This window comes from Corapipo altera, unplaced genomic scaffold (assembly GCF_003945725.1).
Source record: "Corapipo altera isolate COAL_440 unplaced genomic scaffold, ASM394572v1 70, whole genome shotgun sequence".
Lineage (NCBI taxonomy): Eukaryota > Metazoa > Chordata > Aves > Passeriformes > Pipridae > Corapipo > Corapipo altera.
The window spans coordinates 7679552-7819588 of NW_020884911.1; the positions used below are offsets into that span (position 1 = coordinate 7679552).

General features: G+C 42.8%; 4 protein-coding genes across 4 annotated transcripts; 2 read left to right on the top strand and 2 right to left on the bottom strand.

The window, feature by feature from the left end:
* Positions 1-20918: 20918 nt before the first annotated feature.
* On the bottom strand, positions 20919-74541 carry LOC113952147 (serine/threonine-protein phosphatase 4 regulatory subunit 3B-like). The gene is made up of 15 exons (XM_027653894.1): positions 74524-74541; positions 65209-65300; positions 64630-64636; positions 48478-48684; positions 28074-29906; positions 26707-26784; positions 26380-26493; positions 25550-25666; positions 25227-25358; positions 24394-24496; positions 23763-23921; positions 22891-23060; positions 22409-22548; positions 21772-21946; positions 20919-21246 (listed from the first exon to the last, which is right to left on the bottom strand). Exons 5-15 carry the CDS (start codon positions 28620-28622, stop codon positions 21160-21162), a joined length of 1824 nt encoding a protein of 607 aa, XP_027509695.1. The 5' UTR covers positions 28623-29906; positions 48478-48684; positions 64630-64636; positions 65209-65300; positions 74524-74541; the 3' UTR covers positions 20919-21159.
* On the top strand, positions 70898-77153 carry LOC113952148 (prokineticin receptor 2-like). The gene is made up of 3 exons (XM_027653896.1): positions 70898-71233; positions 72693-73354; positions 75944-77153. The coding sequence occupies exons 2-3, from the start codon at positions 72858-72860 to the stop codon at positions 76638-76640; spliced, it is 1194 nt and encodes a 397-aa protein (XP_027509697.1). The 5' UTR covers positions 70898-71233; positions 72693-72857; the 3' UTR covers positions 76641-77153.
* Positions 77154-86417: 9264 nt separating this feature from the next.
* On the bottom strand, positions 86418-102112 carry LOC113952195 (aprataxin and PNK-like factor). The gene is given in 7 exon segments (XM_027653969.1): positions 86418-86440; positions 87158-87204; positions 88465-88590; positions 94478-94866; positions 97566-97744; positions 100353-100479; positions 101777-102112. Coding segments are annotated over 7 exon segments (984 nt in total). The 5' UTR covers positions 101876-102112; the 3' UTR covers positions 86418-86423.
* Positions 102113-102790: 678 nt separating this feature from the next.
* FBXO48 (F-box protein 48) lies at positions 102791-106063 on the top strand. Its single transcript, XM_027653800.1, is given in 4 exon segments — positions 102791-102808; positions 103205-103805; positions 103808-103902; positions 105262-106063. Coding segments are annotated over 4 exon segments (876 nt in total). The 3' UTR covers positions 105424-106063.
* The last annotated feature ends 33974 nt before the right edge of the window (positions 106064-140037 follow it).

Below are 140037 nucleotides of genomic sequence, written 5' to 3' on the forward strand. Positions count from 1 at the left end.
AACTCTTACAGGGAAACATTTTTTTGGGTTTATGCACATAACAAATAATTAAACATAGTACCAGGCAAACCCAGGGAATTGGGAAAACTTACAGAGAATTCCTCCAAAATACTTCTGCTTCAAGTCAGGCAGAAAACACCCTTCACTTGTTCTCTCTGATCCACTGACTCAGTCAATACACTGAGCAATTTAAAAAGTAGCTGATGACAACATCTGTGGGCACAGATAAGCAGTGTACTTGATGCTACAAAGAGCAAATATGAAAAATTTGGTGTAGGATCACAAAAAGCATCCTTCATTTCTCTTTAATGATTTCTAACTGATAAGCCTCTTGCAAAATACACTTTAAAAAGTCTTTCCATGAATTCAGGGCTCACAAACAGTACAGGATTATCAACCCTGAGGCACAAGATGCACAAAACACATCCTGGAAAAACAGAAGCTTGAGAAAACCTCACACTGCCTATTTCCCAGCAGCTCCTCCTCTGACAGCACCTTTACAAAACATTAACCTTAAGGCTCACCCAGCCTTTCATTTCTCAAACTGTGAGCAAAGGTGAAGCCTCAGAGTTCAAGCAAGCAAAAAGGAGAATGTGAAGGTGCAGCGCTGGGACCAGATGGGAGGTCCTGTCCCCTCGTTGGCATCTCTCCAAAACAGAGGTATCTGTAGGGATAATGCTTGGTCCATAAAGTGTTCCCTGGGGAGGCAGTTCTGAGTCCTACTCAGACCTACTTTCCAAAAAACGCATTTCCCAATATCATCCAAATTTGGGTAGAATTTTTGCACATCTCTTAAACAAATAGGGATCTGGGTAGAAAAGCTACTTATTTTGCAGATTTTATAATGTTTCATGTTTTGTTTATGGAATTAGTTTATTTAGGGCAAGAACATGCTGCTATGAGCTACTTTAGTACGAGAAAAAAATAACTTTGTCACTGGCCAATGTATACAAAGAATATTTTTCCTAATTTCTTTCCACAGGTTGTTTTCCAGCAACTTGTTTTTGTTTCTGTCAGAGGGATGCAGTACACACAAAGCTCATGACAGTAGTGCCAAGAGCAGAGGCATCCTGTCTTTGAAGGAGTAGAGGAGGATAATATTAGTAGTGTAGAAAAAGTTATGTATTAAGAGGGCTGTGTTTAGGTGTCGCATCTCGATTTCAGGAAGCTGAGCTGATGAGAAGACTGTGAATACACACAGGGTAACCAGTGTAGGTAGAAATATGGTATAACTGCCCTTTTGCATCACCCACAGCTCCCAGAAACATGATTTTACACTACATCCCTCTGCAGATTGGCAGTCAGGAGTGTGTTTTGGTAGTGGAACAAGCTCCTGTCCCTTCAGATTGTTACAGGGCGATTTAAATTAGTAGTAGAATGGCTAAGGCTTAGTAGAAGAGTAGGCCTAGTTAGCAACCTTGTTTGTGAGCATGGAGTGTTGTGCTGAAGAAGTGGAAACGAGAATCAAAGGATTTAATCAAGCATGTATATAATGATTTGTTACCTAGGATGTGGTAAGAGTCTGTTAAACAGTTTCTAGGGGTAAGACAACTTAAGCAGATTTATGATTAGAGTAGATGATCATTAATTGTTATCAGAATGAAGTATGAGCTTGTTTGTAACTGTACCTGGTTTGCTGTGTGTAACTAAGAGTAACTGTTTTCATGGAGAAGTTGCATGTAAACATGTTTGTGTGAGATTATAAAAGCTGTACGAAAAATGAGAGTCTTTGGAATCCTGGCTTGGGACGTGAGTCCCCAGGTTCCCTGGGCCCAGAATAAAGCACCGCATAAACCAGCACTCTGTTGGTTTGTGTTTTTGTTACGGGCAACAAGATGGTAAACCCATTTGAAAGTGCAACTGAAACCGATGGATGTCAATTTTTATGAGAGGTGGCTTCAGGCAGAGAGCTGCACACGAATAATAATTGCTCCACAGCACACAGTAATTGGCTTTTGATATTTTTTTCATTAAGGAAAAAGTTCTGGGATAGGTTAAGCAAGTGACCCTGCAGGAAGGAGAAGCAGCAATGGCTACCTGCAGTAAAGGGTGGCTATACTCCCTCTTCCTGCCCAGTCCTTCATGATGGAGGGCAGGGAGATATCTCTCCTTTACCTCCTCTACTGTTTATTTCATGTACACTTAAAATAAACATTCTTTTTGCCAATAATTGCAAAAGAGGAGGTGATCAGTGAAATCATGCATTTTGTTTAGAAAGAAATATAAATTCTCCCACTTTGAGGCATAACCAAACTCTCACCACCAGAAGTTAGTAGGAGACTTTTCTTAAGGGGCAAATTTTTGCATAAATGTATAATTTTATTCTGCCCACCTCCAGACTCAGGGGCAATAACTTGAAAGTAGGTAAAATGTGTCAAACCAAAGGTCTTCAGAGGTTATTCTCCCTCTAATTGTGAATATGGATGTAGACTGTTCTGTATCCTCTCAATTATTGTTATTTGTTGTCCTCTGGTATCAGTTGTTTTTCTCCTTGGTGTGGTGGTTTTATTTTTTTGTTTTGTTTTGTTTTTTTGTTATTGTTGTTGTTGTTGTTGGTTGTTTGTTTGTTTGGGTTTTTTTCACTTTTCCCTTTTGTGCTTTGCTGCCCTGGAAGACTTCATTGATTCCTTAGGTTCATACTTGGCCGTACAAGGAGGAGGTAGCAGGGAACAGAGGGAAGAACACAGGAACAGAAAGAGAGTCAGATTTTTCCACAGGGAATGGAGTCTCAGCCTCCCCCTGTGTTTACAGCACCTGGGTTTATTCTCTCTTAAGCTGCAAAGCAGAGGTTTTGCTGCTCTGCATCAAACCAAGTATGAATGCAGACTGCAAACCATGACCTGAATCTATAATGAATGACATCTGAAACTGTTCAGAGACGCTCCATGAATATTTTAGTTAGAAATAGGTAATAACTCAGCCTTGCAAATGCAATATATAGAGAGTTGCCAGTGAACAGGTGTAGAATGGTAAATCAACACAGCATTTGTCCTGTTTTTCCAGACAATGCCTAAACCTTTGTAACTTTTGAATACATGGAAAAATAAAGTGTCTTTACTCTTGGTAAAGCAGTTTTGACTCTACTCCCACTCGTGTCATTGGAGTTTGGTGATGGTCAGGAAATCAGGTCTTACATGGGCTTTTACATTTGAAATTTTTTCTCAGTGTCCATAAACAGAAAAGCTTCATCTTAATCTACACAAGCTATACTTTCTCTTGTTTTTTGTCTGGGTGTCATCAAAGGCAAGGTTTGTTTTATCCATATAAAGCAAAACCAGATGAGAAATTGCAACCCATACAAACTGTTTCTCGAGCTTAGAATAGGTGCAATATTTACTTCCTACACAGTGTCACTAGTAGAGGTATCTGATATTCTTCTGTGAATTCAGTTATTGAGAAATACAGGTAACAAAACTTCACTGAATTTTTAGTACTTCACTATAAAATAGTGTCTGAGAAACCAAGCAGGATGCGCAACCTATACTTGCATTCAAGAAATGCTGTATATGCTACTTCGGACAAATCAATGAATAGACTACATGAGAGATAAGAAGCTGATGACCAAAACAATCTCTTCAATTAGGAATATAAGGAATAAGTTGTGTCTCTAATGCAAAAACTCTCTAAAAATTTGACTGGGATGAAGCTCTGACTTTTATACATTCTCTGTCTTCGGATTTGGGAGATTATATTGCCAATGTCTGCAAAAAATATTTTTACATGGCACTTTATCCTTACCCCATTGCTACTGGATACTTTATCCTTCTCACAAAATACCTATAGACTACAGAGCTTAAATTACTTAGCATCGTTTCAGTTCTTAGGTTGAATACAACACTAAAAATTTCCCTTTGGGCTCTCAGTACATTACTATAACACCACTCTGCTTCAGATTGGCAAAGTTTGTATTTTTCACTATTAGGTGTATTTTTTTCAGCATTTTATCCATTCAGTGTAGCAGCTCCAAGTATCTACACAAAAGAGATGTCCCTCTTTTGTACATGAAAGACCATGTGGCAATGGTGGTCCTCAGCAAAAAGCAGCAATCCAGAAGAAAATGAGGACCAGGTACTCTTAAATGATATCCATTTGTCATCTGACTTACGGGAGCCAGGCGCCTGCCTCCATTCCATGACGGCATCTTTGAAAACCTCCCTAAAGCAGTTTCTCAGAAGTCTGCAGTTACCCAGCACCAGTGCCCCCCTTCACAATGTTAAGATGGTGAAGTGCATTAATTATGGATTCAAATGGCACATTCTTCTTCCAAAATAATCACTGTATAATTGGGATAATGCTCTTGATTGTGTGCTACAGTCTAAGTAACACTCGAGTAGTAAATAACTCTTGGCTTTCAGCCATTTGATCAATAGTCAGAGCTGACTGAAGACTTACCATCAAGGCATTCAAGAATAATTAAACTTTTTAAATAAACAAAAATTTCACAGTAATACTCATTTTCCTTAAATATAGTATTTTTAGATCAAAAAGAATAAACCTCGTGTTTTCTTACTTGTTTAAACATTTGCAATAATGCACAAAGCAATTATGACAATATTTTCCACCTTTTCTCCTCATTAACCCCTTTTTATAATCAATCCCCTTGTATAAATAGATGACTGTCAGATTGCAGTAGGGAGTTATTACCTGTGTGTAGGCAATAGCTGTGGTATTCATGCCACTGAAGCCTTGGGAAGGTTACAGAAAGAAATTAAGAAAGGTCTCCAGACTCCAGATAATACACTTTATAATGAGAAACAGGGGAAACAGAATCCATTTAACAACTAAAAGAGAGAGTTAAGACTATGATAATCTTACTGGATGTGTTCCATAATGTCATCCTGGAAATAAACTCAAGTTGTTATAGCACCACAGTAACTGAACAGCCATGGTAACATGTTGCTTGGGATGTTAATCAACTCTGAGTTAATTAACTCAGGAGTTAGCACAGATTTCAGAGGAAATTTTGCAGAACCCACTGAGCCCTTGTTTTGCTAAACTGAAGGAACAGAGAACTCCACCTCGAGAAGTCTGAAGCCATTTGGAAAGGATTTTTTCCTCTTGACTTTCATGTCTAATTTGGAGAGATTCTACTTTCAATAAACGTATAAAAAATGTCCTTCCTCCCTGTACTGAAAAATAAAATTTCAAATCCAGCCCTAAAAACACATGGCAGAACCAGACACAAGGGTAGGAACTGCATGCCTGAAATAGCACATTTGTGAAACAAAGGATCAACAAAGGATCAACAGCACACCCAGGACTGAGCACCTGTGTGAGGGCAAAGACAGTGGCTCAGACACCTGTGACTACTTATGGATACACCTCTCTAGGCTCACTAGCTCTGGAATCATTGGAATATTACAAATCACAGGCTCTCAGTACAGGGTTTGCTACTGCTTAATAGTTCTCGGTAAATCCTGCACACTTTCTCATTGGCAGAATTACAAAGATCTTTTCCCTTAAGTATCCAGCATTTATACTGGTAGGGCTGAGCCTCCAAGCAAAAGCAGATGCATCTCCTACAAAGTTTTCAATACCACAAGGCATTTAACAGCTTCTGTTTTATCTCTCCTGAGCAGAGCTGGGTCTGGAGCTGTTGCTGTTTGTCTGTGTGGGCTTTATTTCCCCATTTGTAAAACATGATTACAGCACTTCTTTACATCACAATGATGTTACCCATTAGATTTCAACACAGTGAGCAGCCTACAATTAAACATTGTAGGAGAGATCCCCGAGACAAAATGGTGATTTAAGTATGGAAATATTCAGTGACCAAAAGAACCCCCCAGAAGATTGCTCCATATGTGGCACTCCAGTAGGGCTAGAAGTTCCCTTTCTTCTCTCTTTAATATCTGAAGATGTTAAATAAGGAAGACTGAGACCGGAGCAGCTAGCAAAAGGGAAACAGAGAACTATACAAGAATGAAAACATGTGCATGGAGAGTAATTTCCTGAATTTATCAATCTACACATACAAAAGGAAATAATTTCTTGAGAATTAAAGCAAGATTGGAGATAAAATCATTCTATGAATTAACAGCAGTAGCAGATATCTGCCTAGGTTAGGAACCTGGCTGTAGTATTGTGGATCAAGTGGCTGATATTTTTCAGCACAATTTTCTGATGAACCCAGGAAGATAAAGAAAAGAAATCACAGTAAATACAACAATCTTCAGCAAAGTGTTTCTGTAGGTTCCTAAACTAGTAGGGAAGCAGAGGGAGGGAGGAAAACTATTAATCAGTGAAGTGTTGCCTTTTCTCTTACTGATCTGCCAAGAAAAAAAATCTACCTCAAATAGAGGTGGAATATCTAAAAATCTAATATAACTATTTATGTATGTTGAGAGTAATGGTAGTGAGAAATACCATAAATCTTCCTGGCTGATTAATGTGATCTTTTAAAAGGCATAATAAACATTAATTACACGCAATTGACCACAATAAAATTGGGATAGCAAGACTGAGAGCTTGGTAATGGGCACTGTTACTCCTAGTTCCCTTCACCTCATGTAGTAGTGCTGAGAACACTCTTAAGTAAATAATATAATGATTGATGCACACTGAATCCTTCTTGAGCTGGGTAAAGATGGTGAAAACAGTGCACTCCTAGCATTACCTGAGACTGAGTAAAGACGATACAAACTCAGCCCATCAAGCAGAGGGCTGTGCTGCAGGACACTACAAGAAACATGAACAGCAGTTCATTTTTCTGCATTTCCTTTATACAGTTTCCCTTATCCTCCAAGCTTCCTCTGCAGCAATACAATAAGCTCATCTACATCCTAATTTTTCAGCTTACATACCCCTGTTTTAACAAAAAATAAAATAATCAGATTGAATCATGGTGCCTGCATTTTCTTGATTGTGCCATTGAGATTTCCAGACAGGAGGAACTGAAAAGGTTCATACAAGCATAACCTTGAAACTCCTTGAACATGAGAGATGTTTGCTCTTTCCTTCCCTCCTGGAGGTAACTACAGAGTGATGGATAGCTCAGACTGACATAGCAGAACTAGAATCTGGCATTGAAACCTTTCTAAAGTGCATTTGTTTAGTATTTCATTGCATGAGAGGTCAGATGTTCTGCAGTGTTTCTTTTGGAGGAATTTTGTATTTGTTCTGATTTCCAGAAGGTCAGAATGCACAAAGGATACCTCTCTCAAAATGCTGCAGAGCAGCGCTAAATAAGCTGTTTCTGAAAAAAATAAATCTAAATCATAGTTTGCAGGCTCATAGGAGTTTAGCTTTTAAATGAATTTTTATATTGCTAAATAAAGGTTCTTAAATGAGTTACCACCCTTTCCCAATGTCTTTTCCAGATAGCAGAGATGCATACAAGCAATTACTGACGTAAGACATTGGAGACTTCTTCCATAGAGGGTCATGTCCCAGCATATGCATAAAAGAGCGTAGTTGTAAATAATAAAAGTGGCTCCATGTGGTTTTGTATGGACTGGGATCTCCCAGGAGCATCTTTCAATCTACTTACATGGGATTATACCAGCTAAGATGCAACCCCGGCTACTTTGTGCTGGAAAGACTGAGATAATTTGAAAAATCCAAGCTTTGTGGCCAATACCTCCAGGGGCTGTCACACAATGGAATTACACTCTCACACATCCCCTGAGCTGTGGAGCCTATCCTATTCGTGCTCTTCAGCCTCAGAGAATTTCATCTGAGTCGTTTCCTCTAGGAAAGAAAAGCTGAACAGTACTTGCAATCACTCCACTACTGCTTCAGGAAACAAAGGATGGCCATCTGGCTCACTTCCCTGCCTCCAATAGCAGACAAAATCAGATGCCTTGGGAGAAGGAGGTGGTCAGAGCAAGTAAATATGAAGTACCATCTCCCAAGAGATGATATGCAGCAGGCTCTGCGAGACACTGGTGACAGCAGCGGGCTTGGGACCCTGAACAGATAAAGAGATGCCCTTGTTCACAGATAAATCTATCAAGTTTCCAGATGTTTACTCAAATATTATTAATTCTGCTCAGGTGAGGAAACATGTACTCCTAAGACGCACAAATAACCTGCACAGGCTTGGGGCTCTGTTGGCTACACCTCCTGCATCCTGTGCTGTCACTAAATTGTGCTGCCATGGCTCTGCAGACCCCCTCACTGAACTCACTCAAAAACTACCAATGTCCTCCTGCTTGCAACTTGATGAGCCCATCCTTAAGAGCTTTATCTCTTACATGAAGCCAGGACAAATATGCCATTCACTGGCAAAACATGCCACAAATGATCTCAGTGGTCTGGGGAGAAAAATAAACAACCGTTGTGTTTTCTGTGACTTTCTCACTTCTGTTTTCCAAGGAAAGACAGACACAAGGCCTTCTGTGACTGAGATTTGCTCTAAGCTACAACAATGTACAGTCAAGGTGACAACGTCAGTCATGTTTCAAGGCAGTTGGACTTCTCAAGCTCCTCACTCTGGAAATCTGAAAACTTCTGGGGATAGCTGTGAAATTTCAACTGATCAACACAGATCCAACCTATGGAGTTGTTCACTAGTACACAGATAAACAGAACTTACTGCAGCAAATACAGCAGATATCTAATTAGTAAATGGACATTCATATTGTTTGCAGCAGAATTTGGATGAAGCCTCTGATTTGTCTCTGAATGGTCAAAGTTGGGATGGTGGACACATCCTCACATGGAAAAATAGCAATGTAAGAAAGTGATATGCACAAAGCAAATGTGAAATCAGGCTGTGTACTATTTCCAAGGTCTTGTGCTGTTTCACTGGCACTAAGTCTGCTGTTTACTCTTCACTTGTTGCTATGTATAAGTGTCAAGTATTTATTAGAACAAATTATTAGAAATAATGCGAAACCAATCAGTAAATCAATAAAGACTCGTTTATGCGAAAAAATACCTTTATCCTCACTTCTGATAAATAGCCAGGCAGGCAAAGCTGAAAGATCTCCACGTCAAATGAATAGTCAAGGCACTGAAAAATAAATTTTGGTGAAGTAGAACAGGTTCACCTAAAAGGATACTAAATGTAGTTTCATTTTTTGTGCCTACTGAGCATGAAAAAAGTTTATACACAATGAAATCAATAGATGAAACTACAACATGTATGTGACTTAAGCTTATTAACATCAGTTTACCCAATTTAGATAAAACAGATCAATCACTGTAGAGTTATTCCTTATTTGGAATAAAAGGGCTCAATTTCTGGTAATTTTTATTTCTTAATGTCTCGTATTTGTCCTCAGTTGTTCTTAGCTATACCACACTGATATCATGGCAAATATCTGTCAGGAAATCTCTTTCGTCAGCTCTGTTTAGCCCACAAGATTAATAAAGGCAGACAACACAGACATCCTCCACCCATTTCATGGCACTCTAAAAAACCTCCTACCACAAGACAGGCTCCAATTATTTCCTTTTCTTTCCTTTTCTTTTTCTCCATTTTTGAGAATCATCTGTCATCATCTTAATGGAGCTCTCAGTTCATACATGTTGGGTTTTTTCCTACGATTTTCCTATAACTTCCTATGTTGGAGTCATTCTCCTCCTTTTATAGGTGGGGACACTGCAGCAGGATTTGGTGCTCAGTGTGATGATAAGGAAAGGTATAGGCAACTGTGGTCCTCTTTCAGAATGTAGGAGAAAGAGGATGACAAATTAAGATAAACAGAAAATTAGGAAATAAATCAATTTTTTAAAAATAATCTAAATTTGGTATGGACATTTAAGGTAATTAATGCTTTGGGTACCTTCAGGACCCCAAAAGCATAAATTGTATTATCAGTGTTAATAGCTTTTATAACATCATTGTATGTTATTCATGTTCCTGCTATGTGTTTCTTCACTAGGTGGTAACCACAGAAACCAGAAATCAAACCAAAAAAGAGCTATCAGTGACAGAAGCATGGTGATATGGCACAGAATGGTACTCTGCATTTGTTATCGGTGACTGCCAGAAAGACAGAGAGAAACACCACAGTTGCTTTAAGATACCTATTAACTCGGGATATCAAAGCGCAAAACCAGAAATACAGTGTTTGCAACAAACTCCTGAGGGGAGAAAAGCAAAGAATTACCTGATGCAACAGCTTCAGAGGATGAAGCTGCGGTTTTTTCCCCATAAATACAGTTCCATGATTTAGTCTTTCCTGAAGGTTGAATATAAGCTCTCAGCAGAGAGATGGCTCTAGAAAATAATTAGCTCTATGTGGTGAGCAGGCTGCAAGTTGCCTGCACTAGTCAGCATTCACTGCTTGTGGCAGAGTGCCAAGTACATACACATAAGATTCATCCAAAACTAACTCCTCTGATCCCACAGCTAGCTGGAAGATATGGAATATTCTTGAATAAACCTCCACTTGCACAAATATAAACTTTATGCCTACCCATACATAGAACTTTAAGAGGTAAAACCATCCAGATGTTCACTGCTTTCCAGAGACAAAAAATGCAACCAGTGCTAGAATTGCACATTAACTCTTGTTTAGAGAAATGTTGATCCTTTCACACTTCTTTAACTTGGGCAGTCACCAAGATGAGCTGTGTCTAAACAACCTCAAAAGTGTTCATAACCTGATTTACTTTCCATGCAGAGAGATTCACTTATATTCTGTAGCAGTGCATTTTACTTAAATAGATAATACAGAGTAGCACTTCAGACTCATGATTTCATAGCTCCTGCACTCCTCCTTATTCTGTGAGGCCTGAATTTCCCTGTATGTGTGGCATGGGAGGTGATTTCTGTTCACACACAATTGAAGAAAAGAAACTCAAATCTTTTACAGCCTAGTCTATCATTAAAAAGCCAGCCTTAGCCAAGAGCCATCATACATAATTGTTACATTTATTCTAGGTTGGTGGGTTTGGGGATTTTTTATTAAATATAGTTTTGTTTTCAGTATACAAGTGTCTCCATCTAACTAAACTTCATCCCTGAAATGAGGTGGAATACTGCAGGGTGAGGATTGACATGCAAACTTAGGAAAATTGAAAATAGGTGATCTTACCTGACTTCTTTATCTTCTCTGAGAAGTCAAGAGGGCAACTCCTCACAGAACCCATAAGAATGAGCTGTGATGGATGAGAAGACAGAATGGGAGAGATATGTTGTCTGGAGAAGCATAAATGGAATCTAAATGGACTTGTCACTTACTGGACAATCCACCCACCGGACTGACAGTTTTTCCCCAGTTTATTGTTGTGTGCTTATGAATTCTTGTGCACCCCAGTTTATTGTTAAATTTCATGAATTCTGCTATACCTCCATATTGTCCCCATTTCTCCCTCATACTTTCCCTCCAAAAGTTGTTTGTCTCCTTGTCCTCCCTGCTTTCCCGCTCCTCTGCCACTGATTGGCTGCAGTTTTCCACAGTACAGGGAGAGCTACCATTGGTCAGTTCCCTCAGAGACCCGGGAGTTCCACTCACCTTTCCCCTATCTCCCTATCACATTTTTCCCTGAGCTGTCAATCTCTTGCACCTCCCCGGTTTGGAATCCGCCCCTCAAACCTAGTTTATTTAACCCCTTGTTCCCCCCGAATAAATGGCATTGCTGCACTACTCTCAACTGTGCCGTGAACCCTTTTTGCAGTGCCCGGTCCCATCCCCCTTTTTCCACGCGGACCGTGGCAAGTGGCGCCCAATGTGGGGCACAGTTGAGGGCTCTCATATTGAGAGAACTCCTGTGCTTGCACTTGGGCTCAGGCGATGCCGGGGGAGGCGCTCGTCCCCGCTGGTCCTCTTCAGCAGAACGGACGACTGCGAGCTCGTGATAGCTGCGTGGGTCAACACACCAGACAGGTGAGCTGCTGGGGGCATTCCCACACCCTACCCCATCACCCACACCCCAATTGGACATCGAAAGAGAGGATTTTCTATCCGAGACTGGAGTGGGGACCCATTTAATATCACCATGGGACTCACCCTCTCAACCTCTCAAAAATTTGTATATAGGCGCCTAAAAGACTTTGTTATAGAACACGACCACCCCCTCGACAAAAAATCAGCGAAGGCGCTCGCCAGATGGCTCGATAGCAAGAGCTATAAGCTTGCCGAGGACACTAATGTCAAAAAGTGGCAAGCTGCAGGCTACTATCTCTGGCGAGATAGCGATAAGGAGGACCGTTTAGCTAAAGAGGTGCTCATCGCATGGAGGCTAGTTCTGATCGTGCTACAGCACCAGGGGATGAACAAGAATATCAGTCTCCCAGAAACTGAAACTAAGAAGGCAGAGATGGACACTGAGCAGACAGATACACAGGATGGCACTGGGGGAAGGAACCATCACTGTGATCACAAAATAGCATCGAGGAGGAGGGACAGAGGGACCGCGAGGAGCAAAGGCGGAAAGGGGTAGCGCGGGAAGCCTCAGTGTGGGAAACACCGGCGCGGGATGGGAGAAGGCGGACCCCCGTAGTTCTACCCTCTAGACCACCTCCGCCTCTGCCCAGTCGCGTCAGGGATCCCTCCCCCGCCACGCCCACGGATACGCCCACTTCCTCCGGTCCCACTTCTTCCCTGGATGCATCACCTACCCGGGGCAGGAGGGTAGCAAGGGGTGGGGTCGGGGCGAAAGTCAAGGCCTCTTTCCGGCAAGAGGGCCGTGCCCATAGGCTGCATAGTATCGAAGCCTACCCTGTCTCCCGCTACCCTGAACCGCATAGCACTGAGGCTTACCCTGTCTGCCGCTACCCAGAACCAGACACGGACTCCCCTGAATGGTAGCCTAAGCTGCCGGACATTTGGAGGGTTTTCAGGGTAGAGGCTGCTACCGCAAAGGATACCGAATTCCTGAAAGCGTTTCCTATTTATGTAGAAGAGGGAAAGGCCTCGGAGTGGCGACCGATATCGTACCCCATGCTCAAAGACATTAAAAAAGCCATCATCAAGTACGGGCTGGGGGCACCCTTTACCATCGGGTTGCTGGAATCCTTTTTTCTTGCTTACACGTTAATTCCCTATGACATTCGTGCAGTGATAGGAGGACTATTTACAACAGTACAGTCCTCAGTATTTGAGGCTGAATGGAAGAAACTAATCACTGCATATGTTAATGACAGGATGGAAAGGAGGGGAATTCCCATCCGGCAAGTAATAGACATGCTTTATGGGGAAGGGAACTATTCTAGTAGGAGGGATCAAGCTCGAATTGACCCCAAATTTTTAGAAGCAATCAAAGAATTGGCATTAGAGGCCGTGAAGAGGGTGGCTGATGCTTATGTTCAGACACCCTCCTTCACTCTTATTAACCAAGGCCCAAAAGAACCCTTTGTGGAATTTATAACTCGGTTAAAAGAAGCAATCAGCCGGCAGGTCCAGCAAAAAGAGAGCCAGGAAATTTTGTTTAATAAATTGGTTATTGAAAAGGCTAATGAGGACTACCAGAAGGCATTAAAAATGTTAAAAGATCCCTCCTTACTAGAAATGATAGAAGCCTGTAAGAATATAGACTCCAATTCCCACAAAGCACACCTATTGGCTGCTGCATTCACAGGTCCCCAATCATGTTTTAACTGTGGAGAGAAGGGTCATTTTAAAAAACACTGTCCTGAATTAAACCCCAAACCAAATTTACCTAAAACCCTATGCCAGAGGTGTGGGAAGGGCCGTCATTGGTCCTCTAGTTGTAGGTCCATGACTAACATCAATGGTGAGCCTCTTCCCCCCAGGAGATCCCCAGGGCCAAGAAAAAAAGTCACATTCCAATTTTTGCCTGGCCTTCGCCCTTGCTCCTGTGAGCATCAGGGAAACTGGGAGCAGAGTGCCCGGGGGGGGCACGATGACAAAAATTACCCCTGCTCTCCGCTCAGTCCTGCGCCCCACACTGCACCCTGCTACCCTGTAAGCCCAGATTCTATTCCCCTGAATCAAGCAGACCATATTCCTGTTCCGTGTGTTTCCCCTAATTTGGTAGACCCTGTTCCAGTTAAAAATCAATGTGTCCCTCTTAACTGGATCATTCTCTCCATCATCCACCCTTCAACACACCTAAACTCCTATGAGCAATTAGCCAGAGTCAGGCCATCTGCCCCAGTAGATCCTGACAAAACATACCTAATGATATCACATTTCTCAACAGTGGCTAAGGGAATCATTGTTGTGCCCACCCTCCTGACAGGACTTACAAATAAAAATATTGCTATATGCCTAACTGTGCATCTCCCTCCCGTGCAGCTGGAGGAACGCTTCCCCGTGGCAAAGATGGTCTCCACAGACGACCTGCTCTGCGTGAGATCCTCAGATGAGGAGTGGAGGGAGGAAGCACTGAGGGAAGTCCACTGGACGACCTCAGTGAAAACCTCCTGCCCACTTCTAACGTGTCTGGTTTATTTTTCACAACCTAGGCACCCGCAGAAAGTCAAAGTGGAGGGCTTACTTGACACGGGCGCGGATATTACCATCTTTACCTCCAAGGACTGGCCATACGGCTGGCCAACCCAGACTGCTAACGTCAGAGTCAGTGGGGTAGGGGGATCACAGTATCCTGTCAGGAGCAAGGAAGTGCTGACAGTCTGCGGACCAGAGGGCAGACCAGCATCGCTCCAACCGTATGTACTTAACATCCCAATCACACTATGGGGAAGGGACGCAATGGAGCAGTGGGAGCTCACTTTGGGAACCCTGTCTCCAAATGAAAATTTTTAGGAGGGGTCACTGAACATTTGCAGCTCCCCAAACTGAGCTGGAAGACAGAAACACCAGTTTGGGTAGATCAGTGGCCCCTGCCCAAACAAAAGCTGCAAATTTTGAATAAATTAGTTAATCAGGAATTGGAAAAGGGGCACTTGGAGTCTTCCACCAGTCCCTGGAACACTCCAGTGTTCGAAATTCAAAAATCCTCAGGTTCCTGGAGATTTCTCCAGGACCTGCGCAAGGTAAATGAGGTCCTGGAACCAATGGGAGTCCTCCAGCAGGGAATGCCATCTCCATCTATGCTCCCTGCTGAATGGCCCCTAGTAGTTATTGATATCAAGGACTGTTTTTTTCACATTTACCTAAATCCGGCTGATTCGGTCAAATTTGCATTTTCTGTCCCTGCCATCAACACTTGTGAACCTCATTGCAGGTTCCAGTGGCGAGTGTTTCCCCAGGGGATGAAAAATTCTCCAACACTTTGCCAGATGTTTGTGGCTAAAGTGTTAGAACCAATCAGGAAAAAATTCCAGCAGTCAATCATCTTCCACTACATGGACGTATTGATCTGCACCAAAACACAATTGGCTGTAGAAAAAACCCGAAATTCAACCATTTCGGCTCTAAATTCTAAAGGATTGGAAATCTGCCCTGAAAAAGTGCAGAGGGAAGCACGCTGGAGGTATCTTGGGCTCCAAATTACAGAGAAGGCTATTAAACCTCAGTCAGTGTCAATTGATAAGCGAGTCCAAACTTTGAATGATCTCCAGAAACTGCTGGGAGCCATTAATTGGATTAGGCCTGTGCTGGGGATCACGACCGGTGATCTGCACCCGTTATTTGAGCTGCTAAAGGGAGATGCTGGCCTGTCCTCACCCAGATCATTAACAACAGAGGCTGAAAAATCCCTTACCACTGTTGAGAAAAAAATATCAGAGAGACAATCATTTAGGAGGATGGAGGGACTGCCATCCTCCCTTGTAATAATTCGTGAGCAGAAACAACCACTGGCCCTGCTGGGTCAGTTTACTACTGATAATAGAGACTTCTGTTTATGGGAGTGGGTATTCCTCCCTCATCAATTTGGCAAAACTATTACAACCCTAGCAGAAATGATTGGCAAGCTGATATTCAAAGGTCGCACCAGGTGTTTAGAGCTCAGTGGAGAAGAGCCAGATTTCATCTACCTTCCACTGACCTCTGAACACCTGGAACAACTGATGCAGAGTTCTATTGATTTTCAAATCGCCATCGGAGGCTACCCGGGAGAAATCAAATTCCATCTCCCGGCATGCCCGTTTTTGCAAAGATTGATTCCAATTCCTCTGAAATTAAAAATTGTTCAATCAGACTTACCAATTAAAAATGCAAAAACCCTTTTCACCAATGGCTCCGGGAGAACCGGAAATGCAGTTATTGTTTGGCAGCAGAATGGCAATTGGCATCAAGATATACACAAAGTTCAAGGTTCCCCCCAAATCATAGAACTATCAGCAGTTGTTCGTGCCTTCCAAATTTTTAGTGAAGAACCAATTAATACCGTGTCAGATTTGGCCTATGTTGTAGGTGTGGTTAAAAGAATTGAAAATTCCTATCTGAAAGAAGTGTCTAACAAGAATCTTTTCAAACAGTTAACAAATTTGTTATTTTTAATAGAAAACAGAAAATTCAGCTTCTACAGTGTCCACAACAGATCACACACTGCTTTGCCCGGTCCTGTGGCGGGGGGAAACCAAATCGCCAATCGTCTGGCAGGTATGGTAGTTACCCCTAACCTTTATCAACAAGCAAAGATTTCACACGAGTTTTTCCATCAGAATGCACGGTCGTTACAAAAACAATTCGACCTAAAATTATCTCAGGTCAAAGAAATTTTGAAAGCATGTCCTGACTGCCAAATGCTTGCACTGATGGTTCCAGAGGGAACCAATCCCAGGGGTTTGACAGCTTTAGAAATTCGGCAGTCAGACGTCACGCATGTGGCAGAATTTGGCAAGCTAAAGTATGTACATGTGTCTATTGACACCTTTTCAAAGATGATTGTGGCCACCGCGCATTCTGGTGAGAAGAGCCGAGATGTTAAAAAGCATTTTCTGTCCGCATTTGCAAGGATGGGTGTCCCTAAACAAGTCAAAACTGATAATGGACCCTCTTATGTATCTGCGGACACAAAAAAGTTTTTTGAGGAATGGGGGATACACCATACCGCCGGAATCCCTCACAACCCCACAGGACAGGGCATAGTAGAGCGTGCTCACCAAAACATTAAAAATTTGCTTAAAAAACAAAAGAGGGGGAGTATTGGCCTATCCCCCCAAGAAAGATTAGAAAAAGTTATGTATGTTTTAAATTTTTTAAATATGATGGAGGAACAAGACACTCACATAAACAGAAGTCCAATAGACAGACATTTCAAATCAGATTTTACCCCATCACAGTGAAAAGTGAGAGTTATGTTTAAAGATCCAATGACAGAGATGTGGACGGGCCCTTTCCCCTAATCACCTGGGGGAAGGGGTACGCATGTATTTCAGGCAACAACGGACCAAAGTGGGTCCCCGCAAGAAGAGTGAAGATACACCAGGACTGAGACAAACGATGCACACTCTCCAGGCCTACGCTATCCTGATCAGTGTTTTCAGACTTGTCACTAACGTCACCACATCCCCTCTGAGGGATTGGATGAGTCAGCCCTCCGAGAACCTCTGGGTAACACTGGCCAAGGCCACAGGCACTGACACCTTGTGCCTGACCTTGTCCAGTGCTAGTAATCCATTCAAGACCTGCCTTGTAGGGATTCCCGTGACTCCGGGCAAGGACTGGGACACACTCGTGGAACAAACCCGGAGTCTAGGATCCTTACAACTAAGTTCAGTCACCCCGGCACAAATCGTATCCAGGTAGGCGTTTACCACCATCCCTCCACAAGAAATAGATTTGCTCGGTTCGCTACCCACTGGCAATTGCGTTATATTCCATCGGTACACAGAGCCCCACCTATTCACCCCCCACAATGTCACCACCAATAAATTAATTTACAGAGGGACCACTTTGCCATGGTGCAACAATTCAACTGCCACCACAGTGCCAACCAAGCACATTCCTAGGAACATGAGGCTCCCCAAAGGGTTTTTCCTCCTGTGCGGTGATCGGGCATGGCAGGGTATTCCTGCCTACCCGGAAGGGGGTCCCTGCACAGTAGGAAAGTTGGCACTGTATAACCCAGTGAAGTTTCAATTAGCAGATCAATCAGTTGTTCCCAAAAATCAAGTCAAAAGGTCCCTCCATATAAAAAGAGGTTGGTTCCCCAACCTTCAAAAAGATTTGGAGGATTGGAGGCTCCCTAAATCTGAACTGGAAACCATTCCAAAAACACCCAAAATTGCCCCAAAGAACCCAGTCATTCCTCCCCATATTAATGCGGCACCACATGTGATTGATGCAATCATTACTCCGCCACTGCCCCTACCCTTCCCGGTGGACTGTGATTCCAACATTTACATTTGGTCCCGCATGAAAAACTTTTGGGCTTCCTTCCCTATCCCCGGGATAGGAACTGCCCATGCCCTTTCCTTGCTTTCCCACCTTGGTTGCTGGTTAACCAAGGAAGCAAATGCAACCACAAAAGCGATTGAGGGTTTGCTGGCAGACACTCAAAAGCCAAAGGAGATTAGTCTCCAAAATCGTGCAGTCATTGACTTCCTACTCCTGGCACACGGTCATGGGTGCCAGGAGTTCAAGGGAATGTGCTGTATGAATTTTTCAGATCATTCACAATCAATTTATGAAAGTATACATCAATTAAAAAATCTTGTAAAGATATCCACCAGTCCTGTGATGAGGGACTGGATGGACTTTTTGATTGGATCAAACTTCCCTCTTTACCCAATTGGTCCCGCAATATCATAATCATGCTAGTGATTTCCTTATTTGCCCTTGTGTTCTTGTGTACCTGTTTGCCGTGTTTCATCATTTGTGTTCGCCAGATGATCATCCGCAGTATCACCGTGAATGTCACCACGATTAAAAACAGAGAAGGGGGAGATGTGATGGATGAGAAGACAGAATGGGAGAGATATGTTGTCTGGAGAAGCATAAATGGAATCTAAATGGACTTGTCACTTACTGGACAATCCACCCACCGGACTGACAGTTTTTCCCCAGTTTATTGTTGTGTGCTTATGAATTCTTGTGCACCCCAGTTTATTGTTAAATTTCATGAATTCTGCTATACCTCCATATTGTCCCCATTTCTCCCTCATACTTTCCCTCCAAAAGTTGTCTCCTTGTCCTCCCTGCTTTCCTGCTCCTCTGCCACTGATTGGCTGCAGTTTTCCACAGTGCAGGGAGAGCTACCATTGGTCAGTTCCCTCAGAGACCCGGGAGTTCCACCCACCTTTCCCCTATCTCCCTATCACATTTTTCCCTGAGCTGTCAATCTCTTGCACCTCCCCGGTTTGGAATCCGCCCCTCAAACCTAGTTTATTTAACCCCTTGTTCCCCCCGAATAAATGGCATTGCTGCACTACTCTCAACTGTGCCGTGAACCCTTTTTGCAGTGCCCGGTCCCATCCCCCTTTTTCCACACGGACTGTGGCAATGAGCAATTAAAAAAATTGTATAACAAACTATTCTAGAAATAATAATTAAATTTCCCCCTGAACCATAAGGTTTGGGAGCCAAAAGTTTCTTCTGTCCTCTTTAAATAAAAAACCTCTGTTACAGGTTGCTAAAGAAAGGGCTCTGACAAATATACTAAAGATTTCTGCTGAAGTGATTTGAGTTGGCAATGCAGCTCATTGCTTATTATTTTCTTTTCCCATTTCATATCCAGATAAGATGACCAAAGTATAAAACCCTCAAGTAAATTTTCAAAGCACATGGCACTAACAAAACTTCAACAGAAGCAGTTTAGATGCTGAGTGTTTTTGGAAAATCCCATTTTCCTGATGCAAGATGAAGTTTCACATTACTGGGGATTGCTGCAGCTTAATAGGAATAAGTGTAATAACCATAACATAACCAAAGAATGGCTAAAATGCCTCTTTGCTCCTACCCTGTGACCTACTGTTCAGGCTCACATCAGTCTCAAGAGTATTTTTCTCCTCACCCCCAACTGAATAGGAAAAACATTTTTCTTTTGCAAACTGTTCTTTTGCTCCCTTTGGGAGTTTTGTGCCTATTTCAAATGATGAAATCCTTCCTTTGTATCCCTCAGCCACTGGAACAGAAGCCACACAATGTTGATAACTTTTAGAAACACAAGGCACTCAGAAGGGTGGATGCTGCCATCACCTGCCCAGTTGCCCAGCATGGAAAGACCAAGTCATGTGGAGAATTGGAAGCACAAGACAGAACAGTGCACTGCTGGAAGAGCTCCAGCTGCCTGTTAGTCCCTGCTTTAGGGTATCTTCCTGCCTGAAGGCAAAGAAGAAGTTATAAGGAAACTGTGGTTTCAAGAAGCTCACTGCAGACCTCAAGAGAAGAAGGATGCTTTGAGAATAAATTTTATCATCAATAAGTAAAGGGATTTTTTTTCCCTCTTACACTTAGTCCATGTTTTATATACCAATATTTCAAATTACATGGACATACACTACTAATGCTGACTTTTCAGAATGCTGGAAACTCACTGATTTTGCTGGAACATGTTCAGTAGTGAGGCCATTAAGCGTCCCTGCAACGCACAGATTTGCTCAACCACTGGCCTCAACCACTCGAGAGCCTCTACAACAGAAGCAAATACTGAGACCTGTTAAAATAATGCAACTTCAAGCAAAAATAATTGCTTCAGTAACCAGTTACCAGGTTGGAGATGTCATCAGCAATTCACTTTCAAAGGAGTAGAAAACCCTTCACTGGTTTGGCCTGGACAGATTGAAAACGAAGCCTGGAGAGGGATTACCTTTTGCACATGGCAAGGCATTGCTGACTGCAAGAGTAACTCACAAGAGAAAAAACAATCCCACCCAGTCAAGTTTCATGAAAAATTTTTATTAAAAGAGCATTTGGAAATAACATATCTCATGAAATTACAGAGTCCTAAATAAATTAATTCCTAAATCTTTAATACAATATAAACTGTTTAATGGAACAAACTATATTACGTATCTACACAGACAACACTTTTTTTTCAAACAAGAGCTACAACTAAAACTAAATACAAAAATATTCAGAGAAATGGTTTCACATTAAACTATTCCAGGAGAAAAGGACCTAACATTTATTAATTTTATATATTACTTATATATATTATATATTTTACTCATACATTACTTATATATATTATTATATATTACTATTGCATTACTTTATATTAAATAAAACCATTATATATATATTTTATATATAAATGTATATTAATATTTTAACTATATATTACTTATATTACTAATATGTATTACTATGATATGACATTATTATTATATAATAATGTATCAAGAGTGATCTACATGGTGGATTGCAGCTGGTTCCATAGTCTAACATTAAGCAATCACAGCATTTCAAACCCATCATAAAAGTCATTATTTCAAAGCTTCCATTTCCTTTAGGAATCCAGACGAGCTCTTTTCCTTGGATGTGCCTCGTCCTCTTCATCCTCATCAGTAAAATTAAATATTTCAAATATACAACTCTGTCAGTTGGAAAAGGAACAAAAAAGAAATTTATCATACTAAAAAAAATACAAATGAGCAATTGCAGTACACAACCCCCAGCCAACCTATGCAGGACATATAAGCCTGCCAGTAGCAAGTTTCTGGGTGATGCCTTTTGCATTCCAAGACCCTTTTGTCTGAAGAGTGGTTTTGAACCTCAACTTGAGCGTCCTTGCTCATCTGATCTGACCACAGAATTGTTTCAAAATCACTTTGTAAACTCCCAGCGTCAAATGCACAGATCCAACGTGCAGTTCTGCAGAAGAAGCAAGATTAACCTGTGCCTACCAGATTATCAAGAGACTCCAGTCCAACCTAAGCATTTCTTAAACCTTCCCCCAAATTAGTCAGAGTTTCACTAGGCAGAGATTTGGCTGCGTTTATCTCTAAGACACCCTGCCCACAGGCCATTGCTGACCGTGCCATGTTATACCCGGCAAAGCACCATGAGGCTGCTGCGCTGTCCTACACGAGGGCAACAGCTTCCATACAAGTTCTCCCACCTTGACAGGTGACATCACTGTGGTCAAGGGCGTGGATGTTGCATTGGAGACATTGGAGCTTTGTGGTGATGTTGGACCTGCCTCCTCTTCAACTTTACTGCCCCGGGGTCCTTCGTCTGCCTCGGAGACTGTTTCATCTCTGACAAATGTCTTGCCAGGCAACATGGACGGGACACTGCAAAAGACATAGGACAAGTGATTTGAGCTTTGCCTGATGCTTCAGACTTAGCCAGGCTCAGAAATGGCTTCCAGAGCTTTCAAGGGAATTCAACATGTTGCAGAGGGCAATCCAGCTCGATCTCCAGTTCCACCCTCACTGTAAACTTCAACATCCCAGCTGACAATGAGGCAGATGGAATCCTAACTTGGAGGGACAGAGCAAGATCCTGCTCTGCATAAAGGGCGACTTTTCTGAATGGAACACTTAATCTAGTGACCCATAGTTGTTCTACTACATGAGGCCACAAGAAAAGGCAGATGAGGGTTTACTGCAAATTAAGAGGGTTTTCAGCAAGAATGAAACCCAACCCCAATCCCAACCACCTTCTTCTGCTGCCCTTCGGGAAAAGAAAAACAACCAGCAGTCTTGCGCAATGGCAGTCACTGGCAGCCTCAGAAGACAGAAATTGGGCCATACCTGTTCAGTGTCTGGCTTTGACAGCTTTTTTCTTGCTCGTATTTTGCCTTCAGTCCCTGGAACGTGTGAACATATTGGATGGAGTCCAGTTTGTCAGAGAAGTTCTCAACTATATGTTCAATAAGGGACTGGATGTCTTCCTGCAGAAGAACAAAACAGGGTTTCAGTCTCCAATATTCACATTCATAAGGTCAGAAAGCTTTTGAGTTTTGTTTGGAAAGCAACTAAGCCCTTCTCCAGAGCCAAAACATTCTTGTCAAGAACAAATGGGAAACAAGCAGATTTATCCTTAAAAAAAGAGCTGAGATCTAGAAAGAATTATTGAGCTTCCCATAGAAACGGACAATAGACTCAGCAGTGTCCCAATTCTACTTGTGACCCTTCCACCAAACCAGGATGCTTCCTATCTGGGAGAGCTGCCTTTTGCCTCTCAACCTGAGAGGCCATGGATGTGTCAGTGCTGAGGCTGCTGCTGAACTTACCACCCGGATGAATTCAAACAGCTCCAGCAAGGCAGAGTTGAGCAAGTTGTACCTAGTCCCATTGTCCAACAGAGCATTTACAACTGGCTCAAAGAGGTTTCCCAGAATGATGTACCGGTTGTAAAGATCGTCTTTCAGGCCAAACATCCTCCTCATAAAACAAAGAGCAGCTGTGTGAAGAAAGACATTCAAGCATTTACTAACCCCATGCCAGGGCTCCAATCTGCTTCTCGTGGAAGAACTGAAAATTCTGGTGTTATCCCAAGAGGGAAATGCACCCCTAAAGCAAGAGCATTAAGAAGCACTTGGGGAAAGTGCAGAAGCAGTATTTGCTGACAGATCCCCTTTTCTTTCCTTCTTGGACTTTGCTGGGTATTTGAAGGTCATCAGGGACCATTGATTTCTTTCTCAAGTCCAGTAGCAATGTGTGAAGTTCAACTGTTCACTCCCTCCTGTGCTTTGCTCTGCTCCCCTCCCAGAACCAGCCCCAAGTCTTTAACTATCCTACTTCACAGAATTTCATTCCCTCTCCACAAGGAGCACCAGATTTAGGACCTTCTTAAAGAAGGACACGATTTCCATGGAAATGAGACAAGACATCTCATCACTAAGGATCCTTACTGTCAGGAAGACCTGAAAGGATCCCTGAGGACTTCAAAAGAGACCACGATCCTCCTCCCACCAGGAACTGCAGTGGTCTATGCTCACGGACAGCTGCTACCTTTCTTGCTAAATTACTTCATGGGAGTCAGTAAAACACAGGAAATCAACAGGACTTCTAAGTTCAAGTGTAGACACTGGTACTCTGATGCACCTTCCACACAGGACACACAAAGCCTTGATGAAGGAAACTACAACAGCTCCATACTCACACAAGGCCAGAAATTGGTGTTTGGATTTCAACAATACCAGGACTCTTCTTAGCAGATCTCTGCTTGTAACATACTTCTTCATGTGATACCTGTGCCGTCGCACACAAAAAGAAAGCACCTCCAAAACTAAAGCAAGTATTTCTGCTGTTTGATAATCATCTACAAGAAAAAGGAATGTATTCAATTATACCAAAGAAAGAAATAATGTACTGTCATGTACACTGAGCTCCGTTGATATTACAGTTTGTGATGTGGTTTTAGTGGATTTTTGTCTTACTGGATTGCATTAGAAAGCAGCACATTGGGTCAGAACAAAACAACAAACACAACGGTGGCTTTTTTCCCCATTACAGCCAATATTCTTTAAAATCAGACTAGGAAAACTACTACATGACTCACAATAGACATCAAGAAAGTACATCTGTGCAAAGCACAGCATCAAGCTACATCAGCATTCACAGCTGCAAGAAAGAGCAATGAAAACTCCTGCCAGTAGAACCACTGTCCTTGAAGGAACAACAGTTTGTAGCAGGAGTATTCCCAGCTGGCATCAGAGGCCTATTGTTGTTCTCAGGACTGTAACTCCCATCAAAACATTTCAGGATTAAAGGAGGGAAAAAATGGTCATTACCTTTGTCATAGGATTTTTCTGATGTATCAGCCAGAAGTGGGGCAGTAAGAACGTGAATGCAACGGTTGTAGAAGAAATCGAGAAACTCAAATATTTCCAAATTCTAAAACAACAGTAACTGCATTAAACTCTGGCAATCACATATAATCTTTTAAATATGAAAGAGTAGTAGCATAAGAAACAGCCTAGGAAGAATTCTACTGACTCCCTCAGTTCTGCCTGTATCTTTTATTTAGGTCTGCAGCACTGTCTTTACTCAAGCAAGATTGACTTATTTATTTTGGGAAAAATCTGTGAGACAGCCAACCAACCTAGCTATCACCAAAAGGCTCCCCAACATGGATGCAAATATAAACACACCAAATGCAGAAACTCCTCAATGACTCAAAGTGTTTTACCAAGTGACCTTAAACCACTCTGACATGCAGTTTCTTCTGCAGTCAGAACAACCTGCAAACCTTTTGACTGGTATTCTGGGACATTGCAATGTATTAAAACATTGATTTGGTTTCACACAGACTCTACTGGCCCCTCTTCTTTCAGGATTTATCATCCAGCTAGAGGGAGCTACAATTAGACAGTGCTATGGCACTGCCACAGGGGACTGCTTGGTTTTGTGCCTGCACAGTACCCCAGATACACTGGGGCACACTTTCATTAGCAAAATTCACTTCTGTTTTGCTTATTTAAACTCACTATCAGACCACACACCACTTAATAAAAAAAAACCCTAAAATTGTTTATTCTCTGCCCACAATAATAGGAATAGAGACTCTAAGGCTTTTAACTTTGCCAAGACAGTGATGTGTCTTCTGCCCTTCATGTTCACTTTCACTGATGTGTTCCCGCATATTCTCTGGATCAATCAGAATAAGCAAAATCTTCTTTAGGTGATTATCTCCTTCAAGTCCAGGGTAAGCATTGTTGATCAGTTGCTCAATGATCACAATAAGGAGTTGGTTCTTCTGCAAAAAGCAAACCAACCAACAAAGAAAACACAAAATAATTACTAGCAGGAATGGAATGAGTTCCCCAGTTTCTGTAATTTTTTTAAATAAAAATTAAAAGGAAACAGAGAAATTCAGCCTTTGCCTCATTATTTCCCTGTTTGCCCTAAAACTAGTATGTTAACAATCTCCAAACCACTTTTACTTACATTGTCACTCTGACGGGCCTCTTGCAGTACAAAGTCGTGGACCGTGAAAGGATTAAAGTATCCTACATAAGACAATATATCTGTAGCAACAGATCTTACTTGCAGATCATTCATTCCCTAAGACAAAAGAGATTAATTTGTTAGAGTATACCAAGTTTGGTATTTATTATCAAGTGAAGATTCAAAGGAGAAGCACTTAAAAATCTGGACGATGTTTCATTACAAAAGTTTCTAGGAGAAACACAGTAAAACAATTACAGAAAAACAACAAGAACCCAGACAAATCTTTTCCCACTCTTTCCCTCCTTTGGAAAGGACACAAGGCTTTCTGTGAACTTGAGAGCCCTAATTTAGACCAGAAACATTCACGCTGACCTATTTGCTAAAATATCTCAGACATTGATCTTTTCTACCTGTTATCCACAATTCATTTGGTACAAAAGGACCAGCTGTACAAATCAAGGTGTACAACAATTTCTGTGCTCATTTTCAGGCAACAAGAATTCAAATAGGATTGCATCTGACGAAAAACCCAATCAAGCTGCCACATCAAGATGAGTCTCTTTCAAGGTTCACACCACCTTGTCCCAAGGACTGCACTGCCCACAGACTTCTCCATTGTGCAAAGTAAAAATAATAAGAGCAATCAAGCCAGCCTACTCCAGAGTAGAACTGTGGGCAGTTTTTGGAGGCTGAACACCACAAGGAACTTTCACTCTCAGCAGAGCAAAGCTCTCCCATCAGATTTAGACGAGGTAGGTCCAAAACACTGGTGAAATCGCTAAGACCTTTTCTAGTTTTATTAAAATCAGCTGTACATTTTCACTTACCATTAACCTTTCAAGAGTTGGAAGAATTTCAAACTTTGCCAAAGTGTTGAGAAATTCACTTCTATTCATAGGTAATGCATAAGAAAAGGTAAAGAATTCCCTGAAAAACTTCACCTAGTGCACAAGAAAAAAATAAGGTCAGGTTTATTTGAGTCAGAAAACTCTCACAAAGGAGGAAACAGTTCTGCGGTCTTGGAGGTGTTTCTGGAGAATCAGTCAGGACACCCTCCCTTTAACACAAACTGTAACTATCAGAACAGTTTCACTCTTTCTATTTCATCTCTTTCATTTAAAGCATTCAAGGAAACACCGAGAACACTGGCTTACCAATTCACGTAGTTGCTCATCAGCTGTAGCTTCATCATTCAATTTTGTAAAAATTTCAGAGAAAAATATCTCATCTTTCTGTGGAACACACAAAAAGAACACAACTTACACAGTGCCTCTGGAGAGTGAAAATAAATCTTTCTAGGATTCTCCACTGCACAAAGTCAAACTCTCCACACTGCCATTATTTTTATCCCAAAGAAGGCAAATGCCAGAGTACACATTCAGCAGGATCATTTCCAGTGCATTGTTTCAACACTTCCCGTGTGCGGCACAAGCAGCTCTGGGAGACCAGAGCCACAGGTGAATCTGAGCAGAGGAGATGATCCCTTAAACTGACCCCTAAATTCGTCTCTACAGAGGGTGGCACTTCCTTTCCTTCTGTGCTGTTCCACCCCAGGACTTTGAAGCTCTTCTCAACCTCATAGATTCCCTGTGGGATCTGCCACACCCCCCACCCCTAGCAAAAGGACAGAAAAGCTGTGCCAGTCCAAAGCTGTGCCAGGCTCCCTCCTTGCATCTTGCATGGAATCTTCCAGGGAAGCAACCCATGCACTTCTGCACTAGAAAGTGCCCACCAAGAGACAATATTGACCTTGCTGCACCCACGCTGTTCATACTACATTATGAACAACCCACAGGGATCAGTTTCCCTCTTTTGGATCTGTAGCATTGCAAGGCATCTTTTCAGTCCACCTCTTCAAGGGGGACGAGATTAACAGGTTACAAGTTGGCTGCAGACACGTCCTCCTTAACTGTACTCACAATAAAACCTGCTCTCCCACTTGCAGGAGCTCTACTTTGCCAAGATGGGAAACTTTTCGGACTATTCTTTGCTTCTCAGGTTCATATCCTCTGCTGCCAAGGCTCACTTAAGGATATATAGGACAACATTTTATTTCTTGTAAAGCATTTTGGTTACCCCGTTGCTTCAGACTCCAAGAAAACCAGGGTGAACATCATCATCTCTCAAGTGTTTGGGTGCTCTCTGCCCTCTCTGCACATGTATTTCTTTGTACCCCTTCACACGGAAAACAGTGTAACAAATGCCCCAACAGAGAATAACAAAGGTTGCTTGTTTCTGAAATACCTATACAAAACCAGTTCCAAAGGTGTATGTTCCTTGGCAATCACAGAGAAGGACTTTAAACTCTTTACAACCCATTAAAAAGTATTAAGATGCTCACTTGAAATCTACCATTTTGAAAGTACAGAATGCAAGGCATCAGGAAGAAGGGGAAGCATTCAAACATTGTGCAAATGAAAGTGACTACCTTAGACAGTGTTCACCAGCTGTAATCCATTTCCAAACCACAGCCACAGGGATCTATACAGATCCTATCTAGGCCACACTGCAACTCGCTTACCTGCAAGACTCTTAAAATCTCCTCTTCGCTGCGTCTGATGAATGCAGTGAGGGTAAAAAGAAAACCCTCTTCCAAGTCAGATGAATTCTGTGAGATGATGGCATGAATGTATTGTGCCCTGAATGTCTGGTGGATTTTGTGCCTGATTTCAGGGTCTCTTGTAGGAATAACTTCCTGAAGCTTTGCTGTTTTCATCAAGAACTCCCTGAGGCTTTCTGGCTGAGCCAAAGATGGATCATATTCAAGGCATCCAGCAACATCCAGAATACACTCATCAGAAAACATCACCTCAAACAGAACCTCTTCATCCAGGTACAAAATTCCTCTCACAATGTCAAACAAAAGACGCAAGCCTTCAGTGTCCTTTAAATTCTCACAGACTTGGAAAAGCTGCAGCAGTTTGGGAATATAGCCTTCCTTTTTCAAGGCCAGGGCTAGCTTTTCCTTACCAAGGTGTGAGTGGCCAACAGAGCTCACGAGGTCTGCGATCTCTCCAAGTCTGTGGACTTCACAGCTGGGAAGGTCCATCAAAGGAATACTTGCACTCATTTCTTCAGGTGTTCCTCTTCCAACTCAAGAAGGTCCTGGGCAACTTCCACTGAACAACGCCAATGCCAAAGAAAGGGAATGGGAGGGAAGCAAGACAGGAGCACATGCTGCACTGACCTGCCGCTGCGCTGGCCTCCCACTGCTCTGCTCCTCCAACTGCCACAGGTATTCCAAGGCCTTATGGTGTCACCTGGACCAGAGCCTTCTGACTGGTCCATCCCTCAACATTCTGGATTACTGGGCTCATGACAGACAACGGTCACAACCAACTGACTCCTTTTCGTTGTTGACCTTTGAGGAGTTCTACAGTAACTTCCAGTACCTTCAGGGGGTCAGTAAGGAAGCTGGAGAGGGACTTTTCTCAAGGCAGGCGGGGATAGGGGGAATGGCCTTAAGCTGTCTCTGGACTGCAAGGGTGGTAAGGCACTGGCACAGGTTGCCCAGAAAGGCTGTGGATTCCCCATCTCTGGAAGTGTTCAAGACCAGGCTGGATGGGGCCCTGAGCAGTCTGGTCTAGTGAGTGCCATCCCTGCCCACGGCAGAGGGATTAAAACTAGGTAATCTTTAAAGCCCCTTCCCACCAAAACCATTCTATCATCCTATGATCTGGAAGAGAGATAGAAACAGTAGTAACTGTATCATGGCTCTTACCCCCTCCTAGCTTTGTAAGAGCAGCAGTTTTTATCTTTTCAGGGAGCGCAAAGGGTAATTCATGTTTGTGCAACATGTTAGAAATTTCAAATGCTATCCAGCAAAGGTAAGTGCTCTTTTCCCATCAGTTAATTTAATGCTGCCACGTGGCTCTTCATACCACACTCCCCAAGGGCCACACTGACCCTTCCAGCACAGGGCACACGCTGCTACCCACAGAAACACCACCACCCAGGAAAAATCCCACCAGCCCATCAGGGCTGGAAAGCCTTTTGAAATCAAATGACAATGAACAGGCCTAGTGTTTCCCCATTGAGGGTGTGTCCCAGCTTCTTCTACCCATGGAAAAATGCATCTAAAACATGCATGGAATAAGTCCTGTGGGAAACAAAGCAGAAGGTTTTGTGGAGGCCTTTGGAAAACAGGAAGCCATGCACAGGCACAAGTTGTGGTACTTTTGCTGGCCAGCATCTTTTTAATAGAGAGTTTTTACTGGAAGATGTTGATCTATTTTTAGCAAACTAATCAGGACAGAAGTAATTTTTGAGGAATATCTCATTTGGACTTGAAGCTGTGAGGTTTCTCTTCATATTTCTGATACCTTGCTTCCTTTCTTCTCTGGAAACACTTTTTCTTTAAAACAAAAAAAAGGAATTAAATGTTAGAAATGAGAGAGAGCAGAATTAAAATGTTTCAAGCCTAGTCATTTATTTTTTTTTGTTTTCATTTTATGAAAATTCTCAGCACTGAATTTTCATCTCAATTAAAACTTCCTAAAACCAAGAAAAATGTTTCTACCTACTCTATTAAAAATGTTCAGTTTTGTTTGTTCTAACCCATCTTAACATGGTTAACAGAAGGAGGGTTGCAGAGTCCAGGCATACCACCCTGAGGAACTGAGGAGGGCACTAGAGAGCCCCTAAGCCTATTTGGGCTAAGCTTCAACACCATCATCAATACTAGCATTTCATTAGATATTTTCACATGTTATCATTAGCTGTAGTACTGTAGCTGTACTATCATCACAATTAATTTTTCTTACCTAGAATAAGAAATTCCAAAAAAACACACATTCCAGCCTCAAAAAATCCATTTTTTCCCCCTCTTTTTAGTCATTGTGATCTATGTACCTTCTAACTACAAACATTTCTACCCTGAAATCCCTATAGAGGAAATCTGCTAGATCTCAAGTTTCTCTCTTTGCATTTTTGCAAAATTATAACACAACAGGGTGGACAGAAAAAGCCCAAGGGAGCACATATTGGGCTGGGTGCCCAGAGAGCTTCACCTCTCCCCAGGACTTTTGGACTACTTTAATGCCCAGTACATTGAAGAAAAAAACCCTCTCACTCCAGTTGAACATAACTGCAAGCACAAAAACCTGTGGCAGGGCTGGCAAGACTAGTGAAGCTCATTATTTTGTACTAAGCCGCAGTGCAGTCAAGTGCATTTTGTTGCATAAGATAGAACACATCATGATCTTGAACTGGCACAGAAAAATGGGTGAAGGTTTCTGATTTAGTAGAAGCTAAGGAAGGTGCACGTTGCCAGAAAATTATAGTTATCCATTTTGCTCCAACCTCAATGACAGTGGTTAAAAGCCTTCCCAGGGTTCAGTCTTAGAGCAGCACTGTGTGCTACAGCCAAATGGCAGAAGAGCCTTTGGGTATTAAACAGGTCAAGAGATTTTAAAGGTAGCACTTTTTGACAGTTTGCATGTCACATTTTCTGCCTTTTGTATTTAAATGGCACCTAGGAACAGACTAAAGATGAATATACTTAAATTTTACAATAACCTATTTCAGCCTTTATGCCTTCCTAGGAGCATCGTCCTCCTTAGAAAGGGACTTATGCCATATATTTATTTCTGAGGGAAAAAATTTACTTTATGCTTGGTGAACATCAATCCTCCAGTGGGTCCCCTTCATACACACCTTGTTGTCAGTTTGCAGCCACTTAAGAGAAGAGCTGGGGAAGAGATTTGGGCATTTAATCAGTGGATGTGTAAGGTTACAGGAAAGCAATCTGTGAGAAAAGGAGAGCAGGCCAGGCTGACCAGCAGCCGCCAAAGGGACTGGCAGAGTGGGTACCCTGATGGCAGAGAATCCAGAGTATAGCTGCGACATGAGCAGGACACCTGAAAGAAATTCATGTGGGATGCAGAGTGGTACTTAACCTACATCAGTCCCAGCAAGCCAGTGTTTGGGGGAAAATTATCAGAACAGAGTAAACTCAGTCTTTTTACCTACATCCCAAAACCCTTCCCAGAAGTACTAAAGCGTTAATTAAATTGCTGTCTTCAGTCATTCGATTTTAAAGACAAACTTCTTTTCTGGGAATATTGTCTTTTAACATCCCTAGTATATCAGAGCAGCCTGCTTTATATAATTAAATCAATCTCACAGCAATTTCCAGACTGGCTGTGCAGCACAGCAGTCCCTGGGCAATCCACACCTTATTCAATGTCTACTCTTCGCTTAGACTGCACTCAGTGATGGTGTAAGGAATGCTTTGACTCAGAGAAGAGACAGAAAATTGCAAAATGCATCCTTTCCTGACCATCTGACCTCCCTCCCTTCCCAGTGATGCAGCCTCAGGTTCAAAGGCCCCATGGCAAATATCATTCCCTCATCTGAGATGTGTGAGCAGGGTTTACTAAAAACCAGACACAAACGGCAGTCACATACACCTGAGGTAGCCCAGCTTTTCTGCGGCTGTTGCACAGCACAGTTGGAATAAATAAAAAATGCCTTGAAATTAGCTGGAAGTGTATCTGTGTACACACTAACAAGGGATCTTGCCTCTCTGACTTAAATAGTTTTCAGTTTATTTCCCTCACTTCTCAAATTCAGAGAGAGACCATTCAAATCAAATACTACACTTCCCTTCTTGAAACTAAAGAAAACAAATCTCTAGCTGTTATTTACTTCCCAATTCCTTTGCAGGTACTGGAGTCCTTTTTATTCAAACATAATCACAAGAGGAAAAACAAATGTTCTTCATGTAATTGTATTTCAAACGCTTCACTTTCAGGTCATTAAATCTCTGTCATCTTCCTCCCACTCTCCCAGCACCCTCTTCTGTTGTTGCTCTCCAATGGCTGCTGTCTATATGGCAAGCCTTCCTGGCTGGGGAGCCATTAATACCGCAAATATCATTATATTGCCAGTAATGAAACACTCAGTAAGGTGCCCAAGCAGCTGAAATTATTTCTTCCAAACTGTAATCTCTTGAATTTATTGACTGTGGACTTGAAATGACACTTGCTGTTGTGCTGCTTGCTCATTGCTCCCAAGAAAAACCATCACAGTCTTTTTTTAAACTTTTTTCCTATAAAATCCTGTCAATTCTATTTTCTTTTTCTTTTCTTTTTTTTTCCCCACCGTTCTACTGCTCCTTTTCTCCTCTTCTCTAGTCATTCATGAGCACACATAATATCAAGATCACCTCAAGGGAAGGTCAGATCAATGGTGAGAGTGAGAGTGCAACAATCTGACACCTGTCACTGCCCTATCACAACGAACTACAGAAAGCCAGCACAAGTCACCTGCATTCTTACATAAAACGAGGGAAAATACCTCCAACCCCAGAGATATTCTGAGAATTCCCCCGAAGGCATTAAACCAGTGCCTTAAAGAAAGTTTCAGTTCTAGAACATGAACTTTTTTTTTAAAAAAGCAATTTTTCAGAAGAAAACTCTGAAAACATGACCATGGATAGAGATCAGGATGATTACGATTATCAGGATCAAAGCATGTGTACTTCCAGAGTTATTTTGCCAGAGAGCATTTATGTTCTTGTCCTGAGCTTTCATGGGTATCTTCCAACATGGTGCTGATGGCGGACAAAACAGCATTCCTTACAAGCACAGAACAGCTTCCCATAACTAAGTGACATTTGGTTCCTGCAGTGCCTTGCAAAAGCAAAAGGTGACTATTAAGATTTTACAGTGCTGATACTGCAACACTTGAGTGGCTTGTAAAACAAGGTGATTTAAAAGTGCCTGAATCCACAGTAATATATCAAACAAGGTGTAGGTTTGAAAGAGAACAGTACTCATGCAGGAGCAAATCCCCTGCCTGCTCGAGTGCACCATGGATTCTGGAGGAATTGCACAGACTTCACTCGGACAATCCAGCTCCCAGTTTGTTTAAGTAAACACGCATTCAGCCCAAACAATAATGTTTTCTTCTCGAAGTGGCTAAGCGTCTTCACAAAGTGGATTAATTAGGTAGTTAGCAGTTTTCTCTGATTGTTGATAAACTCCAAAGCTGAGAGGACAGTCAGCAGTTAGGCACTGCGGCATGTTTGTGTGTGTGAAATGAGGGAGTATACAAACAACGTCTCCGAAATCAGGGGGATTGGTTTGATTTTTATTGAAGAATGGTGAAGCTCAGAAGGATTTGCACAAGTTCCTCAGGAGCAGCTGTGATGTTCTGGTTTTCTGACTGGAGTCAGCTCACTACCTCCATAACAGAGAATGTCCCTGATTTCCTTTCTTCAAAATTAAGGATTGACAAATGTGAAAGAAGTGAGCTGAAACACCCACTGAAAGATGACAAAAATCAAGGCAAAGTCTACAGAAATCACTGTTCTGTACTTACTTTTTTTCTTTTTTAAAACTGTGTATACTCATAAAACATTGTGACCAACTGTTATTCTTAGACATAAAGTGCTTATCACTGTTATGATCAAAATGATAATGAGCTCACTGACATCAACACAAGGCTCAAAACACTGTCTTCTGAAGCATATAAAAAGAATTGAATAAATACTTCTCTCTTTAACAGCATCATTTTATCTGAATAGATTAAAAAAGATGTTTTAAACCAGTCTGTATCTTATCCATGCAAAATGCTGGATCAATTTTGAAAATGTAGAGGTTTAGAAATTTTAATTTATAGAAAATATTAACAGAGGTATGTAGCATGGAGTCTTTATATGATAAAGAAATGGAGTCTGCTCCCCGATCAGATGGTAATCAAAGAGAGTTTAATTCAAACTCGGCACTCTTTTTATCCCTTAAAACCATGTGACCTTGTGACCAATGGGGTTGCCTATTTTGGCACATGTCCCTTGGGCTTCCCTGCCCTTTGTGCGTTCCCTGCACCCCTGGATACGCCTCCTACATCACCCCCTTCTTAATTATTTAAGACAGTCACAAAAACAGTGAAAAACAACAGTGCAAACAACAGAACAGTACATTGTAAACTACCAAAGCTTGCAGTGACCCAGCACATCGCTTGCTTTGGCTTCTTATACATCTATTGCAAACCTTTTAAAACCCTCTTATATTTCTAAAGTGTAGTGCAACTCGGAGAAATAACTTTATTAACCTAGGGGCCTTAGCCCAACCATGCATAGACTTATAACCTTTATTAATCTGAGAGTTTAAATAACTGGGGAGTTCAACTTTATTTAAAAAACAGGCTAAGCTTAGCAGAACTAAATTCTCTTAAAGTGACCATGTGGCGGAGGTAGTGTTATTTTGTGAGGTGTTTGGTGTTTAATGCACTTGTCCAGTTATACAATTCTCTTATTCATTCACACACACATTCACTGACAGCCGTCATTTCATTCATCATACACACACTCATGGATTTTGTATAGACTCTGCTTTTGCCACACTGGTCATCCTTAAATGTAAACCTGAAACTTAAACATTATTACTAAAACATAACCATTTTGTAACTTTTGCGTTACTCTGGTTCTTGCTGCTGTGGTTGTGTACCTAGGTAGGGTCTAACACACCTGGAAGGAATCCATTTCAGCTCTTTTCCTGTAGCCATACAGGTATAGCCTTGCCCCCAATCACAAGCTCTACCGGTCCCGTCCACTGCCCTGAAATCAGATCTCTTACCATGACTGGTGGTTTGGGAGAGGTGAAAGCCTGAGGGCTGTGCTGCCTTTCATGCCTGCTTCTTTCAGCACTGTCACAGTTTAAAAAATTTATAACATATGTTGCTTTCCATAGGCGCTCTTGCGGGCTATAGATCGATTCCCCCCTTTTTTGTTTAGTTAACATGTCTTTCAGTGTGCAATGTGCCCTTTCAACAATTGCCTACCCAGTAGGTGAGTGTGGAATATAATTCCCCAATCTGACAGGAAGTTTCTTACCTTTTCTGAGATGAAAGCTGGCCCATTGTCAGTCTTGATCTGTTTTGGGGTACCAAGGGTAGCAAAACAACTGAGTCAGTGTCTTATTACATCCTTGGCCTTTTCCCCAGTGTGTGCTGTGGCAGTTATGTATTGTGAGTGGGTATCTACTGTTACGTGTACATATTTTAATGTGCCAAACTCGAGGATGTGTGTAATATCTGTTTGCCAAATCTCATTTGCCATTAACCCTCTGGGGTTAACGCCTTCCTGAGATGGCATGGGTGTGATTTTCTGACAGTCTGGGCATGACATGATTATGTCTCGAGCTTGATTGAGTGTTATTTGAAATTGTCTCTTCAGAGAAGGTGCGTTCTGGTGGAAAAATGAATGAGACAATTTCGCTTGCTCTAAGACTCTTAACTACTGTGTTAAACATTGCTGCTTTGTCAGTCTCTTGGTTCCTGTCACCTATTGGTCCTGGCATGTCTGTATGTGACCTTGTGTGCATTATGTAAAAATCAAACTTTCTGTTATTGACAAGAAACCATACAGAACGCATTTCAAACAACAGGTGATGGTTAGCAACATCTCGAAGAAACGAACTTTCAAGATGGGACACGAACCCTGCAGTATAACAGGAATCATGGTTTGAGAGCCTCAAAATCCAATTCCCTAGTCCAAGCCCCCTCCCATCTCAACCCAGTGTGAGATGGGTTTTCCAGACACCACACGAGACTCAAAATGGGGGGAAGGGATTATATATTACAATGACTGTACAAAATAAATACTACAATACAATACATACAATCTTAACTATCTCTACCAAGACATAAAAGTATTTACAATGGATCAAATCTCTTGTCCCCTCCAAATAAAAGTCCAGGAGGAAAGAAGGAAGAGATCCTTTCCACTCTCAGAGCAGCATTCTCTTCAGAGTAGCAGTCTATCTCTCTCTCTTCCATGCAGCAGCTGTAGCTGGATCTCTGCCAGTACACACGAGGGGGTATCCAAGCCCTCTCGGTTACTCGTCTTCAAGTGAGGGTCTTATCTTCTGTGGGCTGCGTTCACCCGGACATGGTCACCTCACCACGGTCATATCAACGAAGCTCAGGGGTCTTTGTGACGGTCTGTATCTTCAGGAAATTCAAGTCCCCTTTGCAGAGCTCCGTGCTCTGTCTCAAGCAGCGGGGGAGGGGGGGAGGCAAAAGCCCTTCTCTGCATTCCTTTGGCCATCCCGGTTCAGCTTTCCAGGACACCTGAGCTTCTCAGTTCCTCTCTGCAGTGCTGCTGCATTTCACCCCTCCCTACTAGGAGGGGTCTCCAAGGAGTTTGGGGGTTTTTGGTTCAGTTCTTACTCCAAAACTCTGTCTCTGTAGAGCTTACTTCTGCTTTCTCTGCTGCTGGTTCTCTTTCTCTCTAACAACTCTGTGTCCTCCTTGGTTGCATGCTGTTTGCTGCTCCTTATCTCTTCTGGTTCTCTGCTACCGTTTCTCCGTCCAGTGTTGTTTTTTCTGCCACTTCTGCTGCTCACGGTGGAGAAAAAAAAACTTCGAGCTTCTCAGTCACACACCTCAGTCTAGTTTAACACAAGTTTCTATGACCCCAGCCAGGGGCTGGGGGGGGTGGGGCAGAGCCCCCCAGGGGGCTCCTGCCCCTTCTCCTTGTGGCTCTACAACATGGCCACCTCTTCAACAACAACTACAACTAGCTTCTCTTCCGTTCTGCTTGTGATATGTTTATATTTTGTAAAAGCGCTCATTGGCTCAAACTTTAAGGGTCACCACCCCCTGGGGATTTACCATTTTATAACTTCAGGGGGAAAACTGTTTTCCTCCACCACAGTAACAATATTAATAGGTTGTCCAGAAAATTTTCCCAAGGTAATACGTATGGCAGCCAGTTCCAGAACCTGCACAGAACCTTGGTTCATGGTCTGTACCTCTCATTCTCATTGTCCTGTGTCAGGGTTTACCCAAGTCACTGCAGCTTTTTGTGTCCTCCCAGATGCATCTGTGAAGACCATAAGGCCTTTCACTGGTTCATGTTTGCATCTGGTTGTGGCTTTTAAAAGTAAACTACCAATTTCTGCCCACAATCTGTGTTTAGGGAGATGAATTGAAATGTCACCATCAAAGTTTGCCAAGGCAGCCTGTTGTAGACGACGGGATAAGAACACACAACTCCAAGGTGAATCATGACTTACCCAACTTTATTGCTGCAGGTTTTGTGCTTATAAAGGTTAATAATTAGCCTCATACATATTACAAGCGCTAGCTCATCATTGGTTTCTGATTACCTAAGTTATATTTGCGCAAATGCTGTTTCTTTCACACTCTTATGGTTACTTATTTGCTATTTGTTCTGCTTTCCCATCTGCTTTATTCTATTCTTCTATCATGTACACAGTTTCACAGACACAGTGACCTTCTAATATCTTTCCTTTATCATGGGACCAGAGCTATAGCATCTTTCTCATGTCCTCTTTCTATCAACCAGATTTCTGTAATACTTTCCACACTTCCCCTGTTTTCTTTTGATAATGTCAAAAATACATCATTCATTGCTTTCGTTAGCATGTTCTGTATACATTTAAAAACACAAGGAACAATGCATAAAGCAGCCAACAGTATCAACAAAAGTGAAATAGCTTGTTTAGTGATTTCAGCGAGCCATGGTCCTAAGTCTAACTTTGTTAACCATTCCCTAATAGGATCTTTTAGGACTTTAAAGTCATTCAGATGACTTTGCATTTCTTTTAGTTTTTGGTAGATGGACTGAGAGTGATCAGAAAGATTCATACAACACATGCCTTCAAATTCTTCACATCCATGCCCCTGAGCCAGCAATAGAAAATCTATAGCTGCTCTGTTCTGTAAAACAGCATGTCTTATTTCATCAAAGTCATGAGCCAATTCTCCTAGAATTTTCGAGGTTCTATTCATTTGATTCCTTGCCCAATAAGCTGTTCTTTGGACAAGAACCAGGTTCCTTTTTGCTCCAATGGGGGCAAATATGGATGCAAAGAAGTTTGCCGTAGGCGTCCAAAATTCGATGGGTTGGTTTTCTACTGATTTACAGTATTTATCAAATTCAGTGTCTCGTTTGTTCCAAATATTTTTCCTTTTCAACTGCGTTATTTGTCTCATAGTGGGTGTAAACATGGTCAATTTTCCCAAGTAACATGGTCCACCAATGGGGTATCTAGGAATGCCAGACCATGCTCTATTACCACAAATCAAGAAATAGCTAGGTGGTAAGTATTTTGGCTTCGTCACATTGACCGACACATTTTTGACATAGCCTTGGTACCAGGTTATATTATCGTATGGAGGATTCTGTACTGTTATGTTCGTGGTGGATACATTCCCAATCGTTCGCTGCCATTGTAGAAAGGTCCTTTCCTTATTCATATTGAGTCTAAAACAAGAGTCATTTCCATACACAGTTCCAAATAATTGTAACTCACTAGGGCTATCTATCATGGTCCTGTTTAGATTAGCTACTAACAAAAGAGACGTCATACCTTTGGTGCCATTTGTGCATTCTTTTGTTACATTGCAGGCTAATTCCACTTCGGTTTTGTTATGATTAGAGCTAACCCATCCTGCAAAATCACTTGTATCAAGGTAAGGAATGCCAATCAAACATGTTTGAAAAGGATCTGATGCTGAGGCTAAACTTAGACAGAAGTCCATTTGGCCTGTTTGGTTGGCAAACGTTATCCAAATGTTTTCTCTGGGCCCAGTAGGGATACTAGGATGTCCTTGTGTTATTAGAATTGTCTTCAAAATCCAAAACCATAAAGAAATCATCATTTTCCTCTAAATCTCCGACCATGTGCCTCTACACAAAAATCTAGATATTGTTGTGGATCGCCTTCAAAGGGTCCTTCAGCAGCAGCCTGGAATCCTGTGTCCTCAGCTAGCATCCAATCGAAGTTGTCCTTTGTAGCTGGGATGTAGATGGCGGCAGGATCTCTCCCATCCAGTTCCTGTAGTCGTCCTCCGCCTTTAATGACAAGCTTGGCAAACATTTCATTAGTAGTCCACACAGTTTTAGGTGGAGTGTGGGGCAGAAACAGCCACTCTAGAATTTGCAGTGGGTCTTTTTCAGTCTGATCCCACTGAAACAAAACTGCAAATGGTTGGTACCTGCTGGGTACGAGGGCAAGGCAGATTTGCAGTTCAGGATTTCTCCTTCTGCCTTGTCTGCCCCCTATTGCCTTGGCACAAATGTCTAACGCCTGCCTTGCCTCTGCTGTCAGAGACCTGCTAGACGTTAGGTCTGAGTCCCCCTTAAGCAGTTCAAATAGAGGGTGTAGCTCCTCTGTGGTTATGCCTAAAATAGGCCTTAACCAGTTGATGGCTCCCAGAAGTTTTTGCAACTCGTGTAAAGTTAAATTATCTTTTACTTCAAGCTGCAGTGGCTGTGGAGAAATTTCCTGCTGCGTGATTTTCCATCCAAGGTATGTCCAGGGTTGTGATCGCTGGATTTTCTCTGGAGTAACCTGTAACCCTGCATCTTGGACAGCATCAGTTAGAGCAGTAATAACAATTTGCTGTTCATTTTCTGTGGCCGTGGTAATTAAAATATCATCCATATAATGATATATGATAGCTGTGGGAAAACGCCTTCTGATGGGATGAATAGCGTTTGCCACTACCGTTTGACATATTGTTGGACTATTTTTCATCCCCTGAGGAAGGACAACCCAGTGATACCTTTGCATGGGCTGTGCATTGTTCAAGGCCGGGATGCAAAAAGCAAACCTTGGTGCATCCTCAGGGTGTAGGAAGATGGTAAAGAAACAGTCCTTTAAGTCAATTACCATGAGTGGCCAATTTGCCGAAAGCATAGCAGGTGAGGGGAGTCCAGGCTGCAATGCTGCTATGGGTTCTATGACTGTGTTTACTGCCCTTAAATCTTGCAGCATCCTCCACTTCCCACTTTTCTTGGAGATGCAAAACACAGGAGTATTCCAGGGACTAGTTGTTGGCACAATGTGACCTGCTTCAAGCTGTTCCCTTGCAAGCTCTCTTAAATGTTCAAGCCATTCCCTTTTCATAGGCCATTGATCCACCCAAACTGGCTGCTCGCTTTTCCTGACCAGCTTAATCAGTCCTTGGGGTGGCTGATCAATGGCCCCTATTGAAAAACCTGGGTGCTTGCAGGAGGAATTTGCATGACTGTGCCAAACTGTCCAAGAATATCCCTTCCCCATAGTGTACACGGAATGGGAGCAACAAAGGGAGCTATCTTGGCTAATTGTCCCTCTGGCCCCAAGACAGTGAGTATCTGAGCACTCTGGGCCTTTGTGTGCCTCCCACCCCTTGAATAGTTGCAGCTGGGCAAACAGTGGGCCAGTTAAGTAGCCATTCAGAGTCCTTTATGATGGTAACATCAGCTCCCGAGTCCACAAGGCCTGTGATTCTGTGCCCATCAATCTGGCACGTCATGAGCGGCTGTGTGGTTGTGATGGCTGTTGCCCAGTAAATTTGTGGCTGTCCCGTGCTCCCAAAGGCCCCTGAACTCTGCTCCGCCTTCCCCCCAGGTGATGCACTGTAGAAAGGGATTAGTTGGGTGATTTTTTCTCCCCTAGGGATAAAACAAGGGGGTGAAGGGGTCCAGGCCATTATTTGAATCTCACTGTGAGAGTCTGAGTCTATTACTCCAGGCAGCACGAATAAACCCATTTTGGTTGTGGAGGATCTCCCAATCAGTAGTGCATGCACCCCTGGGCTAAAGGGACTCCAAAGCCCAGTTGGGATTAGTACTACCTCTGTGAAAGTAATGAAGACTGAGTCCCGGTTGGATGAGTCCAACCCAGCGCTGGTTGAGGTGGAGGGGCACAAATCACAAGCCTGTTCCCGTGTGTCACATTTATTTGTTGTACCGAGGCGCACGACAACAGTGCCCCTCACCTCCTGTTTTTTGGCCCCCTCCTCTCATTTGGGTGCTTGCAGGGTGCTGCTGCTAAGGGTCTCCTTGGGCAATCTTTTTGAAAGTGGTTAGGGGCACCACATATGTAGCAACCACTTTTGGGTCTGGCTCCTTGCTGCACTCTTATCTGGGCACTCAGTGCTGTTGCCAGAGAGGCAGACTGATGGCCTACGAAGCCAATCCCTTGACAGACGCGAACCAGCTCAGCAGTGCTGCAGCTCTCCCTTTTAGGAAGGGCCTGCAAAGCTCTTTTACAGTCTGGATTTGCATTTTCAAAAGCCAGTTGCCTGTAGAGCATCTCCCTGGCTTCGTCATGTTCAATCTGCCTGTGTAAGACAGATTGCAGCCAATCCAAGAATTGTGAATATGGTTCTGTAGGGCCTTGTAATATTTTTGTGAATGACAGGTTGCTATCCCAGTCTTAAGTGAGCAATTTCCTCATGGTTCTCAGGGCATGCTTAGCTATCACTTCGTATATTTCTCTATGGTACCCAGACTGAGCATCTATTGAGCTGTAATTCCCCTCCCCAGTTAGTTGGTGTGCTGTTATGCCTGCTTGTGGGTCGTTAGCATACGCAGAGCAATTCTCCCGAAAATCGGTTAACCACATGTTGTACTGAGTGTTAGTAAGACTTATTTTTAGTAAGGTCTTCCAATCGTGGGGTAAAAAGACACAGGTGGAACTTAGTGTCTCTAAAAATGCAAGGGTATTAGCCGAGGACACGCCAGTTTCCCTTACCAGTTGCCTCAATTCCTTTGTCAGCTCATGTGGCAGAGGCTGGAATTGAGGGGGCTGACGTTGGCGAAAAACAACTGGGCATGCTTGTATAACTTGCAAATCTCCCACTCGTAGTGCCTCCTCCTGACACAGTCTCCACCTGTCAACCAACCTTCCCCCATTTGTCTCCTCACTCCCTCCCGGTGGAACCATCCCTCGTCCCTCCTCCTCATCCCCCCATGCCTCCCCCCCGTGGCTCCAGTAAATCTGGTTCCCTGTGGGAGGGTGGTGGTGGGTGGTGGACGCAGTGCAGGGGAGGGGCCCTCCCCCGCCTCGTGCCTGCGGCTGGAGCGGGGCGACCCTGGGGATGGATGAGATGGATCAGCTTCCATTCTATTTGGTGGGCAAGATGGTTGCGCCCATCCCAGTACACGTGGTTGGTGGTCATCTACAGCACGGGGTGGTAAATAGGCTGGGTTTTCCCCCTCATCACTGCGCTGATCCCACGGGTCGAGATCCCACATTATAGGCTCCGTTCCCTCCCAGTGACTCGTGTTCCCGTGGCTATCGGCTCCTGATTCATAACTTAACTCACAAGCAGATCCTTCCCCTCCTGGTAAACCCTGTACGTTTGTGTTTCTATGCCTAGGAGTTGGGCTGTGGCTAGCAGTGTCAGTGTGGGGTGGGGCGTTGGTGTTGGGTGCTTGTATTGTCCGCCTGTGGGCTCTGTGTAGTGCAGACATTATGATTTGCCAGGCCGAAATGGTGTTGTTAGTTTGGGGGCCTCCCCCTTGAGCTTTCAGTTTCATGAGGTCTCCTATCCTGTCCCATATTTCTATGTGCAGAGCCTCTACCAAGGGCAGCTAGGGGACAGTTGCTTTAATGAAACGTACAAGCTCTGTTAGTTCAGCCCTTGTGGCTTATATGTGGTAAGGTCTTAGCAGAATTGTTAATGCGTCTATGTCTTGCAAAATCGCAGTGGAGAAAAAATTTCCCATGTTTTTTTTTAGCTTAGTCTCGCTGCTCTGGGTGCACGTGTGCAGGGGGGTTCTTTGGCGGCTGCTGAGTTTTACTTTCGGTTTCTGGATCGGCTGTTCTCTGCCGTTTTTTTCCATTCGGTGTCTCCGTCGGCGTCCAGTGCTTTCTGGGTCTCGGCTGCAGCTCCAGTGGCTTGAGGGCGGCGGCAGACAGCAGCAGACGGTGGGGGGGGTCCTCCCGGCGTCGTAGGTCCCGTGGTGGCAACAGCAGCAGCGGTCATGGCAGCACGGCATGAAGTTCCCTGACGGTCTGTGGTGCTCCTGGCAGTTGGTTCATCGGCGTGGAGGCTGCAGGCAGCAGCTACAAGCATGCCCGGACCAGCAGAAGGCGGCTGCACAGTCCTGTGATCCGTTAGGCGGGGGCTTCGGCATGCCGGTGGGGTTTCACGGTGCGGCTTCTACGGGTCTTGTGCAGCTTCTAAGCATGGGTGTGGGGTCGGTAGAGGAGGCGGGCGAATGCGGGCGGGCAGCGGGTTGTACGGAGCTGTGGCGCTTCTCCACTTGGCGGAAAGGTGCACCAATGAGGGGTTTGTGGGGTCTCGCGGTGGGGCTGGGGTGTTCAAGCAGCAGCGGCGCTGCTTTTGCACGCACGGCTTAGCCGCAGCAAGCGGCAGGGTGGCAGGGGCTTCCCGGCAGTTTTGGCGTGCTCCGCCACTCAAGTTTCTCGAGTCGTGTGCTCACTGCCGCTCAGGGAGCAGCCTCGGCCGCGATGTTGGGTGTTGGCACTGCTTCTCAGCTCACTCACCGCTCCGGTGGTTGGTCAACCCCGCTCCACTTTCTCCAGTGCTGCTCCCGGTTTCTCGGCTTCTTCTTTTCTTCTTTCTTCTTTCTTCTCTGTTCCTGTGCACTCTTCCGTAATATTTTTGAGCTCACTATACTAACTGCGTTTCTCAGATTTGGTTGAGATGACTTATAGATGTCTGAGTTTTTTTCGGTGAAAAATTCCCGTATCCTAAAAATTGATATGATAACTGGAATTTACTGATATTCCCCTGATTCAGGGTATTCTAATCTACCTAGATTAGGTTCTAAGCCCCAGTTCGGGTCGCCATATGTAGTGTGGAGTCTTTATATAATAAAGAAATGGAGTCTGCTCCCCAATCAGACGGTAATCAAAGAGAGTTTAATTCAAACTCAGCGCTCTTTTTATCCCTTAAAACCATGTGACCTTGTGACCAATGGGGTTGTCTATTTCGGCGCATGTCCCTTGGGCTTCCCTGCCCTCGGTGCATCCCCTGCACCCCTGGACACACCTCCTATAGAGGTACTTTGGTGCAAGTATCAGAAGTGGAAGTATGTTTAATATCAGCATGAAAGAGTGTTGAGAAAATAAAGAGATCAAATGTATAAAATTACTCAAAGCCATGCTAGTGTTAATTGGTACCAGCACTGCAAACCCTTTCCTATCTTCTCCTCTGCAAGACGAGGCATATTTGAATATGAACACAGATTTTGGATACGTAGAGAATCAATAGATAGAACGCGATTGCCACAGTGAGTTTCCAAAACTCAATCCTACTATTTTCACATCCTCTCTGCTTGAAAATAGAAGAACAGCACAGGTCCCAGAGAATGGCACAGGACTCCAGGATCTGGGCTGCTCTGGTTGACATTGTGAGAATCCATCCTAGAAAGTTAAAAAAAACCAAACCAAACCAAACAAACCAACCAAAATCCTTCTTAATGACTACACAAATTTGAAGTTAAGAACAACGTTATGTTGAATTTACAATTACTTAATTCCCACTAACAGCAGAACAAAATTGATTCTCCTTTACAGTCAAGCCTTTTTATGGCAATCCATCAAAATCATAGAATCATAGAATCATAGAATCATAGAATCATAGAATCATAGAATCACAGAATCATAGAATCAGCCGCGTTGGAAAGGACCTCCAAGATCATCAAGTCCAACCCTTCATCCACTACTACTGTGGTTACTAGACCATGGCACTAAGTGCCACATCTAGTCTCATCTTAAAAACCTCCAGGGACAGAGAATCCACCATTTCCCTAGGTAGCCCATTCCAATGTCTGATTACCTTCTCTATGAAGAATTTCTTCCTAATATCTAACCTAAACCTCCCCTGGGCAGAGCTTAAGACCGTGCCCTCTTGTCTTACTGATAGCTGCCTGGGAGAAGAGACCAACCCCCTTTCAGGTAGTTGCAGAGAGTGATGAGGTCTCCCCTGAGCCTCCTCTTCTCCAGGCTAAGCAAACCCAGCTCCCTCAGCCTCTCCTCATAGGACTTGTGTTCGAGTTCCTTCCCCAGCCTTGCTGCTCTTCTCTGGACCTGCTCCAGCACCTCAATATCCTTCCTGAACTGAGGGGCCCAAAACTGGACACAGTACTCCAGGTGTGGCCTCACCAGTGCTGAGCACAGGGGAAGAATCACTTCCCTGGTCCTGCTGGCCACACTGTTCCTGATCCAGGTCAGGATGCCATTGGCCTTCTGGGTCACCTGGGCACACTGCTGGCTCATGTTCAGCTTCCTGTCAATCAGGTCCCTTTCTGCCTGGCTGCTCTCCAGCCACTCTGTCCCCAGCCTGTAGCGCTGCATGGGGTTGTTGTGGCCAAAGTGCAGGACCCGGCACTTGGCCTTGTTGAACCTCATCCCATGGAAATCACCCCAACTCTCCAGCCTGAACAGGTCCCTCTGCAGAGCCCTCCTGCCTTCCAGCTGATCGACACTCCTCCCCCCCGGCTTGGCGTCATATGCAAATTTGCTAATGGTGGACTCAATCCCATCATCTAAATCATTAATAAAAATGAGGTAGTAATATTTAAAGGCCCCTTTTACTTCTGCAGTAGGAAAGAGTCTCTGGGGCTGAATAAAAATAAAACCATGGTCAGCCTATAGCTGTTCATCTGGTTCATGGTTTCTCATCAAGAAAGCAACTGAGGTGCCTGAGTATTTGAAGAACTGCAGCATAATCTTGATTTATGTGTGAGAATTGAGAGCAGAATTGGAGAAAACTTGAATTTTGGCAAAACTGTTGGAAAGGAGAGGTGTTCAACAACGAAAAATGCAACATCTATAGACTTAAGGGTCATGGGTCTATCTTTAGACTAAAGTATGCTATGACCACACAAGTTGTGCTTTTTGAGAACGAGATACCACAACTGTAGTAGGGTTTCCATAGAAAGACAATGAATATATTTTCTTAAAGTATTAATCATAAAAATAATTTGTCTTTTCATTTGAGTAAAGGATTAAATGGAACGGTTCCACCTGAGTTGCATCCAGCTTTCAGAACTTCCTCCACACCCTGTGAACATTCTGGTAAGGCCACACTGCTGAAGAGAGCAACCTACTGTGATCACTTGGCAAAACGACCTGCTGTTGGTAGGTTCAGAGAGAAATATCTACTGGTCATGCCTTATTTCAAAAGGAAAACACTGGGGCAGATAACCCAGGTGTTAACAACACCCAAACCCCACTGAGCCTGCAAGGATCAGAGCTGGTCCTCTGTCAGGAAGGGTAATTATGAAACAGCATATATTTTACAAATGAATTTACTCCCAAAGTGAGGTAAGCAGAGCAGAGCAGACAATTCTGTAATTATTTTTTCCTTTTCTCTTACGTGAACAGAATTACACCCTCCTTTGATTTATGTTGTAGATGGTGGCTTTTTGGTTTTGTTTGAGTTTTGGATTCTTGGGTCTTGGGAGGTTTTGCGGTTTTCTCTTGTGGTGGTGGTGGTTTTGGGGTTTTGCTTTGCTTTGTTTTTTTTTAAACAGCAATACAGAAGGCTGAGAAGGAAAATGAAGAACATGCTTCTATGAAATCATACTATCTAATCAGAGTAATGAAAGGAAAGCCATAGCAACAGTTTCGTGATTTCTTATTAAGGTTACAGGAAGTTTCTTAATGCAGCATGATACTGCCCGCCAGTAATAATTCCACAACAACTAATAAATTCAATATCGTGACAGAGCTGCCATCCAAGTATCCTAATACTGAGTCTAGCTGGCATTAAGAAGGGAAACTAAAACAGGGGGAAGAAGAAAGCTTTCCCCCCGAAAAGCAAGAGGAAAAGCACTGGAAATCTGCAATTTTTTACTGTCTTTTGAGTGGTATTTTTTTCTCTTTTTTATTCCTTTTAAAGTAAAGCCACAGGTCTTCCTTTGTTCAGCAATGCTTGTCTTACAGGGACATGTAAAATCTCCATCTGAGGCCAGGGTCCCTGTCTGGTATGTCATCAAAAGCAAGGGCAATGAGGATTTGTTCAAACTGTAGACGTCAACACAGTGTTGAGGTATGGGAGCTGGTGAAGATGTTAGAAGTAAACCGACCATTGTAACGTGCAGCTTGTGAGCAGCTGAATAAAAGGTCCATGTGAGCTCATCCTGATAGTAATACAGAATTTATCCTACAGCAACCCATGATGACAGTCTTTGGTATATTTCAGCAAAAGTTCCATGTGCATCCCAACTAAAATAGAAAGAGATGAAAGCTGAAACAAGAGTGAGATGATCTCATACATGGACCCAGGAACTCAGATGACAGAATGCTTTCACCCAGCACAATCCCTCTTGGCTGCAGCTGAAGTGGAATTAGCACTTCCTCCAGGAGCAAGGATGTCTCACACAGGTTTGAAGGCCGTGCTTCTCAGCATAACTTTTCCCCCTCAGAAAAGTTATGTTCACAGAGATATTAACTGAAAAAGTGTAATTAGTATTTCTATGTAAGCACTCTATTCACAATTATTTCTCAAACCTTTTGTTAAAACTATTATTCTTTCACTCAGAAGTAGAAATAGATTCAATCAAGCTATCTGATAATTCACAATATAAAATTTCAAGTCTTGGAAAGAAAAAAGGTACAGCCTGTGTCAGAAGTACAAATTTACAACCCTTGCAAAAAACCTATTCACCCTGCAGCCAGCACACAGAAGCAGGATTTATTTACCCTTTTGATGTTCAAAAAAAAACCTGAGAACATTTCTCATATCCATTTGTATACCTCTATACCTATTACTTGCAGTGGTTCACATTGGTTGAAATGAGGTTGAATCAAAAGTTTCGTTGGTGCTTCTTTGACAAACACCTCGTAGATTTCTCCCTTTCGATATCCTCAGCCTTAAAAAGACAACTGATGTAAAACAGACTGAAGACCACACCTGTTTCAGTACATTTCAGTATCATGTATAAAGAACACTCACACTCTAAGAAACCTCAAGAAAATGAGAAGTAACAAGTGTTTTGGACTAAAAAACCGGAAATTATAATTTTTTTGTTGATACTTGAGAAATTTTTTTTAGAACACCATGAACACACCATTGAACCTCATCTTTACTCATCAGACAAAATGCTTGCATTTTTCACTGGGAATAAAGACACTTCAGGAGACAATAAATTATTCACTTATAATCAAAGGGGAAAAACCCCAGCAACCAGACAGTCTTACCTTCTTTTCAAAGGATATGCCAACATTCCTGCCTGCAAATTCTGTTTTTTCAGTGCTTCCCACAACTGTTTCTTGAGTGACTTCTTCATTGGATGGATCTGCCTTCATCTTGGGTTGCTCTTTGCAGTGTTTCTGCTCTAACTCCACATGCACACAGTAGGAACGCCTCAATGCTGATTTTAAAATAACAGGTTGTCTTTTCCAGTGCTTTTTCTGTATAGACACAATAGAAATATTGAACTGGTTAGTTGTGCTGCTGTCACTCAAGACAGTGGAGGTATCAGTGAGAAACACAATGCCAATAATTAATGCTTGCAGTGGAAAAAGGCACATCAAATTGACTTGTAAAGGTCTGCTGTAGCATTACCAGCAATTGGCATCTTAATAAGTAATTAGATGATCATGCAGCATACTTGAGTGATAATGCAAAAATAGATAATTTATGGGAGAAAAAATACTAGGCTGGGTAATTGACACTGTGCAATACACATGGTCTGCACTGAAGTTTGCCACATTCATTCATTCTGAGGGTGCCCCCCAGAAACCACCAGCCTTCCTGCATCTGCACTTCAACAGCTCCTGCCCTGAGGGACTCTTTTACATTGTGGCAGTTATTCAATGAAAATCCCCAAACAAATAAAAATTCATGTTTTATGAACATGTGGCCTGCCTCTGCCACAAAAAACAAACAAACAAACAAAAAAAACAACCAAGGTTTCTTCAGCACAACCCTCTAAATGTTCAAGACTGATCTCTCGCAAAGTAAATCTAATGGCAGCTGAAGGTTTCAAAAACAGGCCTTGCCCATATCTTTTCTGTACAGAATTTATCCAGGTGGATTTTTACCACATATGGATAGCACAGAACGACTTTAGCAAAACTGTAGGACTCCCTGGTTCCACTTTACAGTAACAGGTTTGTCAAGCTGTAACTCAGACTTCTCCTGTGCAAAGAACTCCAGGCTGTCAAAATGCCTGCAGTGTTGTAAATAAAAATGTCTGCTGAGAAATGAAACTACTATATGAAAGTACCTATATTTTTTTTCCTGAGTTCCAACCTTCTCTCTGCCTTCCCACCCTTCCCCTGCATTTATCCCTCAGCTTGAGTTTTAAAATGTTATGAGCTGAGCAGAGGGCATAAGCTGTCTTCATCTAAATGCAAGAGGTAACTCCTCCTGCAGCTCATGTGTGTTTCACAGACATGAATTGCAGGGAAGACAAAAAATTCAATAAAATAACCTTAAATCTTCTCAGCATCATTATGGAGTAACTCTTTGTCATGATGATAAAAGGACATCAAGATTGAAATTCTTAGAAGTAGCATGACAGCTACAATAGAGTACATGCATCATATTCCAACCTTAATCATTCCAAATTGTAAGAGTTTCAGACCAGGATGCTTCAGCGTGTTGCTTGAAAGTACCCTCCCTATAAATCCAGACAAAAGCTTGGGATACGCTCCTTCCAATCTAAACTCATCAGTGACAATACAAAGAAGGAACTAAAGAGAAAAACAACTGTGGGAATAAAAAAAAACTAATAAAAAATCTCCTGTAGCACCAAAAATACTCAGTTTTAAAATCAAAATTCTGTTAATGATTACAAAGCCACCAACAATTATGTTGTGCCACTGAGCCTTTCTAGCACAGGAGGGGCATTCCTAGGAAGAAGACTTTCCTCAGGACTAAGAATTCGTTCTTTACTGTCATCCTACCTAAAAAAGAAAACTGTTTTTAAGACCTAATGTGCAGCACAGCAGTCTGTGCTGTTTGGTAAATCCTCAGAAAGTTCAGACATGAACTTTTGACGGGTAAGACATGAAAAGTCTTGTCTGTCAGACAAAGTCAGAGTTGATGGAGAGTGTTCTGTGCTTTACAGAAGAGCCTCACCAGTGCACAGGATCTGACTGGCGACAATCTGTGGGGCAGAGTGACATCCCAGTAAACTGAACCATTTCAGCAGGTGTATTTCTAGGATTTATTCAGGGAGGGCTACTCATATGACCTCTGAAATACCCATGGAAGAATTCTAAACACAAGTATGAAAACTCAAGATTTCACTTTTTTAAGGGTATATTTGAAAAGTTGATTTTTCTTTCCTTCCCCTAAATAAAGAGAACCTACAGGAAGTTCAGGAATTCCTTCCAGTCTCCATCATTAAACAGGTCTTCTTCCCAATGTCTGCATGCACAGTATACACAATCTCAAAGCACAGATCCCAATTAGCCCAGCACAGACATAATTTTGATGCTCTCTGCTTCTGAATATCAGATTATGTGAAAATTTAAGCTGCTCTTCTGACCTCAGAGATAAACAGATTATCTTTTCCAAATGCATAGGTTATGGTTATTCATATTCATGCCCTCTGCGACAATCACAAGTAATAACTGCAATCAGATCATTACAGGAGAGCGGGCTGGGGGAAACCATGGACATAATGCCCCTGAGGCAGGTGGTCTGCTGCTCCAAGGGCACTCACACATCCCACATTACCATGCTGATGTGGTTGCTGCCTCCTCTTCCACCTCACACTACTGCTGCCCCCTCAAATTGCAGGATTTTTCCTACTAACACCTTGTACTCCCTTCAGCAGTAACTGCACTGGTCAGTCACAGAAGCCAACCGTGGAAAAGGTGTTATTAAGAATGTTATTTACAGATTGAATTATTGTCTCTTACAGACATATCCTATCAACCCAGTTAAATTCACAGAGCCTAGCAGAAAACAGGGAATATTGGTGAGTCACAGGTGCTCCAGCATTAACTATCTCAGACCACAAGAACTGTGTTTCATAAACTTATTACCCTTGAAGTTTCAAAACCAGGTAATAATTTGCTGGGCTTCCCAAGCATAAGGCACAAGCAATCCAGACCAGTCAGCTTCAAACAACATCTTCATTATAAAGCAGCAGAACAAATGAATGGTGAAAACATATGATTGCAACAAGACAAATACATAGCAGGCAAGAGAACAAAGAAAGTTCTTCCTGTTTTCATTACTTTTGTTACAAAACTGATTCTTTGGAGCACAATATGTTTGCATGCTCTGCTGAGCTAAGTGGAAAAGGCTTAGAAGAGGCTCCCAGAGCCCTGTCTAGGAGGCTGTGCAGAAGCATCACCTCACAAGTACCCATGTCATTATTTGGCCAGGATGCCAGAACTTCCCAGGTTCCTTCTGCAGGGCATGTCAGCCAGGCACAGTCACAGCCCGCAGGAGACACCACAGCTGCAGCTATGCCCTGTCCCAGGGCACAGGAGCTGTTCTGCATTCTGCACAGAGGCAGAAATACTAACAGAGTGTGCTGTGCCTACATCCAGCTGTGAAAAGGTCCCATCTGTGCATCCTTAACAATTTTCCACATCAGAAGAAAAGCAGATTTTAAAGTACTATCAAAGTTGTTCATATAAATAACTCTTCTAACAGGCAGCCTGCCTGCAGTTTTATTTCACCTTCAGCTTGTAGCTGAAGCATTACCATAGTCACAGAACTGCTTTCCTGCTGTTCTGGTGCATGACAGTGACTGACAACACAAGTGCTATTGAAAAGTGATGTTCTGTAAATCACCTGCATTACCAGTGAACCCTGAAACTTCTAAAAGAACTGCAGAATAAAGAAGACATGTGCCCTTCATGTCTAAAGATCCAGCCAAGCTTGTCGCGGTCCGAAAGGAAGAGGGGACAGGACACGAGGAAGGATGCAAGCAGACTTGTTTATTCAGGCGTTGCGCCCCATTCTTAACTGTCCCGCCAGGGGAAGGGGGCAGAACATTGGGTGGGCTATCAGACAGACAAATGGGGGAGCAAATCAGAACAGAGCACAGGCAAAAGGGGGAGGAGGAAGCCTGGGCATGTGCAGTTGTGCACTGTGCAGCATGGATACAGTGAAACCACATAATAACAGTAAAGTCCATATGAAAGTCCTGCCAATTGCTGTATGCTTTTCTCCATGCCTGGAATTGTTCCCATCCTGAATCTTGCTTCTCTACATCAGCTCCAATATTCTCTTTTGTTTGGCAGATAAACCTGTTTTCCAAAGAAAACAAGAAGGCTCAGAAAACTCAGGCCTGCCCTGAGTGCTGGTGCCCAACAACCACAACACCCAGTGTTGTCACTTGATGTCCCTGTGCTGAATCCAACCCCTACCAGGCAGGTCCTTGGTCACCTGGCTGCAGAGGGAGAAGAGATGAAGCTAATTCAGTTCTCTGCACTGCATCTCTGCACGACACATCTCTCTACGAGACTTCTTCTTCTGTACAGATGGTGTCAGTTGCAAGGCAGATAGAAAAGAGCAAAAAAGTTGAAGATCTATAATTAATAGCCAGTAAGATCAGAAAGAAAGAGATACCCCAATATGATGACACCAAAGAAAAAGAAAAGTGTATGTCAGCTGCTTAACAGGGAAAGTGAGCAAACATAAGAGAAAGCTGGAATGTTGAGCACTGAACTACTGAAATACAAACACTAGCCAGCCATCCTTATGAAGCTGTGTTGGAGAGTGGGTAAGAATCTAGCCACAAAGACATTATTTCAGAGCCAGTTAGTTAAATAGTAGCTCAGCTATGTTTCCAGTACTGTGTTTGAGATGACTTCGGTGTACCAGAAACCCTTTGCCTTCCTGCCAGATGCACTCTGGCTTAGAGAATTTAGGAGTTAGAAATGAGCATTACTGGGACTGTTCTGTGGTCATGCAAGAAACTGAGGGATGCACTTGTCCTTAACGACCTTCCCTCAACAGACTTACAAATACCAGCCTCTGACACGCTGATTCTTACAAGCATTTAGGAAATTTGGGGGTAAAATCACAGTCCTCCAGTGACTCTCCAGCAATTCCTTTCCTGCTCCTCCCTACATCTCATAGAAGACAGCAGGCACAGATTTTCAGCCTTACTGTCTGGTGTCTGTCCGGCGGTGGAAAGACAAGGTAAAACCTAAACAGCAACTTTAAACTCCCCTTGCCAAGGAAACTGCTGTTCAGAAGGGATGGAAATTGCAATGAGAGCTTATCTAAAGCACAGCCAGTAACTGAAATGAAATTAAATATAACCGTTACGGGTTTGATCTTTGATTTTATTTTTAGGTAACATGAAACAGTATGCAAAACTAAACATGCTACTTTCAATTTGAATAAGGCTACAAAATCTGTATCATAACTTTAGGGTGGAAGAACAGAACACTAAAATAATCTATCACCAGTTATCTATTTAAATAAAGACTGCATTCCTAATTGTTTCCTACCATTTTATAGCAATTGGCCCTTCACTGAACTTAAACAAATGACAGCATTGAAAATACAGCTATTAAGAAAGATTAATAACAGTTTCTTATCTCTTATCCCAGGAGCCCAAGACATTCTCCCATTATTGCTATTCCTCTCTTCACGCAGAATTAAAGAAAAGGGCATGAGAATGTGGGAACCATAAGCAGTTTCCAATTGTAAAGATATGGTAAGACAGGCAACAACATTTTGTTTCAAAGCATAGCTTGTTTAGTCCAGTGAAATTATTTTGGCCTTTAAAATTGTAATTCCACTTAAAACTAGAGGTCACTGAGCATCCAAGCTGCCATGCAGCAGTAGTACAATCAGGTGCCTTCCAATGCTTGCAAAGCTCAGTGTTAACAGATCCTCTGACTAGTGCTGATGTCTGGTTTCAATGTTCTCTTTTATCAATATTTATTATTAAAGAATATAATCCCTCTATACGGCTTGTGTAGCTACAGTATTGTAGGTAGTTAGAATTTCCAACAAGTGAGATTTCTTCAGAGCAAGGTCAGAAGAGTGCTAACAAAACTTAATTGCTCTGAATATAAATAACTGCCTTCTGAATCTGTACAACTTCCCCTTATTGAAGGAAATAAACAGTGAGCAGTTATCAAACAGATATCAGATGCTCCCATGTGAGATAAATGCTGAGACTTAAATAGAGCCAACTATCTATTTTGGAGGTCACTTGATGTTTACCCGGAGAAATCCTGACAATTTTTCTATGAGGAGTACAGCAGCTAATGCAATACAATACATCTATAAAGGAGAATGTTCAAAGCAAATTAAATCTCTTTGCTGCTTGTTATAAATCAAGACAAGGTTTTCACCCCTCTTGAATCAAGGTTAATCTACTCATAGCCATTAAATTCACACACATGCATTATCAAGGATCTATTTTACAGCTTCCCACTGCAATAATTTGAAGCATTACCAGCTGAAGTGGGAGCAGCATGACATTTCATATCACAGATGTGGAAAAGCCAGAAAGGATTTGTACTGTTATCTCTGGCTTTCAGGCTATGCTTTTAGCTGTACAGGAACAAGATCAGTAGGAATTGATTAGCAACACATAGCAAGACAAAGCTGTAAAAGCATGGACAAACAAGACATTCTGGCACACTACTGGCTTTTTTTCTCAGCAGATGATGGAGAATATTTCTGCACAGCAACAGAAGTGTTAACCTAGCTCTTCAAAAAGCACAGGTAAAAGGTGACCAAGCTAAGCTTCACCATTTCCAAAGACTGGAAATTAGTGAATGCGGAAGCCCAGCCTGCACCATCCTTGCTAACAAGCTGAAATTTTATTCCATTTAGTAGATTTTGCTGCACTAACTGACACATCCCTAACTAAAAGAAGTCAAGTTTTCCTGTGAAAAATTCTGAACCGTAGAGGAAAATCAGAATCCTGTTCCACTCTTCATATTTCCAGGAATCAACAACAAAATCCTAGCAGTAGTAAAAGGTACGTATTTTGGGAAGAGAAGACAAACTACTATGTAGCTTTGCAAACTGAGTAAATCAACAGCAGTTTTACACCACTTGAAGATCTGCCCTTCTTCCTCTGCCTTGCAGGCTGCAAACAGCTGGGCAGTTTGTGAGAGCATCGCAAATATCTGTCAATCTCAAAAATCTAAGGAAAAGCAATGGTAAGCATAAGATAAATGCAGACTTAAAAACTGTTTCCTCCACAATCAAAGAGAATTGCTTTAAGGCATCTAGGCTAAGTGCATTTAGTGACCTGCTAGCATTTGCTGCAAAAACCAGCTGGATTTGAAATACTAAGCCTCAACTTTGATTAACTATGCAGTAATCTATGAGGGCAGTTGCTCTAAGACACTGAACAGATTTATCTTTAAAAAGAAAGCAAACTGTTTCCTCTAACGAAGTTTTTTAAAAAAGACCCTTGACATATACTTTAGAAAACAGGTGGAGAAGTAGCAAATACACAGATCAGACTCATAGAGAGATGACGCACCATCTCTTCTTTCTTGTAGCAGGAGTAAAAAATGTAAATTTTAGACTAATTGTCCTACTTTAATGTTACAAGAGGTATTGTTGGTGCCCAAGATTAAACTCAAAGCAGTGGCATGTTTAGCATACGCAATGCATTACTGAATGGAAAGCCAAATTGGAGGCCAAGTTGTTTATCTTACATTTAACAAAACTCACAAGATCCTCCAAGATCCATCCTGCATGAAATGGCTGTACTGATTACGTGAACACTCCCTAGGAGCACTCACGTGGTTGCAGAGTGAACAGACAGGGACTGGATTCACAGCACCAGGCACTCAGAAATTGAAATGCACCATTCACAAACAAACCACTAAATCAGTTTTAAAAGAGGATGCAAAAGAGATTTCAGTGAATTGGAAGTTCAGTGAGTTCGTCTATTGACACACACTTTCCAAAGCAGCATTTTCACAGATTAAAGCAGCACCACTCTCAGTATATCACAAAGGTGTAATTACTTCGCAGCAAATCACACATTTTTGCTAAGGAAGATGACTGAGGCTTTTTCTGAAGACCTGCATACTTTAAATGGGATGAAGATTAAGCTCCTTAAATTCACATTGAAGAACAACAGCACATTCAAACATCCCACATAATGTCACAGTTCACACAGCCAAAGGACCCAGAGTTTCCTCACAGGGATCTGGTGAACACAAGGACCCCCAGGAGAGCTGAGGGAGGGGGACCCTGGGACAGAGCACACAGGAGCACGCATGGCCTTGGCACAGCCAGGAGCTTCAGAAAGACTCTGCTTCCAAGGAGGCTCTGCCTCTACTTCTTTCCCCTCTGTCAGGGAGGAGAGCAGCAAGCTTTTCAGCCAGGAGGAAAGGACAGCTGCACAGCCAGATGCCAGTTAGAAAACCACAGTGGCATGTGACATGGTCATCAGAGGCCAATCAGATGTCTAAACAGTATGAGAACCACTACACAAAAAGAAACATGCTCTTGAAAGAGCCCAAACCATATTTGTTGTTTATCCCCATTTCTGCATGAAGCCTTCTGAGCTGGGATTTATGCACACCTGTAAGGTGATAGCTAAAGCCACACAAAAGAAGAAAAAGGCTTCTGATGATTTCCTGGAAAAACCCAGCACCTGGGAAGACATTCCCAGAAACTGAAAAAAGGATTAAAATGAAGAAAGGAGTGATATGGAGATAACACAGCCTTTTTCCATTAACATCCTGGTTGCCGAAAACTCAGGAAGTGGATCTTTGGGCCTATTTCATCTGTCTATCATCCCAAAAATTAGTTTATTGACTATAGTCACTCAAACTGCCTAAAGAAAAAGGTATAGGAAGAGATTGGACATAAGCGAAAATCGAGAAGTTCCATCAACATTGCGGAGGTAACTGAGGGACTACCTTTTCTCCTTCCACCTTCTTAGAATGCTGCAGGGTGAGCGATTGCCTTATACATATACACTAATTTTACTTTTGCTCCATAGTACTTTAAAATTTTTACTTATTCTTTGTTAGTTCTTTTGCTTTGGGGTGGGTGCTTAAGTTTTCACTTTACTTACTATTTGTAAGCTGTCTTACTTATTTGTAAGTTGCTTTTGCTTTAGGGTGAGTGCTTAAGGTTTTGTTTTAAGTTTGTAAGTTACTTGTAAGTTATTTTAGAGCATGTGCTTTGTGAGTGGCTTTGCCTGAGAGTTTTTTGCTTAGGTTTTGCAGTATTAATATTCTTTGGAAGTTGCTTTGCCTTAGAGCATGTGCTCCTGCCCAGCCTTGTTGTTGTTGCTACCTGGCTTTAGTATACCTTTGGCAGTTAAACGTTATCACCGATGACACAAACCCTATAAGCTGTCACGAACTTGTATTAATAAAGGTGTTATTTCGTGAACTGTTAGAGTGAGTCCATTTTTAGGTGCTGACAGTTTCGTCAACCGCAAAATAACTCACAGGAGAAACCTGCTAAGGGGTTTTCCTACCACTATTAAGTGCAGCCCTTATATAACAAGATATCAAATGTCCTGTCCGTCTCAGTGAATCTGTTAAGTGAAGAGTCTCATCAGGTAAGGCACTAACAGACTGTTTTGGACATTAAAGGCTTTGATATTCTGGGAAGGACACTGATAGACAAAAAAATAAATTAATACAGGTTGGATAGAAAATTCTTCTTTTCTGCCGCTTTTCATTTGACAACACCTTAACCTCTTTGAGGAACTAAGAGAATTTTAACCTTCCTTTCTGAAACAGGCAAAGGGAGATCAGGTCTTCAGCATCCTAAATATCCCCCTTATTCCCATAGTTCTACACCAACTCTTTCAGTCAGCCAGGCCCAACTACAACATTCCTAATCCCTGCTGCATGTTCAGAGTCACAGCGTGCTAATCCCAGAATCTGCAGTACTGAAGATAATACAGGTTGGAGAGAAGAAAAGTAATTCAAAAGACTAAAATACTGATGAGGTTTTAAATACCATTATCTGTCAACATTATCTTAATTTCACAGGGTGCACACATAGGCACTGTAAGAATCTCTTTGCCCTTGGAAAAGGCTATAACTTGCTTTAACGTTACAGGGATTTTCTTAATCTTTCCTCAGTACATTGGAACGATCCCATAAATTTGCTGACTTATCTTGCAAATTAATTCTGCAAATACGGCTCTAGAGACTGATTCTCCCTATGCCTGCACTCTGTTTAATTATGCTCATGGAAAAGCAGCAGCAGTTGAGGACAGAATGCTGCTGTTCCCTGTCAGAGAAGTGTTCACCATCCCTAGGAGCAGGAGTAAATGCACTGCAGGTGCCAGGACAAATGGGATCCAGCTGTTTTAACACATTCCCACAAACCTGCTGGAGAGGGCACTGCAAGTGGAACAGCAGATCCAGATACTTTAATGCTTTTGTTCTCTAGATATTTCCAAGTCTTGGAATAAATCATGGAGGAGAGGCAAATGCTGTTAGGTGCCCCAAACAGTTCGTCTGACATTTTGGAGCTCGGTAAAAACCCACATGACTAAAAGCTACAATCAACAGCTTGGCATTGGGCCATCCAGCCATTACATTTGGTCCCATTAGACACTATCCCTGTAACAGAGCTATCTGCACCGTAAGAGCAAAACATCTTTTCTGGTGCAATTTTCAAAGTCACCAGAAGTTTTAATTGAAGAAAACTTCTGTTGCAGATCATCTGCTTTGGTGGGGTCCCAGGGTCTTCAGTCTGACCTGTAGCCTGCCCCCTTTCCCTCATACACAGAAGTTTCAATTGTTCACATTGATATTCTGTGCAATTCATCTGCTGACAAATCACCCTTTGTATTACTGATGGTTAAACAACTTTGTCTCTACCTGCTCCCAACAAAAGCAAACAACCGTTTTTCTTCCATGTGCTCAGGTTTTTTGGCTGTTTGGCTCCAATGAAGCCTTTCACAGTCACCTATAATTTTGCTTGTCCTGCAGTCCTGAAGGCACAAACTGAGTAGGTGCCATTCTGCCATTCTGCTTTTTTTACTTGACTGAATGGCTGTCTGAAAAATGTTTTTAGCTTATGTTCTTCTCCTGGGAAAAATGGGACTCTGCGAGCATCAGATGAAACACTAAAGTGCACAGTTTGCTTTTTTTCCTCCCTCATAAACATAAATCTTTTCCTGTGAATACTCTTCCCCCAAAGGAAAAGACAGCCCAACAATGAATTAAGGTCTGAAACGTGAAAGCACAGCAACACATTTTGGAAAGGCAGTTTCTGATGTTGAGCAAATTAATATGAGTGTAAAACTCAGAACAGAATCTGTCCCTGGTCACTAGCTCCTATTTGTTCAGTTTTGTCCTGAGGCCAATTGTAGTTCTCCTGTTCTGTGAGCCAAATTTCTACAGACCTTTTGCAGAAAATTAAGTAATTTAATTCCATAACATTTTAAAACGATAGGTGAATACTATTTTCACAAAGACTAATGGGGGATTGCACAGAGGAAGATGGTCTTATGTATGGACAACACAGTTGAACAATATTCTGCTAGATCAGTACATGCTTCTGCCACATCTTCATTCCTGCCTTTTAATTCACATATTTGTTGTCTTCTTCAATGACTGTTTAAGAAATATGTTGTCAAATCCTTGGCATTCACATCAGAGCATCTCAACAACTGGCCATGCTACCAGGGTTGAACAATGTTGCCTCTCCAAGTATCTTGTCATTGCTTCATAATGCATTTACACTGATTGCAGAGGCCAGTCGTCATGTCCATAAAGAAATCTCTTTCAAGGGCTACTTCAATAGAAAAATATAATTTGAAGGACCATGAAGAAATTAAAGAAAATGGCTTCTGCAAATTTCCTTCCACAGTTTTTTGAAAGAAAAAGCAGTTGCTTCTGCATATTGTGGGAACTGAACTTGATTTCAAGGACAGAATTATGTGTGTTATTATCCCAGGTAACATAATTTTAGAAGGAAAAGTACTGAGACGTTTAGAATCACAGAATATGCTGAGTTGGAAGGGACCCACAAGAATCACCAAGTTCAACGCCTGGCCTGCACAGGACCATACCCAAGAGTCACACCATGTGCCTGAGAACATTGTCCAAACACTTCTTGAGCTCTGTCAGGCTTGGTGCTGTGACCACTTCCCTGGGGAGCCTGTTACAGTGCCCAACCACCCTCTGGGGGAAAAACTTTTTTCCAATATCCAACCTAAACCTCCCCTGACACAACTTCAGGACATTCCTTCGGGTCCTATCATTGGTCACCACAGAGATCAGTGTCTGTCCCTCCTCTTCGTCTCACAAGGAAGTTGTAGACTGCAATGAGGTCTCCCATTTATAGTTTTCACAGTTACATATAATAAATCCATTAAAAATTAGTAACCATTCCACGAAGCCACGTAAGAACAACAGCTCCATACCGGACACTTGAAAATATTTGTTCCATACTCCAATTAGCAACTTCCCATAATGGAATTTTCCACTCCTAAAATCTGTAGTGAGAGGCTACTTCTGCTCATTTCTGAAAATCCCAAAGGGATGTTTGTATTGCCAGGGACATAAGTGGGTATATTCCTTTAACTCCACATCTACTCTGGCAGCTTCCACAGCTGCAAACAGCTGTGCATCCTCAGACACCCTGAGAGCTCCCTTCAACAGAGCTGTGAAACAAGAGTAAGCACAAACCAACCGACTACTGCAGCATAAGTAGGAGGGAAGTGTGCAGTTAGATGAATGCTCAAGATTTTCCATGAGTTTGGACCTGTTAACTGTGAAGCTGTAATCAGTAATTCTTTATGCTCCCAATGCTAATAGGCCTGCCTTCTGTGGTGCTTGCCATCTTCAGGTATCCAAACATTATTCGGAAGACACTGGAGTGATTCTTGCATTTCACAGGGAGAAAGCAAGAAATTGTGCCAAATAACCACAATTACCCACTAAGTCAATAGCCAAGTAAAAAAAAAACAAAAAAGACTTCTTCCTTAAATTCCAGTCCCAAACTTTACATATGAGAACCCAATGATTATTGGAAATAAAATTTCTGTGACTTTTAAATTCTAATACTAACAGCAGAACTAAAAGCATGACCATCTGAGCCTCTGTTCCCTGCCCTTGGCCAGATATTAGATTCATACATCAAGACATATAGTGGCTGATTATTGTAAACTTTCTCTCCTTGTTGTGCAGACTTTGGAACTGATTTGGGAGGAATTCTTGCCTCACAGCAAAATTAAATGCCAGATTACAATAACATCAAGTAAGTGTGCTTTATTGAGTTTCCTTTAGGATTTAGTCTTGTTTTTTTTCTCATATCTATCTATCTAAAAGTAACTACTAACTTCCAAGCATGACAATTCTTCTGTCAGAGAGTTTTTTTACCTGCCTATTCTATTACCATTCCTAAACCCAACACATGTATGTGACTTCACACTTGCTTAGACATTGTAGACATCAGACTAGAGAAGATAAGAAACTACTTTGAAACCAAGAAGTACCTGAAATTTTCTTGAGCCTGCAGAAAATGGAATCTAAATAATCCTTTCCAAAGCACAGTTCTCAAAGCAAATGATCAGCAAGGGTGCTTTCCAGTCAAAAACCCAGGTTCATCTAGAGGAGGAAGAGACCCTGAAGCAAGGCAGGAAATTCATACTTGATGTATGTAGGAGGTGCGGAATTTTTCAGCCATTTGTATACAGTTCTATAGGCTCTATTAACCCAAATTCCATCTGATTCATGGAAATTATCTGTAAGGAACTAAGATGTATCATCACATGAAAAGTAAAATTTGACCTTCAGGAGGTAAATTGAACTTTTTGATACAGTATTGACAACTTGTAGAAACTCACAGAGCATTCAAGGCTTTGGATTTTTTTTCCCCCTTATGCACTTGGTCACATAATCTCACACAGACTATCTGAGTCGCTCGTGAAATCCATTGACTGATATTTGCTGGACAAAAGTAGAAAAAAATTTCCTTTAAATTCTGAAACACATCAGCGTTTTAAAGACAGATCTTGCCACTTTTTTGACAGGCACTGTGTGAAGCTGGCATTGATAGACAGCAAGAGCTTCAGTGTGGTTTCAAATATGTCACTCCATAATATAAAGTTAACTACAGCAGACTTTGTGGTGTTGGACCATCCACAGAGCTCTTTGAACAGAAGAGCCCCTTCCCATCTCCCTTTATCCCACCCAGCTTAGCAGTAACTCATTTGTCTGCCTGCATGACTTCTGGAGAGGTTTATCACCCAATCAATGTAATTAATTTTTCACCTTTCCTGGATTACCTCTTTTCCAATAGTCCACCTTTACAAAGCAACATGCATTGGTTTTAATGACCAGCAAGTTGTGCTGCTGCCATTTTAATTGCAGAATTTGTTTCAGACTCTTGCCTATCATCACTGAGGCTCAAGCCTTAGACCACTCCACCAAAACCAGGAGACTTTCTTTTAAAACCTCAGGCAGGAGGACCTGTGTACCAGAGCTCAGCAGCAGTTTGGTATTTATCTTTACATTAGTAATGTTTCAGGAAAAAAAACACTGCCGGAGCAATGCAGAGCAATGCAAGTAGAGGATTAAACTCTGATGCACTGCTGCAACCACCCTTAAAATGATCAAAATTATCTTAGGGTGGCTTTGCTCTGAGCAGATCCCAAGTATAAGAAGTGACACTGGCTTTAGGACCTGTTCTTGGTAGAGATGAGGGTTCTCAATAATTTCTTGTCCATCTCCTGCTGCCTTGCCAGCCACATCTGCAGACTTTCCTGTGGCTAGTACAAATGCAGCTGAGGAGAAGCTTCCATTCCAGGGAGCAGATTGGCACACTTTCATCTGCCTGATGTTAGACTTCCTGACTTAATCTCTTTAGTCAGGTGTACAGGGACTGGAAGATGACAAGTCTCACTGCAAAAAAATGCACACCCTGAAGACAACAGACAGTTGAAGTCTTCTATGCAGCACTGGTTCCTTAACTTTCAGAGCATGCTTTGGAATTGCCCTTCCTTAGCAGGGGACAGAAGCCGGCTCTTTGCATCCCAAAGGTCCCCTTCACACACACTTTCACACCATCACATCAGTGCCTTTCTCACTAAGTGGGCTGAAATAAATATATAAATGGACTAGTTTACTGTGGGCTTTAGCAAATGACCTCTTAACTCAATCAGTCAAATAGAAAAAAAAACCACAAGCAAAAAATGTTCCTTTGCCCAGGAAACCAATGTAGAAAGCTCAGGAAAATCCATTTGCCCTGGTAGAAAGGACATTGGCTCATGTCCCTGTGTAGTAGGGAGGGGGTTACTTTTCATCGTCTTTATTTTTGTCTAAAGGCTGTGTTAGGTTCAACAGATCTGGAAGATGCAGCTGGCTCCAAAAGCAGCAAAATATAAAAAACCAGTAAGGTAGAAACCTCCAGTGAGAAGGGAATGAATACTACTGGATAGAAATGAACCTGACATGATTTGAGAGAACGTTAGCAAGTCTGAAAGAGAAATGAGCCTTAAAAAAACCCTTCTAATGTTATTCAAATATCCAATCTGTCATCCTTTCCTCTTCCAAATGAACTCCCTGTAGCAAAATTACCTAAATTGGAGTACCGGAAAACTGTAAATTTTTTATCTACTGTCTTTACAAGTGAGTTTCCTGGTGGCTAATGACAACAAATTGGTTAATAAAGAATTTCATTTGAAAAGGTCATCTGGGCTTAGATTAAATATTTCTTCTGGGAGAACTTTGGGCTTAAAATTTCAAGCTCATTTAAATAAAAGTTTGCTCAGAAGAATACTGTGGAAAAGAGCAGGCCATCAGCAGGCCATCCTCCTGCCATTCCCCAGCCCAGGAGCTAACTCCCAGCCTGGAAGGGGTGATCTGCCCTGCCCCCCTCTGCAGTCACATGGGCAGGAATTCTTCCGAAGGGTCTCTCACAGCAGTTCAAGTAGGCTGTGGTTCACAAACAGCATTAGATCCACTATCCTGGCCTTTGTGCATTATATATCATGGGATGACATTTTCCACAGTGAACTCCAACCAATTTACTTTGGGATCAGTCATCAAGAGATACAAATGACCTCTGAACAGCTAAATCCCTTTTTTAAAAATTCTAGAGATTGCATTCTAGCTGATTAATCCATTGTCCTGGTTTGGGCTGGGATAGAGCTCTGCCAGAGAGGAGCTGCACAAGAAGCTGTGAGGGAGCATGGTCAGGACAGCTGACTTGAACTAGCCAAAGGGATATTTCATACCATAGAACATCATGCCCAGTATATAAACTGGGGAGAGTTGGCTGAGAGGACCTGATCTCTGCCTGGGGACTGGTTGAGCTTCAGCCAGTGGGTGGTCAGCAACTGTATTTCTTGGTTTATTTATCTATTCTTCTTCTTCTTGTTATTATTGTTATTATTATATTTTTCTTTGTTTAAATTATTAAACTGTTGTTATCTCAAAAACCCACAAGGGTTTTCTTACTTTTTTTCTGATTCTACTCCCCATCCCATAGGGAGGGGGCAGGCAGTGAGCAAGTGTCTGGATGGTGCTTTATTGCCAGCTGGAGTTAAACCATGACATCCATGACACCGAGATGCTAGTTTGGGCTGAACACTTCATTCTTCCAGAGCCAGTCTTGTGACTAAGTCATAGCTCCTGTACAGTGGGTCTTTTAAGATGCTCACAGTTAACGGGGTTTAATTTCAAAAGGACAATTTCCTGCATATATTGGTTTCTACCAAATAATAGGAATTTATAAATAAGTGCCTTAAAAAAAATGCTGGGACTTAGCTTACATTTTATTCCTCAAGACTTGCAATCCTGGAACTGAGGACTGCCCCTTCCCACACAGCTGTAGCCATGCCACATTCTCCTATTGCATCTAATTTGTCCACATCATTTCTATACATTCTGGGAAAAGCAGACCAGCCCTGTTTTGAACCAGAAGATGATAATTTGTTGTGATCCCAGTAAGCAAGGCACTCAAACATTGTGAATTATAACGTAAAATGCCATTCATTACAGTTAATATGACAAAGAGGAGAGTGTAGATAGTCTTACCTCCCTCGGGCGGAACCCTTGAGCTGTGCTGTCCAAGCACACCAAGCACCAAGGTCACCCCACTTGGGGCTTTCGAGTTTTAACAGCATGTTCTAAAAAGAAAACAATTCCGCTCATCATTCCTACTATCAAACAAAAAGGATCTTTACATGAGAACTTGTTGTTGCACTTTTAGTTAAAGACAAGGACACGCAGGAGTGTAATTGCCTGTACTGAGGGGAAACTGCCCACAGGCTCCTTGGTTGCAATCAGGCAATGGAGATCCTCTTGCAGCAGGGGATATGCACAGCACCACACAGGCAGGAAAGCCAAATTATATCTGGGGCATGGGGCAGCACAGAACAGCCTACACTTACACAGGTTATCTGGCTTGTGAATCCCTACCTGCTCCTTGACAATGTTCTTCCTGTCACAATCCCTGGTGACCACCATCAGAGAGAAGGGAAGGTTTGCCTCCTCAACACTACCAAATGGCAAAGAGATTCCTTTCTCTGGGCCTTTGTCACTCCTGTTCCACAGCGTTTAACTCCATCTATGCACAACACCAGGAAGTGAGATGCTGAGCCCTTGGCTCTGACATTCATGCCCCTGAGCTGTCCCTCTCAGAAAAATCAGCATCTGTCTCCTTTTGACCCTAAATCACCTGTATTCCCATAGAGCCATGGACAGGCAGCCTGTTCCACCACACTACCAGCCACACAGACAGCAGTCAGCCCTGGGGTGCTGGGGGGGGCATAGCCATCAACCCAAATCATGGATGTGCACCTTTTGGCATGGATTTGCTTCCTCTCCACCTAGTTTGGGGAGTATGGATATGCCCGTCATCTCCCGTCCCTTCTACAGTGTTACTCTCAGACTTCAGAAATGAGAAGGAGGCAGCTGATCAGGTCCTGCACTTTTGACACCACATCAGAAAAACCACAAAGCCTTTTGTAAAGTCAGAAATGAGGTGTGACAGCATCTTTTCATGACTCATCCTGACACCAAGATTGTGGTTTCATGCTCTGAGTAGCTTCAAATGAAACTACCATTAGGCATTGTTCTGTTGAGTTAGAATTGAAGTGTGTGCAGAAATAGCCAGCAATATCTGCAATAAGGGTTTCACAGAATATTAATCTCTTTCTCTGATTGATAGTGAACTCCAACAGCCCTTTAAATCTCAAATAACTTGTGAGACATAAAGAACTATTAACTTTTAATGAAGCCCCAAAACCCATGTCAGGCTGTAGAATGAGGCATGAGCTTTAAATACTTCATGTCTTGCTACAGGGAGAAGCCAAGGACCTGGAACAGAGGACTCCTCTCTCCATGTGCGTGAGCCAGCCAGACCTCCACAAATCACTGCTGGATGTAAAAGTGCTCAGAGTGATGTGCTCTGCTCTGTCTGTTTATGCTGAGAGTAGAAATAAGGAAAAGGAGGGTGTCTTTTAGGTGAAAGTGGGATTATGGGAACAGCAGAGGGAAACTCTTGGAACCATTCTGCCTGCCATCGTGAAATACCAAATCACCAGTGACAAACGGCAATGGCAAATGGTAATGGCAAACCCACCACAATATTCCAAAGGGGAGACATGATTCTGTCCAGGGCAAGTGAACAGGAAGCAATGATCACTCAATATGAAGAGCAGAAAAAAGAAGATGCTGAAGTGATGATAACACAAATTGCAGGGCTTTGTCAAAAGAGAATAGCAATAGCAAAGTGCTCACAATTGAGCATAAATTTGAGATTAGCTGAAATGGATGACAATTTAATTTTTTAAAAAATGCAGCATCCAACTTTGCCTATTTAGACCTCCAAAGAAGTCAGCAGGTTTTTGAAAGGATATATCTCCTATCAAGACACTTCAATTAAAGAGCTGCTTTGTTTCCAAAAGCATTCTTCGGCTCATAGCACCCACTGAAAGAGAAGATCCACTAAGTGTATCTCTGAGTAAGATCCAAAATCAACAGGGCAGTCTCTGAAAATCCAAATGACTGACAAGCCTCACTGAGACATAGGACATATTAAGCTCCTTTTTGTTTCTAAATTCAAAGGCTTCTGAATATTGGTATGAATAAACCTGTTCTTGAGGAAAAGGCCAAATGCAGACTTCAGATCTCAATCAGACATAGTAGAACGAGGAATTTAAAGTAGGTCCATTAAAATTCTATCTGGTGCAGCTGAAAAACATTTGATAGTCTCATACAGAAGACATGAGCCCTAGATTACAAAATTTCTTCACCAACAGACCAGGAAAGCACTTGTCATAAATTATTTGGGTATATGTAATGCAGCCCAGGAACAGCACTACAGATTAGATGATAATCCTGAGATCTCTTAACATCTGCCATTCAGAGGCCTTCTGCTCAAGAGAAGGTTTTGTGCTAACAGACATTTGCTCTAAGGAAGGCAGATTTAAGAAAAAAACAACCAAACACACAAAGCCCAACAAATACATCCAAAAGAAAAGAAAAATCAAAGGAATAGTTAATAATTAAAAAAAATGTTCAATGTTTAATGACTGAAATGTTTTTCTTGTGGTCATTCATGTCATCTACTGTGGCATCAAAACTCATGCACAGTCCCTGGGCTGGTCCTTGCTTTCCAACCTGCCCCAAATACTGTCACTTTTGCTTCTCTAGTGAGGGTGACAAGTGCCAGTTAGGAACATCAGCTTCCTAGAGCTATTTCTACATATTCATAGACTCTTGTTGAGGCCAAGGGGGTGCTTCTCACAGGGGACTGCCATGTTAAACTGAACTGAGCAAAATAAATGCCATTTTCTTATGCAATCACAAAAAGATGAACAAAGATGAAGAAAACTGTCAGAGAATTAAAAAGTTGAAAAAAACCCAGACAAGTGAAAACACAGAAGCTTCTACTTGGAAAAGAGTTGTTGATTGCCTCTGGGTTACCTTGCACATGAAGTGAGCTCTGGGCAGCTCGGCTAAACCTTGTGTCATTCGGCTGTGAGAGACACCTGAACACCCCTGTCCAGAGAAACCTGTGCAGCTCTGAAAGGAAAAGACCTTTTCGGATGAAAGCGTCACATCTACTGTTCCAACAATGACGACAACCATCCTAGCACAATGTCACTGTCTGCTGCTCCTTCAGATGTTTTGTCCCTTTTCCCAAGCCACAAAGCGATACTCTCAGTAAGGAATCAGAAGAAAGATGGTAACAGGAAAGTAACATGGTGGCATAATCCAGTAACAAAGTCAAACACTTCTCTGCTCACTCCTTCCCAGGATCTTTCCACATCCCATGTCACCACTGGAACAGCCAAGCAGGGTGAGATTACTCCTGTGTGCACATTTTTGCCAAACTCTATCCAAAAGTCACTTTCCTCTTGTACCACACAGCATATTTCCATGTATTAAAAAATTTGCACCTAACTCTTTCTGCAGGCAACGGCAGAAATGTTCTGTCAAACATTAACATCAGCTACACACTCTCAGGTTGAGTACGAATGTCTGCTGGGAATTCTGAGCAGGAATACACATGGTTGTAATCCATGTGTGCTGGCACCTTTTGTCTGATTTCCCAGAAAATCACGAGGTCTGATGCTTTGTCCCATTTCACCAACAGATTTCTATCAGTAACCTTCGTAAAACCCCAGCCAGACTTTAAGCAAAGCTTAGGTCAGCTCCCTAGGATTAATCACCTCAGAGTCCAATTTATTTAGCAATTAGGAAAAATTAGACAGTAGCTGGTGAGTTGGCTCTTTTGAAACAAAGGGTCACAGTCCTTAGGTCTGTTCTCAGGCTAAATGTTGGGTTTAGAAATTCATGATTTGAAAGTCTCAAAACAAGTACTTCACATTGCAATTCTTTTTGCAACATTTAGCCTCCAAATAACTTCCCTGTTCAAACTGTGAGCATGCTAATGACAAAAACAAATAAAACAGAATGTAGATTGTTTACATGATAGTTTTCAGTATCAACTTTTCCTTCTAAGCCTGACTATGTCACACTCGTTAACACTGATTTCAGGAAACATCTTGTTATACTGCTGTTAAATGTTGTGACACCATCGGGGAATTGCCAATAAATTTTATCAAGGAGAAACCTTGTCCTAGGCAGAAATCCTACAACAGAACCATGTGCATACACCTCCTGCATGTACTCCATGGCTTTAGAGCCCTTCCACTACTGCCCCAGCCCTGGATAAGGATACTGGGACATTTATTGAGGCTCTAGATCCACCTCTGCCCATGTGGCTGTAAGGGCAGCTCCCAGCACTGTTGGTTTCATTCTCTGTTGATTCCCAGTCAACAACTACTGTCTTGCACAGCACATACAAAGCACATTATTTCACAATCCTACTAGTGTTTCCCGAGAAACAGCTTGACACATACAGCACAATTCCTTGGATCACAGGAGATGAACTCCTGCTGTGCAGAAGCTCCATAGTGAGCTCATCTGGAGGGGCTGTAGTTATCAGGGCTCTGATGCCAACTTGCCCTGAGTCAATGGAGTGAGACAGTTCTGCAGCAGATGAGGTTTTGGCCTAAAGGAGTATAAACATTTGGATATCATGTTGCTCAATTAACTCATTAGATAACTTCATGTGAGACAGCTGAACAAAGTCTTAAAGAGATCACGGATGTTCCAAATGTAAAGCTCTCTTTAGAGTATTGGCTTTTCTTCAGGGACATTGAAGGTTTACGTGGCCCATTTTAGGGATCTTTTTGATGTGGTTGTGATGTACACCCTAAGTTCACTTTGTCTCTCCCTATACTTACTCTATTTACGTTTCTTGTGACAGAATTTGGAAAGTGGATCTGATTTCCTCACTATACATCTGGTTGCACCCTTTCAGGTTATTAAAAATCCCTTCATGGCTTTTCACCTATTACACTGACTTCAAAACAAAGCCAAGCAAAGTATTTGCTATGAAATTCTTAATGCTGTCTGCTGGCTCCAGACAGTGGGGACTCTCTGGCCTTGCCTCAAGTTTCTGCAAGAAATGCCACAGCAGCAGCCCTTTTACCCCAGACACATTTTATATTAGCATATTTCTTTCCTCACTTATTTCTTCCAGAGCCAGGTACCCCCTAGCTCACAAGAGTCTAGTCTTGCGAGTGTGCATTGAGGGTCACGTAGTTTAAGTTTTCTGCAAACCTTCTACACTTTTCATGACCCTCTACAGCCTCTGACAGTCTTATCCAGAAGGGGCTATGCAATGTGTCCCAACTGTGCATCTTGGAAAACGTCAGCTAATGCGAATAAGTCTGGAGGTGAAGAAGAGGACTGGGCATCTGCTGTGCATTTCCTTTCCTTCTGGAGAACTGGGAAGCAAAAGAACTGCTCCCTGGGGTGCAAGTGTTTCACAGATGTGAGGAGGCAGCATTAGCAAAGGACAAATTCTTAAGGATTCACTGCCACTTTCCTGCTCTGAGTAATTCCCTGAGAGGGCAAGGAAAGCTGTCAGGGGTCCTCTGATGTACAGCTATTCACTGTTTGACCCTCCGTGTGCAGGAGCTGCTGCAGCTGCAGTCCTAAAGACAATAGCTTGGAGAGAGATCCACAGAGAAAGGTCCCTGGGAAAGAAGATCACCGTCCTTCCTCCCCCTCCTCTCCACTGGGAGGTCTGTGTTTTGCCTCTGTGTCACATCAGGTGCAGGCAGCTGTTGCCCAGCACAGGCAAAACCCAAAGAGCAAGTGCAGACCAGGGTTTACACCTTCCATGCTCAGGAGGGCTAACAAAGCAATTCCATGCCAATTCCATGCATTCGTAGGGTTTAAGGCTGTGCTCTATTGTCTGCAGGTTGCACTGCCTCTTTAAAATCAGAAATGCATGGACAGCTTCAAGGTGCCTCCCCCTGAGCGAAGGCTTTGGATGCAAGCACAGAGACAGCAGAGCCATCCTCCCCTGAGCACAGGGCAAACCTGTCTGGGAGAGAAATGAGCACTCAGCAGAGTCCTCCGGCTGCTTCCAGCTATCCTTTCTCTGCTCCGGTGACAGCAGCACAGGTGCAGGGAAGAAACCTGGAGGCTCTCCCCAGGGTGCCTGAGAACTCCAAGAAGATGAGAGCAACTGCAGGTACACTTTCCTGATATGTCAGTTGTTGTGTTATGACAGATGGTTGTGTTGTCTGTATTTATTTTATAGCTCTCTTGGTATTTTGCAGCAAAACCTGTCTGAAACAGATAATGTTCCTTGCTCTGACAGACAGATTTTGTGTCCCAGTGTTTGTTTAGTACTTCTCTTAAACGAATGTTTGCATTACCTAAAGCAGTCCCTTGTTGGAACTGTTCTTCAGTTTCAGGCTTTGGCTTTCTGTTATTCTCTTCTTCTGCAACCATCAGCTAGAAGAGCAATATGGAGATCAAAGCTGTACAAGAGAGTTTCTCTCGGAAATTTAAGTGTCAGTACATCACGGGCTGAGGGTGGTTCCAGGGAAAGGGAGCAAGAGCTCCACTACAGAGACTGTCCTTTGTAGCCACAACCGCTATTGTTCAATAGCATTTAACACCCTGAAGACCTACTGCCTGAGTGCAGAAAAAGCAGCAATTCCCCCCAGTCCTCTGCTGGGATAGGGTAGGACTGTCCTGACAGCTGAAAGTCTGGTGTGAGGATTCCTAGATGGGGCATGGGAAGATGCAAGAAGACAGCCCTCTCAGCATTTTGATACAGAGAGGCAAAATTGGAGGGTAGATGAGAGGTTTTTTCCCCCTCTGTGTGGAAAAATAAATAATTTTTTAACATTTGGTACAACCAGCAGTACAAGTAGGGGAGCCTGCTCCTCCCCAGCATCAAAAATTCAAGGCACTCTGTCTCGCTTAAGGAAGATTTTCCCTTTCACCTCAAGGTGAAAGGCAGATTTGCCTTCACAGCAAAGCCCTACAAGCTGATTCACTGAACAAAATCTCACCTATGCAAATTGGCAGAGCTTCACCTGTTTGACAGAAGCAATAATGGATGATGCCGGCTGAAAATCTGGTCCTCATACTCAATTAATGGCTGCCAAAAGGAAAGTGCTGGTTTCACTGTTTTCCTGCGTCTTTGCAACTCCTTCTTAATTAAGGAATGTATTTAGAAGTCAGGACATCAGTTCTTTTTTCATTCTCATCTACCACATCTCTTTGAGACATCTAGAATAACACACAGACTTTGTCCAAAAGGCACATCAGATGCTTTTCAGTACATTGAGATGTCATTTTAGTTTCTTTTACGTTGCACAGGGATGACAGCACCATAAGCTTGAAGGCTGGTGGAGGTTTAAACTGGATTTTACACTTCCCCTATGTTGTCATTTCACTTTGTGTTGAAAATTTCATTGTTGGTAAATAAAACTGCCACTGTAACAACCAGTGTATGATGCAACTCAAGGCATTTATTTTACAAGAACAAAAGCATCCCTTCACAGGGTATTTCTTCCCACCATGCACAGGCACCAACAGAGCTGTGGGGCAGTAAGAAGATTATTGCTTTCCTTCAAGCTCAGCATTTTTGCTGTCACTTCCTTTCAGGAAACATTTTCCTCTTTTTGTTCCCACAGGAGGAGATGAATGAGGCTGTTGCTCAATAGTCTTCCAGGGACAAAGACAAGGTGACTCACTGCTCAGAAGGAAACCTTGGATGAGGTCTCATGCCCTGCCACAGTGGGTAACTCTAACACAACACCAAGGGCCCTCCAAGACACACGTGTCACAGGAAAATAGACATGGCCACAGAGCGAGCTGAACATAACCCAAACGTCTCCACCCACCTCAGCTTTGCTGCAATTTACAACCTCCACGATGGAGATTTCAGCTCCTTGTGGAACTTCTCCTTCCCTTTCAATTTCACTTACAGTGACTATGACCTGCCCCTGGACAGCGAAGACGACACGACCAAAACCCGCACCTTCTTTGTGGCCAAGATCGTGATTGGGGTGGCCCTGGTTGGCATGATGTTGGTCTGCGGTATCGGCAACTTCATCTTCATTGCTGCCCTCGTCCGCTACAAGAAGTTGCGGAACCTCACCAACCTGCTGATTGCTAACCTGGCAATCTCGGACTTCATTGTGGCCATCGTGTGCTGCCCGTTCGAGATGGACTATTACGTGGTGCGGCAGCTGTCCTGGGAGCACGGCCACATCCTCTGCGCCTTGGTCAACTACCTACAGACTGTCTCCCTTTATGTTTCCACCAATGCTCTCCTGGCTATAGCTGTTGACAGGTAAGTGGGGTGCTGTGACTGTATGAAGAGGTGGCCAGAGCTTCTGAGCCATGTTCACCACTAAACCACATCCTCGAGTGCCACATCCACATGTTTTTCAACTATTACCTGGGCAGGTTGTTCCAATGCCTTACAACCCTTTCAGCAAAGAAATTTTTCCCTAACTATGCTGCAGTCCTGAGAGACTGCCTGCCTCTTACTCCAGGAATTTTAACAATATAAAATAGTCATAATATAATTATTTCTTATGATTCCTCTTCTCTCAGTCTTGTGTACCATGGACTCTGACAGACCCAGGCTCTGAGGATCAGTCTCATGCTGACAACTGACTCACAGAAAGATAGTGACCCACTCAGTAAACTCTTCATAGAAAGGTCACCACTAAAAGCCCTCTCTTGTGTACAAACGCAATATACATACATACATTGCATGTTTCCCACCCTTCCTTCTCTTTTGTCCCCAATTTCTCTCATGTGCCATTTCATGGTCTAGTCTAATGCTGCATGATTTTTGGCACCTGATCCAAAAGACAGCTTAGGAGCAGTGAGCTCTGATAGCTGCACAGATACAGCTCGTGTGTGGCTGATTCAGTTGTTCCTGATGTCAGCAGAACTCTGTGGAAAGATTCTGGGGAAGTTCAGAGAGATTTTGCCTGGTGTGGGTGAGGGGACAATCAGCTCCTATGAAACAAATCCTTTACAAGCATCTAACAAAATAGCATCTCAGCAGCAGTTGAGGACTCAGGGTAAAGCTTCTAAACACTATCATGTATGTATTACCATTTTCTAACACTTTTTCAACTTCTACAAAATCTTCTTGGAATGCTTTGCTAGTGCATTCCAGGTTGATGAAATAACATGGGTCATGGAGCCCTTATGTCTGCTAAGAAATCAGTTTTCTAGCATATCTCCCTACACATCTTTAAAAACAACTCTGGAAAAGATTAATCACTGAAGCTTGTTGTAAGAACACACTGGTTTTGGTTTCACTGCCCTTTTTTTTTTTTTTTTTTGTGAGGTTTTGACTTGGTAAACAGAGAGAAACCTCATTTGTTTAACAATCACCCATTCCATGTTGGTTATGTCAAGTGGGTTGTTGACTTTGGTCTCTAAAAAAGAATAGGCTCTAATAAAAGTCTTCTCATGTTTAGATCATTTAGAAGGAATCACCTGTGTCAACAGGGTGAGTCTGTCCCACAGGATTTTCCTCAGGTAGGGCTCTCCTTCATCTTCACTGATGTCTGTTCACAGGAAACGTAGGAATTTCACACATTTAAGGCCACACCTACACTAGAAAATAATACAATGTAAAAGGAGAGGATCTGAAGAGCAAGATCACGTGATAAGAGTCCACTGTAAATATGGGGGGGGGGAGGCAGGTAGCTTTAGCTGGATCCCCTGGACTGAACGTCCATGGGCACTTGATGTGTTTTACTTACACTTCTGGAGAACATCTACCAGGGCAGTTTCATCTGAATTCAGTTCACGTGCTGCAGGACCACTCCACAGTAAAAGACGGGTAAGCAATGTGCTAAACAATGACAATCAGGAAATCCACCACAAAAGCTCTGTCCTGACTCTTAGACAGACTGATTCCATTGAGTCAAATGTTCTGCTGAGCAGATATGCATATTTATGAATACATACACATACATCATCCCACGACCTGCTTTCACAGAAACCAAGTTAAAAATGTTCATTTATCAGCTCCACAATGAGGCTGACTAATTCTGCTGGCCCCGACACCTATCCTGCACTATTAAGAGCCATGAACAATTCATCTGCTTCCAAAATCTGGCTGGCAAAAAGCACTGCTGACCTTCCACTTTACTTTAGAATTAATTTATCCTGTGGATGCTACCTTTATATAGAATATATACAGATGGAAAAGACTCCACAGGAATGAGAAATTCTATTTTTTGAAGCAATCCTTTGGGTTAAATATAGTTGTATTGGGAGCTCTGGTGTGCCTCAAACATCTTCTTCTAGCAGGAATACCCCAAACTTGCAGCTGTACAGTCATAAGGAGTGAAAACATCTAACTCAAGTTTTCTGCTCTGCCATATTACTTAACACAGTACATTTAAGATTAATAAGCACCTCCAAAAAACACACACAAAAAAAGATTTGCATGGGCAGAAAACAGGTACACTGTCCTTTGTTGGTGGCTTGAAATCATGCTCACCTGTAACCACTCATTAACATCACCATCAGCTCTTTGCACTCCATGGAATAGCCAAGGAAATAAGAAAAACATTGTAATGTATATTTGACCTCTTTGTAAAAAAAGCATATTTAAGTAGCTCTGTGCCTAAGGAAAGCATCTTCCTGTTTCTACATGTTTGTCATGACTAGGAATGTATTACTCCACATTTCAAACTCTCACTCCTATTAAAAAGGAAAAGTGGTGATGCAAAACTGTAGCTCAGCTCCAGGCTGTTACTTCAGACCTGTAAGCTGTTCTTACAGACAAATATGTTCAGGAATGACAGCAATTTCCTCCTGCCCAGTTCTGCCCCTTTGTATTTTGAAGTGTATTCAGACTAACAGTGTTTTCGGGCTTCATTTTGAATGTATTTGTCTATTCCAGGTATCTGGCCATTGTTCACCCACTAAAACCACGCATGAATTACCAAACAGCAACCTTCCTCATCGCCTCGGTCTGGATTGTTTCCATACTTGTAGCTATTCCATCTGCATACTTTGCTACTGAAACGGTGTTATTTATAGTGAAAAACCAGGAGAAAATTTTCTGTGGCCAAATTTGGCCAGTTGACCAGCAAATATACTACAAATCGTACTTCCTCTTCATCTTTGGCATTGAATTCGTGGCACCCGTGATCACAATGACTTTGTGTTATGCCAGGATCTCTCAGGAGCTTTGGTTTAAAGCTGTCCCAGGATTCCAGACAGAACAGATCCGAAAAAGGCTTCGATGCAGAAGGAAAACTGTTATGGTCCTGATGTGCATCCTGACTGCCTATGTTCTCTGCTGGGCACCTTTCTATGGCTTCGCAATTGTCCGGGACTTCTTCCCCACCATCATTGTGAAAGAGAAGCATTATCTTACTGTCTTTTACATAGTTAAGTGCATTGCCATGAGTAACAGCATGATAAACACCATGTGTTTTGTAACTGTGAAAAACAACACCATGAAGTACTTCAAGAAGATCATGTTGCTCAGATGGAGATCAACGTATAATGGAAGCAAATCCAGCACAGATCTGGACCTGAGAACAAGTGCAATGCCAGTCACAGAGGAGGTAGACTGCATAAAACTGAAATAAATTTTCTGCAGTTCAAATCTCATCTGTTTTGGAGAGGGGGTTAAAGAGGAAATAATGTCTCCTCAAAAGCTTCTCCCTTGTCTGTGGGAATACCCACTATTGGTGAGATCCCTCAAAAAGCAGCCTGCATTCCCACAAGAACTCTTCTCAGTGGACTTCTAGATAATACCCCTAACTCTGTGCCTCACAACATCCCTAAGACTGATGCTGTGCTTCAGGTCACCTATCTGTAAATTTGAGATGTAGACACTCATTTTAGAGTTAAGAAGAACAATAAAGTCTATGAATGCATTAGACCATATTACAACAAAGGAAGAGTTGAGTGCTGAGCCCAGCAGTGATGCCTCTCTTAAGAGAAACCTCTTAAACACTTTGATCTTATCACTTGTCCCTTTAAGCTATTTAGTGTCCTTTTCCTTCTGCTCAGGAGAGGAAGGATGGTAAAAAAAGCCCATTTGTCACTCTTTAACCTCTAAATTTACCCATCATCACGAAGGTCCTTGAAATCTACAGACCACCTGTCGCGGTCAGAAAGGAAGAGGGGACAGGACACGAGGAAGGATGCAAGCAGACTTGTTTATTCAGGCGTGCGCCCCATTCTTAACTGTCCCGCCCCAGGGGAAGGGGGCAGAACATCGGGTGGGCTATCAGACAGACAAATGGGGGAGCAAATCAGAACAGAGCACAGGCAAAAGGGGGAGGAGGAAGCCTGGGCATGTGCAGTTGTGCACTGTGTAGCATGGATACAGTGAAACCACATAATAACAGTAAAGTCCATATGAAAGTCCTGCCAATTGCTGTATGCTTTTCTCCATGCCTGGAACTGTTCCCATCCTGAATCTTGCTTCTCTACAACCACCAGCTTCCTATTGTCTAATGTGCAGCACGTGAAAGGCACATGCTCTACAAAGCTGAAACCTGCTTCACAGTCTAGTGAAAAACCTCAAGCCTCTTCCTGTGACACCTTGTTTAAGAATGTTTTATCACCATTCCACTCTGTAGTTTTATGAAGAGTGCTACTCTGTCATGCATTTGGAAACGGCACAGACAGATATGGAGGGACCTGTTCCCTCACCTCCAGGCATCCTATGACCATCTTTTGCTGCATTGAGATGTTGAGGTCATCACAGAAGTCATCACAAAATTGTACAGGTGGGGAATAACATCTCCACATCGTCTAGCCCTAGCCCACCCCTCTGCTCAAGCAGGTTCAGCTAGAACAGGTTGCCCAGGATTGTGTCCAGTTGGGCTTTGCCTGACTCCAGGGAAGGGGCCTCCACAGCCTCCCTGGACCATCTGTGTCAGTGTTCAACAGCCCCCACAATGAAGAAGTGCTTTCTTATGTTCAGATGGAATTTCATGTATTTCAGCTTGTCTGTCATTGAGACCTATAAAAAACATGTTAGGGAGGAAAATCCAGCTTGCTGAACCAGGCTCAGACATCTTACCAAGTCTGTGTGCACCTTCACCATGAAGTACAAGGGGGGCCAAAACACCAAGGAGATGCCAAGATGATCTGTCCTCCTGGAAGCAAGAGAGGCTTCAGCAAGTCAGTCTCTGGTTGAGTTGAATAGCTTATTGTCAGGTCAAATGTGAGGCACCATGCCACGGCTCATGGGGGTAGAGGGATATGGGACAGGGCACCGCAAAGAGGGTTCAGGACACAGCTGAGGTCGGTGAAGCAATGCCAAATTTATTAAGACAAGCAGGGACTTATATAGGGCTGGAACAGGGGCTGGACTCAGGATAGGGGAGGAGAAAAGGACTGAGAACTCAGGGAGAGCAGGGATTGGATGTCAGGGGAAGGATGGGTGGCAACTCTGGGTATCCAGGGGAAGGGGCCAATGGAAGCTCTCTCTGTGCTGCAGCAAACTTGGGCTAATCAGGTGCAGAGGAGCGGGAAAGCGGGGGAGAACAAGGGAGTAAACAGGTTTCGGCAGGAAAACTGTGAGGGGAGAAGAAGACAATATGGTGGATTTGGTTTAAAAAACAACAACCAGGGGTACAAACAACATTACAACAGTATAATCATGAACCGGGGATAACTGGGGCAAACTGTCCAATCCGAATAGTGTCCATTTAAGTGTATATTGTCCATTTCAGCAGTAAAAGGTCCGTTCAGGGCTCATAAATTCTCCTCCACGCCTGGAATCTTTCCCATTCAGAGCTATCTTCTCCAACAGCACCAGCTCCAGATGAATTCTGCATTGCCTCCCCCAGTGCTCCTTTTACTGTTCTGATTTTGTGTGAATCCAGTTCGGGTGTTTTTAACTGATAATCGTGACAAACCAGGTGACAGTAGCAGTAATACCTACACATTTAAACTGCACATAAGATATCGTGGACTTTTGTGTATTGAAATCAAATCTTTTCTATCGTGATGATAAATACTTCCTGTTTTAAAGTATGTGGCTGCACCTACTTTTGGAGTAAACAGTTTTTGTAAACAACTCTTGTCTATTCGTGGATTTAAGTGAGCAGCAAATCCTGTCAATAAAAATAGTAAATATGGCCTCAATATCATCATTCTGAATTATTTTTTTATCTTTTTCCCTTAGCTGTCACTTTCCTATCCAACCGACTAATGCGAACATTCCCATTTCCGTTAAAAAAAAATTGACCAATTATATTTAAGGGCAGAAGGATATTCAAATCCATTAAAGCACTCAAATCCTCTCATCATTAGCTGCTCTTAAATATACATTGGAGAGGATGTCATCATTTGCTGTTAGGCAAAACAATTACTGAAATCATCCTTCAAAATGACAGTTTTAAATAGGGCTAAGTACTAAATACATTTATTTCCCAGCTTGACAAAGAAACTTAAGGGACCAGAGAGCTGCCATATTTCACCATCAAAAGGCTTTTAACCTCCCCCGAAATGTCACGGTTCCTTCTGAAACTATGCTCCCATATCTATCTCCTAAACCCTGCACTAGTTGTTGAGGATTAGCCAGGAATACTATTAGAGTGTCCTGATACTCCTTCCACCTGTTTTCCCTACACACTTTTGGTGCAAAAGTCAAATAACTGACTATTTTCCACACCTGGAAATCCATCTCAGGCTGAGGTATTAAAAAAACCCTCTACCCCCACCAAGCAGTATAGTACTAAGCAAAAATTGGGGGAAAGAATAGCTTTAAAATTCTGGAAATCACTTTGAGAGCTCCAAGAGAGCTCTTTTGGTCCAGCCTGCCCACTGTTCTCATCCCTGTCCCTGCCAAGGGTAGCAAAGCAGCAGCGGCCACTGCAGGCTTAGGTTTTGGGGTCTGCAACATTGCCATGTTTTTGACATTTTGAGGTCTTCCCAGCAGCAAAGCAGTGTTTCAGCCTGAACCTCTGGATAGGGCAGGAGAATAAGCTTTGCTTTGCCCTCTACTGCATTTGTTGCAAGCAGCAACCTCAGAGAGAGGGGGGGTTCCCAATGAGGAAAGGCGGTGGTCCCCTGTTCCCTCATCAGAGTACTAAGCAGTCATGTTGTCCATAGCCTCTGACTGCACCAATTCCAAACAGCTCAAAACAGGTCCTACTTTCAGAGACATTTGCTCCTAAACTGAGTTCCAACAAGCAGGGGCTCAGAGCCTTGCATGTGGACTGAAAGTCACTTAAAAACTCCTGTGAAAATTCCATAAATGTGCAGGCAGCAGGGACAGGCCATGACCCGAGCAGCTCCCTCAGGCAGGGGGGAGCAGGTAGGCCATGGTCCAAGGGAGGGGGCCAGACCCCACACTCCTTGAGCTTAGATGAGCCATGCAGGGAAAAAAGAACAGAAGCGCTTTTTTTTACCCTTAGAACTCAGGCTAAGGGAAGGTGGATGCCAACACCTCAGCTCCCTGTCAGGTAGGGGACACCCTGCTGCCTCCTGCCTGGCCCCTCTCTGCAGAAACTTTCTCATCTACACTGAAGGATATTTAGAGAAGGAACTGAATACGGACTGCACCTACACCGAGTTCTACTTGCAAGAGCCATGCTTAAACAGAGAATGACAAGCACAAACTGAGAGGAAGGCAGAACCTGTTCCAGAGGAGAAGCAGGCCTTTCCAGCAGAACTCCTGCCTCCTAGAAGGCAGGAAAAACTGCAGTGAGACCTCTGTGGCTGCCAGTTGCCCATTATTAGCTCCAGGGACACAGATGCAATAAGGGCTTCATCATGCAGGAAGTGTGGGATGTATCGTGGATGAGGTGCAGGTGAGGGGGAGGCATCCTCCTGAGAGCCCTTAATAGGGTTTAGATGTAGTGAATCAACCAGATACCACCACGTCTTGGTTGTAGCTAGATGCAATTTTTATTGCCAAAAGCAAAACTGTGGTGCTACCACATCAGATTCCCGCTCAGCTGTCCTCCTGTGGCACAGTTCTAAAACCATAGGCTCACTTCCTACTGCAGCACCTTCCCCAGGGATAACTGAGGGTAAAATCCAGCCTCTGCTCCTTCACAATGAAAAGCAAAAACCCATGTATAACTGCAAGCTAAAATGGGGACCCCAAAACACTAAGCAAGGATTAAGAGAAGAAAAAGCACTTATTCTCAGAAACAAGCACTAAGAAAACAAAGGTTGTATGTTATTAAAGCAATTGACCCTTTACCAAAGGGGGATGACCTCCAGACCTCCAGGGTAGGTCAAAATAGCCAGCATGGTAAATTTTCCTGACAACTGACTGACTCAGAAGCCCAGACTTGGTTGTGCTCCTTCTTGGAGCCTGTCAGCCTTTCCTGTGGCAACAGCACCCTCCAGCTGCTGCCTCTGCAGCACAGCGTCACTGAAAACTGCATCAGTTTACACCAAATGCCTTGGGAACACGGCCATGCAGATATTCCCAGGATTCCAACAAGTGGCAACACATACTTCAGCTTTTGTCATTAGGGCACCGAGGCACTTACCCAGTGCTTGTGGTGTCTGCATTCTCCCTCACCCCCTGTGTCAGCAGGGCTGTGACCCGTGCTTGGGGTGCTCCCCTCCAAACACTCAATGCCATACGTGCAGCAAAACAAATACCATTGAGCAGAAAAAAGCAGAATTGAGGCAAGAGAACACTACTCCCTCAGACTCACAGATCTCTCACCCTCTGTTAGGATTTTGTTCCAGACTGCACCCTTACATACGTTGCCAGGAAAAGCCTCAAATCACAAAATCACAGAATCAATTAGGCTGGAAAAGACCTCTAAGATCACAGAGTCTGACTTTTGACCAAACACCACAATATCAACTAGACCATAGCACTAAGTGCTACATCCAGTTGTTTCTTAAACACCTCCAGGGATGGTGACTCCACCACATCTCTGGGCAGTCCATCCCAATGTTTAATCATCCTTTTTGTGAAGAAATTCTTCCTTATGTCCAACCTAAACCTCCCCTGGCACAGCTTGAGAACTATGTCCCCTAGTCCTGTCACTTGTTGCCTGGGTGGAGAGGATGAACCCCACCCAGCTACAACCTCCTTTCAGGTAGTTGTAGAGAGTGGTAAGATCACCCCTGAGCCTCCTCTTCTCCAGGCTAAACAACCCCAGCTCCCTTAGCTGCACCTCAAAATCACTGATGAAGCGGAAATCCCTGCAGTTTCTAAAGTGACCTTCATACTACCACGCAGAACAAAAGAACACAGGACAAATCCCGATGTAAAACCACCAATAATCATGGATAGTAAGTTGCTCAAGGCACAAAGTCACCTTCTTCAAAACCAAGACTTGGTAAGCGACAGAAGACACATTAAGATGGCAATATTCCCTGGAAAAAGGCATCCCCAAGCTAAAAAGGATCATCAAAACCCCATTTAAACTTCTCTACCTGCTCATCTGCTGGTTCCAGAAGAAAAAATGTGGAAGTTAACACATGGAAAGCATCACGGGAAGCAGGAAAGCACAGCAATAAAATCTGGGCATGCAGTACTCATAAAAAGCCAGGGGTGAAGCACTGCTCCAGAATAGCTCTGTAAAATGCTCCAACATACACCAGTCACTGTAGAAGTCAAGAGAAAAGCCATAGGGTGAAACACCTCAAAAAGAGGTGGGAGCCTCTGAAAAGCCAAAGAAATAAAACAAACAGGTCTGAAGGACTACTCCAGTGCCACATGGTGATGCACTCCACTCCAAAAAATACCAGGTGAGGAAGAAAACAAAAGAATCAGTGGGCAATGTGCTAAAGAAAGACAGTGAAGGACTTCTCTGAGAGGCTGTGATGAACGACTCCAATAAAAGTTGGGCAGTAAGGTGAAGGAAACCATCATAATACAACATGAGATTCCAAAAAGAGCTGGGCCTTGTGGCAAAGGGCTCCTGCAGAGGCAGCACAGCACAGCATAAAACTCTTCAGGGGTGGCACAGTGAAAGACTTTTGTGGGGCAGCTTCTCAGGGTGGACAAGGTGAAGGGCTCCAGAGGGTCCATGAGGTAAGGAGCTGGCTCCCGAGGTGGTCAGGAGCAACAACATGGTGGTCCAGCAGATCTGGCCCATGGCTTCCAGACTGGCTCACCAGTTTCCTGGCCCTGAGGGCAACAGCTTGAACATGTTGGCACATTTAAATTGATTCCCAGAGGCAGGATAATTCTGCTGTTTGAAGAAACCTTATCTATCTGACTTGGTAGGTATCGATAGGTAGGTATCTATACATGGCAGCGTTGACTTCTTTTATTTATCAGTAGTGAGCACCTTCAACAAAGTAATTTTCACTGCATTTTGGCAGGTATGTGTAACCTTTTCTCCGCAAGCCTGTGACATCTCCCTTTTTCTTACATGTCCACAATTCCCAACTAGCCATGGCCTGTTAATATTCCAATCATATCTTATTCTGCCATTAAGTCACACTTCTGAGTCTAAGCCTCCAATTTTGGCATTCTTATCTCTTGATATAGGGACAGATAACTTATCAGTTGAGCAGTTATCATCAGCTTTCAAATGAAACTATGAACATGTATTTTTTTCTCAGCTACAGACCCCAGTCCAAATCCTCACATTTATATTAGCCATAAGCACTTTCCAGCAAACTCTTAAACCTTTAGGTCAGAGTTCCAGGCACTCAAGCTGCGTGTGGTGAACAACCACCATCACTGTTACCTTGTGTAGTCAGACCACAGACTCTATCAATTACGCTATTTTATTACTGGGAATGGTACTGTTCCAGAATTATCTTCCTTTTTATGCTTGCTAGTTTATTGTTTAACAGACTTCAGTGGAAATTAATCATGGCCATGTCAGCCCATACCAGCAGAATTTCTTGTAAGATTCATCACAGACTATGGTTCTGCAGAATGAGTTATGGTTTGAAGGGGAGGAACCAAAACAAAGACGCAGAAAGCCATAAGAACAAAATCCCACTAAGCTTATGAGACTAATAAGTCCAAGAGCTGCTTAGCAAAGAAAAGCTCTTCTTCACTTTCACACCACTATGGGGATATTTTACAAGAGAAGCAGGAATTCTGGCACAATACTTATGACTTCTGTATTTTTCCTACAAATGCAGAACTAGCATACTATGTTCTCCCTCCCTGTACACCCATGCTTTTAGACTTCAGCAGGGAATGATGCACTTCCTTCCATGTCTTCCCCATCCATCTCTTTCCACTGTAGTTTAATTCAGCACCACAGTCCCCAACACTGCTCATTTCTGCCTCTTCCCCAGTGCTGTATTTATAAAGATGACCTTTAAACTTTCTCTGAAAGTATCTCCTTCATGTGGGGAGAAAAAGCTTGCTGACGACTCCTCCCAAAGAGTTCTATTTGGAAGTGAGCTGATCAGCTTGCTAGAAAACCTGTGCATAGGAGAATCCTGCATATTCTATGGTCACAGCAGGTCATTCATCTCAGTAGCAACAATACAGTGAGGTCATTCAGTTGTGACAATTTAATGACAGCATAACTCTTGACATTTTTTTTTCTTCCTCCCTCACAACTACTCCCTCAGTAATTTGTCTCAGACTATTTCTTGGAACACTCTCTGCAGGCAATTTGTAAACCCTCTGGTAGCAATTAGACTAAAAATGTTAAAAACCAAACATGTCAAATGTCACACAGAGCCTCTTCTCTTGGCTGGTGGAGTTTAAATACACATGTAGGCAAACTAATCCTGCTATGCTTAATGGTGCATTTGTGCCAAAATAAAGGTTAAAGAAGCCCTGACTGTGTGACCCTGCTTGGTACAACTGCCTCAGGTGTGAACCTGCTGAGCATTACCTTTCACAAGCTCTGCCCTCGAGAGAGCTAAGTAAGCCAGTCAACAAGACATTTAAAAATTTTTAAAAATCCAGTAAGTATGAAGAACACTTTAATGAATTAATTCCCTTCTTTCCCCCGTGCATGGAATATCAATTCTTCCCCAGTTACTTAGTAACGAGAGTTGAATTTGATAGATTTAGACTTTTAGATATGCACACAGCCCAGCCGAGTTTCATTCCAAAATCTTCACCACTCACTGCTCTTACACTGCTGCCAACAGCTCTGACCACTCTGTAACACATTTTTACAAGGGACCTCTGATCAAGATGGGGTTGGTACTTGTATAACAGGATGCACCAAAGCACATAGGTAACAAATATGCCTTGGAGTATTCTGGTGCACAGATACAACCATAGCAAGCATTTGGTGAGAGCCAAAGTGCACACATTTGATAAGGAATTGGTACAGGAAAGAAATTTCTCAGCAGGAAGTTTAAAACAACCTCCTGCACCCACCCACAACAGAAATGAAGGCCAAACCACTTTGCCTAGAAAACTAACTACAACTATTTGCACTTTTATTTATTTTCTCTAAAAGGCAGATCTCATTTGAGGAATTCTTTAGGAAATGCCCAGCCACACCTTGGTGATCTCAAGGAAGACAAGCCAGTTCCCACTCCTGCTCAACATGCAGCAGTTCCACACCTTCCTGTCTTGCTCAGGCCAGTGAAAGCAAAGACTACATAGCATCACAATTTCACTGCTCTTTAAAGCTCACTTTTAAATTATTTTAGGAAGAATAAGAAGCTTCACATTTAGAAGCTGAGACACAAAAGAATCCTGGAAGCAGCCCTTAAGCGCATTTAAAACTATGCATCCACAACATATAAACTTCTTTCACTTTAGTCCTAACAAGCCAGTATTTACCCTGAAATATCAATACCTAATTGCAAGTTTAAGAAAAGTTCATGTTCACATGCACAGATTATCACTTGAAAGTTATTTCAAGGTCAATGGAATGCACAAGGAATATCTACATGTTTCAGGAGCAATCAATCTTTATGGGGCAACCTTACCTAGCTTTGTATGAAATATTGGATTCCTTTCATCCTACTGTGGCCCCTGCGTAAGGAAGAATTGATTTAGCCACATGTGTCTCTTGTTAGAAAACTTGTTTGTTTTCTTGCCTGCTTCCAGGGAAGTACAGACATGATTATTCAGAGAGCCTGGCACAAATTCAATTGAAGCAGTATTACTTGTAAAAAAACAAGAAGGGTTTTACTAAAATAAAAATTACTTTCTTCTCGGGTAAGTATTAGCAAGCATCTATAGTACTATTAAATGCCAAAAAACCCACAGCAGACCTGATGTGCCCCATGCTGATATGCCCATTCATAACTTTAGAACACACTCACCATTTCTTGAAGTTCGTTGTCGGGTTCCTCTTTTCAGTTCCTAAAGAAAGGGAAGTTTTTAGTCAGGACAGAGTGAACCCTGACATAAGGGTTATGCCATTAAACAAATCCTGCAATGGTTGTGCTGCACTTACAAGTATAAAAGCCAGTCTGCTGCCCAAAACCACCTTTTTTGCCTTGAATCATTCCCAAGAGATTATCCAGATGAACTGTTCTCAGTGTTATGACCCCTTGCCATCTGTAGACAAATGTCACCAACAAAGGTTGGGGGTTTTTAAGAAGAAAGTTGGAGTATTAAAAAGCATTTATATATTTTACTCTATTGTTTCCATAACTGCAGTTCTTTCCTTAGTAATGTCACAATCCTGAGTCTTTACAGTAAAATACATTATCATTACAATTCCATTAATGTTCTGCTCTAAACTACTGTTTATTGCATTGGGATTTCACGTGGAAAAAAACCCTAGATTCAACAATCTAGAAAAAGCACAAAAAATGTGAAGTAAAATGCGAATAATCTCTTTCAATTCTTTAAGAACAGACAAAATGTAAACAGCACATTCCCCTCTGTTTATCAACAAGTCAAGTTGCTGGAATATAAAAAGACTACAAAGTGTTAGAATAGGAACTCAAATTCAGTTTTAGGCCTCAAGAGAACATATATGCAACAATTAGTTCTCACAGTAAGAAAATCACTGGTCCCCCCCAAAAAAGAAAACACAGAAAGACAACAGATATGGTTGCAATGTTTGGTTTAGAGCATCAAAAAACTTTAAAATTTTAACTTACCAAAAGAAAAAAAATCCCAGAAAAAAAATAATCCAAATACAGAGTAAGATGTAAATTTTATTCTAAAAGTAGATTAAAGCATTTTATTACAAGTTTTGGGTATCCATCACTGGGTTTGGGTTTTTTTTCCCTCACACTTTGAGCAGTATTGAACAAGTTGGCTTACCTGGAGGCGCAGTGTGCTTGTATTCCAGCTTGTGCTGTGGGTTCTTCCTGCAAAGAAGAAAATAGCAAAAGCTTGATTCATCACCTTGTTCCACACTTAACAAGTCCAGAATTCCCTGGTATTTCATGGATAATTTTCAAGGCATAGCATTTAGATCAGTTGATTATGCTCCCTTCAAGTAGTGGCCAACACAGGAGGACAACAAAAAGAACACGAAAAACCTTCAAATTATATCTGTTGCTTATCAAAAGAGTTATCACTGTTTCACGGATGCCTCTTTTCCTCTACGCCCAAAGAATGAAGCAAATATTAAGAAATTACCAACTAATACAACACAGAGGTTGTCTTATCTGGAAGGAGAGACAGTTTGGGGTTTAGATAAAGCATCCACTGTACTCCTGAAAAGCACATTGGCAATTTCATTACTGATATAAACCTACATTGCTCAGCCTGAAATGAAAAGTTCGTCTCATAGAAGTTTATAAGAGAAACACTTTTTCTGCATTAGCTGAATAGAACCATGGCTTTTTCTTAAAAGCTGCCTTCATTTTGTTACATTTCATGGAGAACATGCTCTTTAGGATCATCACACTTTTCAAGATAAAAGGTTTCTCTGTAGGAAGAATCTTTATTAACAGCAGCCCTTAGTTTCAACATGGCCCCACAGAAGTCTTATTGCCTCAAAATATATCTTTTTATCCATTGTGGGAATTCCACGGCAGTGAAACTCTGCTAAACAAAAGCATAAAACCTAGATACAGAAGAACAAATAGAATAAAACAATATTTTGAGGAAAATCAACAGTGCTTAAAAGAAAACAGTAGTCAGCCATAAACTGGTTTTATTTATTTACCTCAACTATGCTTTCTAACAACTCAAATACTGATTAAAATAGTTTTTATACAAAATATCAACAAACACTTTATCAAAATTTAAACTAAAAGTTACATATCAGGAATACCAGGTAACAATAAATTAAAACATACATTTATATAAAAGAACAGTTTACTGAATGCTGAAAAGAGAAGTGTTGACCTTCAAGTCACTGAATAGGTTCCAAGAGTCAAGTTTTCATTTGCCGGCTGAAATTACAAACAAAGCGGCGATTTTTACTGTGTCACTGTGCAAAATATGCACAGACTCAGGTGTTTTAAAGGTAGCAGTCTGACCATGGTACATTTCAGAAGGCTACAGTCAAGATTTCACACCAAGAATTATTCTCATTATTCTACCATCATTTTGCAACTGCAGGGGAGAACATTCTTAGCCTGTAAACAAGAAGAGCCACTTTGTACAGTGTTTCTAACCTATAAAAAGCTGTTCCATATGGACACTTGGGCCGGTTGTTGTTGTTATCCTGAGATATAATCTCCATGTCGTGACAGTCGTCATCATTAGGGTGACTGAACTGCTGGAAGTGAATGGGATTCTTCCTGTAAAAGATAAATATACACCAAAACCTGACTGTTCTGTATCAACACAAGAAGCAAAGTCAAGAAAGGTATTACTAAATCAGTGACAGCTCATTTTTCAGTGGTTACTAGAAGAGGAGCTTTTAATGTTTAACCTGATGCAGAACATAAGACCAACTTTCAGGATAACAAAAGAAAAGTTTTGTCTCAGCTGCAACAGAGGCCAAAATAAGAATTTTCCTATTTGCCATCAGCTTTAAGTTTCAAACCTCCAACAGATAGACAATAGGTTTTATTAGAACAACAGATCACCACACTGACATGGAGTTGCACCATAAGATGTAACAACCGCACGTGTAGTTGAGTCACATCAATGTTAGTAATGAGAGCACATGACCAGCATCCACAATTTCCTGCTCTACAGCACTTGAATGCCAGGTGAGCAAGTAGGGAACACAAATATATGCATCACTGAAAGAACATTCCTGCTGCTTCAATGCAATAAATTTCCACACACCACACAAGACAAGGCAGCCATAAACAGCATCACTTATAGAAGAGTGCCTTTCATAGAACTGCTGTAAGTGATGCTAAAAAGAACACAGAAAAACATGTTATAACTTCAGGAGAAATTTACGCGACAGATCAAAACACACTACAAAAAAACACATCAAAATGAACATATTGGTACCAAAAGCAAATCTACCTTTTCCTCATGACTTCTTTTAGAGACGCTTTTTCTTCCAAGCATAATATTTAAAAGCAAGAAATGTGAGACATTTTAATAATTTTTTTCCAAAAGACATCCACAACCCACTTCAGTGATTACCAAAATTATTCTCAGAGCACATAACCTGTAGTTTGTTTGTGCACTTCTCAAAGATCCAGTATCCCTTAGATCTACTTTCACAGCTGACAGGCTTCTTGTCTTAGTCTTTTCTGTTACTTCTGCAAACTGTAGGGTAAATAAAATAATGCTTCCCTAGAAACCACTGCTAGGTTGCATTTACTGGTCTTTTATTCCACGAGTTCCAATGAAACATTAATTCTTATGCCAAATTCAGACTGGCTGCCTAATTCTTTTCCCATTTAAAAATAAATGGGATGAAACCAAGTCATTTAGAGCCCATTTTGTTTTCTCAACGAACAGCGCTAACAAACTAGCAATAATAGCAAGAATTCTCAGTCATGTGAAACACAATTCATCTTCTCCAAAGGATACAACAGCAACTAATGTTCTTTGAAATAATTTTAATCTGTATTCCTACAACAAGATACATGTAGCATCATGGTCTCCAAGGAAAGAAGGCCTTGTAGCTGTCAATTAGCCAATTTATTGTATTTTAGGAGATATTCTTTTCCTTCCAAAAATTTGCTTCAAGACCTACACTAAACAGCCCTTACTGGAGGAGAGAAAAAAAAAAAAAGAAGGGAAGAGCAACAAAAGGGTTGTGATGCACAAGACCTCGTTACCAGGCTTCAGGAGACTTTGGGCCAGTGGATGGTGCTCCTCAAATCATACATTTTCTGTGAAGCACCTTGAACACGTCCCACCGCAGAGGCTCAGGACTAGTAGAAGCATCATATTTTATCTTACTTTTACCTGGATAATTTGTACTTTTCCTACTTCTCTGTGTAGTGCAACAATACTCAGCAAAATAAATGGAAGCAGAAAAGTGCATAGGTAATATTAAGCAAATATTTTCCCTTCTTGCAAAAAAACCCCTAAGGCTTCTTTCTTAAAAGTTTTGTTTGAGGTTTTTTTATCATTTATTTTTAGACATAAGATATTTGAGTTACAAGAGCACATTATCACACTGTAAGCTGTACTCCAAAGTTAGGTTTCATAACAAAGCCTCACTGCACAGGGATTTGTATTCATTTGATCAAACCAAGACCATTAGGCTGTATTTACACAAAAAGCAACCAAATAAAAACCTATTTTAAAAATAAAGTTTTATGACTACTGCCTTCATATAAACATACTGCTTCAGTAACTGCAGCTTGGATTTCACAGAAGCTCTAAATTTGTATCCTCACACTTCATGATGCAGGAAACTACGCAAACAAAAACTATGTAAATAAAATTTTAAAAGTTCTTTACCGCCAATGCAGTCAACTCAAGCAGAGGTTGGGAAGTATTGTTCAGTGAAATATTTAAGATAGCTACTCATCTATGCAGCCACCAAAAGTAACAGTTAAAAGCTTTTTCTAAAGCAATTTTAACTGATCACTTCAGAATTCCTGACTCCTCACAATCCCACGCAGAAGACCCATGGCCATCTCAAGGGCTTATTTTCTCAGCTACTGGAAAAAACTGGTAGTGAAAATGTAATTTATTACCAGCACTACTTATAAAGCTGCAGAATTCAAGCCTGCAGTTATGCCACAACTACACATAAGATGTTTCTAAGTTCTAAATTTTATGTCTTATTAGAAGACAGGACTCAAAAAAAAAAAAAAAAAGTCAGGTGCAGGTCTTTAGCTGCCACACTTACAAGCTTAAGGTGAAAGGAAAAATAATTTTACAAACAATCAAATAGCCAAATATTTAGAAGAACAGAAAAATCCAAAGGTTGGTTGAGCACCTCCTGCTTTGACAGGTACAGAAGAGATTTACACACCCCCATTCAGCAGAGAACTGTATCCCAGGCTACGGCAAAAGGATTGAATTTTGGACAAAATTTGTGAGTTCCAAGGTGAGAACAAAGTTTGGGTCTCCTGTACACTTATATGTTGCCTTTGAAAAGGGGAGTGGTGGTGGATTTACTTTTATTTTTAACTTCCTGTTCTTCTAGCTTCAGAAAAACAAGCAACAGACAAGAAAAAGAGCACACGACAGTATTCAGAGGGTGAGTTCCTTGACAACAAATATAGGTAGCTACAACACACACAGAGCACTTTGTCTCCCAGTGGTAACAGCAGTTCCTTTCAGTTTGGTAAAGCCTCAGGCCACCTCAGAAAGAAAACATGACACTGCAGGAAGGTGACAAGAAGATTCCCTAGGGTGAGAGGTTCCATCAAGCTTGGTTCTTTCAAAACCAGTGATTTCAAATTCATAAATGAAGAAACTGAACTACGGGTTACAAAGTTATTTCCTAAATGTTTAAGACAGGTGTAAGAGATATCTTATCAAATTAATAGATTTAATACTTAATACTTTAATACTGTGCTCTAACAGAGCTCTGCACCAATGCCGAAACAGCTATTTGGGGGCCTTGAATTAAAAGCAAATACAAAGAAAGATTACAAAGCACATTTCTATTACTGCAAACAGGCAGATTCCGTCTCATGACATTTCCCAAAGATCAAAGCTGATATTTTTGATACTCCCTATTTACAAATTTCTTTGACTAAGTAGGATTAATATGTGTTATTTTAGAACATTTTTTCTTATAAACCAATACTTTCCAAAAGTATTGTTGCCAAATGTTTTGCAATCAAGAGAAGAAACCAAGAAGAAATGTGCACATGTAGACTCCTACTCCTTATTACCTGTACCTAAGATTTGCCTTCCTAAAGATTAGGAATATTTCAGCATATCAGAGCATTAAATCACCTTAACACCCATACAAGGGAAAACTTGTCCGAGCAAAATTAAAAGTAGTTGGAGCAAAACAGAGGCTGCATTTGTAGTACTAGGTCAACTAAATTGTCTAATAAAACATGTTTTCATCATAATCATTAAGGGAGAAAAAGAGATACATGAAAACTGAAGCATGATGTGCTCACAAACACAACAGCTTTATGGTTTTGATATACACAGTTACCTTAGCATTAGGCCCACCAAACATACAATCACTTGTGCTTAGTTGTTTTCTCCTCAAACTCACTGTTTTTCTTATTGCTCAAGTCTCTTTGGGGAAGGAGAAAAAAGTCACAGGACTCCCTGTTTCCTGGATTAGCCATATCTTTTGTGTTTACAATGCACATGACTTTATCTAGAGCTCAAAATCTTCTCCTAAATTTAGTTCTCAGGTCACCAGGTCTCAAGAGCACCTCCAGATTTCAAGCTTCCCTTCAGTATAACAACACAGGACACCACAGATCTTTTCTGGGCAGAAATAACTAGCAGGAGGCTAAGCACCCAGTACTGTTGTTCTGGAATTTCACTGGAACAAAGCATACTTAAGAACTTTGTTCTGGTTTAAGGGGGAAATGAAAGCTTAAAAAAAAGCACCAAAAGGCAAAGTTATAATAAAAGAAATTTTTGATTATTTAGGGGTGACAAATAATAAGTATTTTAAACACTCAGATCACAAAGCAGGCAATAAATAAAAAAAAATAAAAAAACTTCAATAAATACAATCATCTTTCATACAAGTCTCACCTGCTAATAAAATAAGCCTACAGGGTCTATGTTGGTTTGAGAGCCCTAAAATCCACTTCTCCAGGGCAAGCCTCCACCCCATCTCAAGCCAGTGTGAGATGGGTTTTCCAGACACCACGCAAGACTCAAAATGGGGGTAAGGGATTATATATTACAATGACTGTACAAAATAAATACTACAATACATTACATACAATCTTAACTATCTCTACCATGACATAACAGTATTTACAATGGATCAAATCTCTTCTCCCTTCCAAATAAAAGTCCAGGAGGGAAGAAGGAAGAGATCCTTTCTACTTTCAGAGCAGCATTGTCTCTCCAGAGCAGCAGGCTCTCTTCTCTCATCAGCAGGTGTAGCTGGATCTCTGCCAGTACACACGAGGGGGTATCCAGGCCCCTCTCAGCCCTTCGTCTCCAAGTGAGGGTCTTCTCTTCCGTGAGCTGCGTTCACCCAGACAAAGGTCACTTCACCACGGTCATATCAACGAAGTGCAGAAGCCTTCGCGACGGTCCGTATCTTCAGAGGATTCAAGCCCCTTTGCAGAGATCCCGTGCTCTGACTCAAAACTGCAAGCTTGGCGGGGGGGGGGGGCCCAAGGTCACCCCTTCCGCATTCCTTCTCTGAGCTTTTCAGCTCCTTTCTGCAGTGCTGTAGCACTCCAAGACTCTTTCAAGTAAGAGTCCATCATCCTCCTCTCTCTAGGAGGGGTCTCCGAGGAGTTTGGGGAGGTTTGGTTCAGTTCTTACCCCAAAACTCTCTCTCTGTAGAGCTTAGTTCTGCTCTCTCTCTGCTGATGGCTCTCTTTCTCTTGGACAACTCTGTGTCTCTCTTGCTCGGCTGCATGCTCGTTTGCTGCTTCTTCAGTTCTTATCTCTTGGCTCTCTGCCACTTTCTCTGGACAGCGTTGTTTTTGCCGCCGCTTCTGCTGCTCACGGTGGAGAAAACTCCTTCAGCTCTCAGCTACAGAACTTGGCCCAGTTTAACACTGTTCCAAGTCCCTGTAGCCCCCCAGGGGGGCTCCTGCCCCTCAGCTCATGGCTTTCACAACATGGCCACCTCTCCAACAACAACTACAACTACTTTCTTTTCCGGTCTAAGTGTGATATGTTTATATTTTGCAGAAGCACTTATTGGCTCAAACCTCAAGTGTCACCACCCCCTGGGGATTTACCATTTTATAGCTTCAGGGGTAAAACTGTTTTTCCCCCACCACAGTTGGGCATTTCAACCTTTTACATCTCTTCTTCCTGCTGGTTCCTGGTACTGTACACACAGGTCTTTTATTTCTTTTTATAATGGACCTTTGTCTCTTACTTCCTATAACACTTCACCTTTTAATTGGTGAGTACTTCAACCCTTGTTTGGGCTATATTAGCAGTCAGCAAGATATCTTGGTTCCTCCTTTTACCCTTCTAAAATTATTGTTCTGCCATTTGTTTCTCATCAGTCCCCCGTTCACCAAAAGATCTTTTTTCAAATTAATACTTGTAATGATTTTATTATTTTCTCTTCCATAGCTAATATATTACTTCTAAATAGCAAGCTAGCCCAAGCTAGTTTTAATTTTGCTTTACCTGTAACAGGCACTTCCATACATGCAAGGTGACCTCTTATGCTGGATATTTTTTGAGCTTTCTGAAGCATCTGCACTTCCGGTTGAATCCGAAATCTCAGTCTCGCAATCCATACTTGCATCAGGCTCAAGAATCCCTTCCCGGGCACCACAATATTAGGAAGTCTTGCCCCAGTGAGCTTCTTGGCTTGTAGAACCAGTACTCTGCTCTTTGTTTTCCATTTCCTCAGTTCTATTGTCTTTACTGGAGGTCTGACCTACTCTTTTAGAACATTTGCTATGCAGCTGCCTACCATTTTTTTCCAGAGAACTTCCGGTGTTTTTTGTTCCAGTCTTGCCATTTCCTTCCTTATCTCTTGTGGTATTCTCAAGAAGAAATCCAGATGTATTCTGTGGAACAAGGTTACATTTTGAAGGACCTGAAAATTTACACTCCAGAATTCAAAGCTTTAAAAGTCAAACTGTGCCTCATCATTCCTGCTTTCAAAATCAGAGAACCATAGAACAGTCCAGGTTGGAAAGGATCTCAAAAGATCATCTAGTCCAGCCTTTAAAATCTTTTAATCCACTGTCCAAGCTCAAAGTTCACTGCTAAATAGAGCTGCTGAATGAAAGGTTGGAGTTAAGAAAACAACACAAAACACACTTTAAAGAAAACTTATCCTAAAGCTCCCATTCTTGGCCTCAGTTCCCTAATAGCACAGGCTCCTCTCTCACCACCTCAGTCTGTGAACAGTCCAAGGACTTTAATTTAAATTAACCTCCAAACAAAAGTACTCCTTTTGAAAAAATTAATGGGCATTATATAGATGAAGATACAGTAGACTCTATAAGAATGGACACTCCTATAGTTGAATCAATTTTAATGTGCTAAGTACTAAGATATATGGAATATATATATATATATTTATCTATATATGAAGATATATGGGAATTCATGATACACACCTTGAGCTTAAACCCACCCTGATACATCTGAAATTGTTCAGATCATGACTAAATCATAAAACAGTCTGTCATCGATACGATCAGACAAAAGAGTTCAGCTTTGACACATACTGCATTTTAAATTTTGGAACAAATGTATATTTAAAGTGAGAGATGTGTTGTTTAGAAAAAGAATACAAGACATATAACCAAGACAAGAACACTGTCCTGACAACTGAGACATTACCTGGAAGCATACCTACATTGAAGGCTGAACTACTGTGATACATCACAGAACTATTCCAAGGTCCCTGCTCTCTGCAGGTTATTATCCAAGTTTCCCCTCCAGTAAATTTATACTTAGTTTACACATATATGTCTGGCAGAGCTTGAAAAGCAGCCAGTGGTTTCCTGTTTGATTTTGTTCCTTTCAATGCAAGCCTCATAAAATTTTATCCAAAACCAGAGACAATTACTTTTGAGTAGCAACGTGATTAAGGGCAAAATCAGCATTAATATCAGATGATCCTGACACCAGCACAGTTAGTAACTCGAAGACAACCCCCAAAATAAGGCTCAGCAAACAACTGCAGCTGAAGAAATCCGCCTTCCTTTGCAAAGGGAGGCACAAATTACCCTAATTTCCCGCTCCCACTTGTGACTCTCTACTACATTCATTGCTTGTATTGTACTTAACGAGACTAAATTCACTCATTAGGATCAGCTACACACCAGGCTATGATCCAGGGAAAAAAAAGCCGCCTGCACTCCAGCACTGGGTTAGCATGGATGGGCCCTCAGCACTCTCTGGTGGCTGCTGCTGCTTACAACAATTCAGATTATTTTTGCTTTTTTCCCTACAGAACATTTTCTCAATCGCCTTAAATGCAACAGCAGGACCACGATTTGGGCTTTGACATCAAAATTACCGTCTTTCAGAGCTCTCTATGACAATTAATTTTGCTTGCCCTAACCCATTAGTTCTCCTGCAAAGTTACAAAGGCAATTTCTTACACTGCACTTGAGACTGAATTATTTATGAAATTATTAGGTGAAAATAAGTAAGGTTTCATACTTAAAAATCGCAAAATGGAATAATTCATTATGTAGTCACCTAATAATCTAACAAAGAGAAAATAGCACAGCAGCTGTTATTAATGCATCTAATGAACAGCAAAGTTCACCACTTGGAACACTTTTCCAGATTAACCACTGTTACACCAAAACTACTCTGAAGGGTTTGCTCTCCATGAGCAGTTCATTTCAATTAACTTTAAGATTTAATTAAAACAACAAAATCTTCTTCAGTGTCAAAATCGTACCAAATAATACTGCCTTAAGTGTTTTATCAGATCCTGGAACAGATCCATGCAATTCTAATGCTAGACATTAAAAACACCTCTCCAGGCTGTTCACTTAGAGGATACAAATGAGAGCCTCAGTTTGCTCTCACCAGCATTTGCTTTGTTTTTCTTTGGCAATGATCCTTCTCTTTTCCTCACTTGCAAGTTGCTGTCAGTAAGGATTTGGCTGCCTGTAAACTGCTGTGAGGTCACACAGACAGTGACCAGCTGGACTGCAGGGTGTGTTCACTCATTGCCACAAACTGTTTGGGATTTCAGGTTACTTTTTTTTTTCCCTTTCCTTTTTTTTGACTCAAAGATTTTGAGACAGTGGCATAAGCACACTCCATGCTACCCTTCCTTTGAAACACAGCAGCTGCTGAGCCCCACACCATCATTATCTGACCATAAAACTTCACCTACTAGAATGGCAATAGCTTGGGTAAAGCCCAGTGTCACACTATCACCTGTCCCCTCACGATTCTCAGAAAAAGAAACCACACACGCCAAGCCACTCCTAGGACCTGTGCTTTGGCCCATGCCTTCCTGCCTCTTGCTGCAAAGCTCAAAGTCTAGTATTTCTATGGAACATGTCCAGTGTGATTCCCAGATTCCAAGGAGGAAATGCAGAAAACCAAGTCACTGAAGATTTCCATGATCCTTGCTGCAGAGCTGCCTAACGGACTGGTATTTCAAAACAACAAACCACAAGCAGAAGACAAAGTTATGTTGTAGACCCAGCCTTCAACCTGATATTGCCAACTACATTCTCAATTTTTTTTTGCAATAACATGGTTCTTCCCCAAGCCAAAAAGTTACCTGAGATGAAGGAATACGGATGGAAAGGCAGCTCCTTTTCCCTTGATCTTGCTCCTCACCTTCAAAATCCTCTATAGTTTCTCCAGAAGCTAATCTTTTTTTCTGTTGCACATTTATTTCTGATTTCAATGACTCCATGTCACTTTCTCTCCTTCCATGGCCTTTTTTCTTTCTGTGACCTAAAAAAAAAAAAATAATAAAAAAAAAAGGGGGTACTTTCAGAATGCAATTTTTTCAGTGAAATCCTGACCACATTGGAAATCTACAGCTACATCAAAGCAGAACATAGGGCAAATGGCACAAGACACAACAGCAGTTGTGCCTGTGCTGTTTCAACAACACATTTTACACTTACTGCTTATAGGAGTAAAAAGTATGTTTGAGAACGAAACAGACATTTAAGGGGGAATTTGGAGGAAAACAATAAATATGTGGCAAAGGATATTCTGGAGCGAATGTATCAGTATGAGTGACAATGGCTTACCACAGACCTTTGGTGTAACTGTCCCTTCAGACCACCTGTTTATATGGGCAGACATTAATTAGGACACAGTAAAATCAGAGTGTGCCCATTTCCCTGGGCAACCACATCATGGCTGATCATTTCATCAGCCAATAACCAACACAGAAAAAGACAGTGAAATAAAGTTCTGTCTCTCTGAAAAAGTTCACATCCCAGGAAACCTCAAGATCTCTGTACTGAAGCAGTATTTTCTGGATATGTAGCTGGGAGAGACCCAGGGCCACCCTCCTGGTTTTGCTATAGCTTCATCTGCTGCAAAACACATTCAGAAGGAAGATACTCGATGCCATTTTAAAAGACTCAAAAAACTCTCTTCCTTCAAAAAAATGTGCCAGAGTGATGTGTATGAAGCAAGGAATTTTCCCAAATTTTAATGCCTGATTTCGAACGCACAGATCAGTGCCACCTTTCTAACTAGAAGACAGAAAGGCATAAAAGGGTAGCTTTTTCGAGTTCCTCTTTACCTTTCTATATTCCCATCCAATATCACCTTAAAAAGATGCAAACCACTTCACAGCTTTAAGAAAATATTTTTGATTTGCAGAAGAGATTGGCTGTTTTATTAAAACATCCCATTCTAAGCTGGAAAGACCTCATGCAATAAATTTTTTAACAGCTCCAACACAGTCTGCATGTCACCCCAGCTCCCTCAAGGTCAGGCCTTCAGATACCTCTAACCCACACAACTCCAAATCTCAATACCAGCACAATCACAGCAGCCAATCTTTGTAACAAACATTATATTCACACATATAACAAATGTTATAGTGCTTGTTCAGAAAAAAACCAACTAAACCAACTCCACTCCCCAAAAAATACAAAACAAAACCACAAACATAAGAAAACAATCATATCAGTACAGGACTCAACCAGCTGAAGTCCTCTGGTACATTCAATTTCTACATCTGAAGGAATAAGCAAGTGGAGAACAGTCTTGATTTGGAAAGGGGAAAAAAGAAAAAAAACACCAAAACATAAATTTTCTTTTGCTTCTTATAATTTTCTCAAAACTAGCTTTTGAGGGAAGGAATAGGCAAGGTCGTGGATGGCACATGACTGAGGTGTTTAAAGCCACAGTTGCCCAGGTCACACAGTTGCCCAGATCACACAGACACCTGTAATTACTACAGGAGAGAAGAAATCACTGGTCAGATGCTGTATGAAATACTCCAGTTGGGCTGTTTGGGCATCAAGAACCAAATCCATCACAGCATCCCAGCAGAAACAGCAGCTGGAAAGAAAGACACTAAAGCAGAGCTGCTGCACACAGAGGAGTGGACACACACTCACCACCCACAGTTCATAGCTCTGGACTGATTCACAAAGGAAACTCAGCTGCTCACACCCGAATCATCTCACACCTCTCCACAGAAGGACAAGCAGGGTGGGTGGGGTGTGCTGCCTTCCACACAGAGGACAGAAATGCCAGGGGAGCTTTGCCAAGTCATTTTCCTCCTCTTCTCTCACTTTTTTAGTCCTCCACTTCCACCAATTAAAGTCATCAGGGCAATAAATGCCGTGCAGTAAGTCTGTCTAATGGCAGCTTAAATAAGAAGCTCCCAGAACCAAAGTTGGACATACTATAAAATTTCCTTGAGGTTGTGCCAATGCAGCACCTTTGTGCGTCCTGCTGACAGCGACTGAACACAGTAGCAGCAGTTCACTAATTTCCTTTTCCTGGAAGAACAGGAAGGAATGCAACACTGTTTTAGCCTCATGTTGGTACGAAAGTATTATACTGTGAACAACAGCTCCTCCAAGCAAGTAACTTTGGACTAAATGATCAAGTTTGATTCACTCACGGTTAAAAAACTAACACTCAGCACCACCCAAAAAAAATCCTACTCTAAAAATCTGTGAAACTAGAATTAAATTTGAAAGGGCAAAACATCACGACTTAAGTGTGGAGAAGGACTGGAATTAAAGGTACAGAAATTACCTAGAATTTACACACGAAATAGACAACTTTATAGGAGAGGGCTACAGAATATCCGATGCTCAGATGTCCAATGGGAGTTTATTATCTGGCATTAAAAAAAAAAGAACAGAAAGAAAATCAACTGATGAGAAAGAGCTCTATCACACTCATAGGACTGATGACAAAAGAGACAAGAGAAGTTACTCTCCATCAGCTGCCCTGCAGGAACGATGGAAAAAGAAGTAACAAATCAACACTTTCAACCACCACCATTGTAATGGAAGAAATTTACATCAAAGCACAGAAATGCATATTGGAATGCAATTGTATCACACTGCAAACCTACCTGCTGTCATTACAGGCTCAGACACCCTCTGCACCAGGAGATCTCCCTCCAGCATCCAAGATGGAAGCACTCTCTTTCTTTGAATAAATTTTGACTGTTCGCTTTCATTGTCATCAGAAAGAGGAACCTGAAACAATATTTACCTTTAATATTTAAAAGGTACTGTTTAGTACCTTAATCCAGTTACAAAAAGGGGAGGAAACCAGATCACAGTTTCTACACAGTTGCAGCCTGGGTGACCACTTACTTTTTGTTTTATAGTTCCTACTCACTCAGAAAAACAAAATCTATAGAAACCTTCATGCAGTAGAACAAACCCTCTCTCCTTAGACCTTTGGAATAAATACCTAAAACGCCACAAACTGAAAGTTTCATAGAAGACCTTCACCAGCACCTTGCTCTAGAGTTTCCACATACAGACATAAGAGAAAGAGCAGGTTTAACAAATGCCTCTTTGTCCAAAAAAACCCAAACAAAACAAACAAAAAACCCACAAACAGAAAAGTCTTCTTAAGAATTGTAGGAATGCTAGTTGCATTCCTACAGTTCCTTTCTCCAGAAAGTAACCAGACTCTAAATCCTGTCTGCAAAAACAGTGTAAATACACCAAAGTCACATTCATTATTTACTGAAAGCAGCACTATCACTTTGAATCTCCACTTACTGACAGGTGAGTGTTCACCCCAAGGATCTCAGCTACAGCAAAGGCTGACACTTCATTTGTTGTGTGCAGTTGTTACTTACTGTACCCCAATATTGACCAATGTGTCGCTTTAGTGCTGGATACACAAAAGAAGATGTTTAGAAAAATCCAACCTGCTCCCCACACTATTTATCAGACTGTCTGAAAGCCACTGGACTTGGCAGTGTTTAAAAAAAAAGGCAAAAGATGGTCACTTTGAAAACTCTATTTTACTGGACAGCCACGGAAAGAACAGGGAATTGTTTATCCATGTGTTTGTATGGATCTTGACAACACAGCTCCATCCCAGCTGACAATCCAAATGAAACAGGCTGCCAGGACACTACAAAAAGATATTATTTACAGCCAGCCCAAGACACCCACAGTCCAACTCCAGGCTCTCCTCTCTCCTCTTTCAGAGGCTTTTGGGCTGGTTGGAACAGTCATTCATTCCCCCAGGCCTTCAGAGGTACTCAGGGGCAGTTACTGATATGGACCAGAGACCAGAACTGGACTTTGTTCTGTACTCAGCTCTAGCACTGAGTCCAAAACACTCCTGTAACACATTTATGTACTTGCACAGCACACAGTCCCAACCAATAAAGCAACAAATTTTGAGTACTCAGCTTTGTCTGCAGTAATTTACTTCTTGGGGAAAAAAAAAAAAGTATAGAAAGCACAACACCTTTGTAATTTTCAACACACACAAATAATGAATTTCATTAAAAAATTAAGCATCCACCAAATGTCTAGAGGTAGCATCATTATTTCTCATTTTTGTAACTCCTTGCACCTCAGAGCTGGAAAGTGCTGGTTCCATTAACAGTGTTACACAAGACATCTCAACAGCGTGAACAGTTGGTGCTTCTTCTGCATCAGCCTCCTCAGTTTTTTCTGACAAAGCAAAATATATTTTAGCTACTCACACATCACAAATATAAACATGCACTTTTGACTCAAACACAAAAGTTGGTCTGTATGTTTGTCACTAATAAATACACTTTGAAACTGAACATCAACATCCTATTACACCAACTTACAGAGGAAATAAACACGCCTTTCTTTTACCTCACACCTGAAGTATTTTGAACAAAAGACCCTAATCATTGTTGGCCCCACTGCTGTGGTGTTCTGGGGTTTAAGTACAGAATTTACACTGGGCACTGCCATGACAAAACTTGGAGAAAGCTGAAATTACAGCTCAGAATTTGATTCACTGTAAATCTGCGCAACTCCCCAAAATCTAGTTCTACACTAAATGTCAGACAATGATTTTAAGATATGGTTTTCAGGGTCAGGTGCTCAATTAATCCAGCATCTTCTGGCAAGTTCTCACTAGAGGCAGCTCTCAGGTGCCACCAGCTACTCAGATGCTGGTTTCAAAAGCTCCGTTCAGAGCCACCACATCCAAAATGCTTCTAAGCTGTGAAAATCACCCAAACTGCAATTGTTTTCCCTTCAAGACTTTGCCCTTCCACTACTCAATTCACTGGCACAAAGCATTAAGGAAAAACAAGTCTAATTGCTGCTGTATTCCCTGCACAGCCACACTGGGGAGTCACTAACACCTGTTCTGCAGCTCTCTACACTCCAGGGAAGGCATATGATGACCAGTTGAACTTTCTCTTCATTGCCTCATGAAGAGAAGCAGGAGGGGCCAAGAGAAGAGAGGCCAGGCTCTGCCCAAAAAGGCCCCTCCAGGTGCTGTTTGGGAGGTTTTGGTTCTCCAGGGGCTCACAAAATAACCAAATGGGTTATGATAGAGGGGACCACAGTGGGTCATCTGGTCCAACACCCCTGCTCAAGCAGTGTCATCCCAGATGATGTGCCATCCCATGGCACAGGATTGCATCCAGACAGTTCTGCAATATCTCCAGTGAGGGAGACTCCACAACCTCTCTGGGCAACCTATTCCACCCATGCAGTAAAGAAGAACTCACACCGTGAGTTCTTCCTCACTTTCAGCTGGAAAGTGTGCATCAGTTTCTGCCCGTTGTGTCTTGTACTATTACTCTGCACCACCGAGCAGAGCCTGGCTCCATCCTCTTGGTACCCCCCAGAAGATATTTATACACATTAATAAGGTCCCCTCTCAGCCATCTCTTCACGAGGCTGAGCAGCCCCAGCTCCCTCATCCTTTCACCTTAAGAGAGACACCCCATTCCCCCAGCCATCCCCTCTGTTCTCCGCTGGTCCCGAGCTCCCCTCGCCACGGACCCGGCGGTGCCCCGAGCCCGGACACGGTGCTGCCCCTCTAATCCCCTGTGGACACGACTCATCCCGGCCCTGCGAGGGGGTGCCGCTACCTCGGGCCCACGGCTCCGCGAGGCCGAAACGGGAACGCAAGCAAAACCGACCCCGATCCCGGCAGGAGCCACCGCCTTCTGATGACGCGAGGTTGCCTCGTGATGCGGTGAGGCACCGCCTCCGCGGGCCCGAAGCTGCGGAGATTGGCCCCAAAACAAGGGAGGCAATACATGGACGGCAGGGACATGGCAAGTGGGCATCCAGCCCCGGGCGCTGCCGTCCACGGCCGCCCCAACACACCGCGACAGCGGCCGCGGTGACGCCGCCCCGCCCCGGGGCCGCGGGGATGGACGCGGAGAGCGCCGGCGGCCGAGACAGCGCTGCAGGAGCAGGACCAGGAGGAGGAGGAGGAGGTGGACAGGGGGTCTTCGTGTCCGCCCTCTCTCCCTAGGTGAGCTCACGGATTTTCGGCGGCCTGGACGTGGAGAGCCTGTGCCACGCGTCTTCGGCGTGCAAGGGCTGGCATGCGTCATCGAGGGCAACGGGCACCACTGCCTGGCCGTGCGGGCCGTCTGCCGGCGCGAGATCGACTGCGACTGCGGGAAGGACTATTCCTGGAAGGTAAATCCCACCTTGGGGACACAGCGAGGCTTCCAGGTTGGGCGGTGAGAATGTGGAAGGAAATAACATCGGCGCGTCTCGCCCCATCCCAGGGTGATGGGGGCAGCGCTGTGGTGACAGTGCGGCTCCGTAGCCGGAAGGCTGGTAAAATGGACTGAGAAGGAAGGCAAAGCTGTTCTTTTTCCTGCCCAGGCTGTCCTTTTTCTTGCCCAGGTCCACACCTGTCACATCCCGGTTAATCCTCACCCTTCCCTGCACAGCCTCAGCGCTGACCCTCGTCCCAGCAAAGCCCTAACATGGGACAAAGCCCATGCAGACAGGGCTGGGAGGGAGCAGATAACATAATGCTGACTAGGCAATGTGTGCTCTCCGGAAGTATTTCGTAGGAATAGGTATGCTGGTTAGGAATTGCTTCCTGGAAAATCATCCTGGATAGCTCTGCCTTGATACACCTTCAGCAACACGTACCCAAGAGAAAAAAAATTGGAGTGTAGAAAGGGAAACAAGTAGGAACTTTTAAAGGCTGTTTTGAAAATCTCCCCTAACATAGTCCCAGTTACAGTTGGTCTGAGGAGTTAGGGGCAGGTTCAGCTCCAGAACACAGTTGATGATCTCTCACTGTTGAATCCAGCCTGGAAGATGAGGTAGATCAGGAAAGGATCTGGTAACAGGTTCCACAGGTTACTCCGGGCCAGGTAATTCCCCCACCCTCAATTCAGCTGGTGTGTTTAAGAGCAGGGGGGGGCAGTGGAAGGGTGAAAAGAGAGAAAAGCAGCAGCTAAAGAAACCAAGGAAGCCACAGTTCTGGGCTCTGACATTTTGGTAGAGTTGCTGCACTGTGAGGTAGTGGTTGCCCTTTTGGTGTACAGATCTCGATACCCTTGCAAAGCAATTTCCAGAATTCCCTGCACTGATCATCTGTTTTATCTGGAGGGGATTTGAAATTGAAGCAACAAACACACCAAGTCAGCATTTTCTTGCCATAAAAGGTTGATGGAAGAGAAGAATCCAGCCAGCCTCCAGAGTTAAATGTCACAGATAACCTAACCAGAAAGAGAAAGTGAAAGGTGCCTCTTTTAAAGAGTTAAAATGAGTTTCTGGTTTAGGTTTTTCATCTTGACCATCAAAGAATTGAGGCAGGAATTGATTTTCCACCCAACTTTGAACAGAAAAGTTGGAAGTAGACCAAGGTCAGCTTCTTGGCAGCACTGCACCTTCCTGGGCTTAGTGTCTAGAGATCTAAAGGCACATTCCAAGTCCTTTTTCTAGCCTTACTCTTCCAAGGCAAAACTTACTAGTGTTGAATGCTGCCTAAATTGTTTCATTTCCAAAATCTGAGTAATGTTTTTTTTCCACCAGATCACATTATTGAGAAAGTACCAGAAAAACAAGGTGAAGCAAGAATGGCTGAGAGGGAAATATAGCAACATTCCTTCACAACATAGCTTACCAGAGAAAATCATGTATCCCATGGGCGTTGACACATGAGGAGAAATCTTGGAAGCAGAACTTGAAAGATAAGAAACCAGTGCTGATTCTTGCAACTCAAAAACCTTTTGCCAATGACGCACAAACTGTTTGGCAATTGTCAAACTGATTTTGAGGGATTTTTAACTGATTTTGAACTGATGATGAAAGTTTCTCAGGAGAAGTTACGGATGTCTTTTTCTTTGCAGTTTATCGTATTAATTTTATGTAAAATTCTAAATAAGACTAAATGTTCAGTTGTAATTTATATTTATAAATTTAATACTCTGCCGTATTGTCAAAAATATTGTATTTTCAATTTGCACTTTTTCTTTTGAAAGAGATGACTTTTATTTAAAAAAAGAGAGGTATGTTTCACTTGAAGTGTATCTTACCAGCAGCACAAGAACCCACAAAGGAAGACTGGGTTAGGGACAAATACAGACACTGGAAAGAAAAGAAGATGACAAAGTGGGCACCTCACTATTAGCTGAACATTCCCAGTGTCCACCTCAAGGGACGAAGTCCTCAAAGGATCTCTAAACTTGCACCCCAGTTTTTGGCACCAGCTTGCAAAACTGCTCCTAGTAAAAGAGGATGCACCTGTCACGTTATCTAACATGAAAGTGACCACAAATTCAATTTATTACAATTCTCTTTGACTATCACCTTTCCCTACCTTCTTTGCACTAAAGTAACTGCAGAAAATGCTGGGAAGGTCTCTGTTGCACAAGGTATTCCTGCAAAATTCAGTCACCAATCTGGCACCAATTTTCTGTAGGAAGACTTCTACCATGGTTATGAAACGTGGTTATTTAACCCTTGCAGATTATCTGGTGAAAATATCTTGTATGTTTCCTCCCCTTTATTGCAGGTGTCTGGGCTCACAGGCTGTTGTAGGTGCCCATATCTACAGACCAAGGAAGAAACATAACAACCAGGTGAAACAGGTAGCTCTAAAATGCTTCCAAGAACAGAATGTTGCCTGATCCTTTCTCTAGTTTAGAGCATTCAACAGATTTCCTCAAAACTGATCCACGTCCCTCAGCCTCCTGCATGTTCCCCATTAGAACAAGTCTTCAGTCATAAGCACTAAGTACCAGTAAGTACCTGAATCATGAGTAACGTATTTAACTGAGAGCTTTCTCATCAACAGCAGTGCAGTCTATTCTTTGTAGGTAAGTGTTAGTTCTAGGAGCAGGAACCCATTGCACTAGGTTTTAAAGATCTCCTTCTAGTGCCAAAAGGGTTGATGCTGGTTTTGTGGGACAGTTACTGCATTAGCCGAAATGGATGCAGTACCCAAAACTCACTGAAGCTTCCACTGTCACCCTGCTACCAAACATGACTGAAATGTAGCTCACAGTAAAGAATCATTGCTAAGTGTGATGCAAAGCTCAGTGAATTGCAAACACTGCTTCCTCTATTAGCTATTCTGCTCTAGGGTTATATCTAGTTAGCTCAAATTAAAAAAGAAAAAAACACACCAATACCCACACCCAGGCACATCAGTTTTTCCACCAAAGTTGCTGCCTTGCTCCCTGCTCACAGCATTTATCACCTCAACTTTAAGAGCACTAGAAGTGAAAAAAGTGCATATGAATTAGTAAAGAAAACAACACTAGCAGTACATTTTCACCACCTCAAAAGTACCCAATTTTTTTAATTATAAGATAGGGAAAGTACATAATGATGGATATAGTCTCTCACCCTTCTCACCCAGCCTCTTCTGTTGCCTTCAGTATCTAACTCCCAGATATTTAACCCCTGTGCCTGCTCCTTTCATGCTCCTCAGCTGTCAGTTCTCATATATATCCCCTCAGGATATTCCCTCAGTTTTTAAATAGAATATTTATTTTGGCATAAATCCTAACACAGTTACTTCACTGTGCACTTAGCTGTAGCTTCTCCCCATTCTCATATGAGCATAGGAATTCCCAGTATCTGTTGTACCTCTACCTCTGTTCAGATCAGGTGGCTGTGCCTCCTTAAACACAAGGAATTAAACACTCAGCTATGCAATTAGACAAGGCTGCACCAGAAACTATCAGGGTAAGGGCTTTCATTCCCAGTGAAAAGGGATGTTCGCATGTACTTCCACTGCCCTAAAATGGCCACTCCCACTCCCAGAATGGAATAACATCGAGGATTTCTCCCAGACCAAAGGTGCCAGGACAGAAAGTTCCTGCTGCTTTTGGAGTATCCAGAGTGCCCCACACACTGCACCAGAAAGCATTTGGGTCAGGGCTTTCATTCCTGGGAAAACGGGCTGTTGTTCACTTGCAGCAGCCCTGCGCTGAAATTTCCCGCTCCGACTCCAGAATTGAATATGGAAGAAGATTCTTCCCAGACCAAAGGTGCCAGGACAGAAAGCACTTCCTGCTTTTGGAGTGCCTAGGTTGACCCACCAACTGCAGCAGAAACCACGAGGGCAAGACCTTTCTTTCCTTGGGAAAAGGGCTATTATTTGCTTACAGGAGCCCTGAGCTGTAATTGCCAGTCTGAGTTCCAGAATTGAATACCATCAAGGATTCCTCCGAAATGAAAGGGACCAGGAGAGAAAGCTCTTCCTGGTTATGGAATCTCCAAGGTGACCCAGACACTGCACTAGAAACCACTAGGGTAAGTGCTTTAACGAGGGTGAGGGCTTCCTTTCCTGGGAAAAAAGGCTGTTGTTTGCTTGCAGGAGCCTGGCGCTGAAACTGCCCTTCCGACTGGCAGAATTGAATACAGAAGAAGATTCCTCCCAGACAAAAGGTGCAAGGACCGAAAGGTCTTGCTGCTTGAGCAGTGCTCACTGTCTCACAGACACTGCACAAGAAAACAGGAGGGAAAAGGCTTTCGTTCCTTGGGAAAAGGTCTGTTGTTTGCTTGCAGGAACCCTGCCCTAAAATTGCCAGTCTAAATCCCAGAATTGAGTTTCAAGGAGGATTCCTCCCAGACAAAAGGTGCCCTGCACAGGATGCTCCTGCTGGCAATGTAGTGTTGAGAGTGACCTACCAACTGCACTTGAGAGATGGAGGTCAAGGTTTTCTTTCCTGGATGGAATGACAGTCATTCGCTTGCAGGAACACTGCGCTGAAATTGGCTGTCCGACTCCCAAAATTCAGTATGGACAAAGATTCCTGCCAGACAAAAGGTACTTGCACAGAAAGCCCTTACTGTCCATGTAGTGCCGACGCCTTTTACCTATTCTGACACAGTTTTAACTATTCTTTTACTATGTTGACTTAATAAAGCCAATCTAACTGCATCACTAAAAAATAGAGGTTTTATTCTTCTCTCTTCCTCATCCTGCAGAAAGGAGCAGAATTCAACCAGAATGGCAGAATGGCATGCAATGTTTGCATTAAAGAATTTTTATCACACTTAGTGCAGGGATTTCTAGACTACAGAGAAAGAGGCATGCATGGACTTATTTAATATACTCTTACACACGTTTTTCAAACTTATCCACACTATTCAAATTGTCTAACAACACTGTCGCTACTAATTATAAATCAATACATATTTCATAGGTGGGGTTAACTTAAGCAGTCTTTTCTTTCTCATTTTTAACTTTGATAACAGGTGTTCATCACAAGTATCCTTCTGCTGAAGTTAACAACTTCTTCTCTCACTCTCACAGACTGCCCAAGGCCATCTGATGGATTCCATTGTTATCTCTGAGGCCTCTTGCTGGGCAGCTGCCTCTGGCTCTCTAGCCTGAACACCTGTTTGGTTTCCCACAATGTAGTGCCAAGAGTGTCCCACCAACTGAGCATGAAAGACGGGGGGTAAGGGTTAGGGTTAGCGTTAGGTTTAGGTTTAGGATTTAGGATTAGGGTTAGGGGAAGGGTTAGAAGTAGGGTTAGGGCTTTCTTTCCTGGGTGGAACAACACTCATACAGTTGCAGGAGCACCGCACTGAAATTGGCTGTCCAACTCACAAAATTCACTACGGACGAGGATTCCTCTCAGACAAAAGGGACCTGCACAGAAAGCTCTTGCTGTCCAGGTAGTGCTGAGAGTGGCCCACCAACTGCACTTGAGAGACAGAGGGTCAGGGCTTTACTTCCTGGGTGGAACAGCAGTCGTTCGCTTGCAGGAGCACTGCACTGAAATTGGCTGTTCGACTCCCAAAATTCAATACAGAAGAAGATTCCTCCAAAGCAAGAAGTGCTTGCACAGAAAGCTCTTGCTGTCCGTTAGCGCCAAGAGTGGTGCACAATCTGCACTTGAGAGACAGAGGTCAAGGCTTTCTTTCCTGGGTAGAACGGCAGTCGTTCGCTTGCAGGAGCGCTGCACTGAAATTGGCTGACTCCCAAAAATTCAGTATGGACAAAGATTCCTCCCAGACAAAAGTTGCCCGCGCAGAAAGTTCTTGCTGTCCATGTAGTGCTGAAAGTGGCCCACAAACTGCACATGAGAAACTGAGGGTAAGGGTCATGGTTAGGGTTTACGGTTAGGGTTAGTTTTAGGATTAGGGTTAGTATTTGGGGTTAGGGTTGCGGTTAGAGTTAGGTCTAGGGTTATGGTTAGGATTAAGGGTTACGGTAAGTGTTAGGGTTAGGATTATGATAAGGATAAGGGTTTTCTTCCTGGATGGAACGGCAGTCGTTGGCTTCCAGGAACCCTGTGCAGAAATTGGCCGTCTGACTCCCAAAATACAGTAAGGAGGATGATTCCTCCCAGATAAATGGTGCCCGCACAGAAAGCTTTTGCTGTTCATGTAGAGCTAAGAGTGACCTACAAACTGCACATGTGCAGAAACGGAGGGTAAGGGTTAGAGTTAGGATTAGGGTTAGGGTTAGGATTTAGGGTTAGTCTTGGGGTTAGGGTTAGCATTTAGGGTTAGGGTTAGTGTTAGAGTTAAGGTTAGTGTTAGGATAATAGTCTTCTTCCTGGGTGAAACGGCCGTCTTTCGCTAGCGCGAACCGTGCTCAAAGATTGACCATCTGATTCCCAAAATTCAATACGGGCGAAGATTCCTGTAAGATAAAAGGTGCCCACACAGAAAGTGCTTGCTGTCCATGTTGTGCCGAGAGTCTCACACCAACTGTACATGAGAGGCAAAGAGGAAAGGCTTTTTTTCCTGGGTGAAACAGCAGTCATTGGCTTGCAGGAGCCCTGCTCAGAAATTGGCTGTCCAATTCGCAAAATTCACTACGGATGAAGATTCCTCCCAGAAAATAAGTACCCACACAGCTCTTGCTGTCCAAGTAGTGCTAAGAGTGGCACAGCAACTGCACATGAGAGACGGATGGTAAGGGCTTTCTTTCCTGGGAGGAAGAGCAGTCCAGTGTTAGGGTTTAGGGTTAGGGTTTAGGATTAGGGTTAGGGTTTAGGGTTAGAGTTAGGATTAGGGTTAGGATTTAGGGTTAGGTTTAGGGTCAGGGTTAGGGTTAGGGTTAGAGTTCGGGTTAGCGTTTAGGGTTAGGGTAAGGGTTAGGGTTAGGGTTAGGGTTAGGATTTGGTTTAGGCTTAGGTTTGTGGTTAGGGTTAGAGTTAGAGTAAGGATAAGACTTTTCATTCCTGGGTTGAACGACATTCCTCTGCTTACAGGAGCACTCCACTGAAATTGGCCATCCAACTCCCAAAAATTCAGTATGGATGAAGATTCCTCCCAGACAAAAGTTGCCCGCACAGAAAACTCTTGCTGTCTGTGTAGTGCTGACAGTGACCCACAACCTGCACGTGAGAAATGGAGAGTAAGGGTCATGGTTAGGGTTTACGGTTAGGGTTAGTTTTAGGGTTAGGGTTGGTATTTGGGGTTAGGGTTAGCGTTAGAGTTAGGGTTAGAGTTAGGATTTAGGTTTAGGACTAGGGTTGATGTTAGGGTTAGGGTTATAGTTGGTGTTAGGTTCAGGGTTAGGGTAGGGTTAGGATTTAGTGTTAGGTTTAGGGTTAGGGTTAGGGTTTAGGGTTAGGGTAAGGGTTAGGTTTAGGATTTATGGTTAGAGTTAGGTTTAGGGTAAGGGTTAGGGTTCAGGTTAGGATTGGGGTTAGGACTAGGGTTAGGTTTAGGGTTAGAATTAGTGTTAGGGTTGAGTTTAAGATTGAGGTTAGGTTTAGGGTTAGGATTAGGGTTAGGGTTAGGGTTAGGATTGGGGTTAGGATTAGGATTTATGGTTAAAGTTAGGGTTAGGGTTAGGATTGGGGTTAGGATTAGGATTTATCGTTAGAGTTAAGGTTAGGGTTAGGGTTAGGGTTGAGCGTTAGGATTAGGGTTAGGGTTAGTGTTAGGTTAAAGGTTAGGTTTAGGGCTAGTAAGGGTTAGGGTTAGGGTTGGACTTATGGTTAGTTTAGGATTTGGGTTAGGGTTAGGGTTGATGTTAGGGTTAGGGTTATAGTTGGGGTTAGGTTCAGGGTTGGGGTTAGAGTAGGGTTAAGATTTAGTGTTAGGTTTAAGATTAGTGTTAGGGTTGATGTTAAGGTTAGGGTTATAGTTGGGGTTAAGTTCAGGGTTAGGATTAGGGTAGGGTTAGGATTTAGTGTTAGGTTTATGGTTAGGGTTAGTGTTAGGGTTAGGGTTAGAGTTAGGGTTAGGGTTAGATTTAGGGTTAGTCAGGTTTGGGTAAGGGTTAGTATTAGGTTTAGGATTTAGGGTTAGGGTTAGGATTGGGGTTAGGATTAGGATTTACAGTTAGAGGTAATGTTAGTGTTAGGGTTAGGGTTAGTGTAAGGGTTAGGTTAAGGGTTAGGGTTAGGGCTAGTTAGGGTTAGGGTTGGACTTGTGGTTTGTTTAGGGTTAGGGTTGATGTTAAGGTTAGGGTTAGAGTTGATGCCAAAAACAGCATATAAAGACTGCTCAGACACAGTTTTGAGTCTTTAAGCAACAAAGGTATTTTTTTTGAGCAATGTTGGGGAGTCTAGCCAGCACGCGCTGGACTAACTATCTCCAAAGTTCTCAGTGAAAAGTCAGGTAATTTATACAATTTTGGTGAAGGATTACAATATTTTCCATGAATATTTATTGCAATTACATCATCTAGTTATAATATTCATACTAGGCGGACTTCAGGTGGTGCATGAGACGGAGTCATCCTTTTAGGTAAATTCTTTGGGGTCGTTCCGGTTTTTTTGGCTTCATGGTGGTCATTCTCTCGTTCCTCATCTTCATGAACTTTTCAACTCTTCCAGACTACATGCAAAAATCTTACTAAAAACCTCTTTACTCCGCTCTCCAACCCTCCCGAATGTCCATCTTATCTAATTTATGAATACTAGGCTAACCTTTTTGTTACATTTCATTAGGATAGAGCATACCAAGGACAAACGGGCCTCTCAGAGCCTGATACCTTCTCTCCCTTAATTAATCTTGTAACACATGTTTTCTGTCTGTGTCATTGCAACGTAAATGTAGTATTCCTCAAAGTGGTATCTATGAACCTCTTCACAGAGAAGGATTTTAGTTCTAAAAATCCTTACTCTGTTCCATTTCCCCCCTTTTCTCAGGACTTACAAATTCTTTCGTCAAGTTCTAAAGACAAAGTGTTTTGGTGAGTGGTCATCATTGCCCACATTGTTTGTGTGCTCTTTACTATGATGCTCAACTTATACCACAAGTAGGTGTTCAAGAAAGATAGTATGATCATTCCTCCCAATATGATTAACATGGGATGTATTAAAAAAATTAAATACTTGCGTTGCTCGGGGAGAGTAACCTACTAGGATGTCCCATCAATGATGTTCTCCGATTCATTCTACACCGACTAAAATAGACTTTATATTTTCGGAGTCATGTTTCACTTGCCACAGCATGCATTGGGTTGTTCTGTTTACTTCTTGGACTAGCTTTTCTACATCCGAGGTCTAAGCATTGCTTTAAAAAGATTGATATTCATGCCTATAATTTAGGTATATCATGATATAAAGTATAATTTATTCTAATCAATTGTTGAGTTGTTACTGGTGCAATATAATTAAAATCACATCCTATAATCTTAGTGAAATTACATACACAAAAATTAGTAGCATTAGTTATCTCATGACAATTATCTACAATAATATTAACACAAACATTTCTAACACATGCACATCCATTTCCTACATAAAATACTTGTGACTGGGCTTTAGTGTGTGAGAACATTTCAAAGGTACATGTACTTTCTTCAATATCTAAACACAGGTCTTCATTTTCTATTACTGCATTTTCACAGATGTATCCTAACTGTTTCCTGGGAATACAGGCCTCGGTGCTGATCAATTGCTATTTGCCTTTGGTTTGATCATAACTCACCCAAACACTAGGACCTAAGGGTCTGACGATGACATTTTGGTGTATAGCTCCCAGAGTTAGGACAGGAAAGATTGCCTGTTGTTGTGCTGCACTAATAGTGAGCACATATGCTTCAATTCGTTCATGTTGTGGATTGCAGGTGAAATTCACTAATTGCCACCAGGCTTGATGATCTTTTTCAAACTGAGTAGTGGAATCTTCTCTTGCTATTAATTCTCTAATCTCCTGGGGTAATATCCCTGATGTTCCTTTTCTGAGTATTCCTGCAGCTATAGATTGTACCCATTGTTGAGTCTGGATACATTGGATTGCAAGTGCGACCTTTTTACTAATACTTCCAGAATAGTCGGCAATTTTAGTAAAATCTTCAGCTGTGTAATTCGCTGTCAATGTTAATAATTTGACAGCTAGAGCTTGGGTTTCTGGCAGTGTGATCATAGATGATTTTAAAGGGACTTTGAGTTTTCCTAAATCAGAAGTGACAGCACTGAGTTTGTTAATTAACACTTCTTGATCTATAGTATTTAATACACCTAATCCTGTGCCAACTCACCCGGGTATATCTCTTTGTTTCCTAGGTAGGACCTAGTTGCCAGCCAAACCTCCCATCCTTTAAGACTTTGCTGTATATAGGGCTGGCAACTTTTCTGTATGTGGGATATATTTGCTTGGACATTTATTTGTACTCTTTTTAGAGAATATGTAGGATCTAGTAATAATTTTTGTTCACTGGATTGTCTAATCACATGAGGTCCAACAAAGGTCAAGTTACGTATACTTTCACAGTTTGGAGAGGGAGTTGTGGGTGCCTCAATATGTGGTTCAGATAGGTGCTTTCAATAGGTGCTTTAGTAGTAGGACTCTTTTTAGGTTTACTAAAAAATGTTTTGGAAGCACCTCTTTCTTTAATCTTCCATGAGCACTGAACTGAAATTGATTGATCTAACCATAACTTTATCTCACACTGGGCTTTAATTTGTTCATTTTGTTTAGTTTAATCCCATAGGCAAGAAATTGGACCCTTTCTTTGAAGCCAAACATTATTATTCGCATTGTCTGTTTGACTGAATATAAGAGGTTGGTTCGCCATGGGTGTTACTGTCAGTTTGACCTGCTTTGTCCTTTGTGTTAAAGTATTAACACCCTTGCATCCCATTTGTATTTTATCGTCCAGTTTTCCAGTTATGATATCTAACAAGTCTTGAGCTTTATTCCAGTCTTGTTGTGTATATGGTCTGTTATTATGTAGGACATAAATGGCTAAACTTGGCCTAGGCTCTGGATCAGCTGAGGAATGTACCCCACCCAGGGAAACAATTCTATAATCTGCGCACTCGACCGTGGCCACTCCAAGGTAGGAGCTTGGGATAAGGTTATACTTATCAAAAGTCCAAGAATCAGTGCTGTTCTTAGGTCCATGGTTCAGGCTTCCTCAAGAGTTTTCTTCATTGTCTTCTGGAGCTCTTTTGACTTGGGAGTAGTGGTTTCAGGTTGGTCACTCTTTTACCCAGACTGCTGTGAAGGTGGCCAGCAACACCTGGAATGGTCCTTCCCACTTTTCTTGCAGAGGTTCTCCTAAAAGATTCTTGACATATACACCCAATCACTGGGACTGGATGGATGTAGTTTACAGTCAGGCTGTTTTGGTTGGTGTTCTAACACCACCGTAGCATTTTTATCAAATTGTTTTCCTACATCTATAACATAATCATACACGTATTGATTACCTTTTTGATTTACTGCTTCACTATCTACAATCTGCATCACATAGGGTCTACCATATAAAATCTCAAATGGACTAAATTTTTCTTTTGATCTTGGTTTGACCCTCAGTCTGATCAGGGCAATAGGTAAAAACCTGATGCCAGTGAAAATTTGTTTCTTGGCATATTTTAGCAATTTGTTGTTTTATGAGATGGTTCATTTTTTCTACTTGCCCACTCGCTTGGGGCCTGTAAGGTGTGCGTAATTGCCATTTGATTTTCAATGCTTTACTTACTGCTTGTACAACTTTTGCACAAAAACGTGAACCCCTGTCTGAAGAGATGCTTCTTGGCTTCCCAAATAGCAGTATAATTTCATGTAACAGAACTTTGATCACTTCTCTTTCTTTACTTGTTTTGCATGGGAAAGCTTCAGGCCATCCAGAAAATGTATCTGTCAAAACTCAGAGATATCTGTACCCCCCTTTTCTTGGTAATTCGGAGAAATCAATTTGCCAAACTTCACCTGGGAGTTTTCCTTTGTTTATTGCCCCTTGTTGTATTTTAGTCCCAGTATTTGGGTTATTTTTCAGGCAACACTCGCATCAGGATGTAACCTGTTTTATTGCAGTAAATAATTTTGGTCCTGACACTCTAGTTTTTAGATGTTGATAGAGTGAATCTAAACCCCAGTGAGTCTTGTCATGTTCTGTTTTTACAAACTGCTATACCATTTTTCCTGGCAATACTAGCTGTCCTTTTTTCAGCTGTCCCCACTCATTGTCCAATAGCTTACATCCATTTTTATGTATCCACTTATGATCTACTTCTTGGTATTCTGGTTGGAAATCTGTGTCTAGCTTTTCTGGCACTAATGCTGCTGTTGCTAACTCTCCACTTCTTGCAGCTGGTAATTTGGCTTCTGCATCAGCTTTCCAATCACCTATTTCTGGAACTGTGTTACCTTTCAGGTGTCCTTTACAGTGTATTATAGCCACCTGTGTTGGGAGCTGGACGGCTTCTAACAGTTGGAGAATCTCTTCCGCATGCTTTACAGCTTTTCCTTGGGTGGTCAATAGCCCTTGTTCTTTCCATATTGCACCGTGGCCGTGTACAACAGAGAAGGCCCATTTGGAATCTGTCCAGACATTTATTTGCTTCCCTTTTGCCAGTTCGAGATCTCGGGTGAGAACTATGAGTTCTGCTTTCTGGGCTGAAGTACCTGCAGGTAAAGGGTTTGACTCAATTACCTTTTCTGTTGTAGTAACTGCGTAACCAGCCATTCTCTCACCTTGCTTCATGAAACTGCTGCCGTCTGAAAACCAGTCATCTGCATCTTGGAGCGGTTCTTCTTTAAGGTCTGAGCGACTGGAGTACACTGCTTCAATGGTTTTCAGGCAGTCATGCTCAAGAGGTTGGGCTGACATTCTTCCTTCTAGGAATGAAGCAGGATTGACAATGTTAGTCACCTGAATGTTAGGCATCAGATTCAGCTAGAATTGCCTGGTATTTCAGGAACCGAGAAGGTGATAACCAATGGTTACCCTTTTGTTCCAGCACTGCTGATACAGTATGGGACACTAACACAGTCATTTTCTGCCCCATTGTAAGTTTCCTGGCCTCTTCTATATTTACAACTACTGCAGCTACTGCCCTCAGGCAGGTGGGCTATCCTTTGCTCACCTCATCCAGTTGTTTGGAGAACTAGGCTACTGCTCTCTTGTATGGCCCCAGCTGCTGAACCAGGATTCCTAAAGCCATCCCTTGACGTTCATGTGAGAACAGACAAAAGGGCTTTGTTATGTCAGGCAGACCTAGTGCCAGAACCCTCATGAGTTTTTGCTTTAGTCGTTTGAAGGCTTTGTTCCGCTTCAGGGGCCAAAATTATGTTAATTTCGGTTGTTTTCAGCAGTTCATACAAAGGTCTTGCAAGTACCTCGTACTGATATGTCCATAAACAGCACCAATCTGTCATTCCTAAGAAGGCTCATAGGTCTCTCACTGTTTCTGGTCTGAGTGTCTGGCACATTGCTTCTTTCCTCACTGTTCCTAGAGACTGCTGTCCTCCAGAGACTTCGTATCCCAGGTACAACACTTTCTCTTGCATCAACTGTGCTTTCTGTTGGGAGACTCGATAACCATTTAAACCCAGGAAGTTTAAGAGAGAGATTGTCCACTGTACACATTCCTCTTCTGTTTCTGTTGCTATCAGTAAGTCATCTACATACTGCAGAAGAGCACCATCTCCTGGCGGCTGTTCCCTTTGCTCTAATTCTTTGGCCAATTGATTACCAAACAAAGTTGGTGAGTTTTTGAACCCCTGAGGTAAAACGGTCCGGATTAATTGCATCTTTCTTCCACTACAAAAATCTTTTGGCTCTCTAGGGCCAAAGGGAGACAGAAAAATGCATATTTTAAGTCTAGTACTGTAAATCAAATCAAATTGTCTTTTAATTTTGTCGGAAGTGTATAGGGATTGGCCACTATGGGATAAATTGTTTTTGCTCTTTCATTTACAGCTCTGTTATGGGTTATAAATCTGAAAGAGGAATTTTCCCTTCCCCTGCTTTCCCTGTAAGAGAAAACAGAGTTCGAATGGGGAAGGGAATCGATTAGCCTTACAAAGGAACTGGCTGGCCTGGTTAATGGCCCATTGACTGCTGGAGAGAGGGGGGGATGGTTGGGCAGAGAGGAGGAGAGGTAAGACGGCAGAGTGCTCTGGCCAGGACAGAGACGGGGACTATTTTCAGGCATCTCTAGAAAAAAAAAAGCCTGGGAACCAGTTCTCTCTTTCCTGGTTCTTTCGTCCTGGTGAGACCTGACCACCAACCCTGCACCACCAGTGTCTCCTGACTCCCGCCTGGACCGACAAATCATTTCTGCTTCTTTTCATCGGAGAGGTCTGTGCTTGCTGGGAGAAAGAGGGGAGCCTTGGAACACTACCATCTGGGAACAGCGAGTCCTCTTGGGGGGTGAACTTTTTTTCCTTACCCCTTCCTTCCGTTGAGGAAAGGGGCCCCCTATTCCCTTCTCGGCCTCTCCTGCGGGCCGGGACTGCTCCCTCCAGACCCCTTTCTCTCACGTGGTGACTGCTGGAGCCCAACAGCGCCCCCTGCTGACCACGACAGGGTACTGCAGACCCTGCACCTTTAGCGACCAAACAGCACCCCCTGCCAACCACAACAGGGCGTTGCAGACCCTGCACCTTCCAGCGATCCAACAGCGCCCCCTGCAGACCACAATTAGGACTGTGCTAAAGGACAGAGACGTATTCATTTAGACCGCTTTTTTTAGTTGTTGTTGTTTGGTTTTGTTGTTGTTGGTTTTTTTCTTTCTAGGATTACTGTCTAGTTCTTTGGTGGTTTTTTGTTACTGTTTTTACCAACATATATATATCTTTTAATAAAGGGTTGCTCTTTCTTCTGGTTTTCCACATTTTCCTCGGGTAAAGCCCCTTAATTTTGATATTACAATTGCTGAGAGAGAGGAGTCTGGTCTACCTCATAACTCATCCTCTTTAGCAAACAGTCCAGTCTCATCAGACTGCGACACGCTCTTAAATCTTGAACTAGTCTGTAGGTCCCATTGGTTTCTTGACTGGGAGAATTGGGGTGTTAAAATCTGATTCACACTCTATTAAAGAGTCTCAATTTCAAAAAGTTTTCAATTAAAGGTTCAATTCCTTTTCTGTCTTCTAGTCTCAGTGGATACTGTTTTCTAGCTCCTGACTTTGCTCCCAGCACTAGTTCTATTTGAATAGCATTTGCTCGTTTTGATCTGCCAGGTATATCAGTAGCCCATACCTGATCTAAGATTTGACTGATCTTTTGATTACTTTGCTCTGGTTCTATGCAGCTTATGGCCAAACTCAGGGCTGCTATTAGTTGTTCTTCATTTACTTGAAATTCAAATTTACCTTTGTCAATTTTAATCACAGCTCCCAGGTTTTCCAAAAATCTCTCCCCATTAAAGGCTTTGGGAAATTAGGTAAATATAAGAACTAGTGGACTCCCATTTGTTTTCCAATTTTGTATCTGAGGAGTTTCAAAAAGAAAGCTTTTTCTGGTTGACCTGTTGCTCCCACAACTTGAACAAATTCATCACTTTTAGGTACTAGTTCTCAATTCAAAATCGAAAATGTAGCTCCAGTGTCAATTAGAAAATCTAATTCCTTTTCATTTTCCCCTAACTCAGTTCTGACTAATGGATCCACCAGGGGAAAATCCATCAGTCTCCCTCATTCTCCATTCTGATGAGCGATGACAGCCCCTTCTGAGTTCTTTTTTGCCAGCTTAGGGGAGTCAATGACCCATTTGTAGGCAATAGGAACACTGATTTTGTCCTATTCTTGGCTGCTGGGAGTGGAAGCCTCCTCTTCCCCTTGTAGTTTGACCTCTGCCCCGATTTCTTATGTCTGGTCTTGATGGATTTGTGTTTTGGGCCATAGCAACCGCTATTACCCTTGCTAATTTTCTATCTTCCCTTTTATCCCTGTTGTTATATACTTTCCAAGCCTCATTCATTAGCACCTCTAAGTCTTTATTGACAGGATGGTCTATTTTCTGTAATTTTTTCCTGATATCAATATTGCTTTGTCCAATTAGTAACCCTACTAGTTGTAGTTTATCTTCTTTTGATGCCGGGTTTAAGGTATTTCCTCATAACATCTCTAAGTCATCTAGAAATGCTGTGGGGGTTTTGTCTCATCCCCATCTCACTTGGTAGTGATGCCAATTTGTGCCCCAAAGAAGACGCGGAGGAACTGCTCAGAAACAGAATTTTCAGTCTATAAGCAGGAGGTATTTATTTACAGCCGGGGAGCAACCAGGTCGCCCTGGACAAACTGCTCCATCAGAGAAACTTACAACTGAACTTTTTATACACTTTTTGTCAAGCAATTACATCACACATTATGAATATTCATTATATGGCAACATCTTTTAATATTCATAACAGGCGGAGTTGAGGCGGAGTTTGAGGCGTGGTCTCTAATTTGGGGAGAACTTCGGTGGTCGATCCTGTTCTTCATCGTCATGAACTCAGTGTCCTTTCACCATCATCTTCATAAACTTTTGAACCTTCCCTAATTTGGATAGTTTCCTTGTGCATTTGGCAGGGATTTCCAGTGTCTGGCAGGAGTTCCTGATTTCTTGGCTCATCTCTTTTCTTATCTCCCTTTGTTTCCCTTCTATATGTCCTTTTTTGTGTGTGCTGGCATTTTTAGTTCTTTCTGTCCATGCTTATGTTCTTTCATGTCAGAGTGTCCTGTATTCTAGTGAATTTATTGCCTCCGCTACTTCTTAATATTAAGTTCTCTATGCCTTTGCTTAAGGGCTGCATTTTGTGTTTAACTCTCTAATTCTTGTAGTGCCCTACTAAATTCGCTTTCCAGGTTTTACCTGACTTCAGTAGAAAGCTGCCCAATTGACTGCTCTGGGTATGGTATTTCTTAATCCCATCAGGATTAGATTTCTATATTGTTCTAGCAACCTGTATTGCACTGGAACATTTGGATTCCAACTAGGATTTTGTGTTGGAAAATGTTGTCTATGTTCCCTCTTAAAACATTTGTAGCAATCTGTGCTTCTACCTTTTGTCTAACTGTGTTGATTACAAGTTCTTTTTCTGTTTCTGTCAGTTCTGATAACATCAGATCTGTATCATTCCAGTCAATGTCCTGGTTTTTCGCAATCAATTCAAATCTTTTAGTCACTTTCTCAGAGTCTTCTCTAAATCTTTTGGCCTCTTCTCTTCAACTATTCATATCACTTGCAGAAAAGGGAACTTTTACTCTGGTTTGAGTACCTGCAGGCGTTATTACTTGGCACAATGGTCCACCGTGTGGTTTGTCTCTGGTTTAGATTTTGCTTTGGTCCTAGCTTTGGTTTTGGTTTTCTGGCTCCCAGCCAGAAGTTGTGCGCTGCTTACCCCCTCCTCTGGTTCTTCTACACTTTCTGCTATACTCACCAAGTCATCTATTCCTGATTGTTGCAGGCTGCTAGGTCCTTTTCTAGACTGCTCTGGTTCTCTAAAAAATGCTAGCTGTAGTTCTTGGAAGTCTAAGACACTATCTTCACCACTATCCCTCTTTCCTAATTTAAGACACTGCTGCCCAATACTGCAAGTATCACAATGATTTTTTGGTTTATGATTTTTCTGATCCTTTTCCAGTGTTAAGACAAAAGGATCTTGGGGTGGGATATTTATTCCACAGTTTTTCTGCCGTTCAGTTTTATTTCTCAAGGTGAAAAACATCTCAGCATACATAACTTCTTCCCATTTTTGTTCTCTGTGGAGAAAGAGCATAAACTATAGTATTGTAATTAAGGCTTCCTTCTTGTGGTCACTTTTCATTATCATCTAATGTATAGAGAGGCCACAAATCCTGACAATATGTCAGAAGTGTTCTTTTACCTAAATTTCCTCCAGGAATTCTGCCTAATTTCTTCCAATGTTTCAAAATGCACCCCAGAGGGGTTTTAATATATATTTCTTTACTTACTCCACTCCCCATTCTTGAGAGTATATCAATTTACAATGTATTAGTTATTACTGATAAACATCATAGAATGCAGGGTATTCACCAGATCGTCCAGCCATCCGAGCGTCAGTGATATGCCAGCTAACCCAGGGGTCGTGTTCCCAAAACAATTCCCAGTTGCAAATACTCTGAATCACTAGAGGGTCGTACCCTACTTCGTCCCTCACTTCGTCCTTCTCTCGTGGACAGATCGGAACCGCAGACTGGGACTCCCACTCGCTTCACAGTGATGCTGCATCTCAGACACACTCACGCATACGCTTGCACACCTGTTAACATCTTTAAAATTTTCTAAGTTTTACATGTTCCAGTTGCATTACCACTTAAGGTCACAAGATGTCACTGTAGACCACGAAACACACAGTTTACACACTGTCAAATTGTTTTACCACATAAATCCACAAGATGTCGCTGTAGACCACAAAATGTATGTTCTTCATGACTTGAAAAATTACATACCTATCAGTCGTTTGACAATAATATTCGCTCCCTTGGTCTCTTCCAAGCTCTGATTATCACCACACCTAATACAATACAAATTTAAAGTTTGATTTAACCTTATTCCTTTGTGTCTCTTTAAGGTCCTAAATGTATCTATTGCAATTTCACGTACAATGCACAGTTACAAAGGACAAATCTTAATTTTTTTAAGTTTCATACGGCACAGTAGAGTTTCTGTTACTTGTTCGGGATTACCAAGGTTATTTTCCATGAACAAACAAACAAACCACAACTTTTAACACAGAACAAAGTAGCATGGAAAATGAAACAAAACAGAGACCCCACAGTACATTATCTCCAGCTACCACGATTCCTGAGCAGGACTAGAAGACCGAAAGAAGGTTCCTCTGGGTCCTAAAGCCCCTTTGTCTCAGGAAAACCAAAAGGAAACAATCCCAAATCTTAAGACAGTTGAAAAGGAAACTTAAAGATCATTAGCCTCCCAAATCTTCAAGTCAAAATGAAAAATATTTGGTGAAATACAATGCAATACAAACCAAATACAATACAATGCAAACCAAACCTGGGTTATACCAGATAGAGACTTTTTGCCTCTTTCAGAAGGCGTCCCTTCTGGGTGACCTTGCGAGAACAGCATCCTGTCTCGTCTTACAGGGTAAATTCAACCAAATCAAACAAATTAAACCAAAGAAAATATAAATACCTTTTATATTGCACAGGAGGTCCTTGTCCACCTGTGTGTGAAACCAAGGGTCAGGGGAGCCTCGGTTGACAGAAAGATTCAGACCTTGAGGATCCCCAGAACCCCAGGATTCCAGTACCAGGGGGACTCTGGCACTCTTGCCTGGTTCGCCAAAATTGATGCCAAAACCAGCATAAAATGACTACTCAGAGACAGGGTAAACCTAACCATAACACTAAACGTAACCCTAAGTCTAAACCCTATCCCTAACCCTAAGCTTAACCCTAACCATAACCCTAACCCTAAACCTAAAACAGAGCAAGGATTTTTAGAGGCTAAAATCCTTCTCCGAGAAGAGACTCACAGATACCACTTTGAGGAATCCTGCGTTTAGGTTGTAATGACACAGACAGAAAACATGTGTTACAAGATTAATTAAGGGAGAGAAGGTGTCAGGCTCTGAGAGGCCCATTTGTCCTTGGTATGCTCTATCCTAATGAAATATAACAAAAAGGTTAACCTAGTATTCATAAATTAGATAAGATGGACATTCAGGGGGATTGGAGAGCAGAGTAAAGAGGTTTTTAGTAAGACTTTTGCATGTAGTCTGGAAGAGCTGAAAAGTTCATGAAGATGAGGAACGAGAAAAAGACCACCATGAAGCCAAAGAAACCGGAATGACCCCAAAGAATTTACCCAAAATGATGACACTGCCTCAGGCTCCACCTGAAGCCCACCTAATATGAATATTACAACTAGATGATGTAATTGTAATAAATATTCATGTAAACTGCCCTACCTGCATTAGGGATGAAGATGCCTCCCAGATCAAAGGTACCACACCAGAAAGATCTAACTGCCCTTGGAGTTCCCAGGCTGGCCTACCAACTGCGTCAGAAAGCAAAAGCTTCCAACTTCCTTTATTTAGGATAAGACCTGTTGTTTGCTTTTTCCAGACCTGCCTCCCAACTGCCAGCCCAACTCCCACAATTGAATATGGACGAAGATTCTTCCTTGATCAAAGCTTCCAGGCCAAAAAACTTTTGCTACCCATGGAGTGCCCAGGTTGGCCCAACAACTAAACCAGAAAACCAAAGCTTCCAGACTTCCTTTCCTGGGGAGAAGGACTGTTGTTTCCTTTTTTCAGCCCTACCCTGCATAGGGACGAAGATTCCTCCCAGACAAAAGGTGCTACACAAGGAAACTCATGCTGCCCATCGAGTGCTCAGGCTGACCCACCAGCTGCACCTCAAAGCCAAATCTTCCAGGCTTTCTTTCCTTGGGATAAGGTCTATTGCTTACTTTTTCAGCCCTGCATTGACACTGCCAACCTGACTCCCAAAATTGCATACAGACGAAGACTCCTCCCTGACCAAAGGTGCCACACCAGAAAAGTCTTGCTGCCCATTGAGTGCACGGGCTGGCCGACAAACTGCACCAGAAAGCCGAACCTTCTAGGCTTCCTTTCCTGGGGTGAAGGGCTGTTGTGTTCTTTTTTCAGCCCTGGGTTCAAACTACCCGCCTGACTCCCAAAATTGAATACGGATGAAGTTTCCTCCCAGACAAAAGGTGCCACACCAGGAAGCTCATACTGCCCATCCATTGCCCAGGCTGGTCGACAAACTGCACCAGAAAACCGAACCTTCCAGGCTGCCTTTCCTTGGTATAAGAGCTGTTGTTTACTTTTTCAGCCCTGCGCTCAAACTACCAGTATGACTCCCAAAATTGCATACGGACAAAGATTCCTCCCAGACAAAAGTACCTTACCAGAAAGCTCTTGCTGCCCATGGAGTGCTTAGGCTGCACCACCAACTGCACCAGAAGGCAAAAGCTTCCAGGTTTCCTTTATTTAGGAAAAGGGCTGTTGTTTGATATTTCCAGACCTGCTTCGGAACTGCGAGCCCGACTCCCAAAATTGCATACGGAAGAAGATTCTTCCTTGATCAAAGCTTCCAGGACAGAAAGCTTTTGTTATCATGGAGTGTCCAGGCTGGCCCACCAACTACACCAGAAAACCAAAGCTTCCAGACTTCCTTTCCTGGGGATAAGAGCTGTTGTCTGATTTTTTCAACCTTGTGCACAAACTACCGGTCTGACTCTCAAAATTGCATACGAACAAAGATTCCTCCCACAGCAAAGATGCCACCACAGAAAGCTCTTGCTGTCCATGGAGTGCCCGGGCTGCACCACCAACTGCACCAGAAAACAAAAGCTTCCAGACTTCTTTTCCTGGGGAGAAGGGCTGTTGTTTCCTTTTTTCAACCCTGCGCTGCAACTGCAAGCTCGACTCTCAAAATTGAATACGGACAAAGATTTCTCCCAGACCACAAGGGCCAGGACAGGCAGCTCTTGCTGACTATGGAGAGCCCAGGTTGGCCCACCAACTGCATCACAAAACCAGGTTTCCAGGTTTTATTTCCCAGGAAAAAGGACTGTTGTTCCTGTTTTCAGCCCTACCTTGCATACGGACGAAGATACCTCCGAGACCAAAGGGGCCAAACCAGAAAGCTCTTGCTGCCCGTGAAGTTCCCAGGTTGACGCACAAACTGCACCACACAGCCAAGGTTTCCTGGCTTTCTTTCATGGGGAGAAGGACTGTTGCTTGTTTTTTTCACCTGTGCACTAAAACTGCCAGGCCAACTTCCAAAACTGGATACGAACGAAGATTCGTCCCTGATCAAAGGTGCCGCACCAGAAAGCTCTTGCTGCCCATGGAGTGCCCCAACTGGCCCACCAACTGCACCAGAAAGCAAATGCTTCCAGCCTTCTTTATCTAGGATAAGAACTGTTGTTTGCTTTTTCCAGACCTATCTCAGAACTGGAGCCCAGTTCACAAAATTGAATATGGACGAAGATTCTTCCTTGATCAAAGCTTCCAGGACGGAAAGCTTTTGCTACCCATGGATTGCCAAGGCAGACCCACCAACTGCACTAGTAAGTTAAACCTTCCAGGTTTCCTTTCCTGGCGAGAGGAGTTGTTGTTTGATTTTTCAACCCTGGACACAAACTGCCAACCCAATGCCCAAAATTGCATATGGACCAAGATTCCTCCCAGACAAATGTGTCCAGACAGACAGCTATTGCTGGCCATTGAGTTCTCAGGCTGCACTACCGACTACGTCAGAAAGCAAAAGCTTCCAACTTCCTTTATTTAGGATAAGGCCTGTTGTTTGCTTTTTCCAGATCTACCTCAGAACTGCAAACCCTACTCCCACAATTGAATATGGATGAAGATTCTTCCTTGATCAAAGCCTCCAAGATGGTAAACTTTTGATACTCCTGGAGTGTCCAGGCTGGCCCACCAACTGCACCACAAAGTCAAGACTTCCAGGTTTTATTTCCCAGGAAAGACGGCTGTTGTTTCCTTTTTTCAGCCCTTCTCAGCGTAGGGACGAAGATACCTCCCAGACCAAAGTACCACACCGGAAAGCTCATGCTACCCATCTACTGCCCTGGATGGTGCACCAATAGCACCAGAAGGCCAGTGGTTGCAGGTTTCCTTTCCTGGGGAGAAGGACTGTGGTTTGATTTTTTCAGCCCTGCGCTCAAACTGCCAGGTCAATGCTCAAAATTGCATCCTGCCAAAGATTCCTCCCAGGCAAAAGGTGCCACACAAGGAAGCTCATGCTGCCCATCGAGTGCCTGGGCTAGCCCACCAACTGCACCACAAAGCCAAAGCTTCCAGGCTTTCTTTCCTTGTGGCAAGGCCTATTGCTTACTTTTTCACCCCGGCGTTGACATTACCAACACAATGCCCAAAATTGCATATGGACGAAGACTCCTCCCTGACCAAAGGTGCCACACCAAGAAGCTCTTGCTGCCCATCGAGTGCCTGGGCTGGTCGACAAACTGCACCAGAAAACCAAACCTTCTAGACTTCCTTTCCTGGGGCGAAAGGTTGTTGTGTTCTTTTTTCAGCCCTGGGCTCAAACTGCCCGCCTGACTCCCAAGATTGCATACGGATGAAGACTCTTCCCTGACCAGAGGTGCCACACCAGGAAGCTCTTACTACCAATGGAGTGCCCTGGCTGGCCTATCAACTGCACCAGAAAGCCAAAGTTTCCAGGTTTCCTTTCCTAGGAAAAAAGGCTATTGTTTACTCTTTCAACCATGCACTTAAACTGCCAGTATGACTCCCAAAATTGCATACAGACAACGATTCCTCGCACACAAATGTCTCCGGTCAGACAGCTCTTGCTGCCCATGGACTTCCCAGGCTGACACAACAACTGCAACACAAAGCAAAAACTTGCAATCTTTCTTTCCTGGGCTAATGGCTGTTGTTTGCTTTTTTCAGTCCTACCTCACAACTGACAGTCTGACTCTCAAAATTCCGTACGGATGAAGACTCCTCCCACAACAGAGGTGCCAGCACAGAAAACTCTTCCTTCCCATGGAGTCCCCAGGCGGACACACCAACTGCATCACAGAGCACAAGCTTGTAGACTTTCCTTCCTGGCAATAAGGACTGTTGTTTCCTGTTTTCAGCCCTGTCTCACATCTGCCAGCCCGACTCCCAAAATTGCTAGCACAGAAAGCTCTTTCTGCTCATTGAATGCCCAGCCTGGCCGACCAACTGCACCACAATACCAAAGCTTCCAGGTTTTCTTTTCTAGGGATACGGACTGTGGTTTCCTTTTTTTAGACCTGTGTCCCAACTGCCAGATCGACTCCCAAAATTGCACACAAACTAAGATTCTTCCCACACCAAAGGTGCCAGCACAGAAAGATTTTGCTGCCCATGGAGTGCTCAGAATGATACACCAGCTGCACCACAAAGCCAAAGTTTCCAGGCTTTTTCCTGGGATAATGGTTGTTGTTTCCTTTTTTGAGTCCTACCTCCCAAATGACAGCCCAACTACCAAAATTCCGTATGGAGAAAGACTCCTCCCACACCAGAAGTGCAAGTACAGAAAGCTATTGCTCCCATGGAGTCCCCAGGCTGACGCACCAACTGCACCACAGAGCAAAAGCTTCCAGGCTTTCTTTTCTGAGGATAACGGCTGTTGTTTCCTCTTTTAAACTGTGTCTCCTAAATGCCAGGGCGACTCCCAAAGTTGCATACAGATAAAGATTCCTCCCACACCAGAGGTGCCAGCACAGAAAGCTCTTGCTGCTCATGGACTCTCCAGGCTGACGAACAAACTGCACCACAAAGTCAAAGTTTCCAGGCTTTCTTTACTGGGGATAAGGGCTGTTGTTTCCTGTTTTCAGTCCTGCATCACGACTGCCAGTCCGACTCCCAAAATTGCATACAAACAAAGATTCCTCCCAGTTTATGTTACCAGCACAGAAAACTCTTGCTGCCCATGGAGTGACCAGGCTCGTCGATCAACTGCACCACAGAGCAAAAGCTCCTAGGCTTTCATTCCTGACAATAAGGGCTGTTGTTTCCTGTTTTCAGAGTTACCTTCCAACTTCCAGCCCTACTCCCAAAATTGCATATGGACGAAGATTCCTCCCACACCAAAGGTGTCAGCACAGAAAGCTCTTCCTTCCCATGGAGTGACCAGAATGACACACCAACTGCAGAACAAAACCAAAGCTTCCAGGCTTTCTTTCCTGGGATAATGGTTGTTGTTTCCTCTTTTCAGTCCTGCCTCCCAACTGACAACCCAACTCCCAATATTCCGTACAGACGAAGACTCCTCCAACACCAGAGGTGACAGCACAGAAAACTCTTGCTGCTCATGGAGTCCCCAGGTTGACGCACCAACTGCACCACAGAGTAAAAGCTTCCAGGCTTTCTTTTCTGAGGATAACGGCTGTTGTTTCCTATTTTAAACCGTGCCTCCAAACTGCCAGCTCGACTCCCAAAATTGCATACAAACAAAGTATCCTTCCAGAACAAAGGTGCAAGCACTGAAAGCTCTTGCTCCCAACGGAGGGCCCAGCCAGGTCCATCAACTGCACCACAAAGTCAAAGCTTGCAGGCTTTCTTTTCTGGGGATAAGGACTGTTGTTTGCTGTTTTCAACCCTGCTTCCCAACTGACAACCTGACTCCAAAAATTGCATACAAACAAAGATTCCTACCACAACAAAGGTGACAGCACAGGAAACTCTTGCTGCTCATGGAGTGCCCAGGCTTGCCCGTCACCTGCACCACAAAGTCAAAGATTCCAGGCTTTCTTGCCTAGGGATAAGGGCTGTTGTTTCCTGTTTTCAGACCTACCTCCAAACTACCAGACTGACTCCCAAAATTGCATACAAACAAAGATTCCTCCCACTCTAATGTTACCAGCACAGCAAGTTCTTCCTGCCCAAGGAGTGCCCAGAATGACACACCAACTTCACCACAATACCCAAGCTTGCTGGCTTTCTTTCCTGGCGATAAGGGCTGTTGTTTCCTGTTTTCAGCCCTGCCTCACAACTGCCAGACCAACTCCCAAAATTGCATAAGGACAAAGATTCCTCCCACATCCAAGGTGCTAGCACAGGAAACTCTTGCTGTTCATTGAGTGCCCAGGCTGGTCCACCAACTGCACCACAAAGTCAAAGCTTCCAGGCTTTCCTTTTTGGGGAAAGGGGCTGTTGTTTCCTCTTTTAAACCTTACAACCCAACTTCCAGCCCTACTTCCAAAACTGCATACGGATGAAGATTCCTCCCACACCAAAGCTGCCAGCACAGAAAGCTCTTCCTCCCAATGGAGTATGCAGGCTGATAAACCAACTGCAACACCCCATTTTCTGATTTCAAAACAGTAGACCCAACATCAGAAATCCATTCAGAAGCAGGTGAATTTTTAACTTCTTATTGTGCACAAGACAAACAGGTTTATAACACTACACGAATTGTACCTTTGCCATTTCCTTCCTTACATTTCTGCTTAGCCTGACATTGTTCCATGCATACCACAATTTTCTCTTTAACTTTCTGAAGCCTTTGAACCAAGTCTTTCCCAGCCTGGGAAGGCAGAGATTTGTATTTTTGCAGCAGATTATCCTTGACAACCCTGTTTTGCTGCAGCAATTTAATGCCACCCGAAAGGAGGGAGTTTAGATTTTTACCTGTCAGTGCCCCCAGGAAAGTCGAGACCCATGTGTCCAACCAGTCCGTGGTATCTTGTAATGAGATCCTTCACATAAAGATTCACAAGATCAGGGTGATTTGAGTACCCTTGTCGGGGGGATCTCAGCCAACAACATGAAGACCCCTCTGCAGACCCTGTTGAAGTGTTTCCCGCCGCTGGCAACTGAAAGAACTCACTCCAACAGTTCAGGGAATAACACTCTTTATTAACACAAATTGTGACAGGTTAATAAGGTTTGTCATCGTTGGTGATAAGGTCTGGTTGCAAAAATATGTTTTAAAGCAATCTTCTGACATATATGAAGCAAGCAAAAGCTCTGTTCCTAAAAGCAATAGTTAACATGCCTTGCCAGTGCCCTTGGTCACCTCCAGCACAACTTGTCCTGTGTTGTCCCACAACTGCTTCTGTTTTCCTGGAGGCTGCAGAAGCCCATCTGGCTTCCCCCCCCAGCTCTCATCCCTGCCATTTGCAACCCTTCCCTGACCGCTACCCACTCTCACACTCTGTTTCTTCAAATACACACATGGAGTGATCTCCTCTTCCTTCTGGATGCTTCTCCTCCCACAGTAATGCCCTTGCAGGGACATTTCTTTCTCCTCATCCCCTCTCTCCACCTTTCAAACTGCAGTGTGGGGCAGTGTCTCTGTCTCAGACAGTTTCCTTCCTCCTAGGAAAGCTCCAGCAGGTGGGACACAGCCTTTCCAGCAGCATGCCAAACCCTCAGCCTTCCTGGGGCCTTTCCCCTGACAGTTTCCGTATGCTGTCCCCAGGTTGCTCCTTTCAGCTGCTGGCACAGACAGGGTCCAGCTGTGCCAGTTGCTGTCCCATCCTGCGCTCAGCACAAGGGACGGGGCAGTCCAAAGAGAATCCCTGTTGCTGGAGTGAGCCCAGGCCCTCAGACAGAGGGGATCTGCCAGTCCATGTGGCAACCTGTTGGTCACAGCCTTGTGCTGGGCTGTCAGAGACCCTGCTCTGCCTCTCTCTGAGATGCCCCACGGCCTGAGGGACGGACACAGGGAGCTCTGTTCACAGAAGCACATCCCAGGGCTGCATTCAGGTGGTTTCTCAGGGGATGTGACTCTCAAAATGAAGTGATCTCAAGACACTGTCCTTCCTGGCCTCTCTAGAAGTAGCTGATGGCATCTGTGCTCACTCTGATTCCTCTCTCTCCACACACACACACACACACACACAGTGTGAATGCTTAACTCTCTTCTTTACAGTGCAGATATGCTCATTTGATGTTCCTCCGTGGGAGACAAACAATCCTTATGAGGTGGAGAGATAGATCAGTGCTGGGAACAGTGATTGCAAGGGACTGGTCTGTAATGACTGCACTGGGGCCCCTTGAGCAGGGGGCCCAGAAAACAGGGACACAGACCAGACTATTTTGGTCACTGCTGGTCCTTCAAGAGTATTCATGGAGACCTGGTTGTGGAAGGGACAGGGCTGTGTGCCCCCATCCTGTACAGTCACCAACTTCAACTCTTCCGTGGTGCTTTATGCAGCAGGAAACTTCTTGGAGGCTGTTCTAGACAGAATTTTGGGACTCTACTGGCAGTTCTTGCGCAGGGTTGAAAAAAGCAAACAACAACTCTTATCCCCAGAAAAGGAAACCTGGAAGCTTTGGCTTTCTGGTGCAGGGTGAGGACCAGCCATGGCACTGGAGGGGCAGCATGAGCTTTCTGGTGTGGCACATTTTATCTGGGAGGAATCTTTGTCAGTTTGCAACTCTGGGAGTCGAGCTGGCAGTTTGAGTGCAGGGTTGAAAAAGAATGCAACAGCCCTTCTCCCCAGGAAATGAAACCTAGAAGGTTCGACTGTCTGGTGTAGTTTGTCAGCAAGCCCGGGCACTCAATGGGCAGCAAGATATTCCTGGCGTGGCACTTTTGCTGTGGGAGGAATCTTAGTCCGTATGCAATTTTGGGAGTCAGGCTGACAGTGTCAACGCAGGGCTGAAAAAGGAAACGATAGCCCTCTTTACCAGCAAAAGGCAACCTGGAAGCTTTGGTTTTGTGGTACAGTTGATGGGTGAGGTTGGGCACTCGATCGTTTGCAAAAGCTTTCCGTCCTGGAACCTTTGATCAAGAAAGAATCTTCTTCCGTATGCCATTTTGGAAGTCGGACTGGCAGTTGGGATGAACGGTTAAAAACAGAAAACAAAAGCCTATATCGCCAGGAAAGAAACGCTTCAAGCTTTGGTTTTCTGGTGCAGTTGGTGGGCCAGGTTCGGCACTCCATTGGGAGCAAGAGCTTTCTGTGTTGGTATCTGCTGTGAGAGGAATCTTTGTTTATATGCAATTTTGGGTGTCGGGCTGGCAGTTGGGGACAGGTCTGAAAACAGGAAACAACAGCCCTTATCACCTAAAAAGAAAGCCTGGAAACTTTGGCTTTGTGCTGCAGTTGGTTTCTCAGCCTGGGGTGTCCATAAACAGCAAGAGCTTTCTGTGCTGGCAGATCGTCCCTGTGTGGGAGGATCTTTTTTTATATGCAATTTTAGAATTCAGGCTGTCAGTTGGGAGGCAAGTCTGAAAAAGCAAACAACAACCCTTATCGCCAGGAAAGAAAACCTGGAAGCTTTGGCTTTGTCGTGCAGTTGGTTTGTCAGCCTGGGGTGTCAATGAGCACCAAGAGTTTTCTGTGCTGTCACCTTTGGTGTGGGAAGGATCTTTGTTTATATGCAATTTTGGGAGTTGAGCTGTCACTGGGAGGCAGGTCTGAAAACAGGAAACAACAGCCCTTATGGCCAGGAAAGAAAGCCTGGAAGCTTCGGTTTTGTGGTGCAGCTGACCTGTCAACCTGGAGACTCCATGGAGAGCAAGAGCTTTCTGTGCTGGTATCTTCGGTGTGGGATTAATCTTCATCCATGTACAATTTTGAGAGTCGGGTTGGCAGTTTTGAGGCAGGTCTGAAACCAGGAAACAACAGCCCTTATTGCCTGGAAAGAAAGTCTGGAAGTTTTGGCTTTGTGGAGCAGTTGTTGAGTCAACCTGGAGACTCCATGGGCAGCAAGAACTTCCTTTCCATGTACCTTTGTTCTGGGAGGAATCTTTGTTTGTATGCAATTTTGGGAGTCATGTTGGCAGTTGGGAGGAAGGGCTGAAAACAGGAAACAACAGTCCCTATCCGCAGGAAACAAAACCTGGAAGATTTGACTTTGTTGTGCAATTAGTGTGTCAGCCTGGAGACTCCATCAACAGGAAGAGTTTTCTGTGCTGGTAACTTTAGACTGGGAAGAGTGTTTGTTTATATGCAATTTTGGGAGTCGGGATGGCAGTTGGGAGGCAAGGCTGAAAACAGGAAATAATAGCCCTTCTCCACAGGAAAGAGAGTTTGAAAACTTTGGCTTTGTGCTGCAGTTGGTTTGTTAACCTTGGTCGTCCATGAACAGCAAGAGCTTTCTGTGTTGGCAACTTTAGTCTGGGAGGAATCTTTCTTTGTATGCAATTTTGGGAGTCGGGATGGCAGTTGGGAGGCAGGGTTGAAAGCAGGAAATGACTGCCCTTATTGCCAGGAAAGAAAGCCTGGAATCTTTGGTTTGTGTTGCAGTTGGTTTGTCAGCCTGGGGAGTCCATGAACAGCATGAGTTTCCATGCTGGCATCTTTGGTGTGGGAGGAATCTTTCTTGAAATTTTAGAATTCGGACTGTCAGTTGGGAGGCAGGTCTGAAAAGAGGAAATGACAGCCCTTATCTGCAGGAAAGAAAGCCTGGAAGCTTTGGTTTTGTGGTTCACTTTGTTTTTTTAGCCTGGGTTATCCATGAACTGCAAGAGCTTTCTCTACTGTCACCTTTGGTGTGGGAGGAATTTTTGTTTGTGTGCAATTTTGGAAGTTGGGCTGGCAGTTTTGAGGCAGGGCTGAAAACAGGACATGACTAACCTTATCCCCAGGGAAGAAAGCCAGTAAGCCTTGGTTTTGTGGTGTAGTTGGTTTGTGAGCCTGGAGACTCCATGGGCAGCCAGAACTTTCTGTCCTGGCATCTTTGTTGGGGGAGGAGTCTTTGTTTGTATGCAATTTTGGGTTTCAGGTTGACAGTTGGGAGGCAGGGCTGAAAACAGTAAACGACAGCCCATATTGCCAAGAAAGAAAGCCTGGAAAATTCGGGTTTGTTCTGCAGTTGGTTTTTCAACCTGGAGACTCCATCGGGAGGAAGAGCTGTCTGTGCTGACATCTCTTCTGTGGGAGGAGTCTTGTTCCATATGCAATTTTAGGAGTCAGGTTGGCAATCTGGGGGTAGGGTTGAAAACAGTAAACAACAACCCTTGTCACCAGGAAAGAAAACCTGGAAGCTTTGGCTTTGTGGTGCAGTTGGTTTGTCAGCCTGAAGACCCCATGAACAGCAAGAGTTGTCTGTGCTGTCATCTTTGGTGCAGGAGGAATCTTCATCCGTACGCAATTTTGGGAGTCGGGCCAGCAGTTGGGAGGTAAGTCTGAAAACAGGAAACAACAGCAATTATCTGCAGGAAAGAAAACCTGCAAGCTTTGACTTTGTGGTGCAGTTTGTATCTCAACCTGGATCGTCCATGAAGAGCAAGAGTTTTCTGTGCTGGTACCTTTGGTGAGGGAGGAATCTTTGTTTTTATGCTATTTTGGGAGTCAGGTTGTCAGTTGGGAGGCAGGTCTGAAAACAGGAAACATCAGCCCTTATCCCCAGGACAGAAAACCTGCAAACTTAGGCTTTGTAGTCCAGTTGGTTTGTAACCCTGGAGACTCCATGGGGAGCAAGAGTTTCCATGCTGGTATCTTTGGTGTGGGAGAAATCTTTGTTTATATGTAATTTTAGAATTTAGGGTGTCAACTGGGAGGCAGGGTTGAAAACAGGAAACAAGAACCCTTATCCCCAGTAAAGAAAGCCTGGAAGCTTTGGCATTGTGGTTCACTTTGTTTTTTAGCCTGGGTAATCCATGAACAGCAAGAACTTTCTCTGCTGATACCTTGGATGTGGGAGAAATCTTTGTTTGTATGCAATATTGGGAGTCGGGATGGCAGTTTGGAGGCAGGACTGAATACAGTAAATGACAGCCCTTATTGCCAGGAAAGAAAGCCAGCAAACTTTGCCTTTGTGGTGCATTTGATTTGTGACCCTGGAGACTCCATGGGGATCAAGAACTTTCTGTGCTAGCATCTTTACCGGGAGAGGAGTTTCTTTATATGCAATTTTGTGTGTCAGGATGTCAGTTGGGTGGCAGGTCTGGAAACAGGAAATGACAGTTGGTTTCTCAGCCTGGAGACTGCATGGGGACCAAGTGCTGCACCACAAACCAAAGCTTTCTGGCTTTCTTTCCTGGCGATAAGGGCTGTCTTTTCTTGTTTTCAGACCTGCCTCCCAACTGCCATCCCAACTCCCAAAATTGCATACAAAGAAAGATACCTCCCACACCAAAGATGCAAGCACTGAAAGCTCTTGCTTCCCATGGAGTCTCAAGGCTGTCAAACCCACTGCACCACAAAGCCAAAGTTTACTGGCTTTCTTTCCTAGGGATAAGACCAGTCATTTCCTGTTTTCAGACCTTCCCCCGAATTGACAGCCCGACTTCTATAATTCCATATAAAGAAAGATTTATCCCAAAAGAAAGATGGCAGCAGAGAAACCTCTTGCTCCCCATGGAGTCTCCAGGTTGACAAACCAAATACACCATAAAGGCAAACCTTCCAGGCCTTGTTTCCTGGCGATAAGGGCTGTTGTTTACTGTTTTCAGGCCTGCACCCAGATTGCCAGTCTGACTCCTAAAATTGCACAGAGAAGAAGATTCCTCCCACAGAAGAGACACCAGCACAGACAATTCTTACTCCCCATGGAGTCTCCAGGCTGACAAAAATACTGCAGCACAAACCCAAAGCTTCCAGGTTTTCTTTCCTGCGGATAAGGGCTTCTGTTTCCTGTTTTCAACCCTGCCTCCCAACTGTCTTCTAAAATTCCATATAAAGAAAGATTTATTTCAAATGAAAGATATCAGTGATGCCAAATTGTGCCCCAAAGAAGGCATGGAAAAACTGCTCATAGACAGAATTTTCAGTCTATAAACGGGAGGTATTTATTTACAGCCGGGGAGCAACCCAGGTCACCCTGGACAAACTACTCCACTCAAGTAACTTACAACTGAACTTTTTATACACTTTTTGTCAAGCAATTACATCACACATTATGAATATTCATTATATTGCAACATCTGCTTTCAATATTCATAACAGGTGGAGTTGATGCGGAGTTTGAGGCGTGGTCTTTAATTTGGGGAGAACTTCGGTGGTAGTTCCTGTTTTTTGTTGTCATGAACTCAGTGTCCTTTCACCATCATCTTCAAAAACTTTTGAACCTTCCCTAATTTGGATAGTTTCCTTGTGCATTTGGCAGAGATTTCCAGCGTCTGGCAGGAGTACCTCATTTCTTGGCTCATCCCTTTTCTTATCTCCCTTTGTTTCCCTTCTATATGTCCTTTTTTGTGTGTGCTGGCATTTTTAGTTCTTTCTGTTCATACTTATGTTCTTTCATGCCAGAGTGTCCTGTATTCTGGTGAATTTATTATCTCCGCTATTTCTTAATACTAAGTTCTCTATACCTTTGCTTAAAGCCCGCATTTTGTGTTCAACTCTCTCTACTCCCTGCATTGCTCTACTAAATTCACTTTCCAGGTTTTACCTGGCTTCATTTCCCCTCTTTTTTCAAAACTTACCAATTCCTTCATCAAGTTCTAATCCTAGAGGGTGTTGATATACTTGTACTATTGCCCAGATTATTTGGGTTCTTTTGACCATGGACCTTAACTTACACCACAGACAGATATTCATGAGGGTTAACAGGGGCATGGCTATGGTTATAATTAATATTGGGTGTATCAGGTAGTGAAAAATTTGTGCTGCTGTTGGGGAGTATCCTGTGAAGATATCCCACCAGTGATGTTGACCTACTTGTGCAACTTTTGTTAGGATATTCTTTATACCTTTTGAATTATGCTCTACCTACCACAGCATGCTTTGAGTTGTTTGGTTCACCTTTTGAACTAACTTCTCCACTTCAGGATGTACGAGCATTGCTTTGAGAAGCTTAGTATCCATGCCTATCTGTAGCTTGGGTATTTCATGATACAAAGTATACTTAGCTTCGATTAACTGCTGGGTAGTTATGGGAGCGGTGTAGTTAAAGTCACAATCTATAACTTTAGTGAAGTTATATATGCAAAAGTTAGTATCATTAGTCATTTCATGACAATTACCTATAGTAACATCATTGCAAGCGGTTCTAATACAAGCGCATCCATTCCCTATATAGAATACTTGTGATCGGGCTCTATTGTGTGGAAGCATTTCAAAAGTACATACACTGTCTTCAACATCTAAGCATAAATCTTCAGCTTCTATAATGGTATTTTCACAAATATAACCTAATTGTCCTTTAGGGATACATGCTTCTGTACTAATCGATTGCCACTTGCTATTAGTACTGTCATAGTTTGCCCAGATGTTATGGTCTACAGGTTTGACAATGACATTCTGATGTATAGATCCTAAGGTTAGAATAGGAAATATAACTCTTTCTTCTGCAGCGCTGATAGTGAGGACATAGGTTTCAATGTGTTCTTACTGTGGATCATAAGTAAAGTTTACTAGTTGCCACCAAGCTTGGTGATCTTTTTCAAATCGTATAGTGGAGCTATCCCTTAGTATTGTCTGTCTTATTTCTTGAGGTAGTATGCCTGACATTCCTTCTCTCAATATTCCTGCTGCCACTGATTGTACCCATTGTTGTGTCTGAACACAATGAATAGCAAGTGCAATTTCTTTCCTAATATCTCCAGTATAGTCAGCAATTTTAACAAAATCTTTGGCAGTGTGGTTGGCTACTAAGGTCATCAATCTGACTACCAGTGATTGTGTCTCTGCTAAGGTGAGCATAGATGAGTTTAAAGGCACTTTAAACTTTCCCAAATTAGAAGTGATTGTACTTAACTTATTTACTAATACTTCTTGATCTATAATGTTTAATATACCAAACCCTGTGCCAACTCATCCACTTATATCCCTTGTGTTCGTTTGCAGTATGACCTAGTTGCTAACCAAGCGTTCCAACCTTTAAGGCTTTGCTGTATAAATGGTTGGCAATCTTTCTGCAAGTGTGTAGTGTCGGTCTGAATGTTTATCTGCACTTTCTTCAGAGAATATGTGGGATCTAACAGTAGCCTTAGTTCGTTCGATTGTCTTATTGCTTGAGGTCCTATAAAGGTGAAATTATGCATTTTTCTGCATTCTCGAGGTGGAGTAGTTTCACAAGACGGGTCTTCGGTTAAGTCTGTTGCTAGTCTAATGACTCACTTAAAGGCTCTACCGGTTACGATGCCTTGTTCACCAATAGGTTCAAGAATCTTGGCTTCTCTGCTACATGAAAACCACATCAATTGATCTAGCTTGAATATAATTTCACACTGCACTCTACGTCCTTCAATACTATCCCATTGACATAAGACTGGTCCCTTCCATTGAACCCAGACAATGGACTCTTCATCTTCTACCTGGTTGTAAGTAATTAAGTTCTGTCTAGAGACTTCTTACCAAAATTCAATTGTCCATATTAGTTTGTTTGTTTTCCCCACTAGAACATCAGTTTGCTGGCGCTGGCTTGCACCCTGACCCTGCCCGGGGTGACTGCAGCAGCGGTGGTCGTGGTTCTGTCTCACACGGCTCTCTCCGGGCAGCACGTGTCGGGTTGCAATGTGCTTGTGTACTCTGCTTGGCGGCTGGGGCCCGTCCTGGGCAGCAGCTGCTGAGGTTTCTTCAGGCAGTTGCCGAGTCCCCAAATCTCCCCAAAAAATGGCCAAAAACTCACACAAATCTCCCCAAAAAATGACCACAAACTCACAGAAATCTCCCCAAAATAGGACCACAAACTAAAGCAAATCTCCCCAAATAATACACCAAAAACTCACAGAAATCTACTCAAAAAATGACCACAAACTCACTAAAATCCCCCGAAAAAAAGACCTAAGACTCACCCAAATCTCCCCGCAAAAATGACCAGAAACTCATAAAAATATCCCCCAAAAATGACCACAAACTCACCCAAAGTTCCCCCCAAAAATGACCCAAAACTCACAAAAATCTCCCCAAAAAATGACCACAAACTCAACCAAATTCGCCAAAAAATGACCCACAACTCACTCAAATCTCCCCAAATAATACACAAAAAACTCAAGGAAATCTCCTCAAAAAGTGACCACAAACTCACACAAATCTCCCCAAAAAATGACCAGAAACTCACCCAAAACTCCCCCAAAACTGACCAGAAACTCACACAAATCTCCCCTACAAATCACGTAAAACTCTCACAAATCTCCCCAAAAAATGACCTCAAACTTACCCAAATCTCCCAAAAAAATGACCAGAAACTCACCCAAATCTCCCCAAAAAATGACCCAAAACTCACACAAATCTCCCCAAAAAATGACCAGAAACTTAAACGAATCTCCCCTAAAAATGTCCACAAACTCATCGAAATCTCGCCAAAAAATGACCAGAAACTCAACCAAATCTCGCCAAAACATGACCAGAAACTCACCCAAATCTCCCAAAAAAATGACCAGAAACTCACCCAAATCTCCCCCAAAAATGACCAGAAACTCACCCAAATCTCCCCAAAAAATGACCCAAAACTCACACAAATCTCCCAAAAAAATGACCAGAAACTTAAATGAATGTCCCCTAAAAATGTCCACAAACTCACCGAAATCTCGCCAAAAAATGACTGGAAACTCAACAAAATCTCCCCAAAATATGACCAGAAACTCACCCAAATTTCCCCAAAAAATGACCAGAAACTCACCGAAATCTCACCAAAAAATGACCAGAAACTCACTCAAATCTCTCCAAATAATACACCCAAAATACACACAAATCTCCCCAAAAAATGACCAGAAACTTAAACGAATCTCCCCTAAAAATGTCCACAAACTCACCGAAATCTCGCCAAAAAAATGATCAGAAACTCAACCAAATCTCCCCAAAATATGACCAGAAACTCACCCAAATTTCCCCAAAAA

Excerpts from the sequence above, each read along its gene's own strand:
- LOC113952147 (XM_027653894.1), bottom strand. The coding sequence starts at position 28,622 with ATGAGTGCAAGTATTCCTTTGATGGACCTTCCCAGCTGTGAAGTCCAC. Across the intron at positions 24,497-25,226 it reads ATATGCGGGAACACATCAGT|AATTTGGAAATATTTGAGTT; the intron begins GAAAGTGAACAT and ends CTGTTGTTTTAG. Across the intron at positions 21,947-22,408 it reads CAAAGCCAGACACTGAACAG|TGTCCCGTCCATGTTGCCTG; the intron begins GTATGGCCCAAT and ends TGTCTTTTGCAG.
- LOC113952148 (XM_027653896.1), top strand. The coding sequence starts at position 72,858 with ATGGCCACAGAGCGAGCTGAACATAACCCAAACGTCTCCACCCACCTC. Across the intron at positions 73,355-75,943 it reads CTGGCTATAGCTGTTGACAG|GTATCTGGCCATTGTTCACC; the intron begins GTAAGTGGGGTG and ends TGTCTATTCCAG.